At 47.2% G+C, this 144179-nt stretch overlaps 1 protein-coding gene and 1 pseudogene across 2 annotated transcripts; one reads left to right on the forward strand and one right to left on the reverse strand.

Annotated features, from left to right (window-relative positions):
• The first annotated feature begins 11778 nt into the window (after nt 1–11778).
• On the forward strand, nt 11779–12519 carry LOC101006783 (annotated as a pseudogene). The gene has a single exon (XR_652019.4). The product of XR_652019.4 is annotated as a peptidyl-prolyl cis-trans isomerase A pseudogene (transcript).
• Nucleotides 12520–33175: 20656 nt separating this feature from the next.
• On the reverse strand, nt 33176–120507 carry DMBT1 (deleted in malignant brain tumors 1). Its single transcript, XM_031651915.1, is given in 64 exon segments — nt 33176–33785; nt 36437–36831; nt 45825–46009; nt 46939–47147; nt 49601–49751; nt 50051–50080; nt 51056–51076; nt 51646–51966; nt 52452–52654; nt 52949–53102; nt 56953–56985; nt 57612–57641; nt 58069–58329; nt 58332–58382; nt 61706–61744; nt 61747–61886; nt 64550–64740; nt 64742–64778; nt 64780–64816; nt 64819–64851; nt 64854–64891; nt 66514–66549; nt 67008–67037; nt 68016–68187; nt 68287–68326; nt 68586–68695; nt 70397–70426; nt 71287–71422; nt 71424–71501; nt 71504–71733; nt 72415–72447; nt 73345–73374; nt 74349–74724; nt 74938–75038; nt 75435–75494; nt 77610–77752; nt 79376–79401; nt 79403–79460; nt 79462–79513; nt 79516–79579; nt 79581–79654; nt 79657–79698; nt 80130–80239; nt 82112–82496; nt 85568–86021; nt 87001–87039; nt 87988–88017; nt 88607–88678; nt 89083–89469; nt 91356–91433; nt 91703–91764; nt 92054–92101; nt 93175–93221; nt 94390–94438; nt 95574–95621; nt 97014–97061; nt 98223–98672; nt 99497–99540; nt 100073–100107; nt 101210–101240; nt 109245–109420; nt 109423–109685; nt 111215–111274; nt 117756–120507. Coding segments are annotated over 64 exon segments (7758 nt in total). The 5' UTR covers nt 117844–120507; the 3' UTR covers nt 33176–33511.
• Nucleotides 120508–144179: the final 23672 nt, after the last annotated feature.

The following is a 144179-nucleotide window of genomic DNA, read 5'->3' on the forward strand; positions in this document are numbered from 1 at the left end:
TATGGAAGAGAGTATCTTTCAGCTAATCAGCCATGAGCTTCTTCCTTGGCAATAAGCAAATTTAAAAATCTCTGCAGTTAAAAACAGTGCGAGGTCCAGGAGAAAGGGCCTGGGGCCATGAGTTACCTATACTGCACAGCAGCGGCCAGGCGAAGGCTCTGGACAGCCTCATCCTCAGCAGGGCCTGGCACCAACCTCAAGAGTGAGCTCAGCTCTGCTGGCTTGGGGTTATGGAGAAACACCCATGAAATCTGATCTTCTCCCTCCCATCTGGAGCCAAGATTGGCCAAGCTGTAGGATCTGAGGGTGCTGCAGGATCACCTGGGTGGTCTAGAGAGGGAGGGGTGAGGTGTGGCTAGATGCTAATCAACACTGATCTTTCTCAGCTGGGTTCCAGGTCACCTAGACAGAGATATAATGGCCAGGTGCTCCTTCTCCTTTTCCCGCTAGGCAGACTCAGGGGAAGTATCACAGGCTGGCCTCAATCCGTGATCTCCTACTGGGGCAGCCCTCTTTCTTCGGGTTAACTTGTAGCATTTGCAGCTGTATTACGTTGCAGAAGCCTCACAACACCCCAGAGGTGAGGCAGGCGGGGAGTCCTTGGAAAACTGAAGATTAGAGACCCAGAGAGAACCAGGAGACTTTCCTAAAGTCACAGGGCATTAGGGGCAGAACCAGGGTGAGGCCCTGGACTCCTGACTGCCCATCTCTCCCAGAGCCCTCTCTGTGTCACTGGAGAGCAAAGGCATGAAATCAGGCCCTTGAGCAGATCAAGGTGTGAGTGGGTCACAGTGGGGCCACTGCCGGGGCAGGCCCACCCATATGGGAATGTCCAGGTGGATGGCATGAGTACCTGTGTCTGCCTGTATTGCACATGTGTCATGCCAGGATCCACATGGCTCAGTCCCAGGGCAGGGTCACGGTTAAAAGAGGCTTCTGTGGAGAACAGGCTTGAAATTTCTTAGAAGCTTCCACAGAGAGCTCCCTTATGGTCTAGAAATTCCACTAGCTGTATAAAGAGAATTAACTGCATATGTCTAGGTATAAATTTGTACATGAATGTTCATAGTAGCATTGCTTATATTAGTTAAGAGGGGAAACCATCTAATATCAATGGATGAACAGATGAAGAACACTTGGTATAGCCATAATGGGAATTTATTAATCCATATGAAGGAATGTGAGCCAATTTGCCAACCAAAGACTGACCAATTTATACAACCAATTGGACCCATTTTCCTAAACTCTAACCAACTCCTGATTTTGTGATATCTTTTAATATATCTTATAATAAAATATGATGGAAATAATACCTAATGTTATAAAATGCATTTCCCCAAAGTCCAATGGGGCTGGCATCCTTTCAATGCCTCCAATCCCACGGCAGCTCTTTCGGAAATGCCTGTTCATATCTTCAGGACAATCTTGTATTGCATCACTCGTCTTCTTATGGATCATAGAAGCCGCCCTTGGCCTTTCCTTCCCACAACTTCATCTGCACAGGCCCTGATGAGTTCACCGTGTGAAGGAGCTTTTCCAACTCAAGCAGAACAGACTGACACTGCTGGGCTGGGAGCCCAGTTGTCTCTCCCTACTCAGAAGTCACTGAAAATGGTTGTTTTAGTGTTAAGCCCCCATGTATTACTAAAGCGAGCTGCAAAACTTCCTCACAATTCGCCTTCCTCCTCTTACTCCAGATACCCTGTCCCATTACCCCTCATTCACCCTACTCCTGGCCCTGGGCTGGGAAGAAGTCAAAACTCCCCACCATTGGATGTGAATGCCCAGATAGAGCAAATGCTGGAGCCCATGGAGAGGATGCATCCTTCCTCTTCTACCCCAGCCCAAGGATCCTGCCATGGGCTCCAATGTGTCAGGATAGCTATGTGTCTTCCAGCAGCGTCCCCGCAGGACTGTGGCTGCCTGAAGGAACAAAGACCTAGTATCTTTTCTGGAGGACCCTGGAAACAAAAGTCTTGGGTACCGCAAGTCATGATGTCCACTTGGAGGAAAGATTTGGGTTAGCACCAGCTTCTGAGGATTTGCGTCCCTCAGATCTTTATCCTCCCAGGTCGTCCCTTGCTCCTATGTAGCCCTAAGTGGATTTGTTTATTTCCCTTTTTATGTTCTTCTCTCATAGCCTGCTGCACTCAAACCTGTCCTCTGCTTCTCCAGGAGAGGTTAGTAATTCTCTGCACCTTGTTCAAAGACCCCTGTGACTGACTGCCATCCACAGTGTCAGAACTGTCCAACTGGTCTCCTCTGTTCCAGGTCTGCCGTTATCTGCCTCCCCATCACCCTTACTTTTACTTTACCAGGAAGAATTTTAGGGTCTGATGAGCATTTTGCATGTTGTCTCCCTAGCATGATTTTCCAGTTGGAAACAAAAAAAAACCCAACTTTTTTCCAGGTTATCTATTTTCACCCAGCATACCCAATGTGTCTTGGGAGCAACCGACCCCAAGCCCAGCTCCAAAAGCTGGCCTGAGTAGAGTAGGAAGGTGGCATGGATGGTGACAAGAAGACTCACCCTCTGTATCAGTGATGGATGCAGACTCGAATATGTGACCCAAATTGGTCCAATGGCGTCAAAGGCAGGTGTGACTCAGAGGGAGGCAGACATAGCTGCTCCCCACTTGCTGCCAGGATGAGGATGAAGCCAACTGGCAGAGCTGCAGAGCAACGCAATGGTGAGAAGGCCACGCCAGAGCTGCTGGTGACATCAGTCCCAAAGCCTCTGCATTGTCCAGACACAGGCGTCAATCCCTGTCCTTGTTGTTTAAGCCAATTTGAGGTGGGGTTTCTGTGCATGTAGCTGAAAACATCCTAAGCTCTACAAGGCCCCCGAACACCAGAAATTAAAGTGCTTGCTCTTTAGAGAGTCTTAGAAGAATGAGAACCATCCATCACCTGCTAACGTCCCCCAGACTGAGCAGACCTGCCACGGCACCTCATTTTGGAGATTCCAAACGGCTTGGGCAGGTGGTGCCACAGAAACCTCCAAGGTCCCTTTGACAAAATGCTCACTATGTAAACTTCTCAGAGGCCCTGAGGCTCATGTGCATGTGTGTGCTTCTGTTTACTGCCTCACCAAACTCCAGACACCAGCCACAGCCATCAGAAAATATAGCCATCTAAATTACAAGAATAAGCAGAGGGAAATATGCAAAACATTATGCTTGGGAAACACTCATCCTGAAGAGTTACATAAAATGATAGTTACTGAGTAAAGTAACCGTAATCTATTGACTGGGCTTCTGAAAATCAATCATGGAAAGCCAGGCTATGGCTAACCTCCAAGCCCTTATGCCGGTAACCACAGCAAAAATTCCATCTTCATTTGGCAGTATCTTTTCCTATGCTTATTTGTTATCTGTCTATCTTCTGTGAAAGAAAAATAAAAACTCCAAACTCCAATTTACTATGTCAAAAGGAAAAATGAAACTAAGCTGAAAGCTGAGGCATGCAAGAAGCTGCCTTTCCTTTTGTTCTTAAGCAGAGAGCTACAGATAAAAGGTTAACTATCTACACAGGTAGTTACTCTATGTTCATCTTATCTTACGTAAAATGCTTATTTACTGAGTGTGAGAAAAACTCATGATTGACTATCTCCTACCTGCTCCTTTTCTTAAGACTTTAAAAATGTTTTGAAAGTAATTGAGTTAAGATTATTGATTGAGAAGGAAACAAAATCAACACAATGAAATGTAGGAACAGAGATGCAAGAGAAGCTGCTTAATCCTACGCCTTCCAGCCCGAGCGGCACGGCATAGACATGTGGATGACCATACCCTCCCTCTTTCCCTTCCAGCCATCTTTTCCCCTTTAAGTACTGAAGCCCACAAAATCATCTTGGGACCACAAGCTTTTTCTGTGATTGTGTGTGTGTGTGCGCGCGCGTGTATGTGTTTGTTTTTTCAATTTCTGGTCATGTTCTTAACCTCGGCAAAATAAACTTTTAAATCAGTTGAGACCTGTCTCAGACACCTTTCGGTTTACAAATTGGTGACCAACTAAAGAGACTCTGAGTGGAGGTGCCCCTGACCTTTGATGAATCTCCTGTGGGTGTTTGGTCTGGCTTGGGCTATCTTTATTTCTCAAACCAATGGGACAATTTGCTGAGTCTTGGGAGCTTCCCCACTCCAGAGAATCCCTGATCTCCCCCAAAACTGGGTGAGATCTAAGGTTTATTTTGCCTTACAACTCCTTTTCTGGAGTTTTACTCGCTTCCAACAAGGAAGGTAAGTTTGTTTCCCTGCTTTTGATGACATTGGAAACAGGAAAGTAAGTCCTTCCTGGAATTTCCACTTACTTGCAACAAGGAAGTTGAGTTTGAGGTTTTTTTCCTGCTTCTAAGATGGTAGAGAGCAATCTTCAGCCTGGGACCCATTCCTAGGTAAGTGGCTGAGTTGGGATACTGTGTTGAAAATTCTCCTTACTGACTAAAAGTTAAGACTGATAACCTGCTGGTCTTAATTTCTCCTTACCATTAGAGTGTTCAGTGGGGCAGGTGGTGACACAGAAACCTTCAAGGTCCCTTTGACTAAATGCAGACTATGTCAACTTCTCAGAGGCCCTGAGGAACACATACATATTGGCTCCTTCAGTTTACTGCTTCACCAAAATCTCCAAATAGCCATCCTCAGTCATCCAAAAAATACAGCTATATGAATAAGAAGAATAATCATATTGTTTGTTTTTTTGGGTTTTTTTTTTTTTTTTTTTTGGTCTTTCTCCCATTGGATTTGACCAACTGTACTGGGCTTGGTCAAATCTGGATAATAATTCCAAATTACGGAGAATGAGGCCTCTGAATTGGCTAAAATCCCCCACAGCTGCAAAAAGAAAAACAAAAAAACAGGCTCTTGGTTTCTCTGTTCACTTCCTTTCTTAAAAATTGTCGTTTTACTTGCTTTTCTTCCGTCCTGTTGCCATCTTCAGTACCAAGTGAAAGAAAGATCTAGAAAAGGCTTCTAATAATTGGGATCCCTTAAAGAGCTCAGGATAAAGGCACCACTCACTCCTTTTAGGGCTGTTCTTCTTTCTTTGTGGAGTTTCAACAGTCATGGGCAGATTCTTCTCATGTCTAAAGCTCTTCTGTCTTGTATTGCATTACCTGGTTTCTTTGGCTTTGGGGGGTACCAGAGATTACCTTGTACTGTGAGAGGATCAGACTTTTGTGTATGTAATGGCAGACGACAGCTACAATTTTAGGGGTGGCTGAGGATAGTTGACAGGAAATGGTCATTACTACAGGGAGATACTCCTTTCTTCACACATTTGGATAAGAACATTGTGGTTTAGTCCTTAAAAAATGCATGCTTTCTTGGCCCCATTCCCCAAAGAGCTCTACCCTAAAGCCAGTCATCTAATCAAGCTAAGTTAAAAGACCACCTATCATTAGCCGGGCATGGTGTCGGGCCCCTGTAGTCCCAGCTACTCAGGAGGCTGAGGCAGGAGAATGGCGTGAACCTGGGAGGCAGAGGTTGTGATGAGCTGAGATCACGCGACGGCACTCCAGCCTGGGCGACACAGTAAGACTCCGTCTCAAAAAAACCCCAAAAAAACCCAAAAACAAACAAACAAAAAAACACCTATCAAATTAAGTCACTTTAATAAAAACATTTTGTAAAGAAAATTTACATCATTAAAGGAAATCTCTGTTTTGTAAGGAATCTCCGTCTCTGCATCTGTACTGCTAGGAACCTTAACTGGGGGAAGACAATGGCTTAAAGTTTACATAACAGACCTTGACTTTGTTTAGGTCTAAGTCTGTGCCTTTGAGATGCACATTTTCTACCCTGTTTCACCTAAGCCGTGTCTTTGGAGTTGTACATTTAGAGTTGCTTAGTTAACAATTATTTTGGACGTGGAACAGATCATCAGGAGATTAATAATCTAAAGTAGGGAACAGAAAAATTTTGAAAACACACCAATATCTTCCTCTGTCTGTGTCCATCTATAGAATTATATGTGTCATGTGGAAGTGATATTTCTCAACCAAGTTATATGAAAGAGCTCTAATTAATTGTCTTAAAGAAAAGTCTAAAGAACTCTAATTAATTGTCTTAAAGAAAAGTCTAAGTGTTTATTGGACTAACAGAAACTAGTTCAGAGGCTTTTCAGTTCACATGACTCTGGTAATCTTTGGTAAGATTAATTTGGTAAATTTAATTTTCTCTGTTGATTTGAAATCTTAAAGTCATGTTATGTTAAATTAAGTATTCCCAGAATTTTTACCGGGAATTAGAGTTACTAAGAATTAGAGAAATAGGAGAATAAGACGTGGTTTTGGTGAAACAAAAACATAAGGATATGGTTTTTGCTTAAGAAAATGTATTTTTTTTGTAGTTTAGAGGACCATTCTACTGGTGTTAAGATAAAAACTACTGCTTGCATCCAACTATTTTTTAATAAACTGGTGAGTTTGTGTTGATATCTCTTGGTTAGAGTTCCAAAGTAAAAGCTATAGGATCTTTGTATGAGTGTGTATATGTGCTTAGATGTATTTACATGTGCATGCATCTGTTTTATTATGTGTTGTGGCCAGAAGGTACTAAATTGGCTTAGAAATAAAGGAGTACTCATAAATTAAGGAAATATGCCCAAATGTGTGAGATGGCCCCATGCACTGGAGCCCTTTCAGCACTTTCTTGAAGAAAACTACAAAACAAAATAGAGGACCAGTGACTTAGAAGCCCGCCTGAGCAGAGGACACCAGCCTCTCACCCATGGCCACAGTTACGGGAGAGCAGGTTGTTGTGGGGGCAGCTCCACAGGGCAGCCCTGTGCTGAGCAGAGTGTGTCCTCCAGGATGATAGGCCTGCAGCCCTGGCCAGACCAGGCACTTTCCAGGGCCAACACTTCAGCCTGATCTTGCACCCCTCGTCTTCACTTAGCCCCCAGTGCATCTCCTGCTCCCAGGAGGGAGCCCAGAGGCTCTGTAAGATAAGAAGATAAGAGGGGCACATCCCAGAGCAGCAGAAATACGGGAACCTTCTGTACTGGTTTTCCTATTGGCTGAACCTTGAGCCTCTTGGTGACAGGGACAGTCAGAACCAAAAAAACCTCTGAAAAAAGAAAAGGTCAATAGGAAAATGTTCCAAACATCTCACTCCTCTGACCCCTGGAGAAATAGCGACACAAGAAATGCCTGGCTCATTCAGCCCTGTCCTCCCCTCAAGCTCCTTCTCTCTGTTCCCTGAATCACGGCCTTCATGAACATACCATTATTTTCTGCCTTATGAAAACAAAGTTTGTGTAGAGGGTTGTAGCACTGCTTGTGTAAGAGCTGTTTCCCAGGTGTCCTTCATTCTAGAAAGCCTCGAGTAACTTAGTGGGGGTCCTGACACCACCCCATGTCTGGAGAGGGAGGAGCCCTTAGCCTCTCAGATTTCATCACCTGTCTCATCCACCACTGTGGCCTGTGCTTGGCTTTGTCTGGAGTTGATGGAAATGTGACTCCCACGTTAAAATTCATGATGATGGCCCTGGGATAGCAGGGCAGTAACTTATTGCTATGTTGCTAATGCCTTCCGTGATCTTATACTAGTCACAAATTCATTCATTTGGGAAAAATGGCTTGAACCCACAGTTAAGAGTTTCCACAGTAGCAGACAAAAATAAAAATGCAAATAACATTTTATGCTAAAATCCACTATAGATTTTCATGGAGTGACTGATGGGGCAAAAGGAGAGAGAGACACAGTCACCTGAGGAGTTAAAAAAAGTGGCATGGAAGAGGTAGCCTTCAAGATGCACCAGGAAACACGAACAGAGGACCCTCAGAGGAGGGCAGATGAGTCAGATGGGGAAGAAAGATGTGTTCCAGGCAGAGGGGATGGCGTGAGCAAAAATATGACTCTGCCAAACAGTTGGTGTTTCCAGAAGTCTCCATGCTTCATGCCCAGCACAGAGAGAGGCTTCCGGAGGGGAGAAAAATGAGAATGGAGAACAGGTGTAGAAGCCAGGCTGGGCAGGACTTTAAGAAGCCATGCTAGGATGAGAAGCTTACCTAGAAGACAGGAAACAAGTAGGGAGTTATTAACAGGGTCTGAAAGTGGATTCAGGCTTATTTTACAGGCCTGCTACTTTACATGAGTGGAAGATGAAGTAGAAGAGGTCAAGGTCGACTCCATCCTAGAAAACTTACAGCGCATTCAGCAAAGACAACTCACATCCTGAGCACTCACTTGGGTGCAGGAAACGCCAGCAAGGCTTGCTCAGTTGGCTTCACTAGGATGGTCCAGATATAAGGAAAATTGTTCCAGAGGGAGTTGATGAACCAGCCCTGAAGCTTGCGTGAAGAGGCCCTCACATTCCCCAGGCTCTAAAACCAGAAGGGAAGGACGTCAGGGCACCTCAAGGCTGCTCCAGGACATGAGGGGCTATGCCATTCCCGGGGTCCATATCCTTGTTCATCCTCCCAACTTCCCAGCCCTCGGGAACAGCACACAGCAAAGATGCCCGGTGTGTGAGGCTCCCACCAACAGCGTGGGCTTTTCTGTTTTACTCAGAGTTGTTAAAGGGACCCATACCCAGATTCGAAGGGCTTTTTCTTCTCAGTCAGTAGGAAACAGAAGAAATGTAACATGAACCCCTAAAACATGCTTTATTTTCACCACATTTGGCAGATTTTTGAGCAGAAAACCAAGGCCAACACCTCATTTATGTTCCCTGGAGTTCTTTTACTACTGCAGGCCAAAGAGACAGCAAATCATCAGTTCTGCTTCAAGACGGACGGCATTAGTCAGAGTTCTCCAGAGAAAGAGAACCAATGTGATAGACGATTGATAAAGAGAGATGATAGATAGATGATAGGTAGATAGATGATAGATAGATAGATAGATAGATAGATAGATAGATAGATAGATAAATGGAATGTATGCATTAGATAGATAGCCAGATAGGTGATATATAGACAGATTAGATAGATAGATGAATGGAGATAGATAGATGGAATGGAATAGATTGGTCAAATAGGTGATAGATAGATGATAGACTATTAGGTAGAGAGAGATGATACATAGATAGATAAAATAGATAGATCATAGATAGATAGATGATAGGTAGGTAGGTAGGTAGATAGATAGATAGATAATAGATAGGAAGCAATTTATTTATTGGGGGGAATTGGCTCATGCTATTATGGAGGCAGGGAAGTCTCATGAGAGTCCATCTGCAAGCTGGAGCCCCAGGGATGCCAGTTGTGTGGTGCAGTAAAGTCTGAAGGCCTCACCATGGGAGATGATGATGGTGTCACTCTCAATCTGAAGATGAAGCCTGAGAACCTATTAGTGCACTGCTGCAAGTCCTAAAGTGCAAAGACCAGAGAACCAGGAGTTCTGATGTCCAGGGCAGGAGACGAAGGATGTCCCAGCACCAGGAGACAGAGAGCATGACTGCATGGTTCCCTGGTGTGTTCGTTCTCTCTGGCCTCCAATGAATTGAATGATGACCACTCACAGCGATGGTGAATCTTTCAATTCAGTTCACTGATTCACACCCATCTCCTCCAGAAACACCCTCAGAGACACAACCAGAAATACTGCTTTCCCAGTTATCTGGATCCCTCTTAGTCCAGTCAAGTTGACACTTGTAATTAACCATCACAGAGGCTGAACCATTCAGAAAATGAGAATCCACCTGCTTTAAAAAGTGTATCTGAATGGGCTCCCACGACTCTCAGTAATGAGGGTTCAGTTTCCACACTGTCTAACGAGGACAATTATAGCCATTTCCTCGAGGGCGTTCTAGGATCCAATATGTTCCTATTTTAAAAGGTTTGTTCAGTACCTGGCAAGTCCTCTGTACTTGATAAAAAATAAATTAATAAGCTGTCTGAATCACAGGGAAACTGCTCCCGCCTCCAACCCGCATCCTCCGTGCTGAAGTTCTTCCCTCTTCCTTCACAGCTCTCACTTTTGACTCTGAAGATGGAGCAGTCCGTCCGCTCTCCAGACTCTGGGCACTTAGAGGAGGCTCCTGTCCCCCTGAGACACAGGTTCTGTGGAGAGGCAGCTCCTTTCCCTGCCCAGTGAGGCTTCCCAGATGGGAAGGCAGAGAGGACCCTCATGCTGGAAAGGAGTTGACAGAGCTGGGGGGATGTTCCAGGAAGGAGACCCCTGAGAGGTCCAGTCTCATGTCTGAGCCTCTCAAATGCTCCACCCAGCTGTCCTGCCCCAACCCACCCCAGTGCACACATCTCTGGACCAGCAATGCCCACAGGGACCATGAGGAAGTGCCTCTCTCTCCTTGTCCTTCAGTTCACTCCACTCAGGTGACTACACTCCTGGTCATGGCACCTGCCCAGCACATCCTATTGCAGTCTTCCCAGTCCTCCCCATCCTGAAGGCCAGGCCTGAGCTCCACCTCACTGGGAAGCCTGGTGTGATCAGTGCAGGTGGGGCCGACCTCAGACGTCACAGTGTCTGCAGCTTCCACGCATTGCCCGGTGGAGGTGTTGGGGGCCATTGCTTCTTGTGCTGCCACTTGACTCTGTGTGAGCTGGTTTCAGTCCTCAACTGAATACAAGCCTCTGGGGATACAGACTGGGCATTGGTCCACTCGTGTGTCAACATGATTTTCTCCAGGCTATAATTGTATGTCCCGATGCATTTTTTGTACTACCTGTACTCAATACTGGGCCACTGGAAGGTGGTCTCACCTTTTTTACTGGCAGTCACAGAAACATCTGTATATGCCATATGTCACTCTGCTGGCTTCCACAGAGAAGGGGAGAATCAGCACATTCCCCCCTTCCCCACCTACCTTCTGAGTCACTATGGTAATATGCATCGAAGAATGTGGATGGTTGGCTGAAAGTTCTGTTATATATGATGGTCATAATATTGGAAGAGGATTGGTAGGTCAGGGACACGTCTTTACACATTTTGCTCAGGGATCTGGACCGCAGAGATCGATCCAAGACTTCTACCTGTTCACTCCCACAGGTGAGGCTGTGGGGCAGAGAACTGACAGGTGTCAGCATTTGGAATCACCCTCCCTCCAGCAGGCAGCCTCCTCCCCAGCGACTGGCACCAGCTTTCATCAGCTCTGCTTCTCAGAAGTGCAAGGCCTGGGGCGAGCAAGGAATGGAAAGTCTAACAGTTCTTCTGTGCACAGATTAGTCTCTTTCCATAACCCCTGAATAAAATAAATGTTTTGTTCACCAGGGCTGCAGGCATCTTCCAAGTCCCCTTGAGAGCCCTGCCTGTGGATGGGAATACCACTCAGAAATTTTAATTCCAGGCACCAGCTGTGTTTCAGGCCCCACAAGCTACAAAATCTGCATCTCAGGGACATGGGTTTTCAATCACAGCCTCTGTGTCAGGATGAGATGCTCCAGACATGAGTGTGTGGATGCCACTCCGTGATTCCTGTTTCTCCTTCCCTTGGCAAATAGAGGGGCAACGAGGGTCGCAGCCCAAGCTTGGCTTCCTTGACTCAAGGCAGGGAGGGGCCTCCATTTCTTACCTACAGTGAGATATTGTGGACATGGATTGTCACTCTCCTGAGAGGTCTCCCCACTCCTCTCACCCCCTTCACTCTTCAAACCTGACCTCTCATCCTCAATTAGCCCCCAGCAAGCTTTATGTGCATGGGAGAGTGTTTACAGCTTATCTGAAGTATGAGAAGACCGTTAAGAGATATCCCATTAGGAAACACACAGGGTTGACTTTATACTAGTTTTGTTTTTGGCCCAGCCTGAGTTCTTCCTTGATGCCAAGGACAGTGAGATCTAAAACCAGACTTTGAAAAGGGCAAAGGACACTTTGCAGACGCTGCCGCCGAGGAAAGTCCTGTACTACTAGCCATGGTCAACCCTACCGTGTTCTTCGACATTGCCGTCGATGGCGAGCCTTTGGGCCGCGTCTCCTTTGAGCTGTTTGCAGACAAGGTTCCAAAGACAGCAGAAAATTTTCGTGCTCTGAGCACTGGAGAGAAAGGATTTGGTTATAAGGGTTCCTGCTTTCACAGAATTATTCCAGGGTTTATGTGTCAGGGTGGTGACTTTACACGCCATAATGGCACTGGTGGCAAGTCCATCTATGGGGAGAAATTTGAAGATGAGAACTTCATCCTAAAGCATACAGGTCCTGGAATCTTGTCCATGGCAAATGCTGGACCCAACACAAATGGTTCCCAGTTTTTCATCTGCACTGCCAAGACTGAGTGGTTGGATGGCAAGCATGTGGTCTTTGGCGAAGTGAAAGAAGGCATGAATACTGTGGAGGCCATGGAGCGCTTTGGGTCCAGGAATGGCAAGACCAGCAAGAAGATCACCATTGCTGACTGTGGACAACTCGAATAAGTTTGACTTGTGTTTTATCTTAACCACCAGACCATTCCTTCTGTAGCTCAGGAGAGCACCCCTCCACCCCATTTGCTCGCAGTATCCTAGAATCTTTGTGCTCTCGCTGCAGTTCCCTTTGGGTTCCATGTTTTCCTTGTTCTCTCCCATGCCTAGCTGGATTGCAGAGTTAAGTTTATGATTATGAAATAAAAACTAAGTAACAATTGAAAAAAAAAAAAAAAAAAAAGAAAAGGGCAAAGGAACAATACAGGAAAATGTTCAGAGCTGCCAATCCTTCTGAGCCCGGAAAAATGGTGGCACAGGGAATTCCCAACTCCTTTATCCCAGGTCCTTCTCCAACCTCCTTCTCTCCTTGTTTCCCCATCTTGGTCTCCTGGGCTGCACATCCTTTTTCAGAATCACTGGAGCCTGTGTTGGGCAAATGGTCTAAGTTCTGTATCTGAGGCAGCCATCTGAAAGATGTCCTTCATCACACAGAGCACCTGCATAACCTGGAGGTCCAAGCCCAAAAGCCAGTATGGAGGGGAAGGGGGACCTTAGTCACACAGATTCCATCATCTTTCTCATCCGCATCCTGGGTTGTGTTTGGCTTGGTCTGGAATTGATGGAAATGTGGCTGCCATGCTCAATCAGAACAGACTGTCTTCGGTATAAATGCTACAGGGTTTTCTGCCTTCAGGGATCTTATCACTCCTTTCGTTCATTCAATCATTCATTCATGTATTCATTCATTATCAATTTTGCCTTGAACGCCAAAAGAGAGCTTCCGTTGCAGTGGCGCCAAAGAATGAAACAAGTGTCAGTGCCCATTGAAAAGACACCTCGGCCTTTTCTGAAGGTATCTAGTAGGGTGCAAAAGAGAGTTCTGCCCATCTGGGAAGGAGTCATGCCGACACTATGGAAGAGCTGCGCCTCCAGCTGAATCATGAAATCCTCGTGGAGGACCCTAAGGAGAGGGCAGATGAGTCTGACAGAGGTAGAAGGAGGCGTTCTCATCAGAGCCCAGTGTGAGCAACAGCAAGGAGCTGCTTCACAGACGGTGCCAGGAACCCCAGCGTGGAGGGGGCCGAAGGCACAAGTGGGTGGAGACAAGCAGAGGTCCAGGAGCCATAATGGGAAGTACTTTGCAATGCAGGCTAAGGAGAGAGAACCTGACCTGGAAGACAGGGAGGCACTAAATGCATTTGCAGTGGGAAAGGAAGGCTCCAATTCTATTTAGAGGACTCTGGGTTGGGTAGGGGTAAACTGGCAAGATGACAGGTGGATTTCATCCCAGAAAACTGTACCATCAACAAAGAAAATCGCATCCTGAGCACTCACTTGAGGAGAGGAAATGACAGATGGATTTTCTTTTGGTTTCACCCGGATGACCCAGACACATTCTGTTTTGTTCCTGACTGAGTTGAAAACCTTCCCAGAGAATATGTCAGGACACCCCCCACACTGAGGACACCCCTACACCGAAGACACCCCCACACTGAGGACATACCCACACTGAGGATGCCCCCACCCTTAGGACACCCCCACCCTTAGGACACCCCCACACTGAGGACACCCCCACACTGAGGATGCCCCCACACCAAAGACATCCCCGACACCAAGGATGCCCCCACACTGAGGGCAACCCCACACTAAGAATGCCCCTACATTGAGGAAACCCCCACACTGAGGACACCCCCACACTGAGTGGGTCCTACAACCACAGAATCAGGAACCAGCATGGCTCCAGGGCATCTCCTGAGCTGAGGGACTTTGCTATTTCTGAGGCAAATGGTTGTTGATACTCACCACTTTCAGGAGTTCTCAGAAAAATTGCTGATCAGGCCAGGTGCGGTGGCACACGCATGTAATCCCAGAACTTTGGGAGGCCGAGGCGGGCAGATCACTTGAGATCAGAAGTTTGAGACCAGTCTAGCCAACAGGGTGAAATGCCGTCTGTACTAAAAAATACAAAAATTAGCTGGGTGTGGTTTTGCATGCCTGTAATCCCATCTACTCAAGAGGCTGAGGCACAAGAATCACTTGAACTCAGCAGGTGGAGGTTGTAGTGAGCCAAGATAGCGCCACTGCCCTCCAGCCTGGGTGACAGAGCCAGACTCGGTCTCAAAAAAACAAAAACAAAAACAAAACAAAACAAAACAAAAGAAAAAGAAAAAAGAAAGTTGGTGACCAGATAGCCATTCCACCAAAACTAATGTGGCTTCTGTTTCATACACTCAGAGATTTTGAGTTCTCACACCCATTTGTAGTATAATTTCTTTTAGATCACTGGGAAATAGAGGAAATTTAGCACCCCTCACCAAATATTCCTTATCCTCTACCCCACTGCCACAATGGAAAACAGAAAGTCAGCACGAATACCTCCTTTCTACCTCTCCGACTGTCCTTTCCTAAGGAGGCCAGAAAAAATAGCAAATAGGCAGTGTTCCTGCCCCCAGAGAGGCCTAACCCCTCATATATGAGAATCCATGTCACTGTAAGACCCGAGGGTGTGGTTCCAGAACGCTGTTCAGTGGGATGAAAGTAGCACCTAGCGTAAGGGGGCAAACGTGTTCGGGTGTGTAAAGTGCCCAGCAGGTACCCAGCAACCGGCTAAGCACTAAGTAAATAAATCCATCCATCAACAAGCTGCCTGCAGCAGGAGGAAACCTCTCCTCTCTTCCCTCTGACCCACACTCTCCACGCTGCAGTTCTTCCGTCTTCCTTCAAGGCTCTCATCTCTGACTCCGAGGGTACAGCAGCCCCTCAGCTCTCCGGAACTCCAGGGGTTTAGAAGAGGCTCCATTCTCCTGGGACACAGCTGGGTGGAGAGGCGGCTCCTTTCTCTGCACAGTGAGGCTGCAGAGAAGGCAGGAGAAGAGAGGGGGCTCCATGGGCTTGAAGGAGTTGGGGAGCACACAAAGGAAGACCATATGTGGAGAGAGAAGTTTCAGGATTCAGCTGAAGATGTATCAGTGCTAAAGCTGATATTCAGATACATGTACCACATTCTTTTGGCCAAGAAAAAGGCTCAGGTCCCCCACTTCCTGTTGAGACATATGGTGTCCAACTCAGAAATACATAGTCCTTGTGTGAGGAGAGGGAAAGGGTGAATATATATTGCTCATGTTTACTTCTTGTCATTGTTGGTGAATGGATTATTCCTGAATAACCATGAAAACAGAAAAGCAAAACGAAAAGCTGAACTTACCAATGAGTCAAGGGAGGAGGATGGAAAATGACCACACTATGAGGAGGAGCTTGAAAGCAAAGGGACAGAGCTGGGCAGGGAGAGGAGGGGACATTGCTGTCCCCATCCCTGGAGCAGCCCTGGGTCACAAGGAAAGAAGGAAGGAATGGCTCTCAGCACTCACGGACCAGCCCACTCACTGCTTTCTCCTTGTTTGGTTCAACTCAAAATGCAATGTCCACATTCTGACACCACAGTCTGAAAAACTGTTCTGATCAAGGGGACTGTCTTGTCCTAGTTTTTGATGATTTTTGTTGCTTTAGCATGGAAGATCACTTGTCCATGAAACCTTTCATCTTGGGCAAAACTGGAGAGTTTTTCACACTAAACCCTTTCTAAACATTTCTTGTTGTAAATTTCATAATAAAATCAATAATCAACTTGAATAAAATTTTTAAGAGAAGGGAAATGACACGTTTATTTATGGAAGGCTCACCATTTCAGGGACGTGTCATGGATTTGGATGCAGGAACTCTGGGTGCAGTTGCAGGGCCTCCCTCAGGCAACGTGTTTCTGTGGCCCACACTCGTGACAGACATGGTGGCAGGAGCCCAGCCTCTGCATCACACGGCCCTCATCACGATCCTAGCTGGCATGAGAGCATGTGCCTCTAGGGAAGCTGTTTTCAACTTATTTACTTTCTCAAACCCTAAAAATTTTGGGAAAAGGATTACTATTCAAAAAGTTCTAATCGTGATGAAAATAGACGACCTGTGTGAAATTATTAATGTAGTACCTAGAGAATGTTGAGAGCTGAATAAGTGTTTAATGGTCTTCACCATTATTATTTCTTTGTTACCTGTTTCTATCTCCAATTCATAAATTAGAAAATTGTGGTTGACAGAGGTGAAAGGTCTGACCTAGAGCAGCATGTCAGTCAGCAGGAGAATGGACACAGGCACCTTGTTATTTTTATTTCTTTGGCTCTTTTTTGGCCAGAGTTTCCCTGGACACTTTCCTGTCAAAGACATCAGTGTGCTAAGCAGAAGCTAGAACTCAGCCGGTCCCATCGTATTATTCTATTCCAGGGTGCTCTAGGAACATCAAAGACCTGGATCTGCTCACACTAAATCCCAGGGTACCGTGTGCTATGTGCCGGAGCTAGAGGACAATGCCTGCCTGCAGCGCCTCTGTGTCTGTTAATTTAGAAAAACAGAAAGAGCAAATAAAAGTAGGATTTGTTTTTCTTCTCCACACGTGTCAGTGAGTTTCAGGTGATCCTTCAAGCTCCAAGACAAACATTCAGAACAACTTAGATGACATGACAGAGATGCTCGCTTCATGTGAGGTTTATAGGACCCGGATGCTCCTTCCAGCTTCATGGGTGGAGGGAAACTCTGCAAGGGTAGCTCTGGAAGGTCCCTGACCCTGTGTCCTCCTCCCCCGCAATCACATTCATGGAGGACTGTGGGCCTCCCCAAAGCCCACCAAGTATCTTGGAAAAAACCCAGACCCATCTAGAACCAAGATCAGGAGCCAAGCCCTCTTCTGTCCCCAGAGAGACCTCACTCATGGTGAAGCAAGAAGCAGCCACTTCGGCAACGTGCCTGAAATGCACTCACATATGCTCAAATGTGCCTAACCCACGCCCCAGTGTGAGCTTTGCCCGTCCTGAAACACTCATAATATGGAGGGAGCACCTTTCTCTGTGTTCTCTTTGATCCTAAATTCACCTCACTCAGGTGACTCCACCTCTGCTCACAGAACCTGCTCAGCATGTCCTACTCTGGTCTCATCAGACCTCCCCATGCTGGAGGCCAGGCCTGAGCTCCACCTCACTGGGAAGCCTGGCTTGATCAGCACAGCTGGGCAAACCTCAGACCTCACAGGGTCTGCAGCTGCCGCCCACTGCCTGGTGGGGGTGTTGGGGGCCATTGCTTCTTGTGCTGCTGTTTGACTGTGTGAGCTGGTTTCAGTCCTCAATTGAATACAAGCCTCTTAGGGATGGGGAATGTGTGCTGTGTGCTTCGGTAGTGATTCACAGGGCACCAGCTGTCATCACGTTCCATGAGTTATGAGTTTCTTTATTTTATATATATTTTTTCTAGGATTATATATCTTATATAGACATTGGGTATTATACATCCTTGATATTATAAAGTTCACATGCTACTTATTTTGCATAAATACATTAGGAAATGCATAGGGCTTATAATAACATCAACGAAGAGGAAGAAGATAGAGTCTAAGAGACACATGCTCCAATATCAAGAGGACAGGAACGATAGAATAGTTTTCACATCTGATCTACTGACCCCAAAGAAGTAGGTGTACAGAAATGCTGGAACAGAATCCATGTATGTTTCTGGAAGGGTCAGTGGGTCGTACTCCTTCTCCCTCACCCAAGGCTGATCCAGGAAAACTGTGGCTCAACCTTATTTCTGCAGTCACAGGTGCAGCTTCTGCCCAACATGTGCGGAGCCAGGCTCGCCTGGGCCAGGGGAGCATCAGTAGATGCTCACATCACCTGGAACGCCTCCAAAGCAAGACCGTATCTCGGCCAGGCGCGGTGGCTCAAGCCTGTAATCCCAGCACTTTGGGAGGCCGAGACGGGCGGATCACGAGGTCAGGAGATCGAGACCATCCTGGCTAACACGGTGAAACCCCGTCTCTACTAAAAAAATACAAAAAACTAGCCGGGCGAGATGGCGGGCGCCTGTAGTCCCAGCTACTCGGGAGGCTGAGGCAGGAGAATGGCGTAAACCCGGGAGGCGGAGCTTGCAGTGAGCTGAGATCTGGCCACTGCACTCCAGCCTGGGCCATAGAGCCAAACTCCGTCTCAAAAAAAAACAAAAAAAAAAAAACAAAAAACAAACCGTATCTCATTCTCTCAGCCACTTCTGGGTGAGCCCAGGCTGGCCCACTGTAGAATCTCAGCATAAGTTGCTTAAGGCAAGGAAGAGGCCCATAGATCCAAGAGCTGAGAAATGTTAAAAATCGTGCTGACATCAGCCCAGTGACCAGAACAATCCCTGTCTGCCCCTTCCTCCTCCAGTACTAAGGGGAAAGTGACACATTTTGTATGGAGGAGAGTATCTCACAGCCAATCAGCCATGAGCTTCTTCCTATGCAAAAAGCAAGCTACAACACCCTCAGAATGGAATAGGAAAGCAAAGAGAAGGCCAGGACAAAGGGCTTAGGGGCCACACATTACCTGTACTGCACAGCAGTGCCCAAGCAAAGGCTCTGAACAGCCTCATCCTGAGCAAAGCCTGGCACCAGCCTTAGGAGTGAGCACAGCTCTGGTGGCTTGGGGTTATATAGAACCACTCCTGAAATCTGATTTCCTCCCTCCCACCTGGAGCCAAGGCTGTCCAAGCTGCAGGATCTGAGGGTGCTGCAGGATCACCTGCGGCACTGGGTGGTCTAGACAGGGAAGTGTGAGGTGTGGCTAGATGCTAATGAACACTGATCTTTCTCAGTCTGGTTCAGAGTCCTCTGTCACCTAGAATGAGATATAACGATCAGATTCTCCTTCTCATTTCCTCTCTGGGTGGTCTCAGAGGAAGAATCACAAGCTGACCACAGACCATCATAACCTCCTAATTGGGCAGCCCGCCTGCCTTAGGTTAGCTCATAGCACTTTCACCTGTGTTACACTGCAAACGCCTCATAACACCTGAGAGGTGAGGCAGGGCAGGAGTCCTTGGACAGGCAAGGAACCAAGACCCACAAAGACCAGGAGACTTGCCCAAAGTCACAGGGCATCAAGGGTGGAACCAGGGCGAGGTCCTGACCTCCTGACTGCCTGTGGCTCCCACGGCCCTCTCTGTGTCCGTGGAGGACAAAAGCACAGAATCAGGCCCCTGAGCCGCTCAAGGTGTGAGTGGGTCATGGTGGGGCCACTGCAGAGGCAGGTCCACCTGTGTGGGAATGTCCAGGTGGATGGCGTGAGTACCTGCGTCTGTATTTATTACACGTGGGTCATGCTCGGACCCACACAGCTCAGTCCCAGGGCAGGGTTGTGGTTAAAATAACGCAGCACAGGCCGGGCGCGGTGGCTCAAGCCTGTAATCCCAGCACTTTGGTAGGCCGAGATGGGCGGATCACAAGGTCAGGAGATCGAGACCATCCTGGCTAACATGGTGAAACCCCGTCTCTACTAAAAACACAAAAAATTAGCCGGGCACGGTGGCGGGCGCCTCTAGTCCCAGCTACTCGGGAGGCTGAGGCAGGAGAATGGCGTGAACCCGGGAGGCGGAGCTTGCAGTGAGCCGAGATAGTGCCACTGCACTCCAGCCTGGGCGACAGAGTGAGACTCCGTCTCAAAAAAAAAAAAAAACAACAACAAAAAAAAAACAAAACGCAGCACAAGCCTCTGTGGAAACAGCTTGGCAGTTTTCCTTGTTACTCAGAGAGTTCCCTTATGGTCCACAAATTTCATCAGCTATATACTTAAGAGAAATGAAAACATAAGCCCACACAAAAATTGGTACATGAATTTCCATAGCAGCATTGCTCATAATAGCTATCATGTGGAAGCGACCCAAGTGTCCACCAGCTGATGAATAAGTAAGTAAAACGTGGTATGGACTTACGATGGACTGGTCCTCTACCATAAATACGAATGAGAGCTGCAATGCCTACCAAGGACTGTTGCCAATTTATACAACAACCAAGACAACAGAAGTATCCACCTTTCTGAACTATTTACCAAATCTTTTCATGTGTCTTGCTGATCAATTATGCTAGAAACAATACCTAGCTTTATTAAATATGTGTTTTCCCGAATTCCAGTGGGACTGGCATCTTTTCAGTGAGCCCCAGCTGAGGCTCTTTTGGAAATGCCTGTCCATTCTTTCAGAACAGTTTTCTCTTGCATTGCTCTTCTTCTTCTTATGAATCATAGAGGCCACACTTGTCATTTCCTTCCCATAACTTTATTTGCACAGGCCCTGATGGGTTCACAGTGTGAAGGAGCTTTCCAACTCAAGTAGAACAGGCCGACCCTGCTGGGCTAGGAGCCATCTAGACATCCATAGCATCCCAACTGAGGAAGGGAGGCAGAAGCGAAGTTGGTAAGTTTCCTCTCTGCTCAGAATTCACTGCTAAGACTGTTTTAATGTTAAGCTCCCAGGTATTACCAAAGTAAACTGCAATGCTTTCTCACAATTCTCCTTCCTTCTCTTACTCCAGATACCCTGTCCCATTACCCCTCATTTATCTTTCTTCTGGCCCTGGGCTGGGGGAGGACAAAGTTCCCCACCATTGGATGCAAATGCCCGGATGGAGCAAATGCAGGAGCCCATGGAGAAGATATGTCCTTCCTCTGGTAGTCCATGCTGAGGATGCTACCATGAGCTCCAGTGTGTCAGGGCAGCTGTGCTCCCCACCCAGCAGCATCCCAGCATGGCTGCAGCTGCCTGGGAAGAAGAAGCAGTTAATCTCTTACTACCTAACTTCTTTTCTGGGGGACCCCAGAAATCAAAGCCTTAGGTACTCCAAACAGTGTCCTCTTGGAGGAAAGACCTGGGTTCACACCAGCTTTTGAGGATTTGTGTCCCTTGGATCTTTGTTCCTTCAGGTCATTCCTAGTTTCCAAATGGTCCTAGGCATACCAGCGTTTCTCCCATTTGTATGTTCCTTCCTCATAGCCTTCTGCACTGCAGTTTTTCTCTCTGCTTCTCCAGGAGAGTTTAGTAATTCTCCGCATCTTGTTCAAAGACCCCCTCTGACTATCTGCCCCCACAGATTCAGAACTGTCATGCTGGTCTTCTCACCACTGCCCCAGTGTCTGTCATCATCCACCTCCCCAGCACCCTTGCTTTCATATTACCGGGAAGAGTTTAAGGATCTTGTGGGCATTTCATAACTTGCTTCTCCAGCATAGTTTCCCTCCTTTTTTATAGAACCCCAATTTTGTCCATGTATCTATTCTCACCCCATGCGCCCAATGTGCCCATGGGGCAACTGACTTCATACTCAGGTCTGAGAACTGGCCTGAGTTGCCACTTCCCACCTGCCCATTATTCACTTAGGAGCCATCTGAGTTACAAGATTGAGTGTGTTGTATAGCCATGCTTGCATCCAAATAACCTTTATTTTATTTAAAAATGGCCTTAAGGTGCAGGACGTGGAATCATGACAATCCGGATATGCCATAGAGAAGTAATGAAGTGCTTTCTTTAAGTGAAAATGTGAATATTCTCGGCTTAATAAGGAAAAAAGATGTGTATGCTGAAGTTGCTAAGATCTACAGTACAATAAGATGTTTTGAGAGACAAAAGCAGACCACATTTACATAACTTTTATTATAGTGTATTTTTATAACTGTTCTATTTTATTATCATTGTTGTTAATCTCTTACTGTCTAATTTATGAAATAAACTTTGTCATAGGTATGTATGAATAGGAAAAAACATAGTATATATAGGGTTCAGTACTACCTAAAATTTCAGGTATTCATTAGGGTCTTGAAATGTATACTTTGTGGATAACAGGGACTACTGTATTTGTCCTTGGTGTTTAAGCCAACTCGAGTGAGTTTCTGTTACATGAAGCTAAAAATATCCTAACCCCTACAATGTCCCATGAATACCAGAAAATAAAACACCCCTTAAGAGAGTCAACACAAGAACAACTCTCCATCACCTGTTAGTCACACCCCTTCCAGAACTAACCAGACATGCTCTGCCTGTTCACTTTTAGAGATACCAAACTCCTTGGACAGTTGGTTACAAAGAAATCTTCCAAGTCCCTCTAACAATTGTTAACTTCATCTTCTTAGAGGCATATGTGCATATCTGCGACTTTGGTTCAGTACTTCACCCCAGTCTCCAAAAGCCTGTCAAAGCTGTTCTAGAATATAACCAAATAAATATCAAAAATAATCAGATAGAAATATGAAAAATACTGTGCTTGTAAAACACTCATCCTGACAGTTTACACAGAATGATTTTTAATGACTTTCCTAATCTTAAACTGTATTGACAGGGCTTGCAAAAATTAAACCATGGAAAGCCAGGACATAGCTAGAATCAATGGACTATATATTGCTAACTACTGCTATAATTCCATATTCACAATGCAACAAATAACCCCAGCACCATTGTGAGCAATTATTGCTCATCTTTGGTACAGACTCAGAATGTTTTAAATTAAACAGACCCAGAAAGTTCAAAAGACTTCATTTTCAATGAAAATATAAAAATTCCTATATAGATTAATTGATGCTTTCCTTTAACCTCTCTCTCTCTTTTTTTTAATTCTGTGGTAATAGCAATCAGAGAGATGAAGCACTTAAGACTTAAAGTCTACAAAAATACCAAATGCATCACTGAATTTCACTCCATTCCAAATTGGCCCATCACTTGTCATTTGGTAACTGCTCTTATTAAAGAGTTGTATAGCTTTTAGGTCAGCCATTATCTTGAAATCCTTTTCATTCACTGCTTTTGACCATCCAATTCTTCTCACATATCAGAGGCTGTTTCAGCCATTTTTGACATGGAGAGCATAAAATATTCTTTCCTGCTTAGAGGGGAGTTTTTTTATTTAAACATGAAATGCTTTCAAAGAGAAATACCATGGATTTTAAAGAGTTAAAAAGCATTCCTGTTTTTAAAATCACAGTGGTATTTATTGTTTATAATGTGGGGGTTAAATGTTAGCTAATTATATTTACATCCTAATGAGTAACTGGTTCATAGCTACCAAAAGATAAACGTTATGACCTTAGTAACTATGTCCCCAATAGAAAAAAGAAAGAAAGAAGAAAGAAAAAGAAAGAAGGAAAGAAAGAAAGAGAAAGAAAGAAAGAAAGAAAGAAAGAAAGAAAGAAAGAAAGAAAGAAAGAAAGAAAGAAAGAAAGAAGGAAGAAAGAAAGAAAAGAAAAAAGAAAAGAAAAGAAAGGAGGGAAGGAAGGAAGGAAGGAAGGAAAGGAAAGGAAAGGAAAGAAGGAAGGTCAACATCAACCTACTTTCATATTGCTCCTTATATCGAAGGTGATTGTGGACACCCACAAATGTAGGCCTAAGAAACTTTTATTACAGTTATCCAGGCTTATACAGTTCAAGGCTATATGCCAACTGATGAATTTATTTGTTTAAAGAAAAAATGTCCAAGGCAGAGGGGAAGGGTGATGTGAGCAAGATGGTGGAATAGGAATCCCCAAGTCTCACTTCTCCACAGAACAACAATTGGGCAACCATCCACAGACACATATACCTGTATGGAAGCTTCAGGGCCCAGGTAGGAGGTTGTGACACACCATTGGAACCTAAGAGCATGGAAATCTGCTTCTAGAAGGTATGCCTGTGTCCCAGGAACAGGTCAGCTACCATGGACTCAGCCCCAGACTCAAAACCAGCCTGCATAGTCAACTCTAGCCCTACTATCCATAGTGTTAAAAGCAGTCTCTTTTCTCTGGGGGCCCCACAGAAACTATACTCACCCACACCCAGGATAATAGGACTGCCAACCATAGACCCAGCTGAAGACATGAAAGAAGCCCCATGACCAAAGGTCATCCCACCTTGACTGCAGTCCCAGAGGCAGCATATCTGTCTTGAGACCCAGTAGATCATTTCCTACAAAATCCAGTCTTTAAAGATCAGAAGAGGCAACTGCTCCTTTAGATGCACAGACACCAATGCAAGATTACAAGGACCATTAAGAATCACATGATTCCATCAAAGGAAACTAATAAGCCTCTAGTAACCAACTCTAAAGAAGTGGAAATCCATTAACTACTTGACAAATAATTCAAATAATTGTCTTGAAGTTCATAGAAAAGAACAGACTTAGTACTACATGAAATCTATGAAACAACAATGACCAAAATTATAAGTTCATTTAAAAAATAGAAACCATAAAAAGAAACAAGCAGAAATCCTATCACTGAATAATACAATGACTGAGCTGAAAAACTCAAGAGATCTTTGATAGTAAGCACAATTGGCAGAAGAAGGAATCAGTGAACTCAAACACTGGTTATTTGAAATCATTTGGTTAGATAAACAAAAAGAAGAAAGACGAAAAAGAGAGGGGAAAGACTGGGATTTATGTGACACCGTCAAGTAAACAAATGTAAATATTCTGAGAATTCCAGATGCAGAAAAGAGAGAGAAAAGGGAGAAAAACATATTTAAGAAAATCATAATTGAGAATTTCTGATATCTAGGCAGAGAAATGGACATCCAGATTCATGAAGATCAAAGGTTCCCAATAGGTTGAATCCTAAAAGGTTTACACTGAGACACAATATAATTAAATTTTCAGTAGTCAAAGAGAGAATTTTGAGAGCAACAAGAGAAAAGCAATTTATCATATACAAAGACGTTCCCCTTAAGACTGAGTTAATTTCTCAGTGGAAACTTTGCAGGCCAGGAGAGAGTGGGATAATGATATATTCAAAATACTAAAAGAAAAGAGTTATCCAACCAAGAATACTTTAGACGGGAAAACTGTCCTTTTTAAACAAAGGAAATATAAAGATTTTCCCAGACTACCTATAACCAAGGGAGTTCATTAGTTTATCACCACTAGACCTTCCCTACAAGAAATGCTAAAAGGAATTATTCAAATTGGGTTGAAAAGAGACTAAAAAAGTGAAAGTCTAAATTTCATTGCTAAAGGTTTTCCAGTCTTCTGTGTTTGGTGATTGTTATAGCATCTGGACCTCCTCTTCCCTATAGCCTTGTCCAGAGGTCTGGAGTGACCAGTTATTCTGGTTTCTCTGGGATTGAAGGGTTCCAGAACTTGAGATTTTCAGTGCTAAAACTGGAAAAGTCCCAGGGAAATAGTACTGAATTGGTTCCCCTACCAAAGTTCTGGGTGTAATTTAAAGGACAATCCAGTGATCAGAGGAAGGGAGAAGAGACAGAGATTTTATTAACAAAAGTCCCAGGAAAATAGTACTGAATTGGTTCCCCTACCAGAATTCTGGATGGAATTTAAAGGAAAATCCGGTGATCAGAGAAAAGTTGAAGAGACAACAATTTTATTAACCAGGCAGCCATCCTGACACAATGGGAGCCAACCAGATCCTGGCCAAACCTAACCAGAGAGGCTTCCACAAAGATTTAAGAGTTCCAGCAGTTTCCTAATACCCCCTCACCAACTCCACTCCTCTCCTCACAGCACACAGAAGACAGCCCTCTGGGAGAAGGTGACAAGCTGGGACAATCACTGTGGGTCTCTATTCTGAGAAGTTACTGATCCTGTGTCCCCTGTGAGTTTCTTCATCATCTTCCACCCCCACCCACCCCTCCAATACAAAAGTCTGAGCTTGGCACTATCCCTCGGCACCCCAGGCCAACACTCAGCCCTCCAGTATTTACATACTTGGGAGAAGACAGGTATCAAGAAGCAAAGACTCTCCATCTTTGCCACCTGTAGCCCCATATATAGAAAGCTGCAATGGTGAATGGGGTGGAGGTGGGTTGAGGAGAGATTCTAACTCATCAGAACACAGGAAAGCCTGGGTGGCTGTGCACACATTCCAAGCCTCCCTGACCATGGAGAGCTCCCCAGTAGGCTGTGAATGAGGATGGAGCGGTTCACCCCTCTATGTTCCCTGCCAGCTCTGTACTAATCTTAGATCTCAGTCAGATGAGTCATAACCCAACATGGTGGCCTCACTCTGCCTTGGCCTCTCCTTTGTCCTGAGCAGCTGTCCCAGGCCGAGCCCTGTGGGCCATCAGTGCCCCCACATGACTCCATCACTTAATCTTGGAGCTTAAGCCTCTTGGAAGATGCTGTTGCAGAAACAAATGTTTGTCTCTGATTCAGCAGGGATGCTATTCCTCATTTCGAAGCTTGGACAAACCATATGGGCTCCCAGGCACTTACAGGTACAGAGTTCCAGGGAAAACAGAACTGTCACCTGAAGGTTGGCTCAGGCCAGAGATCCGCAGCTGGGGCTGAGGGGTATCAGACTTCCTCATGGCTAAGAGGAACAGGAGAGGGAATTTGGTGCTGGACTCAGGCAGAGGGAGATGAGGCAGTACTCTGACATGTGCCATCCCGTAGCCTCCACCACCTGGCTCCCCATCTTTGGCCTGCCCCTAACCTGCACCTGGACAGCTTTCCCTTTCCCAGGGGCCCACAGTAGGCCAAGCGCCACAACCACTGCTTTCATCAGAGCCTGTGGGAGCTTCCCGAGGCATGTCCTTGCCCAGGTAGCTTTGGATTCCACACTTGCTAAAATACAGATGCTTTCCAAAAAAAATGTAATGCCAATGGAGGAAACTTGAACATGGTGGCAGGCCAATGAAGGCTTTTTCCAAGCTCTCCTAGCGTAATTGCCCCTTTCTGGGTGAGCTGTAGGCAGTGGGGTGTTGTGAAATCTCTACCAACAGGCTCTGGGATGGGGGAAGGTTCCTTTGTAGCACGATTTCCACGGTGTGAATCCCCCCCACCATGGCCATTTTATGCCAGCAATAAGACCCCAGTGCATGTGGAGCTGGGAGAGCTGGGCAGTCACTCTGCAGGGGACAGTATTTCCAGCAGACAGACACGATGTGATGTAAATATCCTTGGGCACAGATAATAGTAAAATGGAGTCAAATAACCAGAAAGTGCTGAGTTTTGGTATTTAATACTTTTATTTTTAATATAATTTACTTAATTGTAAGACTCTACAATTTAATTTTTAATAATGGCCATATAACATCCAGCTTGTATGATTTCTGAAAATGCAGCATTTCACAGACACAGGTTTCCCGAGAGGACCTTCTCACTCCAGTCAGTGCACACCTGAGTGGCCTCGCTAAGCACTCGGAACACTTAAAAGTACTCCAGCCAACACAGGCAATGGGGAGAGACACTGAGGTCAAAAGTTTCATCCCCTACAGGAAACGACCATTGGCTGGGACTGTCCCTGATTCCCACACACCAGAAGCCATTCAGGTGCCATCAAACCTGCAGAGGATAGAGCCCCTGCCCAGGGAAGAACCCCTTACTGGCCACTGCAGGGATCCGGATGCCAGGAACAGGGCTGGAAGGGACAGGGTCTCGAGGGGCTGCTGGATGCCACCTTCAGCCTGTGGTAGGGACCAGGCAGAAAGGGGAGCTACCATCCACTCTGTTGTCAGAGAATAGATCGGATTCTGTCCTCTTAAAGTAAGGGAAAGGAGCCAGGACAGGCTTTCACAAGAGTCCTTTATTAGAGCTGAAAACTATGGAAACCCTTCCTATAATGGACAACCACTGGCACTCACAGTAAACACAGTAACAAGTTCCTCAGGAATAAATAGTTCCGAGGTTACTCTGCAGCACCCTCTGGCACTGGCAGGTGGGCCAACAGGAGGGTGGTGAGAGATGCTGCTGTGGTTCGAAGTGGCTGGAGGGCAGCTTCTGTCCCTACAAGGTCACAGGAGACAGCTCAAAACAGGTGCCATGTGGCCCAGCCTTGTGTTCTCCTGGCGTCTAGTTGTCAGTCACTCTGCTAGGGGTGAAGCCTGGGGCAGGATCACTGGGCTATGAGCAGGTCCTGGAGGTGCAGAGAACTTGGAGGAGCCACCACAGGTCAAGTGAGCAGTCCCGTGGGGCCAGCTGGGGTGTGGGTGTGGTGTAGACATCACAACCCTCCTGTAACCCCTCCTTTTGCACCTGGTACTCCATCCCACACAGGAGCTGCAGACAGGAGTGTGTCTGATGCAGTTCTCTGTGCAAACTCAATGTGAGGCCAGGTCTCCTGGGCTCCTGGGCTCCTGGTGCCTTGAGGATGATGGAACAGGGAGGAGGGAACCTAGGACCAGGAGTCAGTGACCCCGACTCAGACCCCAGCTCTGCCACTCGCTGCCCGAATCCTGTGCAGTTCTGTGCTGACTCACCTCTCTCAGCCTCAGTTTCCATCCCTGACAGGTGAGAATAATACCTGGTTACACAGAGGATTAGAAGATTATGTCCAAGGTGCCAGGCTGGCAGAAGATGCTTAATCAGTGTTTCCTCTACAGCATATTCTTATGGATGGCAGAGGCTGGGGCAAATGTGAATCGGCAGAAATGAAGCACTTTAGGTCAGTGGTATTTTGATATGGTCTTTTGGGACTTGGAAAGTAGATCTTTCAGGAACACTCAGGGCAAGCCTGCTGAGACCCCGGCCCCCATGGTTTCCCTCATCCTCACAGCAGGGACCCATAGTCTCCACTGCTCCTTCTTCAGCTCAGGGCACAACCTGGACTCTTTCAGAGGGATTTAAGGAGCCCTAAACCAGCAGCTCACAATATTGGAACAACCTGAGTCTGGTGGGTCACCAATGTCCAGGCCTACCCTCTGGTTAGATTCTGATCTAACTGGCCTAGGTGCAGCCTGGCAGCAGCAGATTCAAAAGCTCCTGGGCCATTCTCATGTGCAGTAGAGTTGAGCACCCTTGCCTCAAACCACAGTCTCAGTTGCTGGGAATCACAGCCACTTGGTGTGAGCCCAATCCTCCCTGAGTGTGGTGTGGATGCGGGGGACGGGTCCCTGCTCCCAAGCAAGCCTGTTCTCTGTGTCCCCTGTGACTGGACCCTCAGTCACACTCTGACAGCTTTAGTCCAGAGCCCCTGTCACCAGTGGCCCTGTCTTCTGCTCCACCTGTCACCTGGATGTTACTGTCTCTTGCTACCAAACTCATCTGTCCCTAATAGCCACTCACCTGGCTGGGCCCTGATGATAAAGGGGCCCTTACCTCCTTCCTTGAGAGGCTGCCAAGTGGCTAAGACTGTGGTGGTTATCTGTGAAGCAGCACTGGCTACTGGGGCTCTTTTTAAGGAGAGAGGACACTTCAGGAAGTGGAAATGTTTCCAGTGGAAATAAATTTCCCCTTTATAATGGTGACCCTTGCATGACCCCTCTTTGTATCCACAGGTTCAAGCACAGAGCCTGGCTTGGGGTTAGAACCATGGGGACCACTCAGGGCAAGCCTGCTGAGCCCCCAACCCCAGGGTCCCCCTTATCCTCACAGCGGGGACCTGCAGCCTCCACTGCTCCTTCTCAAGCACAGGGTACAACCTGGACATTCATGAATGAGTGAATGAATGAATGGGGAGTTGGGATTCCATGTTGGGTTCCCAACCTCTGAACTTTTTTGAATTCTCGGATATCTGACTTGCCACTTCATTACTGTGGTTGATGTGTATCTCAAACCTGCACACCACTCCAGGTTCCTGCTTCTTCTGCAACTGCTCAGATCCAGTCCTGGGCTGGTGCCTGCATTCCACTGTATTGACATTGCTTTTCAGGGCAGACTCATGGTCACAGGGTGACCCTCAAGGCTTTCCTTAACTGCCCCAGCCTGGGAGGGTAAGGGTGAGTGTGGGGGGTGATTGCAAGGAGAATGGAAACCAACAAGAGACAGTCCCTGGGGCCCCCTAGCTCCTCAGGACTTACCCTGCATCCCATGGAGGCTCACGGCCTCTCACCACAGCTGCTGGTGGTGGGCAGCTCTTGGGCAGCCCTAGTCAGAGCTGGCAGCTGTGGCCAAGTCTTTGTTGGAATTCTCTGTGCCCTCGTCCTGGGGTTTCCCCTGTAGCCGTTGCCCTGCTGGGATCTCATGCAGCTCAACTCACACATCCAGAGTTAGGTTGTCTGAGCTGTCCCCTCTTGGGACAGGGGTCCTGAGATTTGGCTTCATGGGGCAAACACTGGCACTGCCAGGGCAGTAAACAAAAGCTCCCATTCCTGCCAAGCCTAACCTAGGAGTTCTGAGCCTGATTTCTCTCTGATTTTCTAGGCAAATTCACTGCTTCCTTGGAACCCAGCTCATCCCTTTGTTTCTTCTGAGCTCCTTGGGTCACCTGTCAATCTCCTTCTCTCTGGAGACCTCATGCAAACAGGACTCTCTTCCTAAGGGCCCTAAGGAGTTTGCTTCTTTCCCTGAACTGCCCCAGTCCACAGTTCTGGAGATGATGTGTCAAAAACCAACAGGCAGATCCCTAGAGAAATGGAGGCAATCATCTTTAATTTTCAATCACAGCCACTGAAACTTATGATGCAGTTAGCATTCTTGTCTTTCTCCAGGCTGCATCCTGCATATCCTGATTTGGGAAGAACAAAATCACTCCAAGGACACTGGGAAGACACACGAGCTGCCCCTTCTCATTCTGTATGACAACCACCCCACCTGTCTGCTTAATTTGAAGGGATCTAGTTCTTAGGGGAAATAAAGTAAACAGTATCCAAACTGACACTTACTCTGAAAAAGATTCTTCGTTCAGTTGGCTCTACCCTAAGGAAAGGCTGAGATTTATGCTACAGGCCTAAGAAGCGAGCTTATAAAAGGTCAGAAAAGAGGCCAGGTGCAGTGGCTAATGCCTGTAATCCTGGCACTTTGGGAGGCCTAGGTGGGCAGATCACTCAAAGTCAGGAGTTTGAGACAAGCCTGGCCAACACGATGAAACCCCGTCTCTACTAAAAATACAAAACTTAGCTGGGTATGGTCTATCATGTCTGTAATCCCAGCTACTAGGGAAGCTGAGGCAGAAGCATTGCTTGAACCCGGGAGACGGAGGTTTCAGCGAGTTGAGATTGTGCCACTGCACTCAAGCCTGGGCAACAGAGCAAGAGTCTGTCTCAAAAAAAAACAAAAACAAAAACAAAAAAAAAAAGGGAGACTTTAGATGTTAGCACCTGTTTACCTTTGACATTTTGCCCCAGAACTGAGCCTTTGGATCTGGGGAAAACCTGGGCCCCACCTTTCTTCACCCCACCTCCACCCACCCCACCATACACCTGTGCCAAGGCAAATGGAGTTCAGGTGCTGCCGGGCCCCAAGCTCTGCACCCTTGTTTCTTCCATCCTCTCTCGGGTGCCTGGGCTGACAGAGCCAATATCTAAAGACCTTCTCTGCGCTTCACATCTTGGAGCTCAGAGGCCGGCCACTGGTGCTATGTGTCTTCCTCCCCAGGGTGAAGGCCACCACAGCCAGGACCACAGCCAGGAAGACCCCAGCAGAGATAGCAGTGCTGTGATAGCTCCCCTGGGAGCTGGCTGTCTCCAGTTGGTGTCAGCCACCAACACGTCTGGGAAGGATAGGAGACCACAATAATAGAGTGGGGACCAGGACAGAGCCCGGCAGAGGAGGAGAGGAAGACAAGTAAAGGCCGTGGCCCCCTGGGCATGGTAAAGACAATCAGAACTGTTTGGTGGGAAGGGATAAAAAACTTGGAGAAGGAAGTGCTGAATGGGAAACTGAGGCCAGACCCCAAAGGGCAGCTGACTGTCGGACTAGAGAGATTTCACGTTTGTCAGCCAAGGAGAGTCAGGGAAGGTTTTCTTAGCAAGAACTGGGAACTGGGCTTCGGCAGAACGAATCTGGCCTGAGGCTCCAGATGGATGGGAGGGGAGAGAATTGGGCATTTTAGACCAGCTGGGAAATGATTACAAGAGTCCCAGGTAACAGGCCTCCAGGACGTGAGCTACTACAGCAGCTGCAGAGAACAGGAGGAAGAGGAGGGAAGTGAGCCTGTGCCCGCAGGCGCCTATCACCCTACCCTGATGTCCTTTGCTCCTCACTCCAACCCCATTGCATGCACCATTCATGAGACTTATTCTGAATTGTATCTTTTCCTGCAAGACTTTATCTGCCTCCTGGTGCATAACATTCCTTCATTAAATATGCATCGAATGAATGAACAAGTGAGGAAAGAGTCTGGAATCAGCTGGACATAAAGACGGCCTGAATAGGAATAAAGAAGAGAGAGAGCTGTCAAAGATGCCCCATGGACAGTGCCCTGAACAAGAAGAGGGTTTGGGACAACTACTGCTGCCCTACCCATCCCCAATACCACTGCCACCACATTCATTGACCTGGCCCCAGACTGGGCCAGAAATCCTGGGCATCACTCTGCGAACATTCATTCCCTCATCCATGTCCACAACATGGCAACACAACAGCACAGCAACAGAACAGCACAGCAGCACAGCAACGCAATAGCCTGGCAACAGAACAGCCTGGCAGCACAGCAGCCAGCTCGGAGCAACACAACCAGCACAGCAGCACAGCAGCTCAGACAACCTGGCAACACAGCAACTGGCAATCAGACAACACAACAGCACAGCAGCACAGCAACACAGCAGCACAATAACTGTGGCTCAGACAACACAACCTGTATGCCTGGCAATCCGAATAACCACAACAACACAGCAACACAGCAAATGAGCAACCCTGGCAGCACAGAGACTCAAGACAACCTGGCAAACTGTAGCAACTGGCAATAGGCAACTGTGGGAGAGCAACACAACAGCAACAGCAACGCGGGCCTCCAGACAACACAACAACCACCAGCAACAGAGCAACTACAGCAACACAGCAATGGGAGCAACCTGGCAACACAGCAGGAGAACAACACAGCAACAGCACAACACAATAACCTGGCTACAATGCACAACAACACAACAACAGAACAACCCACAGCAACACAGCCAGCACAGCAACACAACAACACAACCCAGCGGATTACCTGTTTCAGAGGAGAAGTGACATGGCTTGATACCCGGTAGTCTACCAGTCAGATCAGGACAAATCGATGCAGCTGGCATCCCCATGGCCCTGTCTAGACCCTGATGTCAACATGTCTGCTGTTATAGTTACTATCATTGTGAGGAATACTGTCATCATTAGTGTTGTTAACGTGGGTGACAACAGGAGTAACAAAAACTACCATTTACCAAGCACTCAGTGACTTGCACCAGGAACAGGCTGAGGCAGTTTCACCAAAATTCTTTTATGTAACCCTCTCAACAGTGCTAAGAAGTAAGTATTGACATTTTCATTTCACAGGTGGGAAGCATGGATTCTAGGACGTCAGGTTTATGGGCCATCCAGGTCAGAACTCTCTTGACCTCGCCCTGCAATGGGTCCTCTAAGGACCATGAGCCTTGGGGAAGGCAGGAACCAGGTCTGATTCAACTCTGTATGACCAGGTGCAGCACAGTGTAGAGCTCAATTTGAGTTGGAGTATGACACCAAGAGAAACATCCCAAGTCCCCGAGAGTCAGGGGTCTGTGCCCCGGTGGGCAGTGGGGTCTGAGAGCGACCACCTACTGAGGCTCCTCTTCTAGGCGTGGGGGGGTCTGCAGCTGGATGGGACCCAGGACGACGTCCTTTTCCTGGTAGGAGCCCACATCCCTCTTGGACCTCATCACACAGCCTCGGTTGCAGCGGGAAGAGGGGTCATATGCCCTGCACACCACCATTTTACAACGCAGGTACACGGAGGGGAAGCGGTTCAGGAAGTGGAAGGCCCTGAACCGGAAGCGGGCAATGCGAGGAGACGGCTGGGAGTAGGATCCGTAGGTGTCATCCCTCACGCATCTGGAAGAGAACAGTAGCCCTTTAGCTCTCACCAAGGCCCAATTCTTTCTTCATGACTCAGTTATGCCAGGTGAGGAACTCCACAGCCTGTCCTCACTGCCCTTGCCTCCTGCACACCTGACTTTCCTTCTGTCAGAACGTGTGGATCAGACACTCACTGTGGGGCCTGCAGACAAATCCTGGCAGCTCTGGTACCTCACCGCCATCTTTAGGTAGCAAAGCCTGCGGGGGTTTTCCCGATAGACAAGCAGGCCCCATACTGCATAGTGGGTTGCAGCCTAATTCCACAATGACCACACGCTCCATGTACCCGGGTAAGCCTGGTGAGTCAGGGAAGTAGCTGGAGTTTGGCGCCCAGGAGCGGGACCCAGAGACAGAGCAGAAAAGGAAATGACCTTCCCTTCTCTCTCCTGGTGTCAGGGCCAGGCAAGGTCTCATTGGGCTGCACTCTGAGTACAATGCCCTGGCCCTCCCTCTCCCAGGGCCTCTCTCTCCTGACCCTCGTCAGCCTGCCCTGAGCCCTACGCAACTGTACTTTCCACACTGGCCTGCGAACCCTCCAGTAGCCCCTACCCCGATATCAACCCCTTCCTCATTCCCTTGGGCACCTCCTCTCAGCCACTGTCAGAAGGAAAATAACCTAAGGATATGCTTACAGGAATTTTCTAAGATATGGAAGAAGCAGCTCACACTAACCCAGTTATTATAGATTGGTGGGATTTTGAAGGGTGCGGCAAACAGAAGAGCCAGGAAAGTTGGCCCACGGGCCTAGGATGGGCATTTCTCATGGGTGGTGGGTGTGGTCTCCAGGGCAGTCTGGCTCAGCCTGGGAACCCGGCCAGGATCTGCTCCCCTCCTTCTGTCTTCTAGAGCCTCCTTCTTTCCTCCATAGGCAACCCAGATTCTCTCAAATACCAAGATTTTTTTTTTCCACAGTAGCTCCCTTAGTGGCAAAGGAGGAATCAAAAATAGCTGGAGGCTTGTTCAGAGGTGGGACACTGGGGAAAAAGGTCAGGGTCACTCAGAAGCCCCCGGGCAGTCATTGTATTTGCCATCAAACCCTGCCATTCAGGGCTTCAGGCAGACCAGAATGCCACAGCGAAGCCACAGCCAAGAGTCCACCTCAGAATCACTGAAGATTTTTTAAATGTAACCCAGGCCCTACCAGGCCAAATACAGAGAATGTATGGGTGGGGCCTGGGCAGGGTGTGTTTGGAGCCCCGGTCATTCTAATGTACATCCAGGTGCATGATCTTGTTGATGGCCAGGGATAGCCAATAAGTCCCTGTGCTCCAGGTATAGCCGGGGTGCATCTACCCCTGCACACACATCCCCATCTTCCCAGCAAATTGCATTGTCATATATAAATGGCAGGGTTTGACCAGAAAGGATCTTTTGGCAGGGAAGAACTAAGTCACCCACTCATTTTCATTAATGTCAATCAATTCACACAAATTTAAATGTCACCTTATGACTCTTTGTACAAAGGGAATCTGGTTAAGCTTTCTCACCTCCTCTCAGCCACCAAGGGGGCTGCTGTGAATTGAACAAACTGCATAGACTGTGAACAAGATGAGCCTCAACACCTGCTTACTGAACTGACATATGTTCACACTGTGCCTGGAAAGAGGTGCTATGCTTAGCATATCAAGGGGGTGTTGAATTGAATCCACCCACCTCTAATTCCTAGCAGAACCCTTTACCCTATTGGTATAAATTCTCTTGGAAGGCAATGGCTACTGAAGTGTCCAGGTCTATATTGTAAGCCAAGAAGCGTGGTACACACCCATCAACAGAGACTTCAGAGGGGGCTGGAGTTGCACATCATGGTGTTGTCGTGAGTGCAGAAGAGTCAAACCCCACCTCATCCACGTGCAGTCATCCCAGGAAGCTGGGCTGTGGTAGAGCAGCCCAGCCTGGACACCCTCTGGCCCCAGCCTGACATTCCTGGCCTGACCTCTGCACCTCCTGAGCTTAACTAGAACCATGGACTCCCAGAGCTTCTATTCCCAGACTGAAGGAGGGCAGCAGGGCTCCTGCCATCTTCAGTGCACATTCCTGGTGCACCACCTGCCGCACACTGTCTGTGCTCAGTGCCCCATCCACTCTCTCTCATCTCATCCTCCCAACAGCCTTACGATGTGTGTGTCATTATCCCTACCTGACAGGCGAGCAGCTGGGCCATAGAGTTGCTTTCACTGGCCCAGAATCATGCAACTGGCACGTGGCAGAGCTGACATTTCAACTTGGTCTGCTGCAAATCAATGCTTTTCCCACTATACGTAGGTCTTTTTAACCATATGGCTGGAGTTCAGTCACCTGGAGTCTAATCCCAGTTTACAGCTAACCTGCCGAGTGAACACTGCTGAGCTGTTCTATTCTCCAGACACCCACCTCCCCAGATGTTAACTGGGGATGATACATAGTCATCCTACCTGATGAGAAATCAGGGATGTGATACAGAACACAGAGTAAAATCACCTCAAAGGTAAAAGCTACAGGATGTTACTACATGTAGAAAGGGATCTAGTTAAGCTTGAAGTACTGGGAACTGCAGTCCATCAAAATTTGCATTCTTCAAGCCTTTAGGGCTACTCATGTTTGAGTTATCAAGTAAAGATTTAAGGCCATTGCATAAAGACACTCCTTACCCACTCCGGATTAGATCATAATTCAAAGACGTGAAGTCATTGGAGTATGGTGATGCCACGCAGGTGTCCACAAACAAGGTCAGTGCAGCATCAGAATGGAGGATTTCAGCCTGAACGTACAAGTCCTGGTTCAGCTTCACATAGTAAGGGTGGCTGGTCACAGGATACAAGAAAGAGGAGGAAGTATAAAAGGAAATGTTCACGTCAAAATTGCCATACTGGACTTCCTCGACCTGGATGGTGTCATTAGCAATGTACATGGTGTTGACCCAGGTGTTCTGAAGCATCCTGCAGCTGAGGTGAATACGGAAGTTCTTCCTCCTCGTGATGATGCCACGTGATGCCACGTGAGCTGCTGTGAGGAAGTTGGAATAGTCGATGGTGTCATTGTCTACCTAGGAGAGGCAGGCAAGAGAGCAGAGTCAGGCACATGTCACCTGCTAAGGGAATCCCACAGCTGATTTGGGTGTGAATGAGAGGGACATGATTCAGCAAGACTTCCACCCCTCCCAGAACCACTCAGAGATGGCGATGGCACATGCCTGTCCTTTAGCTATGAGGCAGCAGAGGATGCCAGAGCCCACACTCTGGTTCCAGGTCTGGGGAAGACCCACAGGAAGGGGTTCTACGTTGCCCAGCTGCTCTTAGCTACATTTTCTGACTCTAAACTGTCTTACAAATTTTTTTTGCTTTATATTTCAGTACCAACAGTTGTCACAATAAATCATATGACTTAAACCATATGACCACAATAAACCGTATTGTCAGGCCTCTGAGCCTAAGCCAGCACATAAACATCCAGATGGCCTGAAGTAACTGAAGAATCACAAAAGAAGTGAAAATGGCCAGTTCCTGCCTTAACTGAAGACATTACCTTGTGAAATTCCTTCTGGTTCAGAAGCTCCCCCACTGAGCACCTTGTGACCCCTACCCCTGCCCACCAGAGAACAACCCGCTTTGACTGTAATTTTCCACTACCTACCCAAATTCTATAAAATGGCCCCGCCCCTATCTCCCTTCACTGACGCTCTTTTGGACTCAACCCGCCTGCACCCAGGTGATTAAAAAGTTTTATTGCTCACACAAAGCCTATTTGGTGGTCTTTTCACATGGATGCGTGTGACATTTGGTGCCGTGACTCAGATTGGGGGACCTCCCTTGGGAGATCAATCCCCTGTCCTCCTGCTCTTTGTTCCATGAGAAAGATCCACCTATGACCTATGGTCCTCAGACCGACCAGCCCAATGAACATCTCACCAATTTTAAATCGGGTAAGTGGCCACTTTTTACTCTCTTCCCCAACCTCTCTCACTGTCCCTCAGCCGCTTTCTCCTTTCAATCTTGGCGCCTTCCTTCAATCTCTGCCTTCTCTTAATTTCAGTTCCTTTCCTTTCCTGGTAGAGACAGAGAAGACACGTTTTATCCGTGAACCCAAAACTCCGGCGCCAGTCACAGACTCAGGAAGACAGTCTCCCCTTGGTGTTTAATCACTGTGGGGATGCCTGCTTGATTATTCCACGTTTCAGAGGTGTCTGATCACTGCAGGGATGCCTGCCTTGATCCTTCACCCTTAGTGGAAAGCGCCGCTTTTCTGAGGGGCAAGCACCCCCAACCCCTTCTCTCGTGTCTCTATCCTTTCTCTGGCCTTGCCTCCTTCACTATGGGCAACTTTCCACCCTCCGTTCCTCCTTTTCCTCCCTTAGCCTGCGTTCTCAAGAACTTAAAACCTCTTCAACTCACACCTGGCCTAAAACCTAAATGCCTTATTTTCTTCTGCAATGCAATTTAACCGCACTACAAACTTGACAGTGGTTCCAAATAACCTGAAAATGGCACTTTTGATTTTTCCATCCTACATGATCTACATAATTCTTGTCGTAAAATGGGCAAATGGTCTAAGGTGCCTGACGTCCAGGCATTCTTTTACACATCATCCGTCACTCCCTAGTCTCTGTTCCCAGTGCGACTCATCCCAAATCCTCCTCCTTTCCCTCCCGCCTGTCCCCTCAGTCCCAACCCCAAGGGTCGCTGAGTCTTTTCAATCTTCCTTTTCTACCTACCCATCTGACCTCTCCCCTCCTACCCAGACTGCTACTTCTCAGGTCGCTCCCCACCTGACTGAATCAGGATCCAATTCTTCCTCAGCCTCCACTCCCCCACCCTATAATCCTTCTATCACCTCCCCTCCTCACACCTGGTCCGGTTTACAGTTTCGTTCAGCGACTAGCCCTCCCCCACCCGCCCAACAATTTCCTCTTAAAGAGGAAGCTAAAGGCATAGTCAAGGTTAATGCTCCTTTTTCTTTATCTGACCTCTCCCAAATCAGTTAGCGTTTAGGCTCTTTTTCATCAAATATAAAAACCCAGCCCAGTTCATGGCTTGTTTGGCAGCAACCCTGAGATGCTTTACAGCCCTAGACCCTGAAGGATCAGAAGGCTGTCTTAGTCTCAATATGCATTTTATTACCCAATCTGATCCCGACATTAAATAAAGCTCCAAAAATTAGATTCTGGCCCTCAAACCTCACAACAGGACTTAATTAACCTCGCCTTCAAGGTGTACAATAATAGAGGCAACTAAGTAGCAACACATTTCTGAGTTGCAATTCCTTGCCTCCACTGTGAGAGAAACCCCAGCCACATCTCCAGCACACAAGAACTTCAAAATGCCTAAGCCACAGTGGTCAAACATTCCTACAGGACCTCCCCCATCGGGATCTTGCTTCAAGTTCCAGAAATATGGCTACTGGGCCAAGGAATGCCCACAGCCTGGGATTCCTCGCAAGCTGTGTCCCATGTGTGCAGGACCCCACTGGAAATCAGACTCTCCAGCTCACCCAGCCGCCACTCCCAGAGTCCCTGGAACTCTGGCCCAAGGCTGGCTGACTGACTCCTTCCCAGATCTTCTCGGCTTAGTGGCTGAAGACTGATGCTGCCCCATCGCCTCGGAAGCCTCCTGGACCATCATGGACGCGTTAGGTAACTCTTACAGTGGAGGGTAAGTCCATCCCCTTCTTAATCAATATGGAGGCTACCTACTCCACATTACCTTCTTTTCAAGGGCCTGTTTCCCTTGCCTCCATAACTGTTGTGGGTATTGATGGCCAGGCTTCTAAACCTCTTAAAACTCCCCATCTCTGATGGCAACTTGGACAACATTCTCTTATGCACTCCTTTTTAGTTATCCTCACCTGCCCAGCTCCCTTATTAGGTGGAGACATTTTAACTAAATTATCTGCTTCCCTCACTATTCCTAGGTGATAGCCACGCCCGATTGCTGCCCTCTTCCCCAGTTCAAAGCCGTCGTCGCATCCTCCCCTTGTATCTCCCCACCTTAATCCACAGGTATGGGACACCTCTACTCCCTCCTTGGTGACCGATCATGCATCCTACCATCCCATTAAAACCTAATCACACTTACCCAGCTTAACACCAATATCCCATCCCACAGCACGCTTTAAAAGGATTAAAGCCCATTATCACTCGCCTGTTACAGCATGGCCTTTTAAAGTCTATAAACTCTCCTTAAAATTCCCCCTTTTACCTGTCCAAAAACTGGACAAGTCTTACAGGTTAGTTCAGGATCTGCGCCTTATCAGTCAAATCGTTCTGCCTGTCCACCCTGTGGTGCCCGACCCATACACTCTTTTGTCCTCAATACCTTCCTGCACAACTCACTATTCCATTCTTAATCTTAAAGATGTTTTTTTCACTATTCCCCTGCACCCCTCATCCCAGCCTCTCTTTGCTTTTACCTGGACTGACCCTGACACCCATCAGTCCCAGCAGCTTACCTGGGCTGTACTGCCACAAGGCTTTAGGGACAGCCCTCATTACTTCAGTAAAGCCTTTTCTCATGATTTACTTTCTTTCCATCCATCTGCTTCTCACCTTATTAAATATTTTGACAACCTTCTACTTTATAGCCCCTCCTACAAATCTTCCCAACAGGACACCCTTCTGCTCCTCCAACATCTATTCTCAAAAGAATATCACGTATCCCCCTCGAAAGCCCAAATTTCTTCCTCATTCATTACCTATCTCGGCATAATTCTTCATAAAAACACATGTGCTCTCCCTGCTAATCGTGTCTGGCTAATCTCCAAAACCCCAACCCCTTCTACAAAACAACAATTCCTTTCCTTCCTGGGCGTGGTTGGATACTTCTGCCTTTAAATACCTAGTTTTACCATCCTGGCTAAACCATCATATAAACTCACAAAAGAAATGCTAGTTGACCCCATAAATCCTAAATCCTTTCCTCACTCCCCTTTCCATCTGTAAAAAACAGCCCTAAAAGCTGCTCCCACATGAGCTCTCCCTAACTCATCCCAATCCTTTTCATTACACACAGCCGAAGTACAGGGCTATGCAGTCAGAATTCTTATACAAGAGCTGGGACTGTGCCCTGTAGCCTTTCTTTCCAAACAACTTGACCTTACTGTTTTAGCCTAGCCCTCATGTCTGCGTGTAGCAGCTGCCACTGCCCTAATACTTTTAGAGACCCTCAAAATCACAAACTATGCTCAACTCACTCTCTACAGTTCTCATGACCTCCAAAATCTATTTTCTTCCTCACACCTGATGCATATACTTTCTGCTCCCTGGCTCCTTCAACTATATTCACTCTTTTTTGAGTCTCCCACAATTACCATTGTTCCTGGCCTGGACTTCAATCCAGCCTCCCAAATTATTCCTGACACCACACCTGACCCCTATGACTGTATCTCTCTAATCCACCTGGCATTCACGATTTCCCCATGTTTCCTTCTTTCCTGTTCCTCACCCTGATCACACTTGGTTTATTGATGACAGTTCAACCAGGCCTAATCACTACTCACCAGCAAAGGCAGGCTATGCTATAGTATCTTCCACATTTATCCTTGAGGCTACTGCTCTGCCCCCGTCCACTACCTCTCAGCAAGCCGATCTCATTGCCTTAACTCAGGCCCTCACTCTTGCAAAAGGACTATACATCAATATTTATACTGACTCTAAATATGCCTTCTATATCCTGCACCACCATGCTGTTATATGGGCAGAAAGAGGTTTCCTCACTACGCAAGGGTCCTCCATCATTCATGCCTCTTTAATAAAAACTCTTCTCAAGGCTGCTTTACTTTGAAAGGAAGCTGGAGTCATTCACTGCAAGGGCCATCAAAAGGAGTCAGATCTCATCGCTCAGGGCAATGCTTATGCTGGTTCCAACTTCTGTCCCTTATGGCCAGTTTTTCTCCTTCTCATCACTCACTCTCACCTACTCCCAAAAGGAGTCAGATCCCATCGCTCAGGGCAATGCTTATGCTGATAAGGTAGCTAAAGGAGCAGCTAGCGTTCCAACTTCTGTCCCTTATGGCCAGTTTTTCTCCTTCTCATCACTCACTCTCATCTACTCCCCCACTGAAACTGCCACCTATCAATCTCTTCCCACACAAGGTAAATAGTTCTTGGACCAAGGAAAATATCTCCTTCCAGCCTCACAGGCCCATTCTATTCTGTCGTCATTTCATAACCTCTTCCATGTAAGTTATAAGCTGCTAGCCTGCTTCTTAGAACCTCTCATTTCCTTTCCATCATAAAAATCTATCCTCAAAAAAATCACTTCTCAGTGTTCCATCTGCTATCTTACTACTCCTTAGGAATTTCTCAGGCCCCCTCCCTTCCCTACACATTAAGTTCGGGGATTTACCCCCACCCAGAACTGGCAAATTAACTTTACTCACATGCCTGGAGTCAGGAAACTAAAATACCTCTTGGTCTGGGTAGACACTTTCACTGGATGGGTAGAGGCCTTTCCCACAGTGTCTGAGAAGGCCACCGTGGTCATTTCTTCCCTTCTGTCAGGCGTAATTCCTCAGTTTGGCCTTCCCACCTCTATACAGTCTGATAACGGACTGGCCTTTACTAGTCAAATCACCCAAGCAGTTTCTCAGGCTCTTGGTATTCAGTGGAACCTTCATACCCCTTACTGTCCTCAATCTTCAGGAAAGGTAGAATGGACTAATAGTCTTTTAAAAACACACCTTGCCAAGTTCAGCCTTCAACTTAAAAAGGACTGGACAGTACTTTTACCTCTTGCCCTTCTCAGAATTAGAGCCTGTCCCCGGGATGCTACAGGGTACAGCCCATTTGGACTCCTGTATGGACGCTCCTTTTTATTAGGCCTCAGTCTCATTCCAGACACTAGCCCAACTTGAATTGCACCCCAAAAACTTGTCATCCCTACTGTCTTCTGTCTAGTCATACTCCTATTCACCATTCTCAACTACTCATAAATACCCTGCCTTTGTTTACACTGCCGGTTTACACTTTTCCTTCAAACCATCATAACTGATATGTCCTGGTTTTATCTCAAACCACCACCCTTAAGTCTCTCTTAAAGTGGATAGATAATCTTTGCTGACAGGAAGTACGCTCCAATACTTTCACCCTGAAGTCCTATTCTTTACTTTTATACTCAAAATCTTATTCTCGTTCCTGTTCTTAAGCCACCCTCTACCTCTCCCCAGCTATCTCCACCACACTATCAATCTCACTCACTCTGTCCTAGCCATTTCTAATCCTTCTTTAACAAACAGTTGCTGGCTTTGCATTTCTCTTTCTTCCAAAATCACTGAAGCCCCGACTTACTCACTACTGAAAAAAGGGGACTCTGTATATTTTTTAATGAAAACTGTTGTTTTTACCTAAATCAATCTGGCCTGGTGTACGACAACATAAAAAAAATCAAGAATAGAGCCCAAAAACTCACCAACCAAGCAAATAATTATGCTGAATCCCCTTGGGCACTCTCTAATGGGATGTCCTGGGTCCTCCCAATTCTTGGTCCTTTAATACCTGTTTTTCTCCCTCTCTTATTCAGATATTGTATCTTCCATTTCATTTCTCAATTCATACAAAACTGCATCCGGGCAATCACCAATCATTCTGTATGACAAATGCTCCTTCTAACAACCCCACAATATCACCCCCTACCACAAAATCTTCCTTCAGCTCAATCCTTCCCACTCTAGGTTCCCACACCGCCCCTAATCCTGCTCAAAGCAGCCCTGAGAAACATTGTCCATTATCTCTCCATACCACCCCCAAAAAAATTTTCGCTGCCCCAACACTTCAATGCTATTTTATGTTACTTTTCTTATTAATATAGGAAGGCAGGAATGTCAGGCCTCTGAGCCTGAGCCTACACGTATACATCCAGATGGCCTGAAGTAAGTGAAACATCACAAAAAAGTGAAGATGTCCAGTTCCTGCCTTAACTGACAACATTACCTTGTGAAATTCCTTCTCCTGCCTCAGAAGCTTCCCCACTGAGCACCGTGTGACCCTCACCCCTGCCCGCCGGAGAACAACCCCCTTTGATTGTAATTTTCCACTACCTACCCAAATCCCATAAAACGGCCCCACCCCTATCTCCCTTCGCTGACTCTCTTTTCGGATTCAGCTCGCCTGCCCCCAGGTAATTAAAATGCTTTATTGCTCACACAAAGCCTGTTTGGTGGTCTTTTCACACAGATGCATGTGACAGTATGACCTTTCTTAGTCTTTCAAAGATACTCTCAGGTGCTTTCCATTGAACCCTGTACATTAACATGATCATTTGCATGGACGTCACCTTTGCCTATGGTGCCTACGATGGAGATAAATTCTGAATCCACTCCAAACAATGAACGTGGAGTGCAGATTTATTTCTTGGTCAGAAGAAGCAGTTCTAATTTTAGATTAAGATTCATTATCACAGGCCAGCCTAGTGGAGCTATGGGAAGCTCCAGCCATGGATGGCACAGCCCTACCTCTGTGTCTTAGACTCACAGCTCATGGCCATATGGTCCTGGGCAAGTGGCTTACCTTCTGCAAGCCTCCGTTGCCTCATAATTAAGTGGGAATAAAGTTGTCCTGAGAATTTTAAAAGTTATATAGTATACTTAGTTCAGTGTCTGATATCTGTATGAGCTATTAATAACACTATATCAACTCTCAGGCTCAGGACCAGGGGCACTGGGGGTTGCAAAGATGAACAAAACATTGGCCCTGCCCCTGAGGCACTCAGTGTGATAGGAAATATAGTTATTTAAAGAAATAGAGGAGGCCAGGAGCAGTGATTCATGCTCATAATCCCAGCATTTGGGAGGCCAAGGCAGGAGGATCACTTGAGCTCAGGAGTTGGAGACCAGCCTGGACACATAGCAAGATCCCACCTCTACACAAAAATTTTTTTAATTAGCTGGGTGTGGTGGCGCATGCCTGTAGTCCCAGCTACTCTGAAGGCTGAGGCTGGAAGATCACTTAAGCCCAGGAGTTCAGGTCTGCTGTGAGCTACGATGCACCCATGCCTGGGCATCCAGCCTGGGCAACAGAATGAGAACCTGTCATTAAAAAATTAAAATAAAAATAAATAAATAAGTGGAGGAATAAGAATGTGGAATGTGCTGTGCATAATCAGCCAAGTTAGAAGAAACAGGGCTGAGAGAATTGTCTGGCTGCTCCAAATGGGTGTGAACAGGTGTGAAGGGCTCTCAGCAGGGCTGCTCAGGTGGCAGTCTCCAGGCTACACACTTGGCACAGGAACAATGGTCACCTTCAGTGAACTGACTTCCACTGACCAAACTCACAAGCCAGAACCCAACACAATTAAGGCTGAGCCTTCACTGGGGGAGTATGACAAGGACTAATCACAGCATCTGCCACTTGTAGGGTGACTAACTGTCCTTGTTTGCCTGGGAGTGAGGTGTTTCCTGGAATGTGGGACTTTCTATGCTAAAATCTGCAAAGTCCCAGGCAAATCACAGAAATCTGTGGTAGGGGCTGTTGAAAACTTCAGTATAACCATAGCTGCAGTCACCTTCAAGCCTATAGAGAAGGGACACACCATTTTGGCTTCACTTTCACCCAAAATTGGACGCAGGGGGCCATCTTAGATGGTGATAGCTCAACAAATGGCAGCCGCAGAGGCCAACTGACTGTGGAGCTAATGAAGCTGAAGCTTTCGGGCCCCTCTTCCCTGCCTGGTGCAATGTGCGGGCCTCGTTCAAGGCCTAGTGATGTGTTTGCACAGCCATACGTTGTCACAAAGTTTATAAAAGTTCATAGATATTGCACTCTTTGACTTAACAAGGCCCCTGCCCCTCTCAACACCTGCCCCTCACCGCCAACCCTAATTCTATAAGCTTCGGGCCCTGCAAAATCTGGAGCTGCTCCAGAAGCTGCTATTGTTATTGCTGATGGAAAAAAACCAAAAGTTTTTTATCTTCCTTTATTCCAATTATGTCCTGATTATGCCAAAATCATAATTTCATAATTTCTGCATCCCCAGAATTCAAGAAGCACAGCACATACCACTATAAGAAAGCTCGTACACTGGGAAATGGAATGGGAAGCCCCAGGCTTACCTGCTTGAAGGTGCCGCAGCCTGAGTAGGGAATTGTGAATATCACCAGGTTCGGTGTTATCTGGGGCCGACACTCATAGTACCCATTCCAGGTGGAAATGACAAGGTCACTGGCAGAAAAGCCCAAGGATTGGAGGTAGCTCCTGCTCACGCTGGCTTGCATGTGATTTGGCAGACAGAGCAGGTCTGATAGACAAGGACAGATAAGGCACTCAGTCACTGCCCCCGGACTCCACAAGTCCTATGGAGTCAGATGCCCTTTCCACTTAAAAAGTGCACAGACCTGGGTGGCTGACAGGGAGGGTGGGCACTTAGGGTGTGGGCACAGACTTCACTGCAATCTCCCAAGGACCCTAGGGTCAAGTCAGCCCCATTCTTATGAAAGCCCAGGGAGAGCACGTGGACTCAGGATTTCTCTGATGGAGAATTGGAGGCAGCATTTTTAAATAAGTGGAATGTTTGGCCAAGTTACCATTTATCTATAAAGGAAAGTAACTGCATGGTCAAATTATGGGAATGTCATGAAACAAGGTCTTTTAGCCATGAAGCAAGTCAATCTTTAATCCTGACTGCATAAGAGACCCTGAATGTCACCTTGCCTGGTCCTTGGCCAATCTATATATCAGTCCATATAGCAACTCAAATCATAGCCATACAGGCTCTGCTGGAAGTGGCTGAGAGACCTTATCTCAGCCACTTCCAGCCACCCAGCTCAGTCTATCTTCAGACAGAAGGCAAATGTGTTAGGTCTCAGGCCATGGACACAGTGTCCCACACTCTGAGAAGGTCACAAGGTTTCAAGCCAAGAGGTCACCTCTGCCTCTGGCACTGACTCATCGCTCTCCGCTAAGAGCATCATCTGGGACCCTCTACTTAGTCTCTGCTGACCACAGAAAGGCCAATCATCACCTGTCAGCCAGTTCTAGTCCTGACTTCATTTCTGGGCAGCCAGAGTCCTGAGGCCCACTACTCCTGGCCCCTTTCAGCTGAAAATCAAGCCCTGGTGACCTGAAAGGGTTCCTTCATTTCTTATTTCACAACCACGGGACAGTTGAGCCACAGATGCTCTCAGGATGTCCCCAGTCCCAACAGATCATTCCCACAAGGGGACTTACTGGTGCTGTCATTGGAGGGACTGGAGTAGTACTCAGCCCGGAACCCTCTCCTCGTGATGCTGTGGTCACTGACGAAGCGAATGGACATGAAGTTGGAGGAGGAAGTGAAGGAGCCTCTGGCCCCATCACAAACTCGAGCAATGAGAGGGGAACTGTGGTAGGGGCCATCGAAAACTTCAACGTAATCATAGCTGCAGCCACCTTCAAGCCTGCAGAGAGAGGAAACACCATTTGGCTTCATTTCCTCCCAGAATTTGACACAGGAGTCAGATATCAGGGTGGGGTCGCACCTCCGTGCCAGAAACTCTGACAAAGTTCATCAATGAAAGTCATAGGTCTCCTTGGCTGGGCACAGTAGCTCACGCTTATAATCCCAGCACTTTGGGAGGCTGAGGTGGGTGGATCATCTGAGGTCATAAGTTAGAGACCAGCCTGGCCAATGTGGTGAAACCCTGTCTCCACTAAAAATACAAAAATTAGCTGGGTGTGGTGGCACAAGCCTGTAGTGTGAGGGAGGCTACTCAGGAGGCTGAGGTAGGAGAATCGCTTGAACCCGGGAGGCAGAGGTTGCAGTGAGCCGAGATCGTGCCACTGCACTCCAGTTTGGGCGACAGGGCGAGGCCCTGTCTCAAAAAATAAAAATAAAAATAAAAATAAAAATTGAAAAAAAAGAAAGTCATAGGTCTCCTTAAATCAAGAGAGTCTCATCTTCCCTCAACCTCCATGCCTGGGTCTTAGTCCTGCCCTTTGTGGTCACAAATATGAACTCTACAGCCCCTCACGTGTCAGCCTTTTACATCAGGAAAGGAAGGGCTCGCATCCTGATCTAGACCATTTTTCTTCTATCGAAAAGCCCCTGGTGCCCCCACAGAATAAAATCAATATGCATGAGTTCATAGTGAGAGAAATAAATACTGAATAAATATTGGGCAAGTCAAATAATCTCTCTAAAGCTTTTCCTGTTTACAAAGGCAAAATAATCTGATCCATGCACGCTGAAGAGGGCTATGGTGAAGCTCAAATAAAACAACATACAGAAAAGGGCTTTGTAAAATGTCACAAATGGTGGTGGTCATTGCTATCAAGATGCTGGTTAAAGAACCACTCATGGTCAACCTTTTCCCATAGGACTGCATAAGTTTTAAGTGCAATCTTTGTATTGTAATGACAAAGAGAATAAAATGATGTATCTTTTGCAAAATCCCATATGAATTACTAAAGCAGAGACTCCAAAACCCACTGCAAACAGAAATCAACAGGGAAAACTATTTTGTTCAATAGTGGCTGTTAGAGAAGAAATTAGTGTAGCCCCTTGTTCAGGACACTAGAAAATACTGGTGCCTCTTCGCGGTCAGTTGGGCCACCCACCTCCTTGGATAAATCATATATTAATGTACTTTTGATGTCAGCCATGGTGGCTCACACCTGTAATCCCAGCACTTTGGGAGGCCGAGGTGGGAGGGTCACCTGAGGTCAGGAGTTGAAGACCAGCCTGGCCAACATGGTGAAACCCCATCTCCAATAAAAATACAAAAATTAGCCAGGCATTGTGATGTGTGCCTGTAATCTCAGCTACTTGAGAGGCTGAGGCAGGAGAATCGCTTGAACCCAGGAGGCAGAGGTTAGAGTGAGCCAAGACCATGCCTCTACACTCCAGCCTGGGTGACAGAGCGAGACTCTGTGTCAAAAAAAGAAAAAAAAAGAAAGAAAGAAAAGAAAAGTGCTTTTAGTAATGTCCCCTCTGCTTAAAACGATGATTTCTACTTGTGATTGGATGCAGAGCAGATACCCTACCCTCTGCAGCAGCAATTCCTCCATCTCTCCCTGATCCCTGGGGAACTCACATGAAGAAAGGAGAGGGTGGAGAAAAAGGGTTCCACAAAACTGATACAATTGTTCTTTTTGTTTTGTTTTGTTTTGTTTTCCTGAGACAGGGTCTCGCTTTGTTCCACAAGCTGGAGTGCACTGGCGCTATCATAGTTCACCACAACGTTGAACTTCCAGGGCTCTGGCGATTCTCTCACCTCAGCCTCCTGGGTAGCTGGGACTACAGGTGTAGGCCACCATGCCCAGCTAATTTCTGTATTTTTTTTTTTCATAGAGATGGGGGTCTCCCTATGTTGCTCAGGTTGGTCTTGAACTCCTGGGCTCAGGTGATCCTCCGGCCTCAGCCTCCCAAACTGTTGGGATTACAAGCCTGAGGCACCATACCTGGCCAGTGTGGTTGCTAATAGGATTATTTGTGCTATTATTGCCCCTAAGTCTATCATTACTACTTAACAACCATCTTTTCCATTGGACAACATTTTGTAAGTATTTTCACATCTCTCTCCCTCTCTCTCCTCTCTCTTTCTCGTGACCTTCCCAGTAACCAATGAGGTGAGGAGAGCAGGTATTTTATTCCCCTCTTTTGACTGAGGCTCAGGAAAGTTAAGTGACTTCCTGTGGTCACACAGGAAATTGGTGGCAGACCTAGAACTTGAAACCAGAGCTTTTGTCCAGTCCAAGGCTCTTGTGCCCCCTCCCCAACTCTCCACGGGATGCCTCTGGGCTAGGTCAAAAATGTCTCCCAGTGAACATCTCTCCTGATGTTCTAAGTACCATTTATTCCCTCTTGAAAGGTCTGTGAGGCCCCAAGGCATTCTTCTTGGCACACACTTACTGGACATCTCTGAAGACCACTGTCACACGGTGGTTGTTTCGCACCTCAATGTCCCACACACACTTGGCATTGTTCGGATAGTTCCCGGGATAGAATGGGCTGGAAAAGTCCCCTGATGGTTGGGACAGGAAGCCTCCACAGGAATAATTTGCTGTCAGGACAAAAAACGGGAATGTCGGGGACCCCCAGAGCACACTGCACAGTCACCTGGGGACTATTTTAAATTTAAATTACTTTAAAAATTTAAAAAATAATTCCCAAGACAGAAACCAAATAAAAGCAAGAGGTGGCGTAGATCTGGACCATCCACTGAGGGCTGGTGGGGCACTCTTGCAGGGAGACCACTTTTGGGGAAGCCATCTCCTCCCCAGCCCCATTGTCACTGAGGAAATGGGAAGGGGGATTTCCAGGCCACTCTGCCGCAGACTCATCAGGGAGCTCAGAACTTACTGTTTGAACGGGTGGCGTTGAGAAAAGGAGCTGTTGACAAAAAGAAAAGAATAGGATCAGTTTTCCGGCTTCCCTGGTGCAGCTGTCAACTGCCCATGAGCTGTGCAGATACTGTGCCAAGCCTGAGTCCACAGGGAGGAGCTGGACACAGGCCTTGCCCTTGGGGAGCTTACTTGCCCTTGGGGAGGTCTGGAGGAGAGCGAATCCCAGCAGAGTGGGAAGAGGCTGAGATTGACCAAAGCCTGGGGAAGGAGAGGAGCCTAGAAGTCTGGCCCCTGCCCCAGATGGAATGGGGAAAAAAGGGCAGTAATTAGAGGGCAGGCAAAGAGGTAGAAATGGGGTGTTCCAGGCAGAGGAACAGCAGGTACAACTGCACCCAGGTGGAAGAGATTTGGGAACCTCCAAACCTCCGGAGCAGGCAGCGGAGGGGGAGAGGGCACCAAGCATAGGGAGCCCTGGCAGTCATGCTGTGCTGAGGAGGGGGTCACCACCAGAAGACCCTGAGGAATCACTTGAAGGGGCTGCACAGTGGAGAATGGATGAGAGGGGCAGGCCTGAAGCTGCTGCTGTGGGAGGCCAGAAGGAGATGACACGGCAAGCAGGGATGGGAAGTGATATTGGAAAGGAAAGACCTGAGGTGCCAGGGCCATGCTGGGAACACTCAGAGCAGCTCAGGAGCAGGCAGGGAGGAGCTTAGCGATGCAGTGGGCCCCATTTGGCCAGCACTGGTCAGGGTCTAGTGTCTGCGAGGACAGGCAAATCTGACAGGTGGCAGGCCGCACCTCGGGACTGACTAGAGATCCTACTCTTAGGTGGGCCAAGCCACTGAAGCACAGAGAGGGGCACACTGTCCTGGTGGCTGGCAGGGGAGGGGACAGGGGCTGTAGAGGAGGGCACCACAGATAAACTCCTTGGAGAGTGAGCAACACGCCCTGCACAGTCTAGGCAGCAGCAATGGAGAGACCTGGAGACCAGGGAAGTGGAATGGAAATCGGGGGGACTTACCAGGTGTCGATGGTGGGTTTCCTGAAAAGGAATAGAAGAAAAGCATAGGTCACAGACATGTGGCTTTGAGGAGGGGCCAGAATGAGGCAGAGATACACGTACATGGCTTATAACCTGACCCCCTCACCAAGGACCCCCAGGTCTACCGAGCAATTGCTGTTGAGAAGCCTTCGCAGCTTCCCTGGATGCTCCCTAAGTCCCGTCATACTTGTGGTCATCAGGATTACAGCTGAGATCATAACACCCATCACTCTCTCCTTGACCATGATTGTTCTAAAATCATCCCAACTGTCACTGGCAGCAAGTACTATCATAGCCACCCTGACTCAACAGTCAAGGAAACTGAAGCATAAAGAAGTTGAATCATTGCTGGAGGTCCTTTAGTCAGATGAGTGTTCAGCATAATGGCCCTGGGTCCAGAAACTGGCCAAAGATAAAGCAGCCCCCTGCATGCTCTTCTGGAGTGCACAGGCCACAAGCACACATGACCAGCTCCTGCCTGGGCCACAGACACACCAGCCACTGGCCTTAAACTCTCCCTTTATAGCAGGTTACAGGTGAAATGGGCCTTCCATGGCATTGGGCCATACCTGAGCAGATGACACCAGCATCTTCGTTGTGACGACAGTTGTGGGAGAACCAGCCTCGGTTCCGGCACTGCCAGAGAGTGGATTCCGTCCCTGAGCACTCTACATCGTCCAGGGTGATAGGGCCAGAGCCAGCGCCAAAATAGGCATTTCCAAGGGCTGAAACTGCACGTCCACACCCCAGCTGTCTGCAGACCACCTCAGCTTCGTGAATGGTCCAGGAGTCATCACAAACTGTCCCCCAGGTGCCACCATGGTAAATTTCAACACGCCCAGCACATAGACCGTAGGATGAGTTTAAATTGACCAACCTCAAGGTGGCATCTGAAAGACACATTAACTGGGAAATCATGGCCATTTCCCACAGCAAATGTCCCACAACAAACCTCAAAGGCCAAGCATCCCACAGGCCTTTCCCCACCTCCAAAGTCATCAAATAGAAATGTGGAAAAGCTGGAGTGGAGGTACTGGACCACTCCACGCAGAGCTGAAAGGGGCTCCAGACATCACCAAGCTCAGATCCCCTCACCTCCAGACAGAGAAGGGTGGCTCTGCAAGGAGAGTCACTAGGTCCCCCAGAAAGCTGGTGGCAGACCCAAGGCCAGGTGTGACCCCCCAGTCTGCACCCTTTGCTGTCTTCCCAAGGGCCTGCCCCTCCTTGAGGCTCACACAGCCAGTGCTAAGAGAAGGAGAATGGGCAATGCATCGCTGAGGCCCTTCATTGATTTCCTTGGGGAACCATGATGCCCCCAAAGAGGCAGCTGGGTAAATCCACCAAGCCTCGTAGGCATGGTCTAGTGTGCACTTACCGCTTGGGAAAGAGTTATACCAAGCCAAAAAGCCGGTGTTTTGGAAACTGATGTCACTTCGAAAGTGAATGGTCATTCGGTTGTAAGAAGATGTAAATATTTGCCTGGTATCATTACAGATTTTCCCCAGCAGGTGACTGCTATTTAATGATCCATCAAAGATTTCAACATAATCAAAACTGCAGTTATAGTGTGCCTCCAGCCTGTATGGAGAAAATGTATTCAAGTCAACATCGAAATTCCTATTGGCCCTCCATTTTTTAAATAGTTTGGACTTTACGAGTGATGCCATTGAATACAGGTTTTTCTTCCAGCTCTTCCTCAATTAAGCCAAAGGACATCAGTATTCCCTGATGCTTTATGATAAGAACCAAAGCCACCAAAAGCTTGTCCACAGCACACGAGAGTGAAAAGCATCCCAGCCCAGGACACAGTCTAAACCACTGGGTGTGCTGCAGAGGGACTCACCCCTCACCAGATGACCAGGCATTACTTACTGCAGATTACTGAAGCCCAGGTTTATGCGATAACCAGAATTCACTTCTATTTCCCAAACACACTTAGCATTGTTGGGGTAGTATGCAGGGTAGGATGGGCTGGAGAATGTCCCACTGGCACTGAATAAGAAGCCACCACAATTTGAAGAGGGTCCTAGAGAGGAGAGAGGGGACATCTCCATTGTACCAGGTCTTCAGGTATTTTGTGACAAGCAATCATCCGGGTAAGTATCATCCAGTTTCATCTTCTGCACTTTATAACATGACTTAACTTTCCCTGTAAACAAGTCCCCTCTCTTGGGCCTGGTTCGAGGTGGCCCAGTATTAGGAGCTTTGATTCGAGTCTGCTTTCCCTGTTGGGCCTGGACAGCAATCCTCTGGGAGGAGGTGACCTAAGCTTCAGAGGGAGCATGTGTCACCTCTAGCAAAAACGCCAAGAAAGCAACAAAGTGACTGCTATCATTGTTCAATCCGCTACAGACAGGGACGTGGGATAGTCCCGGCTGAGCACAGCACCGACCCGTGGAGAGCACTCCATAATACAGGGTGTTCCCTAGTGTCTCCCATGAGCACAGGACTCTTATCAATTCACAAGTAGCACAACGTTGGGTTAGGAGCAGCGTTTCTGCAACAAGAAGCCTGGGTTTGCATCTTGGCTCTGCCTCTATCAGCTCCATGATCCGGAGCCAGTTACTTAACTTCTCTGCCTCAGTTTCCTCATCAGAAAAATGAGAGTGGTAATGGCATCTGCCTCATCAGACTCTTACGGGTATCAAATAAGATATGTATATATGAACATTTATACCTAAACATGAGATATGTTTCTATGTCTATATAAACTCTTAGAGAGTGCCAGGCACATAAGCACCCAGCAATATTAGCTATTGCTATTTATCAGAAAGGGATAAATACTAAACAGTCAAACATTTTGTGGGTGGTTTACAGTAATAAAAATTTTTTAAAAATGTGCACACTCAGTGATATAAATTAAAACGTGGTTTTTTTCTTTTTCATAACTCTTCGTTTAGTTTTTCTAAGGAGACAAGTCCATGGTTTTTAGCATACTCAGAGCTCTGAAATCACCACAGTTTTAGATTATTTTCGTCACCCTAAAAAGAAACCTTGTTTAGGAGTGATTAGCAATCACTCCCCATTTCTTCTCAACACCCTCCATTCCTGGCAACCACTGATCTACTTTTCTGTCTCTATAGATTTGACTATTCTGGACATTTCATATAAAACAAATTGTACAATATGGTAGTCTTTTTTGACTTACTTCTCAACATGTTTTCAAAGTTCATCATGTTGTAGCATAAATCAGTATTAAATTCTTTTTTTTTTTTTTTTTTTTTTTTGAGGTGGAGTTTCGCTCTTGTAGCCCAGGCTAGAGTGCAATGGCACGATCTCAGCTCACTGCAACCTCCGCTTCCCAGATTCAAGCGATTCTCCTGCCCCAGCCTCCCAAGTAGCTGGGATTACAGCCGCCCACCATCACGCCCAGCTAATTTTTGTATTTTTAGTAGAGACAGGGTTTCACCATGTTGGCTAGGCTGGTCTCGAAGTCCTGACCTCAGCCAATCCACCCATCTCAGCCTCCCAAAGTGCTGGGATTACAGGCGTGGGCCACCGCGTCCGGCCACTATTAAATTCATTTTTATTGCCAAATAATACTCCACTGCATGGACGTATCATACTTGTTTCTCGATTCACCATGAGGAACATATGCATTGCGTTCACATTTGGCTACTACGAATGAAGCTGTCCTGAACATTCACATACAAGTTTCTGTGTGGACATATGTTTTCATGTCTCCTGGGTATATGCCTAGGAGTTCAAGTGGTGGGTCATATGGTGACTCCAGGTCTAACCTTTTGGGGAGCCACCAAACTGCTTCTCAAAGTGGCTGTACCATTTCACATTCCCTGAAGCCATGCATAAGGTTTCCAATTTCTCCATATCCTCATCAACACTTGCTATGATCTGGCTTTTTGACTACGACCCACCTACTGGGTGTTTCATTTGCATTTCCTTGACGGCTAATGACATTGAGCATCTTTCCAATGCCTTCTCTGCCATCTGTGAATCTTCTGTAGAGAAATACCTTTTAGGTCTTTTGCTCATTGTTCAGTTGGGTTATTTGACTTTTTATCATTGACTACAAGAGTCACTTATATATCATAGGTACAAGTCCCTTATGAGATAGAAATGTGTTCTCCCATTTGGTGGGAATACAGTGTTTCTTGAAGATCGTGTGGCCTGCCCACCTATTCTATTTCTACACTGGGAAATAATTAAGAATAAAGTCAAACTTTCAGAGACAAGGATATGAATTACATATTTCTAAACATTAAATAGAAATAGTTATAAAATATGCTATTGTATATAGTCACTTAACATTATAAAATATAATTGGAAACAATGTTTTTGTCCCACAATTAGTAACTGTTTAACTAAATGATGGTATATCTATACAGTGGAAAATTGTGTAGTCATTAAACCTTCTTCTATACAAATAATTTCAATGCTATAAAAATGCTAATTTTAAGGTCATGAAAAAAGTATTATATACACTTAAATGAAAATGATGGGTTATACAATGGGATATAAAGCATGCCATACTGTGTATGTGTGTGTGTATAGTGTATGGAATGTATGCCAAAATGCCAACAGTAATTATGTATGTATTCATTAATTTATCCATTCATTCATTTATTCTTTCAATAAATAGTTCTTGAAAGGCAGACACAATGCTGCATAATAAGGATACATTATGGAAAAGGCACATATGGCCCCTGCCTTCAGGAAATGCAGTTTGGCAGAAAAGATAAACATGATCTTTTGCAAATATATTTACAATTAGCTAATTCTCAAGATTAAAATCTTTCCACAGCCTCCCTACCTTTAGGATAAAGATGGAAGTCTTAACCCACCCACAAGGCCCTGAATGATCTGGCCTCACCCAACAGATTTCCTGCAGTCCCTCCTTGCCCCCACCCCACTCTCCTTCAAAGAGCCAAGCTCCTTCCCAGCCTAGGGCCTTCAAAGCATTCCTTCTAGTTAGAAGACACTTCAGTAAATGAACCTGCTCCTCTATTAACTCCCAGCTTAAATGTCACTTCCATAAGGAACTTCCCCTAACCCCCCAGTCAAGGAAGATCTCTACTAATACTTCCTCTTTGCACACTGAACTTTTCCTTGGAAACACTTGTCACAACTGTAATTTTCTAGTTGGTTGTGTATTAAATAATACTGTGAGCTCTGAGGAAGAAGATCACTTTGTCTGTTACATCATTACATAATTTTACAACCATTCTTGATGGTAGTGGGACCATACACACAGCAAGATCTTAAAATACCTAACACAGTAAAAGTTAGTATGTATGGAGTACATTCTATGTACCAGGCACTATGTTGATGTTGACTTTAGTCCAGTCCACCCATTTATATCCTAAAGGAAAAATTAGTGAGGTATGCAAAAAAATTGTCTATAAAAATATTCTTCATCACAAAATCATTTACAGTAATGAAGAAATACAAACAAATATCTAGTATCTGAGGATTTGTCAAATAATTCATGGCATATCTCTATAGTAGAATACAATACAGGCATTAAAATGATTGTGAGAAAAGATTTAATAACACAGAAAAGTAGTTCTACTATTTTTTAAAAGCAATGAAAATCTATTGAAACATATCCATATAGTGAAATAAAAATGACATGGAAAAGCATAATTTGTAGTAAAATTATCCATTTACTATTTGTCTCCCTTCTTCTTCCCAAAGCTTTGGAGATACCCCCCAAAATAAAAGCCTTTAAGTTGATTATTTTAAGAATACTTATCTCATTGATTCAAATGAAGACGTGAAGGGTGTAGTGGGACAGGCCAGGGCTATGTGCAAATTGAGGAAGGCTGGGGTGGGGGCAGAGCATTCACTCATGGCTAGCCAAGCTTGAGGATAAGAAATGCATGACCTATGGTTCAGGTGGAAAATGTGATACTTACTTGTAGTGATTGTAGTTGTTGGATGCCACCAATCTAGAAAAATAATGAAGCTGTTTAGGAATTTACTAGATAATTTTTCCATTCCATAGTCATTTGTATGACTGACAAAGTTAAATCCTTTTCCTTAGTACAGGACTTCTCAGAGCCTTGACCATTCCAGTTTACACTGTTCATGGCCAGTAAGGTCTAGAGTATGTAGCACCTCCCAACATATTTGGCCCAGGATATTTTCACTGTGGCATAAAAACATGTTGGGGATGTCTCCCTCAAAGTGAAAGAATTCTTCATTTGACAAATACATGCAGAAGTATCGCTTGGCTATGTTTCTAAAATGAAGGTCCCAATTTTCCATAGGTTAATTTAGACAGTTATTTTCATCTGAAATAATGGGAGGACCAAAGCCTCCTTCCGCAGCAGCATCTCTACCAGCACTTAGCACTATCAGCAGGCAATAGCAGGAGGCCACAGGGGCCCTCTGCAGTGAGCCAGACATGAGAGTGATGGCAGTGGGAACTCAGCTCGTCACCCTAACAAAGGTCTGAGCCCTCAGAGAGAAATTACCCCTCAGGGGGAACTTACCCTACTCCTCCTACTTCTGGAAACAAGAGAGGGTGGAATTTCCAAGACAAATATTGCTAGGCTGGGTGGAGCAGACTCACCTGACGTAGTAGAATTTATTTGGGTGGCTGCAAGGAAAAGAAGAAAACATGAGTCAGTCCCAGTGCCCAGGATGATGAGCGAGATAAATGTTGAGTGTCTGTCCCCACCTTGTCACTTAGAAATGCTCCCCAAGAGTCATCCAGGAGAGTGGAACAGTAGACATAAACATTAAGGGTTAGTCTCAAAAAAAGGTGTTTGAAGAATTCACTCTTACAGCTGAAAGTGGACTGAACCCTTGTTTGCTATAGGAACCTATGTAAGGAAGAAGCTAGTGCCTACCCATAAAAGTCAAAGACATCGACAACATTTGCTGATGTTCTTGCCCTGTTGAGGTATCAGAGAAACTGGCCATCTAGAAGAGAAGCTCAGGCTGGGAGGAGGCTAGTGCAAAGAGAAGCCTTGTCATGGAGAAAACCATGCACTAAAATAGAGGCCCAAGTCTTGGAGGCCCATCTGAACAGATGACAGTGGCTTCACTATGCTGACAGTTGTGGGAGAGCCAGTCATTGTGGGGGCAGCTCCACAGGTAGGACTCGTTCCCTGAGCAGCGCACATCATCCAGGACAATGGGTCCTGAGCCCTGACCAGACTGGGCATTTCCAGGGCCTGACATGGCCCAGCCACAGCCCAGCTCCCTGCAGACCACATTGGCATCATTGGTGTCCCAGCTGTCATCACACATGGTGCCCCAGGAGCCTTGGTATAGGACCTCCACTCCTGACACCTGTCACCTCCATTCACAAGCCTCAGGGCCACACCAGAATTGGATTCTAGAAGAGACAGGAAAATTCACTCTCTCCTGTATCTCCTAAAGGGAGAGGATCTGAGGTCAGAGTGAAGTTCTGAATTCTTCCAGAAGGCCAAGGTTTCTAGGTCTCCAGTCAATGTTCTCCAGCAGCATAGACATTGATGGAAGCCTGTTCTTCAACATGTTATCCTTAAGGGCTGTCTTCTAGAACCTTTGGGCATGGACTGAGCTGTGCATGTTCTCCAATGGAGTTATCTCAGTGCCCAGAAATTCAAGTGCTGAGCCAGGCCTTCAAATTCAGAGGTTAAAGTGCAGGAGCCATCAGCCTGGATCTGCAGGGACCACTGGGCTCAAGCGCCCCTGCAGCAGGATGCAACCGAGACCAGCTCCCACTTGCCTGGCAAGGTGTAGCCCTAGGACCTGGTTCTTGGGAGATTCTACCTCTCCACCTCTGGCTGACTCACTCTGCGCACAGGGACCACCCCATCAGGCTTGAGGCTTGTTCCTGAGTCACTTTCAAACCCACAGCTTGCCTTCAATCTGAAACAAAACCTGGACCCACTGAATACCATGCACTACAGGGACAGTGGGCAGAAGTGACTATGATAACACTTAGTTGTGCATACCTAGAGGTGCCTATGCCTGAGAGTGGAGGAAAAATGGCAGAGTTAGGCCTCCATGAAGGAATGTCACATGCTAGACACAACACTGGGCCAGGCATCCTGATCCCTCTGTGTAACTGAACCCTGTCCAGTGAGCTCAGGAGCTGGGCTAAGATACTGATATTAGTCTAGTTCTTCTGGTCTTCAGCTTAGTATCTATAAAACAAAGCCACTCTTCTCCCAAGAATATATACAAAGGGCCCACCAACACATGAAAAGATGCTCAGCATCATTAGTAATCAGGGAAATGCAAATCAAAACACCATGAAATACCACCTTACACCCACTAGGATGGCCATGATGAAAAAGACATCATAACAAGTGTTGGTGAGGATATAGAGGAATCAGAATTCTCAGGCATTGCTGGGGGGAAAGTAAATTGGTGCAGCAGCTATGGCAACTGTTCGGTGTTTCCACAATAAATTAAACATAATTACCCTATTACCCAGCAATCCCACTCCTAGGTATATATCTCCCAAAATTGGAAACACAAGTGCAAACAAAAAATCATACACTAATGTTCATAGCAGCCTTATTCACAACAGCCAAAAGATGGAAGCAATCCAAACGTCCATAAGCTGATAAATGGATAGACAAAAGATGGTATGGCCATACAATGGAATATTAGTTGGCAATTAAAAGTAATGAAGTTCTGACACATGCTAAAACATGAATGAACCTTGGAAACATTATGTTAAGTGAATGAAGCCAGACAGAAAAGGCTATGATTCCATTCACAGAAAATGATCAGGGTTCTTAGTAAAGTCTGTATACAGAGACAGAAAGCAGATTAGTGGTTGCCAGGAGCTGAGGGAAAGAGGAATGGATTATGAATGGTTAAGGGGTAAGAGCTTTCAGTTGGGGATAATGAAAAAGTCCTGGAACTAGATAGAGATGATGGTAACGAACATGGACAACAGCCAGGGAGAGGGAAGGTTCCGTCTTGGGACAGAGGGGTAACGTCAGCCAACAAAGAGCAGAGAGTATCAAAGGAAAGGAAGGGTCCAACTAAGGGACTGCTGACTCTGTCTCAAACATCCTGCCTGTTTTTTATTTTAATAGAAACAGTCATTCCTATTTTAAAAAGTAGCATCCTACAAGGTTCAAGTACAGCCTAGTGCCGCCATCCTTCCCATCGCCCCAAGGGAACACAAAGATAGGTATAGAACTCTGGCTGAGCCATCAGAGCTAATAGAGATGGTTTGGAAGAAAGCACCTGTTGACAAGCAGGTCAATCAGAGTCCTCCCAGGCCTTGTCAGCCAGAGGTACTGGGACAGACTGACTCCTTCTCCTGGTGGGATATAGACTTGGGGCTGCCCTCTGCTGTCTTTCAGCCATATGCAAAAAGCAAGTTGATAGTGAAGCCCACACAGATAAAAGAGTAGATGTAAGCAAAGCATAGGGAAAAAAGACTTGGAACTTCTGGAACCAGCTGTACCTGAAGCTCCAGATCCACCACTAAACATTCTGGATACCTGAGCCAATGAATTCCTTTCTAGCTAAAGAGAGTTTGAGTTCAGTTCCTGCCATGTGCAAACAAAAGCATCCCTAATAATAAATCCTCTTTAAAGATCAATTGACAACTGGTAAATAAGGGAACCTTCCACATCGAATGAGGTAAGGAGTGGTCAGAGGCTTCAAGCAAGACCCAGGAGTTTCACTCAGACCTGCTGAATGCCAGTGCTTTGGCTGGACTCGAAGATGCTCCTTAGAAGGGGTCCAAGCAGATTCTGCCCACCATTTCCAGCTCCAAGGCGATTAACTCTGTGTCTGGATGTGATGTCCAAGTTGAACCAAAACCAACCCTTTCCCTTGCAGGTTTTAGCAATTCACCAAGTCAGCAAGTCTCAGGATACCACTCCAGCAAAAATCTCCTGTGTGATCTTCCATCCCAAACCACAGGTAATAACAAGGGTTTGCCTGGCGATCTCATGGGGGCTGCCCTCCCAACACCAGGCTTGCTAGACAGACAATGCACTTCAGTTCTTTGGAAGGAGTTGAAACTGACCAAGAACCAGGTCACACATGCACAGCTACACATTTACACTCCTAGCCCATATGCCTCCAATCCAAATGCTCCTTACTGGGGCCTTAAGTGAGAATTCCCTACCCCAAAATATGTCCTTTCCTTACCATGAGCCTCTCCCAAGGAGAGGATCCCTCCTCCGCCCCGCTGTCTGTGCAGTGGCTACCATACCCTCACCCACTGTTACTCAGCAGGGGAGAAATGGAACCCTGGGGAGCCAGCAGTTTTCTCTTCTGCCTCTTCCGTGCACTGCCTCAGGAAGGGGATAAAGTCTGGATTGCTGTGTGAGTTTGTGGCCATCTCTCCTAAGTGACCATAGGAACACCAGGCAGTGAATTCATATGGATCCTTAGCAGAAAACTAACAGGTCTTCAGAAACATAGGAAACACAGAAGAAGCTTCGAGTAAGGAGATCAGAATGTAATTACGACTTTCCTCTGGAGCAAACCCCACCCCAAGAGAGGGAGCCCATTCTTGCGTCTGGAAAGTCTTGGAGACCCACCTGAGCAGATGACACCAAAGGCTTCAAGGATGGCTTACAGTCAGGAGAGCCAGCCTGTAGACAGTTCCAGGTAGGGACTCCTGTCCTGAGCAGTGCACGCCATCCAGAACTATGGTCCTGAGCCTGGCCAAAACCAGGTACTGCTCCAGCTGACGTGGGCTCCAGCCACAGCCCAGCTGCCTGCAGACCACACACTACTGGTGTCCCAGTAGTCATCACACACGGTGCCCCAGGAGCCTCGGTATAGGACCTCCACTCGGCCCTGACACCTGTCACCTCCATTCACTAGCCTCAGGGCCAAACTGGATTCAGATCCAGGGGAAATTACAAGAACCCTTCATCCATACTGATTATGAGGTCAAGGATTTAAGGAATGTCTTACACTCACAGGGCAATTTCCTCAGGCCAAAGTCACGTGGGCAGGTAATCACCTTCGAATATGAATACAAACAGAGGTTCAGCTTCATCATAGTGGAAGCAGCAGTGAGGTCCTACTCTGCCCAACTCTATGAAAGCTCAACACTGGGAAAGCACCTGTGACTGCACTGAAGGTGATAGGAATGGATGCCTCACTCCTCATTCTGAGCTCCATTCTCACACAGGATGAAGCTACACAGCTCCAGATGGGAGGCCGAGACCTGACTCATGTTCAGGAGTTTGGTGGCACCCACAGGGTCCTCTCTGGCTTCTACCAAATGCTGTAAATGGCAGGATTCTTGGCTAGACAGCTATGGGACAGGCACTTTCCCCACTGTTCTCACATCTGCAGACTGGGGCCTGAGGGCCAGGAACAAGGTCCCAGTAGGATTAGGGAACCCTGCAGGGCTTGTCCTGAGCACCTGGATGAGGATCTTTCCTGGACTACAAAACAGAACTCGACAGGTCACTAGCACCCTCCAACCTCCAACATCAGACCCAGGACTAGGTTCCAGGGAGTCCACCATTCTCCCCAGGCAACTCGCAGAAACATCAAAAACAGAGTCACCCACCTGGAGCCCTTATCTCTATCATTTTCAAAAGAAACATTTGTCCAGAGGTAGAGAGTGAGCCTCTGGGAGGAGTGAGAGGATGATTTACCCATTACGTAGCTGGGTAAGTTGGTGGTGAGCCAAGTATCTGTAAATTGCAACAAAGAGAAAGGACAAAATTAGACTTGAAGGTGAAAAGCTACAAAAAGAAAAAAAAGAAAAAAAGTCTCTGGATCAGGCAAGCATCATGAACACTATTCAATTTCTGGTTCCTGCCACTTGCTCCAAGTGCTGCCCAAGTCTCCAGCTCAGTGAGCTTAGCCAGGAGCAAAAGCCTTGCTGGAGAACAGTCTCCTCCCTTCTACCTCTGAAGTGTGAGATGTCCTTCTCTCGGCTACAAAGGGTTAGCCTGCCCCATCCAGTGACACGTGGACTGATGGCACATCTGACACCATTGGCTGAGACTTGACAAAGTTAGAGCTAAATAAGTTAGGAAACCAAGAGCCAGCCCAAAGGGGTGTCAAGCTCTTGCAAGTGGAGGCATCAGAAATATTTATTATCCTCCTCCCGCCTGCCACGGCCTCTGCCTTCTGGATGCAGCTGTGGCCCGTGCACCTGGGCTTGCCGGAAGGAGGAGGGATGGAGGTATCAGGCCTGCACTGACATTGCTTGCCCATGGCAGAAGTCATGTTTAAGGCTTGAACTGACATTGTCTTCCCAGGTGACTTTGGCAATCACTCTCAGTTCTCAGAAACGTTATATCAGCTCTGAATATGAAGGAGCCAAAACTCATTAAACACGAGGCCACTTCCTGAACCTGTAAGGGTTGTCCATTGTACAGTATGAAACGGCTTCATGAAAGCTGAGAGAAATTGTCAAGTCAGAAGGCCTCCTGAACCCTAGGTCTGTTGAAGCACTGGGCTGGGGTCTTAGTTACAGACTGGTGGGGTGAGGCAACAAAATGCCCACAGGCATTCGCACAGAGAAGCGGTGTGAGAGCCTGTGGGAGGGGGAAGAGGTAACTGGGCAGAAAGACAAGGGACATCCTGAGGAAGGATGCTGGGTGGACTCACCTTGGCCCATGCTGACTGGGACTGAGCAGCTGTGAGAAAAGAGAGAAGGCTGATCAGATGCACTACAAAAAAATGGCAAACTGGAACAAAGGTAGCAGGAACTGGGCAAGACTGACACTCAGTCCATCCTAGTCCCTGTCACAGAGGGAGAGGCGTTGCCGTGGACATCCCCACAGAGATCCACCATATAAGGGGTCTGGGCAGATCCCAGCCACTATTGTCAGCTCGGAGGTGAGTAACTCTGTCTGCCCAGGGTGACGAGACTGACCCAAAACCAACCCTTTCCCTTGCATGTTTTGGCAGTTCCTGAGTCAGCAAGGCTGGGAGGAGGGCTAATTTGGCCCAAATGCCTTGTGTGATCTTCCAGACCACTCACAGGTACACAGCCATGCCTGGCTGGTTTCATGGGCTGCCCTCCACAATTCAGGACCCAACAGGCAGTGCTCTGCAGCTGCTCAGAGGACCTTGAGGTCAAGGACTCCAACCCCATGTGACCCAGGCCTGACACAAATAGACATGCATTTTGCACTCCTAGTCCTTGAGTCATTATTTCAGATCGCCCCCTACTGGGTCTCAGCTGAGAACCCATTTCCAGACAAGCATCTTTAGTTCAGAGTTCCTCTCAGTGAGGGGAACCCTCCCTGCCCCTGCTGCCTGTGCTGTGTCCATTTATACCTCTACCCAGCTTACTCAGCAGGGAGAAATGGAGTCCTGGGGAGCCAAAGCACGCTTCTCTCTTCCTGGCCCTCTCCCTGCACCCACCCCCAGGAAGGGATAAAGTCCAAGTGGTTGTCCAGCTCTGGAGCCCCACGTAAGTGACCAGGTACTGTAGCAAAATTCATACAGATTCTTAGCAGAGAGCCAATAAGGCTGATAGAAACACAGAAAACATAGAAGCAGTTTCTTGGAGGAGGAGATCACAATGCAATTAGTGGGATTTCTCTCAGGGCAACCAACCTAAGAGAGGTAGCCCAAGGTCTTGAAGGCCCACCTGAGCAAATGACACCAGCATCTTCATGATGGCCGCAGTTGTGGGAGAGCCAGCCTCTGTGGGGACAGTTCCACAGGTAGGGACTCCTCAATCCCATAGCGACGCCATCCAGGACACTGGGTCCTGAGCCCTGGCTAAACCGGCATTTCCTGGGGCTGACGCGTGGCCCAGCCACAGCCCAGCTGCCTGCAGACCATTGGCATCATTGGTGTCCCAGCAGTCATCACTACACACGTGCCCCAGGAGCCTTGGTATAGGACCTCCACTGCCCCTGACACCTGTCACCTCCATTCACCAGCCTCATTGAACTGATTCAGTTCCTACAGGGGAACACAAGAACCCTTCATCCATACTGATTATGAGGTCAAGGATTTAAGGATTTAAGGAATGTTGTACACTCAGGGCAGTTCCTCATGGCCAAAGTCACGTGGGCAGGTAATCACCTTCGAATATGAATACAAACAGAGGTTCAGCTTCATCATAGTGGAAGAAGCAGTGAGGTCCTACTCTGCCCAAGCTCTATGGAAGCTCAAATAATTGGGAAAGCACCTGTGACTCCACTGGGAAGGTGACAGGAATGGATGCCTCACTCCTCATTCTGAGCTCCATTCTCACACAGGATGAAGCCCACAGCTCCAGATAGGAAGCCGAGTCCTGCCTCATGTTCAGGAGTTTGGTGGCACCCACAGGGTCCTCTCTGGCTTCTAACAAAGTGCCAGGAATGGCAGGATATTGCCCAGACAGCGGCAGGGATGCAGCACTGATTTCACTCTCTCAGGCTCAGTAGTCTGGTGGCCTGAAGGCTAGAACAAGGTCCGCGGTAGGGATTAGGGAGCCTCCAGGCTTGGTTGTCCTGAGCACCTGGATGAGGATCTTTCCTGACTACATAAAACAGAATCCCGGGGGAGACAGGTCACTAGCACCCTCCAGCCTCCAACATCAGACCCAGGACTAGGTTCCCAGGGAGTCCACCTTTCTCCCCAGGCCACTCGCAGAAACATGAAAAACAGAGGCTCCCACCTGAGCCTCCTTCTATCATTTTCAAAAGAAACATTTGTCCAGAGGTAGACAGTGAGCTCCTGGGAGGAGGAGAGAATGATTTTACCATTGGCTGGCGTCAGTAAGCTGGTGGTCAGCCAAGCATCTGTAAATCTAACAAAGAGAAAAAAAACACAAAATTAGACTTGAAGATGAAAAGCTACAAAAAAAAAAAAAAAAAAAAAAAAAAAGTCTCTGGACCCTGCAAGCATCATGAAAACTATTCCATTTCTCTGTCTCGCCACTTGGTTCCAAGTGCTACCTGCCTCAGCTCCTAGGTCCACCTTTCTCCCCAGGCCACTCGCAGAAACATGAAAAACAGAGGCTCCCACCTTGAGCCTCCATTCTATCATTTTCAAAAGAAACATTTGTCCAGAGGTAGACAGTGAGCCTCTGGGAGGAGTGAGAGAATGATTTACCTATTGGTGGTGTCAGTAAGTTGGTGGTCAGCCAAGTATCTGTAAATTGCAACAAAGAGAAAGGACAAAATTAGACTTGAAGATGAAAAGCTACAAAAAAAAAAAAAAAAAAAAGTCTCTGGATCAGGCAAGCATCATGAAAACTATTCCATTTCTGGTTCCTGCCACTTGCTCCAAGTGCTGCCCAAGTCTTCAGCTCAGTGAGCTCAGCCAGGAGCAAAAGCCTTGCTGGAGACCAGTCTCCTCCTACTCCTCTCTGAAGTGTGAGATGTCCTTTTCAGCTGGCATGCAAGCACAGCCTGCCCCAGTGATACGTGGACTGATGGGCAACATCCATACCATTGCTGAGACTTGACAGTTAGAGCTAAATAAGCAGGGAACCAAGGAGTCAGCCCAAATGGTTTCAAGTTTCTTGGTAAGTGGAGGCATCAGAAATATTTAGACATCCCTCCTGCCTGGCATGGTCCTCTTGCCTTTTCTGGATGCAGATGTGGCCCTGCAAAATCCGGCTGTTTGAAGGAGTGAGGGATGAGGTATTCAGGCCTCAGACTTGACATTGCTTCGCCCAAGCGGCAGAAGTCATGTTTAAGGCTTGAAACTGACATTGTCTCTCCCAGGTGACTTTGGCAATCACTCACTCCCTGTGAAACGTTATATCAGCCTGGAATATGAAGGAGCCAAACCTGGCTAAAACACGAGGCCACTCCTGAACTCCGTAAGGGTGGCTGTCCATTGTACAGGCGAAACGGCTTCATGAAAGCTGACAGAAATTGAACAGAAAACAGAAGGCTCCTGAACCCTAGGTCTGTTGAAGCACTGTGCCAGTCTCAGTTAAGCAGAGTGGTAAGAGGCCAACATGCCCTACAGGCATCTGCAGCCAGAGAAGCAGGAGAGCTCTGTGGAGTGGGGAAGAGGTAACTGGGCTGAAAGACAAGGGACATCCTGAGGAAGGATGCTGGGGACTCACCTGGCCTGGGCGTTGACTGGGACTGAGCAGCTGTGAGAAAGAGAAGGTCAGATCAGATGCACTATACAGAAAATGGCAAAACTGGAACAAAGGTAGAAGGAACTGGGCAAGCCTGACACTCAGTCCATCCTAGTCCCTGTCACAGAGGGAGAGGCATTGCCGTGGACATCCCCACAGTGATGCACCATATAAGGGGTCTGGGCAGATCCCAGCCACTATTGTCAGCTCGGAGGTGAGTAACTCTGTCTGCCCAGGGTGACCAGATTGACCCAAAGCTAACCCTCTCCCTTGCATGTTTTGGCAGTTCCTGAGTCAGCAAGGCTGAGGAGGCCACTCTAGCCCAAATGCCTTGTGTGATCTTCCAGACCCGACCACAGGCAATAACAAGCCATGCCTGGCTGGCTTCATGGGGCTGCCCCCACACCTCGGCAGACCCAAGTACAGGCAGTGCTCTGCAGCATTCTCAGAGGACCTGAGGTCAAGGACTCCAACCTGATGTGACCCAGGCCTGACACAAACAGACATGCATTTGCACTCCTAGTCCTTGAGCCTCTATTTCCAGACGCCCCTCTACTGGTCTTGTAGCTGAGAACCCATTTCCAGACAAGCATCTTTAGTTCAGAGTTCCTTGGTGAAGTCAGAGTGATCCTCCTGACTCAAGGTCTGTGCTGTGTCCACGATACCCCACCTGTGCTTACCAGCAGGGGGGAGAAATGGATCTCTGGGGAGCCAGCACGTTTCTCTTCTGCCTCTTCCTTGCACTACCTCAGGAAGGGGATAAAGTCTGGGTGGTTGTCTCAGTTTGGAGCCCTGGCCGAAGTGACCAGGTACTGTAGCAAAATTCATACAGATTCTTAGCAGAGAGCTAACAAGAGTACAGAAATATAGAAAACATAGAAGAAGCTTTACAAGAGATCAGAAATGTAATTAGGGATTTTCTTGAGGTGTAAATTGGACCTAAGAGAGGCAGCTCAACATCTGGAAGGCTCCACTCTGAGCAAATGACACAGCGTTTTCATGATGGCTACAGTTGTGGGAGAGCTAGCCTCTCTGTGGGGATAGGTTCCACAGGTAGGATTCCTGTCCCGAGCAGCATCGCCATCCAGGACAATGGGTCTCTGAGCCCTGGCCAAACTGGCATTTCCTGGGGCTGACGCGGGTCTACAGCCAGCCCAGCTGCCTGCAGACCACATGGCACTCACAGGTTCCAGTAGTCATCACACACACGGTGCCCCAGGAGCCTCGGGTATAGACCTCCACCGCCCTGACACTCCGTCACCTCCATTCACCAGCTCAGGGCCAAATCCGGGATTCAGTTCCTACAGGGGAACACAAGAACCCTTCATCCATACTGATTATGAGGTCAAGGATTTAAGGAATGTTCTACACTCAGGGCACTTCCTCAGGGCCAAAGTCACGTGGGCAGGTAATCACCTTCGAATATCAATACAAACAGAGGTTCAGCTTCATCATAGTGGAGGAAGCAGTGAGGTCTTACTCTACCCAAGTCTATGGAAGCTCACATAATTGGGAAAGCACCTGGGGACTCCACTGGAAGCGACAGGACCGAGGCCTCACCTCATTCTGAGCTCCATTCTCACACAGGATGAAGCTGCACAGCTCCAGATAGGAGGGCGAGACCTGCCTCATGTTCAGGAGTTTGATGGCACTCAGGACCTCTCTGGCTTCTAACAAAGTGCCAGGAATGGCAGGACATTGGCCAGACAGCGGCGGGGACAGGCACTTTCCCCACTCTTCTCAGGTCTGCAGCCTGGGGCCTGAGGGCCAAGAACAAGGTCCCAGTAGGATTAGGGAGCCCTCCAGGGCTTGTCCTGAGCACCTGGATGAGGATCTTTCCTGACTACATAAAACAGAATCCCGTGGGAGACAGGTCACTAGCACCCTCCAGCCTCCAACATCAGACTCCAGGACTAGGGTTCCTAGGAGTCCACCTTTCTCCCAGGCCACTCTCGTGAGAAACATGAAAACAGAGTCACCCACTCTGAGCCTCATATTCCCCTATCATTTTCAAAGTTGGAAACATTTGTCCAGAGGTAGAGAGTGAGCCTCTGGGAGGAGTGAGAGGATGATTTACCTATTGGCGGTGTCAGTAAGTTGGTGGTGAGCCAAGTATCTGTAAATTGCAAGAGAAAGGACAAAATTAGACTTGAAGGTGAAAAGCTACAAAAAGAAAAAAAAGAAAAAAGTCTCTGGATCACGCAAGCATCATGAAAACTATTCAATTTCTGGTTCCTGCCACTTGCTCCAAGTGCTACCCAAGTCTTCAGCTCGAGTCCACCTTTCTCCCCAGGCAACTCGCAGAAACATGAAAAACAGAGGCTCCCACCTTGAGCCTCATTCTATCATTTTCAAAAGAAACATTTGTCCAGAGGTAGACAGTAAATGTATAGAGTGGAGAGGATGATTTACCTATTGGCGATGTCAGTAAGTTGGTGGTCAGCCAAGTATCTGTAAATTGCAACAAAGAGAAAGGACAAAATTAGACTTGAAGATGAAAAGCTACAAAAAAAAAAAAAAGTCTCTGGATCAGGCAAGCATCATGAAAACTATTCCATTTCTGGTTCCTGCCACTTGCTCCAAGTGCTGCCCAAGTCTTCAGCTCAGTGAGCTCAGCCAGGAGCAAAAGCCTTGCTGGACACCAGTCTCCTCCCTCCTACCTCTGAAGTGTGAGATGTCCTTTCTCAGCTACAAAGGGTTAGCCTGCCCCATCCAGTGATACGTGGACTGATGGGCACATCTGACACCATTGCTGAGACTCTGACAGTTGGAGCTAAAATGTTAGGAAACCAAGGAGCCGTCCAAACGGGTTTCAAGTTTCTTGGTAAGTGGAGGCATTAGAAATATTTATTATCCCTCTCCCTGCCCAAGCATGGCCTCTGCCTTTTCTAGATGCAGATGTGGCCCTGCAAAATCTGGGCTGTTTGAAGGAGTGAGGGATGGAGGTATCAGGCCTGCACTGACATTGCTTGCCCATGGTGCAGAAGTCATGTTTAAGGCTTGAACTGACATTGTCTTCCCAGGTGACTTTGGCAATCACTCCTCACTCTCAGAAACGCTATATCAGCTCTGAATATGAAGGAGCCAAAACTCATTAAACACGAGGCCACTTCCTGAACCTGTAAGGGTTGTCCATTGTACAGTATGAAACGGCTTCATGAAAGCTGACAGAAATTGAACAGAAAACAGAAGGCTCCTGAACCCTAGGTCTGTTGAAGCACTGTGCTGGGTCTCAGTTACAGAGTGGTGGAGGTGAAAATAACATGCCCCACAGTATCTGCACAGAGAAGCAGGAGAGCTCTGAGGAGTGGGGAAGAGGTAACTGGGCAGAAAGACAAGGGACATCCTCAGGAAGGATGCTGGGGACTCACCTGGCTTCGGCGTTGACTGGGACTGAGCAGCTGTGAGAAAGAGAAGGTCAGATCAGATGCACTATACAGAAAAAAATGGCAAACTGAAACAGCAGTAGAAGGAACTGGGCAAGCCTGACACTCAGTCCATCCTAGTCCCGGTCACAGAGGGAGAGGCATTGCCGTGGACATCCCCACAGAGATGCACCATATAAGGGGTCTGGGCAGATCCCAGCCACCATTGTCAGCTCCTCCGGAGGTGAGTGACTGTGGCCTGCCCAGGGTGACTAGACTGACCAAAGCCAACCCTCTCTCCCTTGCATGTTTTGGCAGTTCCTGAGTCAGCAAGGCTGAGGAGGCCACTCCAGCCCAAATGCCTTGTGTGATCTTCCAGACCCGACCACAGGCAATAACAAGCCATGCCTGGCTGGCTTCATGGGGGCTGCCCTCCGCACACCAGACCTGGGGCACAGGCAGTGCTCTGCAGCGTTCTCAGAGGACCTGAGGTCAAGGACTCCAACCCCATGTGACCCAGGCCTGACACAAACAGACATGCATTTGCACTCCTAGTCCTTGAGCCTCTATTTCCAGACGTCCTCACTGGGTCTCAGCTGAGAACCCATTTCCAGACAAGCATCTTTAGTTCAGAGTTCCTTGCAGTCAGAGGATCCTCCCTGCCCCTGGGCGTCTGTGCTGTGTCCATCATACCTCACCCAGGCAAGCAAGCACTTCCAGCAGGGGGAGAATGAATCCCTGGGGAGCCACCACGTTTCTCTTCTGCCTCTTCCTTGCACTACCTCAGGAAGGGGATAAAGTCTGCGTGGTTGTCTCAGTTTGGAGCCCTGGCCGAAGTGACCAGGTACTATAGCAAAATTCATACAGATTCTTAGCAGAGAGCTAAATAAAAGTACAGAGCATAGAAAACAGAGAAGAAGCTTTGAGTGAGGAGATCACAATGTAATTAGGATTTTCTTCCCGAGCAAACTGGAACTTAAGAGTGGGAGCCCAAGGTCTTGAAGGCCCACCCGAGCAAATGACACCAGCTGTGCTTCTCATGATGGCTACAGTTGTGGAGAGCCAGCCTCAGGTGGGGACAGTTCCACAGGCAGGACTCAGGCCCTGAGCAGCTTGACCGCCATCCAGGACAATGGGTCCGCCCTGGCCAAACTGGGCATTTCCTGGGGCTGATGTGGCCCAGCCACAGCCCAGCTGCCTGCAGACCACATTGGTACCTTCACAGGTCCCAGTAGTCATCAAGCACACGGTGCCCCAGGAGCCTTGGTATAGGACCTCCACTGCCCTGACACCTGTCACTCCCCCATCTCACCTCAGCCCTAGGGCCAAACTAGATTCAGATCCTACAGGGAACACAAGAACCCTCATCCATCCCTAATATCAGGGATTGTATATTACTGCTACCAGACGTTCAGCTTTATCACAGGGGAAGGAGAGGGGATGTACTATGCTGCCCGGGTTTATTAGGGAGGCTCAGAGTTTGGGGAATCATCTGTGACCCCAGTGGAGGTGACAGGAATGGTATCCCACTCCCTACTCTGCACACAGGATGGAGCTCCACAGCTCCAGAGGGCAGGCCCATGCTGGCCCCATGTTCAAGAGTTTGGTGGCACCCATGCTGTCCTCTCTGGTTTCTGGCAAATTGCCAGGGATAGCGGGGCCATGGCCAGAGAGCTGCACGGATAGAAATTTTCACGCACTTTTGCAGGTCTGCAGTGCATGGTCAGAAGGCCAGGAATGAGGTCCCTACAGTATTAGGGAGCCCTCCAGTGCTTGTCCTGAGCACCTGGATGAGGATCATTCCCGAACACTTGGAACAGGGTCCCATGAGAGACAGATCACCAGCAGCCTCCAGCCTCCAACATCAGACCCAGGACTGGCTCACCAGAGACTCCACCTTCCTCCCACGCAACCCACAGGGACATGAAAGAGAGGGGCCCACCTTGAGCCGCATCCTATCAGTTTGAAACACAAAATATGTCCAGAGATAGTGAGCCCTAGGGAGGGGTGAGAGGATTATTTACCTGCTGTTGACGCAGGTGAGGTCAGCCAAGTGTCTGTAAATTGCAACAAAGAAAAAAGACAGAATTAGACTTGAAGGGAAAAGGCCCAGAACAAAAGGTTCCGTGGGAGGGGGAATCAAACTGGAAACAATTCCACTTCCTGTTCCTGCCACTTGCTTCCCATGTGTCTGCCCAGGTCTCCTCTGCTGTGAACTCATCCAGGGGCAAAGGTCCTGCTGGAGACCAGACTGAGCCCTCCATTTCTCTAATCCTGAGGTATCTTTCTATGTGTTAGGGGATGCTCCCCACCATGCCATCCCACATCTGCTGATGCATGGACTGACTAGGATATCAGACGCCATTGCTGAGGCTCGTACACTGGAAGCTAAAATGTTAGGGGAACCAGGGGCTTCCCAGGGGACAATCAGGAATCAGGTTTCTGGCTAAGCAGAGACACCACAAACTTTTATTATCCCTTTCCCTGCCCAAGCACAAACTCTGCCTATTTTGGATGCAAATGCGGCCCATCATAATCTTGGAATTTTTCCAGCAGCGATGGATAGGGGTATTGAGCCTGCCCTGACGATGCCTTGAACAGTTCAGAAGGTGACACCCTCAATTTTCAGAAACTATATGTGAGTCCTGAATATAAAAGGACCAAAGCTGATTAAACACGGGCCAATTCCTGAAGCTGTAAGGGCTGTCCACTGGGACAGTTTGAAACTGTTTCATTAAGGTGAGAGGGGTTGAAAAGAAGACAGAAGCCTCCTGAATCCGACGTGTGTTTAAAAAGCGTTGTGCTGGGGTCTCAGTTACACAGCCGGTGTTGGGGGTAGAAATAATATGCTCCACAGTATCCACAGACAGAAACAGGAGAGCTCTGTGGAGTGGGGAAGGGGTGATTGGGCAGAAAGAGAAGGGACGTTTTGAGGAAGGACACTGGAAACTTACCTGGACCGGGTGTCGACTGGGACTGGGAAACTGTGAGAAAGAGAAGAGAAGGTCAGATCAGGCACGTTACACAGAAGTCTGCAAAACTGGAACGAGGAGGGAAAGAAATGGGCAAGTGTGACACTCAGTCCATCCTAGTTCCGATCACACAGGCAGGGACATTGCCATGCCATCCCCACAGAGATGCACCGTGTAAAGGGTCGAGGCAGATCCTGTCCACTATTGCCAGCTCTGAGGTGATTAACTTTGTGTCTGCCCAGGGTAACCAGGATGACCCCAAACCCACCCTCTCCCTTGCATGTCTTAGGCGTTTCTGAGTCAACAAGGCTGAGGAAGCCACTCCAGCCAAAATCCCTTGTGTGATCTTCCAGCCCGGACCAGAGGCAATAACAAGGCCATGCCTGGCCGGCCTCATGTGGGCTGCCCTCCCCACACCAGACCTGGGGCACAGGCAATGCTCAGCAGCGTTCTAAGAGGAGCTGAGGTCAAGAACTCCAACCCCACACAACCCAGGCCTGACAAGAAGAGACACACATTTACATTCCTAACCCTTGAGCCTCTATTTGCAGACGTCCTCAATGGGTCTCAGCTGAGAACCCACTTCCAGACAAGCATTTTTAGTTCAGAATTCCTCGCAGCGAGAGGAATCCTCCCCTGCCTTGCTGTCTGTCCTGCGTCCATGATACCCTCACCCAGTGCTACTCAGCAGGGGAGAAATGGAGCCCTGGGGAGCCAGCACTTTTCTCTTCTGCCTCTTCCTTGCACTGCCTCAAGAAAGGGAGAGAGTCTGGATTGTTTGAGTTTGGTCCCCTGTCCTAAGTGACCACAGGAACACCAGGCCCTATAGCGAAATTCATACAGATTCTTAGCAGAGAGCTAACAAGACTGCATAAATACGGGAAACATAGAAGAAGCTTTGAGTGAGGAGATCAGAATGTAATTAGGATTTTCTTCCTAAGCAAACTCCAGTCTAGGAGAGGGAACCCAAGGTCTTGGAGGCCCACCTGAGCAGATGACACCAGCGTCTTCATGATGGCCACAGTTATGGGAGAGCCAGCCATTGTGGGGGCAACTCCACAGGTAGGACTCGTGTCCTGAGCAGTGCACATCATGCAGAACAATGGGTCCTGAGCCCTGGCCAAACCAGGCATTTCCTGGGGCTGATGTGGCCCAGCCACAGCCCAGCTGCCTGCAGACCACATTGGCATCACTGGTGTCCCAGCTGTCATCGCACACAGTGCCCCAGGAGCCTTGGTATAGGACCTCTACTCGGCCCTGACACCTGTCACTTCCATTCACCAGCCTCACGGCCAAACTGGATTCAGGTCCTACAGGGGAACACAAGAACCCTTCATCCATCCCTACCATGAGGTCAAGGATCTAAGGCACATTCCACACTCAGGGCACTTCCTAATGGCCAAGGTCACCTGGACAAGCAGTCACGATTGAGTATGACTGCAACCAGAGGTTCAGCTTCATCACAGTGGAAGGAGAGGTGATACCCTATTCTGCCTGGGTTTGTGGAGTCTCAGGTTTTTGGGAAGCATCTGTGACCCCAGTGGAGGTGACAGGAATGGACGCCCCACTCCCTACTCTGAGCACACACAGGATGGAGCTCCACAGCTCCAGAGGCGAGGCCCATGCTGTCCCCATGTTGAAGACTTTGGTGGCACCCACGTGGTCCTCTCTGACTTCTGGAAAATTACCAGGGATGGCAAGGCCTTGGCCAGTCAGCTGCAGGGACAGAAATTTTCACCCATCCTTACAGGTCTGCAATGCATGGCCAGAGGGCCAGGAATGAGGTCCCAGGAGTAGGGAGCCCTCCAGGGCTTGTCCTGAGCACCTGAATGAGGATATTTCCTGATACTTGGAACAGGGTCCCACAGGAGACAGGTCACCAACACCATCCACCCTCCAACACCTGACCCAGGACTGGCTCCCCCGAGACTCCAACTTCCTCTCACTCAATGCACAGGGACATGAAACAGAGAAGGGCCCACCTTGACCCTCATCCTATCATTTTCATTCAAAACATTTGTCCAGAGGTAGAGAGTGAGCCCTAGGGAGGGGTGAGAGGATTATTTACCTACTGTCGATGCAGGTAAGGTGCTGGTCGACAACAGGTCTGTAAATTGCAACAAAGACAAAGGCTAGAATTAAAGTTGAGGGTGAAAAACTCCAAAAGGAAAGATCTCTGGGCAAGGCAAGCATCATGAAAACTACTCGACTTCTGGTTCCTGCCACTTGCTCCCCAGGTGTCTGCCCAAGTCTGTAGCTCAAGGAGCACAGCCAGGGACATAGGCCTCGCTGGAGACCAGTCCGATCCCTCCTACCTCTGAAGTGTGGAATATCCTCTTCTCAGCTACAAAGGGTTTACCTGCCCCATCCACAGACACATGGACTGATGAGCACATTGGACACCATTGCTGAGACTCTCACACTTGAAACTAAAATGTTAGAAGGATCGGGGAGCTGCCCAAAGGAGTATAAAGTCTCCTGGCAAGTGGAGGCACCAGAAATATCTAATATATCTCTCCCTGCCAGAGCACGGCCTCTGCCTTTCTGGAGGTAGACGGGGCCCTGCCGCATCTGGGGGTGTTTGAAGGAGTGAGGAATGGAGGTATCAGGCCTGCACTGACATTGCTTGCCCACGGACAGTCATGTTTAAGGCTATAGCTGACATTGCCTTCCCAGGAGACTTTGGCAATCACTCTCAATTTTTAGAAAGATCATACCTTCTTAACCATGTCTTGTTAAGAAGCTTCATGCTAGGGTCTCAGTTACAGAGCAGGGAAAATAGTATGACCCACAGATAAGAAGGAGGGCTCTGCAGAGTGGGAAAAAGGACAATTGTGCAGAAAGAAAAGGGATATCCCAAGGAAGGACACTGGGGAATCACCTGACCTGGGCGTCAAATGGGACTGGGCGGCTGTGAGAAAGGAGGTCAGATCAGATGTACTACACAGAAGCTGGCAAAACTGGAACAAAGGTGGAAGGAGCTAAACAGGTCATGCGTTCAGTCTATGCTAGGTCCCCATCAAGAGGGAGGGGCATTGCCATGCACGTCCCCACAAGGATGCTCCTTGGAAGATGTCTGGGCAGATCCTGCCACTACTGCCAGCTCCAAAGTGATTAAGTTTGTGTCTGCCCATAGTAATCAGGTTGACACAAAACCAACCCTCTCCCTTGCATGTCTTAGCAGTCCCTGAGTCAGCAAGTATGAAGAGGCCACTCTAGCAAAAATCCAGCCTATGATCTTCCAGCCCAGCCCACAGTCATTCAGAACAAGGCTTTGCTCAGCAGGTCTCACGGGCACTGCCCACCCCACACCTGACCAGTGCACAGGCAGGACACTGCAGTTCTCTGGAGGGAATTGCAGTCAAGCATTCACACTCCCAAAACCCAGGCCAGACATGGACAGACACAGATCTGCATTCCAAGCCTTGTGTTTCCAGTCTGAGGCCTCCTTACTGGGCCTCACCAGAAGACCCTCCCTTCCCAGCATGAGCCTTTGCTTCTGGGCTCCTCCCAGTGAGATCGACCCTCCCCCAACGCCTATATGTGCTGCATCCACCTCACCCTCACCTAAACCTTTCAGTAGGGGAAAGGCGGAACTTTGGAGAGACAGTGTGCTATAGATTGGATGTTTGTCCCATCCAAGACTCATTTTGGGATTGGAAACCCCAAGTATAGAGGTGAGGCCTGATGTCCCATGTCTGGGTCATGGAGGCCAACCCTTTATGAATCACTTAGTGCCTTCTCTGGTCAAGGGTGAGTTCTTCTCTTAGTTCCTAGCAAGAGCTGGTGGTTGAAGAGTCTGGGCCCTCCCTCTTGCCCTCTCTTGCTTCCTTCACTTGCCATGTGACCTCTGCCCAGGACAGCTCCCCATCTCCTTCTGCCAGGAACTAAAGAAGCCTGAGGCCATCAACAGAAGCCAAGCAGATATCATGCTCCTATGCAGCCTGCAAAGCCCCAACCCAAATCAACCACTATCTTCATGAACAGCCTGACCCCAGCTATTCCTTTCCAGCCACACTAAAAGGCAAAGACCCAGCACTTTCCTCTTCTCTCTCTGCTTGTGCTGCCTCAGTAGGTGAACGAAGACGTGACCCTTATTACACTTTGGCCCATTTTTCTCCCTGAACTCCTCAAAATCTGGTAATGTGGCAAGGACTCATGCAGTTTCCTAGGAGAGAGCTAAGGAGATATCAGAAATACAGGAAAGGTTGAAAAAGCTCTGAGTGAGGAGATTAGAATATATTAAGACCTCACTTCCTGAGCAAAATCTACCCCAAGAGAGGAAACCCAAAGTCTTAGAGACCCACCTGAGCAGATGACACCAGCGTCTTCACTATGGCCACAGTTGTGGGAGAGCCAGCCATTGTGGGGGCAGTTCCACAGGTACTGACTTCGCGGACTCCACACCCTATTCCGTGCACTCCCTCCCCTTTGAAAATCAAGCACAAAACTTGCTGGGTTTTATGGCTCAGGGACATGGATCCGGGCTGACATGTGATGTCTCCCCAATAACGCTTTAAATTTCTCTCTCTCTTTGTGAAATTTTCCTGTATTTCAACCTGTTTGTGACACTTTAGGAAATAAAAGAACCCACATTAAACATTGGGAGCAGGTTCTCCCTGGATACACATGGACTACCGGGCACATCTGGACACCATTGCTGAGCTCCCCACATTGGATAAAGTGTTAGAAGGATCAGGGAATGCCTAAAGGAGATAAAGTCTCCTAGCAAGTGGAGGCACCAGAAATATATAACACATCTCTCTCCCCTGCCTGAGCATGCCCTGCCTTCTGGATGTAGGTGGGGCCCCTGACGATCTGGGTGTTTAGCTGGACTTTGTGCCCGCCCATAGCAACTGTGGGAAGACACAAACCAACCCCTCACCCGTGCACGTGTTAGTAGTCCCTGCATCAAGTATGCGAAAGCGGCCACTCCAGCAAAAACTGCTCTGTCATCTCCTAGCCCAGCCTCCACAGGCATTCATAATAAGGCTGCCTAGCAGGCCCAGGCGGGCAGCACTGTCTGACCTTACACCTGACTCTGCACACGAAGACACTGCAGTGCCTGGAGGATTATAGTCAAGCACTTCACACCCTAAAACTCCCAGGCTGTACATGGACAGTCACGAAACTGCACTCCCAGCCTTGTGTTTCCAGCGTCTGATGCCTTATTGGGTCCTCTCTCGGCAGAAGACCTCCCTTCCCCAGCATGAGCCTTTGCTTGGGCTCCTTCCCAGTGAGACCATCCTCACCAATGCCTATATGTGCTGTATCCACCTCACCCTCACCTAAACTCTTCAGTGTAGGGGAAAGGCAGAACCCTGGAGAGCTTCAGCGACTATAGTTTGGATGCTGTCCCTCCAAGACTCATGTTGCATCGATCCCTGGCATACAGGTGAGGCCTTATGTCCCATGTCTGGGCCATGGAGGCCAACACTTCATGAATCACTTAGTGACTCCTGGTCAGGATGCTTGTTCTTCTTAGTTCCTAGCAAGAGCTGGTGGCTGGAAAAGAGTCTGGCCCTCCCTCTTGCTCCTTGCTTCCTCCCCTCACCATGTGACCTCTGCCCAAGCCAGCTCTATCCCTTCTGCCAGGCGTGTGCCTGAGGCTCGCAGTGCAGAAACTGAGCAGGATGCCTGCACCATGCTCCTATGTAGCCTGCAAAGCCACGACTCCAAATCAACTCCTCATCTTCATGAACAACCTGGCCCCAGCTATTCCTTTCTCCCAGCCACTCCAGCAAAGACCCGGTGCTTTCTTTATCTTTCTCCCCCTCTGTTTGCTGCCTTGGTGAACAAAGGTGTGACCTTATTTCACTTTGGCCCATTGTCCTTCTGACCTCCTCAAAACCTGGCAATGTGGCAAGGGACTCATGCATTGTGAGAGAGCCAAGGAGATATCAGAAATGCAGGAAAGGCTGAAAAGCTCTGAATGAGGAGATTGAACATATGACTTTGCTTCCTGAGCAAAATCTACCTCAAGAGAGGAGAGACCAAAGTCTTGGAGACCCACCTGGAGCAGATGACACCAGCGTCTTCCCTGATGGCCACAGCTGGAGAGCCAGCCTCTGTGGGGACAGTTCCACAGGTAGGACTCAGTCTGAGCAGCAGCCATCATCCAGGACAATGGGCCCCGAGCCCTGGCCAAATGGGCATTTCTCCTGGGGGCTGACGTGGCCCAGCCACAGCCCAGCTGCCTGCAGACCACATTGGCATCAGCTGGTGTCCCAGTAGTCATCACACACGGTGCCCCAGAGCCTCGCATAGGACTCCTCCACTGGCCCCTGACACTGTCACCTCCATTCACCAGCCTCAGGGCCAAACTGGATTCAGGTCCTACAGGGGAACACAAGAACCCTTCATCCATCTCTATCAGGAGGTCAAGGATCTAAGGAATGTTCCACACTCAGGGCACTTCCTAATGCCAAAGTCACCTGGGCAGGCAGTCACGACTGAGTATGACTGCAACCAGAGGTTCAGCTTCATCACAGTGGAAGGAGAGGTGATACGCTATCCTGCCTGGGTTTATGGAGGATCAAGTTTTGGGGAAGCATCTGTGACCCCAGTGGAGGTGACAGGAGTAGGCGCCCTACTCCCTACTCTGGGCACACACAGGATGGAGTGTCAAAGCTCCAGAGGGCAGGCCCATGCTGTCCCCATGTTCAAGAGTTAGGTGGCACCCACGTGGTCCTCCCTGGTTTCTGGCAAATTGCCAAGGATGGCAAGGCCTTGGCCAGACAGCTGCAGGGACAGGAACTGTCACCCACCCTTGCAGGTCTGCAATGCATGGCCGGAGGGCCAGGAACGAGGTCCCGTTAGGATGTAGGGAGACCTCCAGGACTTGTCCTCAGCACCTGGATGAGGATCTTTCCTGATACTTGGAAGAGGATCCCGTGGGAGACAGGTCACCAGCACCCTCCAGCCTCCAACACCAGAACCACGACTGGCTCCCCAGAGACTCCAACTTCCTCCCACTAATGCACAAGGACATGAAAAAGACAGGGGCCCACCTTGACCCTCATCCTAACCTTTCCAGAAAAAAAGCATTTGTCCAGAGGTAGAGAGTGAGCCCTAGGAAGGGTTGAGAGGATTATTTACCTACTGTCAATGCAGATAAGGTGGTGGTCGGCAACGCGTCTTTAATTGCAATAAACACAGAGGCTAGAATTAAACTTGAGGGTGAAAAGCTCCAAAAGGAAAAGTCTCCGGACATGGCAAGCATCATGAAAACTACTCAATTTCTGGTTCCTGTCACTTGCTCCCCATGTGTCTGCCCAAGTCTTCAGCCCAGTGAGCACTGCAAGGGACACAGGCCTCACTGGAGACCAGTCTGATCCCTCCAGCCTCTGAAGTGTGGGATATCCTCTTCTCAGGTTCAAAGGGTTTGCCTGCCCCATCCACTGACATATGGACTAATGGGCATATCTGACACCATTGATGAGCCTCTGACCTTTGGAGCTAAAGTATTAGAAGGATCAGGGAGCTGCCCAAAGGAGTATAAAGTCTCCTAGCAAGTGGAGGCACCAGAAATATGTAATATCTCTCTCCCTGCCCAAGCATGGCCTCTGCCTTTCTGGATGTAGATGGGGCCCTGATGCATCTGGGGATGTTTGAAGGACTTTGTGTCTTCCCATAGCAATCAGGTTGACACAAAACCAACCCTCTCCCTTGCACATGTTAGTAGTCCCTGCATCAGCAAGTATGAAGAGGCCACTCCAGCAAAAATCCAGCCTGTCATCTCCTAGCCCAGCCCACAGGCATTCATAACAAGGCTTTGCTCAGCAGGCCTCATGGACATTGCCACCACCCCACCACCACCACACCTGACTGGTGCACAGGCAGGACACTGCAGTGCTCTGGAGGGAATTGCAGTCAAGCAGGCCAGACATGGACAGTCAGGGACAGTCACAAAACTGCACTCCCAGCCTTGTGTTTCCAGTCTGATGCCTCCTTATTGGTCCTCGGCAGAAGACCCTCCCTTCCCAGCATGAGCCTTTGCTTCTGGGCTCCTTCCAGTGAGACCATCCCTCAACAATGCCTATATGTGCTGTATCCACCTCACCCTCACCTAAACCTTTCAGTAGGGGAAAGGCAGAACCCTGGAGAGCCAGCATGCTATAGTTTGGATGCTTGTCCCCTCCAAGACTCATGTTGGGATTGGATCCCCAAGTATACAGGTGAGGCCTTATGTCCCACGTCTGGGTCATAGAGGCCAACACTTCATGAATCACTTAGTGACCTCCCTGGTCAGGGATGAGTTCTTCTCTTAGTTCCTAGCAAGAGCTGGTGGTTGAAAAGAGTCTGGGCCCTCCCTCTTGCTCTCTCTTGCTTCCTCCCTCACCATGTGACCTCTGCCCAAGCCAGCTCCCCATCCCCTTCTGCCAGGAGTACAAGCAGCCTGAGGCCCACAGCAAAAGCTGAGCAGATGCCTGCACCATGCTCCTATGCAGCCTGCAAAGCCACGACTCAAATCAACCTCTATCTTCATGAACAACCTGGCCCCAGCTATTCCTTTCCAGCCACACTAAAAGGCAAAGACCCGGTGCTTTCATCTTCTCCCTCTGCTTGTGCTGCCTTGGTGAACAAAGGTGTGACCCTTATTTCACTTTGGCCCATTGTCCTCTCTGACCTCCTCAAAACCTGGCAATGTGGTAAAGACTCACGCAGTTTCCTAGGAGAGAGCTAAGGAGATATCAGAAATATAGGAAATATTGAAAAAGCTCTGAGTGAGGAGATTAGAACATATTAAGACCTCATTTCCTGAGCAAAATCTACCCCAAGAGAGGAGACCCAAAGTCTTGGAGACCCACCTGTGCAGATGACACCAGCGTCTTCATGATGGCCACAGTTGTGGGAGAGCCAGCCATTGTGGGGGCAGTTCCACAGGTACGACTCATTCCCTGAGCAGCGCACGTCATCCAGGACAATGGGTCCTGAGCCCTGGCCAAACCGGGCACTTCCTGGGGCTGATGTGGCCCAGCCACAGCCCAGCTGCCTGCAGACCACACTGGCATCATTGGTGTCCCAGCTGTCATCACACACAGTGCCCCAGGAGCCTCGGTATAGGACCTCCACTCGGCCCTGACACCTGTCACCTCCATTCACCAGCCTCAGGGCCAAACTGGATTCAGGTCCTACAGGGGAACACAAGAACCCTTCATCCATCCCTATCAGGAGGTCAAGGATCTAAGGAATGTTCCACACTCAAGGCACATCCTAATGGCTAAAGTCACCTGAGCAGGCAGTCACCTTTGAATATGACTGCAACCAGAGATTCAGCTTCATCAAAGTTGAAGGAGCAGTGACACCCTTTTCTGTCTGGGTTTATGAAGGCTCAAGTTTTGGGGAAGCACCTGTGATCCCACTGGAGTTAAAAGGAATGGATACTCCATTCTCTAACTTGGGCACACCCAGGACAGAGCTACACAGCTACAGTTGGCAGGCGAGACCCTCCCCATGCTCAGGAGCTTGGTGGCAATTCTATGGTCCTTTCTGGCTTCTGAAAATTTCACAGGTAAGACAAGGCCTTGGCCAGACAGGTGCGGGGACAGTCACTTTCACTGACTTTTCACACCTCTGCAATGCATGGGCTGAGGGACAGGAATGAGGTCTTAGTAGGATAAGGGAATCCTCCAGGGCTTTTCCTCAGCACCTGGATGAGGATCTTTCCTGACCAGTTGGAACAGGATTCCACAGGAGACAAGTCACCAGCAACCTCCAGCCTCCAACATCAGACCCAGAGCTGGGTCCCCACAGACTCTACCTTCCTCCCCCGCAACCCGCAGGGACATGAAAAAGAGAGGGGCCCTCCTTGACCCTCATTCTATCATTTTCAGACAAAACATTTGTCCAGAGGTAGAGAGCGAGCCCTAGGGAGGAGTGAGAGGACTATTTACCTACTGTCGATGCCGGTAAGGTGGTGGTTGGCAACGCGTCTATAAATTGCAACAAAGACAAGGCTAGAGTTAAACCTGAGGGTGAAAAGCCCCAAAAGGAAAGGTCTCCGGACAAGGCAAGCATCATGAAAACTACCCCACTTCTGGTTCCTGCCACTTGTTCCCTATGTGTCTGCCCAAGTCTTCAGCTCAGCAAGCTCGGCAAGGGACATAGGCCTGACAGAAGACTAGTTCAATCCCTCCTATCTCTGAAGTGTGGGATGTCCTCTTCTCAGTCACAAAGGGTTAGCCTGTTCCATGCACTGACACATGGACTAACAGGCATATTTGACACCATTGCTGAGACTCTACTAGTTCGAGCTAAAATGTTAGGGGAACCAAGGAGCTAACCAAGGGGTATCAAGTCTCCTGGTACGTGGAATTGCCAGAAATATTTATTATCCCTCTCCCTGCCTGAGCATGGCCTATGCCTCTTCTGGATGCAGATGTGGCCCTGCAGAATCTGGGGTGTTTGAAGGAATGAGGAATGGAGGTATCAGGCCTGCACTGACATTGCTTGCCCATGGCAGAAGTCATGTTTATTGACTGATATTGGCTTCCCAGGAGACTTTGGCAATCACTCAATTCTCAGGAAGGTCATATCAGCTCTGAATAGAAAAGGATCAAAGCTAATTAAATATGAGGCCACTTTCTAAACCTCTAAGGGTTGGTCATTGGGACAATATGAAACTGCTTCACGAAAGCTGAGATAAATGGAACAGAAGACAGAAGCCTCCTGAACCCTAGGTCTGGTTTAGAAGTGCCATGCTGGGGTCTCAGTTACAGAGCAAGGGAAAATCATATGCCCCGAAGTATCCACTCTGAGAAGAATGAGGGCTCTGTGGAGTGCAGAAAGGGATAATTGTGCAGAAAGAAGAGGGACATCCCAAGGAAGGACACTGGGGAATCACCTGGCCTGGGCGTCGACCAGGACTGGGCAGCTGTGAGAAAGAGGAGGTCAGATCAGATGCACTACGAAGCTGGCAAAACCAGAACAAAGGTGGAAGGAACTAGACAGGTCATGCCTTCAGTCCACCCTAGGTCTCCATCACAGAGGGAGGGGTATTGCCATGCACATCCCCACAGAGATGCTCCTTGGAAGGTGTCTAGGCAGATCCTGTCCACTATTGCCAACTCCAAAGTGATTAACTTTGTGTCTGCCAATTGTAATCAGGTTGACACAAAACCAACACTCTCCCTTGCACGTCTTAGCAGTCCCTGAGTCAAAAAATGTGAGGAGGCCACTCCAGCCAAAGTCCTGCCTGTGATCTTCCAGCCCAGCCCACAGGCATTCATAATAAGGCTTTGCCCAGCAGACCTCATGGGAACTGCACACTCCACACCAGACTGGTGCACAGGCACAACACTGCAGTGCTCTGGAGGGAGTTGTGGTCAAGGACTCACAGTGCCCAAATCCCAGACCAGACACAGACAGACACAGATCTGCACTCCTAGCCTTGTGTCTCTATTAAGACACCACCTTATTGGGCCTAAGCAGAAGACCGCAGTTCCTAGCAGGAGCCTTTGGTTCTGGGCTCCTTCCAGTGAGACAGTCCCTCCCCCATCCCCTATATGTGCTTCATCCACGTAACCCTTATGCAAAATCTTTCAGTAGGGGAAAGTTGGAACCCTGGAGAGCCAGGGTGCTATACTTTGGAGGCTTGTCACGTCCAACTGTCATATTGCAATTGGATCCCCAAGTTTAGAGTTGAGGCCTGATGCACCATGTCTGGGTCATGGAGACCCACCCTTCATGAATAACTTACTGCCCTCCTGGTGAGCGATGAGTTCTTCTCTTAGTTCCTAGCAAGAGCTGGTGGTTGAAAAGAGCCTGGGCCTTCCCTCTTGCCCTCTCTTGCTTCCTCCCTCACCATGTGACCTCTGCCCAGGCCAGTTCCCCATCCTCTTCTGCCAGGAGTACAAGTAGCCCGAGGCCCTCAGCAGAAGCTGAGCTGAACAAACCGGCCCAAGCTATTGCTTTCCAGCCACACTAAAAGGCAAAGACCTGGCGCTTTCGTCTTCTCCCTCTGCTTGTGCTGCTTCGGTGAACAAAGGTGTGACCCTTATTTCACTTTGGCTATTGTCCTGCCTGACCTCCTCAAAACCTGGCAATGAACACTCATGCTGTTTCCTAGCAGAGAGCTAAGGAGATATTAGAAATATAGGAAAGGTTGAAAAAGCTCTGAGTGAGGAGATCAGAGCATCATGAGATCTTGCTTCTTGAGCAAAATCTACTCCAAGAGAGGGAGCCCAAGGTCTTGGAGACCCACCTGAGCAGATGACACCAGCGTCTTCACTGTGCTGACAGTTGTGGGAGAGCCAGCCATTGTGGGGGCAGCTCCACAGATAGGACTCATGTCCTGAGCAGCGCACGTCATCCAGGACAATGGGTCCTGAGCCCTGGCCAAACCGGGCATTTCCTGGGGCTGACGTGGCCCAGCCACAGCCCAGCTGCCTGCAGACCACATTGGCGTCACTGGTGTCCCAGGAGTCATCACACACGGTGCCCCAGGAGCCTCGGTATAGGACCTCCACTCGGCCCTGACACCTGTTACCTCCATTCACCAGCCTCAGGGCCAAACTGGATTCAGATCCTACAGGGGAACACAAGAACCCTTCATCCATCTCTATGATGAGGTCAAGGATAAGGCATGTACAACACTCAGAGCAGTAGGCAAAGTAGTCAAGTTTGAATACAAATGCCAACGTCACCAGGACACGCAGTCACGACTGAAGATTACCATACCCAGAGGTTAAGTTTTGTCATAGTGGAAAAAGTGATGCCCTATTCTACTCAAGTCTATAAAAGCTCAAGTTATGGGTAAGCATGTATGACATCCCAGAGGAGGGGCCAGGAATGGACACCCCACTCCCCACTCTGGGGGCAGACAGGATGGAGCTACACAGCTACAAATGGCAGGCCTAGACCCCTAACAATCTAGGGCAAGTTCCACACTCAGGGCATTTCCTAATGAACTAAGTCACCCAGGCAGGCAGTCACCTTTGCATAATGAAGCCAGAGATTAGGCTTAATTATAGTGAAAGTAGCACTGACAGCCTACTCTGCCCAGGTCTATGGATGCTCAACTTCTGGGGAAGCACCTGTGACCCCAGTGGAGGTGATAGGACTGGATATCCCACTATCTAGTTGGGTACACAGAGGATGGAGCTTCTCAGCTGCAGATGGCAGGCCCAGACCCCTCCCTTATTCAGGAGCATGGTCCTGTCTGGCTGACTGGGAAAGTACCAGAGATGGCAGGGATGAGGTCCCCGTAGGATTAGGGAGACCCCCAAGGCTTGTCCTGAGCACACAGATGAGGATCTTTCCTGACCACTTGGAACAGGATCCCACAGGAGACAGGTCGCCAGCACCCTCCACTCTCCAACATCACATCTAGTTCTGGGTCTTCAGAGACTCCAGCTTCCTCCCTACCCAACCCACAGAAACATGAAGAAGCAAGGGCCCACCTTGAGCCTCATCCTATCGTGAGCCTAATGATTCCTAATGATCTTCTGGGAGGTCCTACTCCTGTTCCTAGTGCCCAGCTCACTGTTGAGCCAACTGTTCATCACCTGCTGCCATCCTCCCACCCTTAGCCTACTTTCCCACCTCTCTTCATGGCAATCATAAGTGAACTATGAACTCCGAAGTGTATGCAGAGGTAGAAAGTGAGCCCCAGGGAGTGTTGAGAGGATTCTTTACCTTCTGTGGGTACCGGTGATATCCTGACAGGCCAACTGTCTGTAAACAGCAACAAAGAGAAAGGATACAATTGGATTTGAAGGGAAAAAGGTAAAAAACAAGCAGTTCTCTGGACCAGGCAGCACACGTCATCCAGGACAATGGGTCCTGAGCCCTGGCCAAACCGGGCATTTCCTAGGACCCGGTTGTGAAAACAATTCCACTCCCAGGTCCAGCCACTTGCTCCCCATGTGTCTGCCCAGGTCTCCTGCCCACAGAACTCATTCAGGGACAAAGGACACCATGCAGGCCCTTCCATCTCTCTCTGAGACAGGGATGACCTCTTCTCAATTAGGAAACCTTCGCCACCTCCATCCCCCACCATCCACTGACACATGGACTGTCTGACTTATCTGACACCACTGCCAAGTCTTGACACTTGCAGCTAAGATATTTGGGGGACTAGCGGGCCCACCCGGGGGATATCAGGTTTCCTGGTAAGTGAAGGCACCAGAAACATTTCTTAGCTTCTCTCTCACCTGAGCATGGCCTCTGCCTCTTCTGAATGCAGACATGGCCCTGCAGAATCTGGGGGTCTTTCAAGGGTCTTTCAAGTAGTGAGAGATGCGGGTATCAGGCCTATACTGACCTTGCCTTCAACAGAACATTAGAGGGTCTCACCCTCAATTCTCAGAAAGGTTATGTCAGCCCAGAACATAAAGGGGCCAAAGCTCATTAAACAGGTGGCTTCTTTCTGAACCTGTAAGGGTTTTCCATTGGGACAGCATGGAACTATATGATGAAAGCTGAGATGGATTGAAGAGAAGGCAGAAGCTGAATCCTACGTGTGCTTAAGAAGCACCATGCTAGGGTCTCAGTTATAGAGCTGGGGTGAAAATAACATGCCCGAGAGTATCTGCAGAGAAGCAGGAAGGCTCTGTGGATTGGGGAAGGGGTAACCAAGCAGAAAGAGAAGGGGTATCCCAAGGAAGGATTCTGGGGACTCACCTGGCCTGAGCGTCGACTGAGGCTGGGCAGCTATGAGAAAAAATAGCAACATTAGACACCAAACACTCAGTGACTCCAACTAGAGTTAAGGTTGAAGTGACTTGGAGTAGCCACACCCTCAGCTGATGTCCATCACATGTCCACCAAGTGGGCCCTGCCAGTGCCCACCGTGAAGCCCTCAGTCCCTCAGGGAACCCACAGCCCCCGGCATTGCCTCCGTCTCTGTGCCTGCGGCTCACTCTCCAGGGATATGAAGGTCACTTCGGTGCCTGGGACTGGCCACAACAACCTCAGTATCAACACCCAGGGAGCAGCAAACAGCCACCCTAAGCAATGAGGGGATGAAGACCCTAACTCTCCACCCTTGAGCGGCAATGAGTCTGAGGTTTGACGTGGATTCTTGGTGATCCTCTGGGAGGTCCCCTTGCTCCCCATGCTGAGCTCACATGTGAGCCCACCATTTGTGACTCACTGACATCCTCCCACCCTTACCCCACTTCCCTGCCTCTCTTCACAGCAATCATAAGTGAACTATTTACAAATGCATCCTTCCCTGTGGGTCAGTGGCTGACAGCACTCAAGGTAATACGGTGTTCAAGGGGAGGGAGGTTTCACCAACCAGGTCCCTGAAACATGCCATCCCTGAGAAGGAGCATCGGGGAAAACAGGGGTATGAGTTATGCAGACGTTCCTAGAGCAGAATAAAAAGCTCGTTATTTCTGATGTCAGCATGCTGGACCCTGTGTCTGAACACCGGTGTGTCAGTCACCCCCAAACCAATGTTGGGGCACTGCTTGCAGCTTGGGGATCCATGCTGACCATGGCATTGTACCCACAGGCCAGTTGCCCCAACTAAACCCCAGAGCCACCAGATAACCAGGAAAGTCTTGGGCGGGGGCCCTGGAGTGAGAAACCTGTTTGTCACTATATTCTCTGAATACAGTCTGTCCCCAGAATGGGCCCAAGTGATTTTCTTTTTTTAATAGAGACGGGGTTTGCCATCTTGCCCAGAACTGGTCTTGAACACCTGAGCTCAAGCAATCTGCCTGCCTCATCCTCCCAAAGTGCTGGGATTACAGTTGTGAGTCACCACACCTGACCCTCCAGAGATCTTTGATGCCTACCTGAGCAGATAACACCAGCATCTTCACTATGGCCACAGTTATGGGAGAGCCAGCCATTGTGGGGGCAGCTCCACAGGTAGGACTCGTACCCTGAGCAGCGCACGTCATCCAGGACAATGGGTCCTGAGCCCTGGCCAAACCAGGCATTTCCTGGAGCTGACATGGCCCAGCCACAACCCAGCTGCCTGCAGACCACGTTGGCATCATTGGTGTCCCAGCTATCATCACACACTGTGCCCCAGGAGCCTTGATACAGGACCTCCACCCGGCCCTGACACCTGCCATCTCCATTCACCAGTCTCAGGGCCAAATCGTAATCAGATCCTAGAGGAAGGCACAGAATTTCTCTTGTACACTCCTACTGAGAGACAAGGTCTCAGGGCCTGCAGGGCATTCAGGGTCTTTCCCATAGGCAAATATCTTTGAGAGAATCTCTAACTAGGCTGGGCTCTAACATGCCTTAAGGTTAGAGTTCTTCATGGGGAAGAGGACAGTGACTGCTTGGCCCAAACCCAAGTCTTAGAGCTTCTGCTGGAGGAAAATAAAAGACTCCACCTAATCTGCATCCTGGAAGGGGCCTAGAGATACACAAGACCCTTCTCTAAGCAGACCATGGGCTCTGCCTGATTCACTCAGACAGGGGACACATAACATCCCACACTGAAGAGCAGCGTGGTGACATCAGGATGTCCTGGAAGGAGCTCTGATGTGTATCTGTAGCTCTAAGGTTGGCTTGGAGCACATTTTGCATGTGATCTTCCTGGCCTTATAGCCTTCCTCAGGGCCAGGATGGCTGGGGTCAGCACAGAGCTGTGGAGATGGGGGAGCTGGGTTGTCACTCTGAACTGGAGACTGATCCCACTGGTCTCTGCTTCCAAAGCACACAGGCTCTTGGAGATGCCACATTCTGACTGATTTCTCCCTACTCCCAGGAGCATGGGCAATGAAGGAAGCTTCACTCTAGCTGACCTCTGGGATCCAGGTCACTGTGTACTCACAACATTCCCTCCAATCCCATTCCCTAAAACTTTTCCTGAATAACAGTAAAGCCCATGGATATAGTTGGCATCATGACATAACAGAAACAGACTCAAAATTACTGATTATCTGTCACAACAGTAGACTCGGTATTTGTGGTGGTAGTCTCTGCATTTGCCAATTGTAGAAGATGAAAAACAAAATCAAAAAAAAAAAAAAAAAACAAAATATAAGATTAGATCTCCTCTGAGGACACTCATGGGCTGAAAGTAAACTAGGATCTGCTGAGAAGCCATCACTCCTGATCTGGATATTGTCTTGCTGTGTAACTTTGGGAAAGTCAAGAAACCTGTCTGGCACTGAGTTCTTCAATTCTAAAGGGCTGCTTGTGGAGGAAATATTTCTGTACCAACATACTCACTCTGATTCTGATATGTCTACATGTAACCTATACAGAACTCCAGGAGAGGGATGCAAAAATAACTTTTCTCATTATTATGCCTCTAATTGATTTCTCTTCTCTAATTGCATTGGCTACTACCTCCAGTATGACATTGAACAGCAGTGGGGATGGAGGGCATACTTGCCTTGTTTTTCACACTAGTGGAAATGCTTCTAATATTCCCCTTTAAGTAAGATACTGGCTTGGAATCTCTGTTTTTGAATTGCTGCGGAGCCCTGGAATTTGTCCAGGGCACCTACAAGAACTGACCTACAAGAACTGGGGCTTGGAGAGGAAGTGACCTGAGAGTTACCCTTAACCCACTGCAGCCACAGCACTCAGCTTCTGTCTGAGCTCTCCACTGGGCTTCCACATGAGGCTCTATATCTAGAAGAAATGTGACTCCCACCTGACACTGGAGTTCCTGATAAGAGCAACTCCGAGTAAGTCTTATCTGCAATCCTGTGTGACAGGCAGATCAGCCAAATCCCTCCACCCTCTTGCTCCCATCCTTGGCTGGACCAGTTATACCAAAGGGCTTGTCAGGCCAAGATGTGGTTCTTAACATGTAACAGGGTCCTCAGGGGAAACCACTCCAGAGGAAGGAACAGATTCTCCTCTTATAGCTGCTGCAAATAAGAAAATGTGGGAATCTTGGTAAGGGACATGGCTAAGTCAGAATAAAGCCAGTCTCACCCTCATTTCTAGTGTCTTCTGTGTCCTTAATCATAGGAAAGAGAAAGAAGTTAAGTCAGGCCTCACCCCATGGGCCAGAGGGAGAGGAAAGAGATGACCTGAGGAATGGGAGGGCCTGAGGCGTGTACCATCAGCATTCCCAACTGCTGCATGCCAACCCTGGGAAGGGCAGAGGCTTTGGTGAGAATGTTGTCCTTGAGCTTCTCCTAGGGCCAAGGTTTCCCATGGGAAATGGGAAGTGACTTCCCTTCCCAAAGCCCAGACTGCCAGAATCCCAGGCTGTATTGACTATGTCTCCCAGATTTCTCACTGGAGGTACCCAAGGGGGAAGTACATGACCTCTGATGCCCATGAGTTGAAGGATTGTGATTTCTCTCTGTTAAGAAGAAACAAGGGTGGCCTAACATGGGCTTAAAGAAAGGGCAAGGGCAAGGATGCTGTCCTAGCAATTTGGCTACGTTTAGCAGGTAGGCACCTGCTTCTCAAGGCCCTGTAGCCAGAGATCCAGCACCATAGGCTGGCCAGAGATGAGCACAGCTGGGTGAGGAACACAGGAGCGAGCAACAAGCAAGGATAACAGAAACTCTAGAAACAAGAGTCCACTGAGGACTCCTTGGAGATGTATCTTCAAGTTGATTCCTCCTCAGTCTCAGACACGATCGATGCAAGAGATACCTGTTCAGACCTAAGGCCTTATGTGGAAGGGCCCCTCTTGGGAGCTAAGCACCCTACTTTCTAGGCCCTCTGCACCTTATCTGAATCAGAGATGAACCTAGGGGTGCAGAGTGGTAATGAGCCCACAGGGATCCCTCATAGTAGATGTTACCTTCTGCTGCAGTTGACTCCAGGAGCGCCTCCGAGGGAAACACAGTACCTGCAGGGTGGAGAAAGGAGGGGTTCATTAATGGTGCAGCCCCTCACTTGAGAGGCTAACCGCGCGGCTCTCAGCTCTGAAGCAAGGGCTGGAAACACAGTGCCGAAGGGCACCCTCCATTGCTAAAAGCCAACAATTTGCCAATCGCTCTGTCATTGTACTGGTCCCAGGCTGGCTAGGATGCCACATGAGCATCCTTTACTCTTATTACCCTATCCCCACCTCCTCAAATGACAAAACACACCCTCAAATGACAAATATTCACCATGACTGGAATATTCCTGAGAAGTGGTTCAACTAGAAAAAAGTAAGTTTCGAAAGCAAACCAACCTTTCCAGAATGCAACACTAAGCCACTCACAAAGCGGCTGCATGGAGGACGATGCCCCCTTGGGGAGCCCAGTCCCACTTGGTAGCTGGATTATCAAGGGCACACCCCAGCATGGTAGCCTGGGCTCAGTCCAGCCCACACTCCAAATGCCAGAGTTGCTCTCAAAGTAGACAGTTTAACCAGAAACTCCTCTTTGGGGATCACACCATGGGTCAGTGTCCTTGGAGGTTTCTTTGTGGATTAAAAAAACCCTCCATCCTCCTCATCCTTTAAAAGAGGAGAAACTGCCACTCAGGAAGATATTTGGTATCCTAGGCCAGGGGTGGTCGCGATGCTGCTCATCAGAACCAGTCTACGAGGTGATTGTATCAGCAGACTCCGGGGGGCTGAGACTGAAGCCTGCCTCCACCACATTCAGCTTCAGAAAGACAGGCAGATGATCCATTGACCTGCACTATCTATGAAAAGGGGCGGTACCACCTGCCCTCCAACATCAATTAAGACATGACTTACATCAAAGCAAGTAAACTATAGAGCACACTCATAAGTATACACATGAGCTCATGTGTGGTGATATTGATTCAGAGTTGCACATACACAGTGCAAGGTGATATCCACACTACCTGAGCACATGACGCCAGCTCACTACTTTCTATGCCCTCTGCACCTCTTCTGGATCAGAGATGAACCTAGGGGTGCAGTGGGGTAATGAGCCCACAGGGATCCCCCATAGCACATGTTACCTTCTGCTGTGCTGGACTCCCAGGAGCCCCGAGGGAACATACAGTACCTGCAGGGTGGAGAAAGGAGGGGCTCATTAATGGTAGCCCTTGCTTGGGGAGGGTTGGTCCATGGCTTCCTCAGCTCTGAAGCAAGGGCTGGAAACACAGGGCCTAAGGGCACCCTCCATTGCTAAAAGCCAACCATGTGCCAATCGCTCTGTGATTGATTGTACTGGTCCCAGACTGGGCTAGGATGCCACACGAGCATCCTTTACTATTATTACCCTACCCCCACCTCCTCTGCTGCCACAGTCTCTATTCAAGAGGTTACCCAGTCCATTCACAACCCCAGGCTAGTCACAAGATTGAATGTCAAAAGACATCTGACTGTGTCTATGGCTCAAACACACCCTCAAATGACAAATATTCACCATGACTGGAATATTCCTGAGAAGGTGGTTCAACTAGAAAAAAGGTGGTTTTGAAAGCAAACCAACCTTTCCAGAATGCAACACTAAGCCACTCACAAAGCGGCTGCATGGGGGACGATGCCCCCTTGGGGAGCCCAGTCCCACTTGGTAGTTGGATTATCAAGGGCACACCCCAGGCATGGTAGCCTGGGCTCAGTCCAGCCCACACTCCAAATGCCAGAGTTGCTCTCAAAGTAGACAGTTTAACCAGAAACTCCTCTTTGGGGATCACACCATGGGACAATGTCCTTGGAGGTTTCTTTGTGGATTAAAAAAACCCTCCATCCTCCTCATCCTTTAAAAGAGGAGAAACTGCCACTCAGGAAGATATTTGGTATCCTAGGCCAGGGGTGGTCGCGATGCTGCTCATCAGAACCAGTCTACTGAGGTGATTGTATCAGCAGACTCCGGGGGGCTGAGACCGAAGCCTACCTCCACCACATTCAGCTTCAGAAAGACAGGCAGATGGATCCATTGACCTGCACTATCTATGAAAAAGGGGCTGTACTCACCTGCCCTCCACCAATTAAGACATGACTTTACATCAAAGCAAGTAAACTATAGAGCACACTCATAAGTATACACATGAGCTCATGTGTGGTGATATTGACTCAGAGTTGCACATACACAGTGCAAGGTGACATCCACACTACCTGAGCACATGACGCCAGCTCACTACTTATGCCCTGCACCTCTTCTGATCAGAGATGAACCTAGGGGTGCAGTGGGGTAATGAGCCCACAGGATCCCATAGTGCAGATGCTACCTCTGCCAAAGCTGACTCTCAGGAGCCTCGAGGGAAACACACACAGTACCTGCAGGGTGGAGAAAGGAGGGGCCTGGCTACGGTAGCCCTGGGTTGGGGAGAGTGGCTGGTCCATGGCTCTCAGCTCTGGAAGCAAGGCTAAACACAGGGCCTAAGGGCACCATTGCTAAAAGCCAAACCATTTGCCAATCGCTCAGTCCCAGATCAGCCAGATGCCACACGAGCATCCTTACTACAATTCTACCCCCACCTCCTCTTGCTGCCACAGTCTCTATTCAAGAGGTTACCCAGTCCATTCATGTCCCCCAGCTAGTCACAAGATTGAATGTCAAAAGACATCTGACTGTGTCTATGGCTCCAAAACACACCCTCAAATGACAAATATTCACCATGACTGGAATATTCTGAGAAGGTGGTTCAATCTAGAAAAAGGCGGTTTGGAAAGCAAAACCAACCTTTCCAGAATGCAACACTAAGCCACCTCACAAAGCTGCTGCATGGGGATGATGCCCCTTGGGGAGCCCACACCTCTGCAGCTGGATCATCATGGGCACAACCTGGGCATGGCAGCCTGGCCAGTCCAGCCACAATTCCAAATGAGACAGAGTTACCAAAGTAGACAGTTTAACCATGTTCCTTTGGGGATCACACCATGGGTCAGTGTCCTTGGAGGTTTCTTTGTGGATTAAAAAAACCCTCCATCCTCCTCATCCTTTAAAAGAGGAGAAACTGCCACTCAGGAAGATATTTGGTATCCTAGGCCAGGTGGTCGCCATGCTGCTCGTGAACCAGTTCACGAGGTGATTGTATCAGCAGACTCCGGGGGGCTGAGACCGCCTACCTCCACCACATTCAGCTTCAGAAAGACAGGCAGATGAGCCATTGACCTGCACTATCTATGAAAAGGGGCCGTACCACCTGCCCTCCAACATCAATTAAGACATGACTTACATCAAAGCAAGTAAACTATAGAGCACACTCTCATAGCATACACACATGAGCTCATGTGTGGTGATATTGACTCAGAGTTGCACATACACAGTGCAAGGTGACATCCACACTACCTGAGCACATGACGCCAGCTCACTACTTTCTATGCCCTCTGCACCTCTTCTGGATCAGAGATGAACCTAGGGGTGCAGTGGGGTAATGAGCCCACAGGGATCCCCCATAGTAGATGTTACCTTCTGCTGTAGTTGACTCTAGGAGCGCCTCCGAGGGAAACACAGTACCTGCAGGGTGGAGAAAGGAGGGGCTCATCAATGGTAGCCCTTGCTTGGGGAGGGTTGGTCCATGGCTTCCTCAGCTCTGAAGCAAGGGCTGGAAACACAGGGCCTAAGGGCACCCTCCATTGCTAAAAGCCAACCATGTGCCAATCGCTTCTGTCACTGTACTGGTCCCAGATCAGCTAGATGCCACACTTGCATCCTTTTTACTATTACACCCTTCTACCCCACCTCCTCTGCTGCCACAGTCTCTATTCAAGAGGTCACCTTGTAGCCTCATTCACAAACCCCAGGCTAGTCACAAGATTGAATGCTGTCAAAAAGACATCTGACTGTGTCTATGGCTCAAACACACCCCTCAAATGACAAATATTCACTCATGACTGAATATTCCTGAGAAGTGTGGTTCAATCCATAGGAAAAAAAGGTGGTTTTGAGCAAACCAACCTTCCAGAATGCAAACACCAAGCCACCTCACAAAGCTGCTGCATGGGGGGACGGCGCCCCTTGGGGAGCCCAGTCCACTTGGGTAGTTGGATTATCAGGCACACCCCAGGCATGGTAGCCTGGGCTCAATCCAGCCCACACTCCAAATGCCAGAGTTGCTCTCAAAGTAGACAGTTTAACCAGAAACTCCTCTTTGGGGATCACACCATGGGACAGTGTCCTTGGAGGTTTCTTTGTGGATTAAAAATCCCCTTGGTGTCTGCACACATCCTGGCACTGTGTGAACAAAGGAAATCAGAACTGGGATTTGCTGGGTCGGGTCCGGGAGAAGTTCTCTTTTCCATTGAGAATATTAAGTATCTTTTATTTGTCATTTAATTCCCAATAAAGAGAATGCCTTGGGTTATTCCTCAATTTGATGTTGGTATACATTTATGTCTTAAGGACCAGCAGTTCCCCCATCCTCCTTAGCCTTTAAAAGAGGAGAAACTTCTCCCTAGGAAGGTATTTATTTGTATCCCAGGACAGGGGTGGTCCTGATGCTGCTCATCAGAACTAGTCCATGAGGTGATTGCATCAGCAGGCTCTGAGGGGCTGAGACTGAAGCCTGCCTGCACCACATCCAGCTTCAGAAGGACAGGCAGATGATCCCTTGACCTTCATTGTCTATGAAATGGGGGCAGTGCCACCTACCCTCCAACATCAACTAAGACATCACTTACAGCAAAGCAAGTAACTGCAGAGCACACACAAGTGTACAAACACGTGCTCATGTGTGGTGATATTGACTCAGAGTTGCACATACACAGTGCAAGGTGATATCCACACCACCTGAGCACATGACGCCAGCTCACTACTTTCTATGCCCTCTGCACCTCTTCTGGATCAGAGATGAACCTAGGGGTGCAGTGGGGAAATGAACCCACAGGGATCCCCCATAGTAGACATTACCTTCTACTGATGTTACCTCCAGGGACGCCTCCGAGGTAATGAGAGAACCTGCAGGGTGGAGAAAAGAAGAGCTCATTGATGGTAGCCCTCGCTTGGGAAGGGCTGGTCCATAGCTTCCTCAGCTCTCAAGCAAAGACTGGAAGCACAGGGCCTAAGTGCAGGCTCCATTACTAAGAGCCAATCAACTGCCAATCCCTCTGTCACCATAATGGCCCCAGGCTGGGCTAGGATGCCGCACGAGCATCCTTTGCTCTTGTTACCTTCCCCCAACCTGCTCTGCTGCCACAGCCTCTATTCCAAAAGTCACCCAGTCCATTCACAGCCCCATCCTAGTCACAAGATTGGATGACAAATAACACCTGGCCATTTCTATATGACAAATATTCACCATCACTGAAACATCCCTGAGAACGTGATTCAACCAGAAAAAAGGTGGTTTCCGAAGAAAACTATCCTTTTCAGAATGCAAAACTAAACCACTCACAAAGTGGCTGCATATAGAACCATGCCCCCTTGGGGAGCCCAGTCCTACATGGTGGTTGGATTATCAAGGGCACATCCCATGCACAGAGGCATGGGCTCAGGCCAGTCCACACAGCAAATGCCACGTTCCTCTAGAAGTGGACAGTTTAACCCGAAACTCCTCTTTGGGGAGCACGCCATTGGCCAGTGTCCTTGGAGGTTTATTTGTGGATCAAAGAACCCCTTGGTCTTTGTGCACATCCTGGCACTATGTGAACAAAGGACATCAGCACTGAGATTTGCTGGGTTGGGTCCAGGAGAAGTTCTCTTTTCCATTGAGGATTTTAAGTATCCTTTATTTAATTCCCAATAAAGAGAATGCTTTGCGTTACTCCTCAATTTGATGTTGGTATACATTTGTTTTAAGTTCCCCCATCTTCCTCAGCCTTTAAAGGAGGAGAAACTGCCACGTAGGAAGATATTCATTTGGTATCCGAGGCCAGGGGTGGTCGTGATGCTGCTCATCAGAACCAGTCCGTGAGGTGATTGCATTAGCAGGCTCTGGGGGCCTGAGACTGAAGCCTGCCTCCACCACATCCAGCTTCAGGACAGGCTGATGATTTCTTGACCTTCATTGTCTATGAAATGGGCCGGTAACCACCTGCCCTCCAATATCAATTAAGACATGACTTACTGCAAAGCAAGTAAGCTGCAGAGCACACACATACATACACACACGTGCTCATCTGTGTTGATATTGGCTCAGAGTTGCACATACACAGAGCAAGGTGATATCCACACTACCAGAGCACATGACACCGGCATCTTCCCTGTGGCCACATTCGTGGTTATACCATCCGCTGTGGGGACAGCTTGACAGGTAGGGCTCCCTTCCCGAGCAATGCACGTCACCCAAGAGAATGTTTCCCGAGCCCTGACCAAAGTGGGCCCCGTCCAGGGCTGACATGGAATAGCCACAGCCGAGCTGCCTGCAGACAACATTGGCATCCTGGGCATCCCAGCTGTCATCACACACAGTGCCCCAGTAGCCTTGGTACAGGACCTCCACCCAGCCCTGACACAGGTCACCTCCATTCACCAGTCTCAGAGGCAGACCTGCAGTGACACAGCGAGAAGCCCTTATCCTGGTGCTCTTGGCCACCTTGACTTGCATCCCTACCCACCTCACTCCCCCTTCTTCCTCTCACCACCCTGCCTATTTATAGTCCTTCTCCCCACAGGACCTTAAATATCCTTGTTCTTCCATGTTCTGTCTTTGCCCTCCTCTCATTCTGTATTTTCCCCCTGGAGAACCTCATGTACTCTGAGAACTTTCCAGAAGACCCCCAAATCTACCTCTCTGATCCTGACTCAGCCCTGACAGCCCAGCCCTGAGCTCTAGACCAGCATTTTCAGTGGCCTCCTGGCCATCCTATCCCCCACATCATCCCAAACTCAACACAGCCTCTTCCCTCCATTTGAATTAAGGATGTCATCATGCTCCACATCAACCATGCTGGGAACAAGGGCATCATATTCGACTCCTCCTTCTCCTCACGTCCTATATCTAACATCACCAAGGTCATTCTTTCCTTGTCATTCCCACTGCCATTTCACTGGGATAAGCCTTCATCCCCTTGAACCTGGCCTCCTCCCAGCTGAATCCTCAGTCTCTGCTCTTCCTTTCTCTAGTCCATCCACATTCATTGATTCAACCAGCATTGATGCAGTGCTTACTCTGTGCCCATTTCCGTGCTAAGAGGATTCATCAGTCTCCAGGTGGTCTTCAAGTTTTATCTTTATAAAGTACAAATATATTCAATTCAATTCCTTGCTCAAAATGCTTCAATATACTCTCCAGTCCCATCAGGATCAAGTCCAAGAGCAAGCTTTGACCTACTTTTCCAGCCTCCTATCCTGGGAGGGGCTGAAACAGCCTGCTTCCCACCACAGAGCTGGCCATGCTGGGAAGTCAATAAGTACCATGTTCCTGCCTGACACAACGCCACTAGACCACTCACTGGGGTAACCTGCATTGATGGTGTGAGGAAAAGAGGCACAGGTCCTGAGGGGTACAGCCAACCGTCCTGAGAGTACCAGCCAGATCCTGGGTGTGGCTTTTCAATGGTGAGTTTGAGATTATGAGAAACTTGTGGTCACAGAGTGAGAGGCTGGAATGGGATGCAAGGGAAGGGGGCAGGTTGCTTTTTCTCCCACAGGGAGGAAAGGCCAGCTGCACCATCTTCAGGGCATCCCCAAAATACATTCAGGACCTCCCATGCTCTGTCCCTCCCCAGATTCAGGGACATAATCCACGGAGGAGATGCCTGTTCAGACCTGAGGCCTTATTCAGAAGGGCCCCTCTTAGGAGCTAAACACGCTACCTTCTATGCCATCTGCACCTCTTCTGGTGCAGAGATGAACCTAGAGGCTCAGCGGGGCAATGCGCCCCCTCCTGGTCACCCTGTGAATGGTTCTTCCAGAAAAGTGCTCAGTCTCCCTGCCTCAGACTCTCCCTTGGGTGTTGGTCAGAAAGCTGCCTTTCCCAGGCCATTTCTGGATCTCTCAAGTCATGTCTTGGAAAGGGAGGGACTGACCTCAACAGGGCCAAGGGCCCAGGAGCAGAGTCATCCTAAGTGAACACATAGAAGACCCTGAAAAATCAAACTTAGGCACAAAGGTCTGCACACTCTCACTGGAGAGGCGGGGACATTTAGCCAAAGTCAAAGACCAGGACAGGGGTAGGAGGAGGCACCCATCCTAGGCTCAAATCTCTGCCCTGCTACTCACCAGACACATAATCTTAGACATAGAAATATTGACAAATTAGCTAACTGTGCCCTGGTTTTCCCATCTGCAAAATGGGCATAATCATATTACTTACCTCAAAGTGTTCTTGGGAAGATTTCATGACAATAGCACTCACTATGTGCATTAGTTGGGCACTTACTGTGTGCCAGGTGGTATTTTAAGTATTTTTTAAATATATCAATTCATTTCATACATGAAAATCATTTTACGCATGGTATATAGCAAGTACTTGGTAGAGTTTAGTTATCTTCAAGATACCTGCCATTATTAGTGAAAAGAAAGGTTGGCTGGGTGCAGTGACTCACGCCTGTAATCCTAGCACTTTGGGAATCTGAGGTGGGTGGATCACGAGGTCAAGAGATCGAGACCATCCTGGCCAACATGGTGAAACCTCATCTCTACTAAAAATACAAAAATTAGCTGGGCGTGGTGGCGCGTGCCTGTAGTACCAGCTACTCTGGAGGCTGAGGCAGGAAAATTGCTTGAACCTGGGAGGCGGAGATTGCAGTGAGCCGAGATTGCACCACTGCACTCCAGTCTGGCGACAGAGCGAGACTCCGCCTCAAAAAAAAGAAAGAAAGAAAGAAAGAAAAGGTACTGACCTTTATTTTCAACTATCTCTCCTCACACCAAACTGAAGCTAACCTCATCTGATAAATGACTGAGAGTCAGAGAGCAAGAGGAAGGCGAACGACAGCTGGGATTGACCCAGTGTGCACTTGGGATACGCCCCAGGTCTTGGTACCCACGTCTCCTGTCTCCCCGGCATTCCTGCATTCGCAAGGCGGGTGTTTGCTCTGTGACCTGGGCTGTGCTCAGCCTCAACTAGCCAACGGCAGCAGAGGAGAACTGGCCAACCCCACCAGGGAAGACAAGTGAAGAAAAGGTCTTACCGTAGTCTGTAGTACTTGGGATCCACTCACCTGGAAAGAATGCAAATTCGTCTTAGAAACACTGTTTAGAAATGATTTCCTATGAGTCACAGAAATTGGCTTTCGCTTCACCGTACAATCACACCAGAGGGCGCTGTGGCTCAATCTTGGGTTTGTGTGTCTCCGACGTTCTTGCTAAATGAATTTTGCAATAGCAGATTAAAGCAAGGGGATTGGATATGAGGAGTTCGATCATTTTAGATGTAATGAAGCGCACATGTCTCTTTACTAGGCCCCTAACGCTACAGCTTATAGCTACAGGATGTAATCTATGCTTGGAAAGAAGGGCTGAACAAGAGAAGACAGCTTAAGCTGGTTGTCCAGTCTGAAATTTGAGTATAGCTGGCATTGACAACAACCACTCGGATGCCCCCTAAATAAGAAAATATGTTAGTGTCACATATTCTGTTCCTTCTGACCCATAACCTGAAAACATTTTATTCTATCTTGAAGCAAATGGAAATCTCGAGATCCCTGGATCTTTATATTCAGTGAGGCCAGACAAGGTCCGTCGGACTCAACTGTAGCTTTTGAGTTTCTTTTTGAGCAGTTCTAACTATACTTGTGAGTGTTGATATTTCACAACTTTTATATATTTTAGAGGTCTTTCAAAGATCAGAGACAATATTTATTCATTTTTTAAAAGGATAAAACTCATTCTATCTTGTAATCATCATATGAATCCATTAGATCCTTTTATAAATCCAAGATTCATTATTGGCTCCTGATTTTATTTTTTCTATATCTTGAAACATTTCACTATTTTGTCATCCAATAAATTATTGCATCATTATTCATCAATTATTAAATAGTAAGAAAATGGTAGAATGGTCAAGTTGCCTAGAAGGAAGATGAACGAGTGAAATAAGTCATAATTCTTCCATGCCCAAAGTATTGTATTATCTTTCAAGAAGATTTTTTTAAGACTAGAGATACTTTCTTCATAGTCTGCTTTTAGCTTTCATTGAATGCAGTTAGGAATTAGAATTTTTTCATTTTCTACTTGTGATAGCAAAGAGAAGAAAACTGACAAAGGAAGATGTTTTTGCAATAATTAGATGAACCAGAAGAGGAACATAAAGATACAAGATATAGCACTCCAGATACAAATAATGGTAGAACTGATTGTACAACAAAAATCTCAGACTATGAGTCCTCAGATGATGATATCCTAGATGAATTTCTCAAATTCAAGAATCCAGGAGCCAATGATACAATTCTAAGGACAAAAATAAAATACAGTACTCTTACCCACTTTGATAGGGATTTCATCACATGATATTTTGCAGCAAGAACTTCAATCATCTTATTTTGCTAGAAAAAAGACCTGTGATGGTATTCTTTTGTCTTTTGTGATGTTTATATACCAAAATCTATGTGATACACAAAGGTCTGCTATGTTTAAATTTTTATTAACAATCCAACATACTTTCTTTCATTATTCCTTTTCTTTTTACTTCCTGGTAAAAGGAGGATTAAGGCATTTGACAGATTATTATTTTATTTTTAGAGACAGAGTCTTGCTCTATTGCCCAGGCTGGATTCAAATTCCTAGGTTCAAGCGAGCCTCCTGCCTCCAGCCCTGGAGTAACTGGAACTATAGGTATGCGCCACCATGCCCGGCTCTTCAGATTCTTTGTAAATGTGGGTCCTGATAGCAGTGACAATCATGGTTCAGAGATTTGAATTTCTCTAATGGAACCAACAGGCCAGTGACAGGACTTGCTGTATGTCAGAGAACCTCTTCACCTGCCTCAACAGTCTGAATGTGAGCTCTATGATGGGCTCCCCCAGCTGCCCTGATGGCTTAGGAAGGGGGCCACTGAAACCACGTGGCTACGCATCCCTGAAAATGAAGAAGAAACTCACAGTAGAAACCAGAACATTCATGATGGAACGTATCTCAAAATAATAAGAGCTACTTATGATAAACCCACAGCCAATATCACACTGAATGGGCAAAAACTGGAAACATTCCCTTTGAAAACTGGCACAAGACAGGGATGCCCTCTCTCACCACTCCTATTCAACATAGTGTTGGAAGTTCTGGCCAGGGCAATCAGGCAGGAGAAAGAAATAAAGGGTATTCAATTAGGAAAAGAGGAAGTCAAATTGTCCCTGTTTGCAGATGACATGATTGTATATTTAGAAAACCCCATCGTCTCAGCCCAAAATCTTAACCTGATAAGCAACTTCAACAAAGTCTCAGGATACAAAATCAATGTGCAAAAATCACAAGCATTCTTACACATCAATAACAGACAGAGAGCCAAATCATGAGTGAATCCCGTTCATGATTGCTTCAAATAGAATAAAATAGCTAGGAATCAAACTTACAAGGATGTGAAGGACCTCTTCAAGGAAAACTAGAAACCACTGCTCAATGAAATAAAAGAGGACACAAACAAAGGAAGAACATTCCATGCTCATGGATAGGAAGAATCAATATCATGAAAATGGCCATACTGCCCAAGGTAATTTATAGATTCAATGCCATCCCCATTAAGCTACCAATGACTTTCTTCACAGAATTGGAAAAACTACTTTAAAATTCATATGGAACCAAAAAAGAGCCCACATTGCCAAGACAATCCTAAGCCAAAAGAACAAAGCTGGAAGCATCACGCTACCTGACTTCAAATTATACTACAAGGCTACAGTAACCAAAACAGCATGGTACTTGTACCAAAACAGAGATATAGACCAATGGAACAGAACAGAGCCCTCAGAAATAATACCACACATCAACAATCATCTGATCTTTGACAAACCTGACAAAAACAAGAAATGGGGAAAGGATTCCCTATTTAATAAATGATGCTGGGAAAACTGGCTAGCCATATTTAGAATGCTGAAACTGGATCCCTTCCTTACACCTTATACAAAAAGTAATTCAAGATGGATTAGAGACTTAAATGTTAGACCTAAAACCATAAAAACCCTAGAAGAAAACCTAGGCAATACCATTCAGGACATAGGCATGGACAAGGACTTCATGTCTAAAACACCAAAAGCAATGGCAACAAAAGCCAAATTTGACAAATGGGATCTAATTAAACTAAAGAGCTTCTGCACAGCAAAAGAAACTACCATCAGAGTGAACAGGCAACCTACAGAATGGGAGAAAATTTTTGCAATCTACTCATCTGACAAAGGGCTAATATCCAGAACCTACAAAGAAGTCAAACAAATTTACAAGAAAAAAACAAACAACCCCATCAAAAAGTGGGTGAAGGATATGAACAGATACTTCTCAAAAGAAGACATTTATGTAGCCAACAGACACATGAAAAAATGCTCATCATCACTGGCCAGCAGAGAAATACAAATCAAAACCACAATGAGATACCATCTCACACCAGTTAGAATAGCAATCATTAAAAAGTCAGGAAACAACAGGTGCTGGAGAGGATGTGGAGAAATAGGAACACTTTTACACTGTTGGTGGGACTGTAAACTAGTTCAACCATTGTGGAAGACAGTGTGGCGATTCCTCAAGGATCTAGAACTAGAAATACCATTTGACCCAGCCATGCCATTACTGGGTTTATAACCAAAGGATTATAAATCATGCTGCTATAAAGACACATGCACACATGTTTACTGCAGCACTATTCACAATAGCAAAGACTTGGAACCAAATGTCCATCAGTGATAGAGTGGATAAAGAAAATGTAGCACATATACACCATGGAATACTATGCAGCCATAAGAAAGGATGAGTTCATGTCCTTTGTAGGGACATGAATGCAGCTGGAAACCACCATTCTCAGCAAACTATCACAAGAACAGAAAACCAAACACTGCATGTTCTAACTCATAGGTGGGAATTGAACAATGAGAACGCCTGGACACAGGAAGGGGAACATCACACAATGGGGCCTGTCGTGGGGTGGGGGCAGTGGGGAGGGATAGCATTAAGAGATAGATCTGATATAAATGACGAGTTAATGGGTGCAGCACACCAATATAGCACATGTATACATATGTAACAAACCTGCACGTTATGCACATGTACCCTAGAACTTAAAGTATAATAAAAAACTTAAAAACAAAATAAAAAAAGAAACCAGAAACCAGAACATTCTTTCAACAGAGATAGTGAACTAGGGAACATCTGTACCAGAACATCCCCACCTCATTTCTGACATGCCATCCCTGCTCCCACACTCAAGGACAAGCTGACAGATGTGCCTGAGAGAGCCTTGCATTCAACACTCTGTCATTTAAACACAGTCTACATGACACCATGCAATTCCCACTGCCAGGCCCTAGGTATCCTGCTTAATCCCATGGCAGTCAAACTCATCCAGCTCAGAAACTCAGAGCTCCAGAGCCTTGACAAGGCTCATCCACTGCATGGAACAGAACATTGAAGTTGTTCCTGGTTCTGCTGTCCACACATTTTGAATAGATCTTTCTGCACATACTGAGACCAATTTGTAGTCTTCCAAGAATCAACCACATAGCTATAGATTACTCCAGCTGCCATTGTAGGAATGGTGGTAAATTGTCTGAAGGGAGAAGCTTCCACTTGTTTGTTTTCCAGGAAATGGAGATAGGCTGGTCTCTACCACTGGGGATCAGTGTCCGACATAGCTAAGCCATCAGAATGGCCCAACCAGAAGCCACAAAGAGATCTGTCAAGGTATTTCCCAAAGATCTAAGCATTTTCCAAGAGTTCTGGTGCCTTTCCATTTGGACTTAGTCACTGCCACAAATCTCATGAAGGTGAGAAATGTACCTGCTGATGAAGAGCTTGAACATAAAAATAAGCAAGGTATCATCAAGCCAGAGCCCGTATCTACCAAGTAGGCTACTCCAATGATGCTGGGAGAGAAGCCTAAGGGGAGGAGCACTACGGGAAGAGAACCTAAGCAAACATTCATTGAAGACTTACTGTGTCTTCATAATTTCTTGAAGATAATACCATTTTACTATTTATATATGTTATCGCTTTTAACCCTCCCATAAACCCTATCATCTGCACTGACAGATGAGAAACTGAGGCACAGATGTTTACAGAGTAGGCAAGGACACACAGACTGTAACATCCCTGTCCACCATTTTCCCCTGGACTGCCTCCTGCAAAACCACTATCTGCTACCAACCCACTCCTTGTGGTTCTAGCTGATGCAAAGAAGGTGGTCCACGCCAACCTACTTTCCATAGCCCACCAGAGGTGGGTCTTCAATGGGAAGTCACCCAGCAGCCTTGACCAAAGCTCCACATTGCTTTACTATTGACTTTGTAGCACCATTCAAGATAAGACCATTTTGATCTTCACAGTCTTCATCTTTAAGAAGGTGGTAAGCCCCTCCCTTTCATCCATCACAAGCACACACTCTCAGGCACATTCTTTTCTGCCCTATAGTCTGCCTCTGTCTCAGCACGGTTTAAGGATTTTGTAGATGGAAGCCTCATGTGAGCACTTGCCATGGAGTCTCATTGTCCCCAAGTGAATGGGGACAGCCCGAGGGGATAGTGTGGAGGAGGTAGAGGATGCCACAAAGTGGATGTAGTGGTGGATTGTTCATTGCTTAATGTGTCGGTTCGAGACATGACCATGAATGAACTCCCCAGAGATTTCCTCATTGATTATGTCTGCAGACTTGCCCCTGCCCTCTCCCTCCAGATTTAGACAAGGACTTAGAAAGCAAATAAGAACCAAGACTGACCACAGCTGTGCACACACCCACTCTTCACCCCTTTATCCCCAAAGACCAATATTTTCCCGCCACCACGGGCAAGCACCACTTTCAAAACTTCACTGATCAGCAGTCTTTTTCCCTAGAGCTTCAGCAAGTGTATCAAGAACACAGACAGAGAAAAGGGACCTCAGGAGAGCCTCCCATCAGAGCATCACACTGGCTAGATACACATTAGGGTAGCTGAGCAGGGAGGAGAGTATATGGCTGCTGGGGGACGGTGGCTACAGTCAACCTAAGTCCTTGTCTGTTTCCTTCAAGTTCCTGACAACAGTGCCGGGGGTAAGAGGCAAATACTCTCCTTCCCCACTCTGCCTGGCTACTCCTGCACCTGCTCCCTACCTCAGCTCCCTGTGACTTCCTCAGGGTTGATCTCCCAGATGGGCTGCTCACACTTCTCCTGCTATGCACCTCTGGCTCCAGCACTTTTTACACTTTGTCATTGTGCCTGTGTGATCAGTTGATGCGTCATCCCTGAAGGCAGGGGATGTGTTCCCAAGCTGTGAGCTCTCCTGCTTAGAAGGCTCCTAGGAGGACTGGGGTTTGCCAGATGAGGTAGCAAGGATGTCGAGGCCATTTTGAGAAGTCAGTGTTAAAGGTTCAGTGTTACCAATCTGCTCATGAAAAAGTCTTTAATATCAACAGTCAAACTTATGATGTAGCCAAGAACTGTTTGGGAAAATGTTAAAAATTTAAATTCATTTGACAATAAATAAAAGTAGGCAGTACTTAAAGGACACACACACACACACACATACACACACCCCTTCTGTCACTTTCTTTGTAAATTCTAAGCAAAGTAGTGTTTCCAAAATTACATTGCAGACACCAAAGTTTAATTCAGTATTGGGCCATGCAGGATGGTTTCTCAAAGTGTGGTCTGCAAACCATCCTCGTGTGGTTCTATAAAACTGAGGATTCTTGAGCCTCACCTCAGGCCCTCCAAATCAGGGTCTCTGGAGGGAGGAATTCCAAGGACCTATTCGAACAAATACTCCAGTTGATTCTGACGTGCACTGAAGTTTAAGGCAGAGACAAAATAACATTGAAAAAGAACACAATTTATAATCCATTTATGCTGTACTGAAAGAAGTTTCTATTGCCTTTGTATTTCAAGAAGGGACACAAATCAAAGTTTTATTCAGTCCTTATACCATTCATTAAAGTTCAGTGCAGCAGCGTTTATTCTTAAGATATAAATGACTATATAGGATTTTTTAAAATCATAGACTAATACAGGATATTCTTTTCAAAGTGCTTACTGGGTATTGTGAGATGAGATGATTCAGAAGCTGAAAAGAAATAAAAGAAAAATCAGACACATGTGTTTCACCCACAAGAATCCTGACCAAAACACCCACCTTCAAACCAATACAGTGGGCTGTGAACTAGAGTTATAGAGGCTACACATAAATCACCATCAACAGATCTATAGTCTGTTTTTGAAATGTAATTCAAATTGATAACAATTTCCTGAGTCTTTAGCATATACAAGGCGAAATACTAAACCAGCCCCAGGAAATGTGGCGATTAAAAAAAAAGGGCTCTCAATATCTTAAAAATAAGTTTAATGAAACACTGGGTAATAACTTGTACATTTGCTCCTGTATATTTCCTGCTGAAGATACTTTGTTATTTTACTAAAATACAATCATCACAGTGGAAAAGCAGATTAGGCTTGTGCACAAATGTGGGACTCGTTGCTTTTCTTATTTCTTTGAAAAAATTAGCCCATCCAGCTCGTATTTATAGGCCTGAGGAGTTGAGTTTGAGAGCTTTGAATTAATTTGCTAGCTTTCAATGAACTGAATGAAATTGCTAAAAGCGCAGATTAGCAATTACTTGGTCATTTAATTCTAAAAAGTCAAGTGATGTGTTGACAGAGACCACAGGCAATGAAAATGCCTTTTCTTTCCCATAAAATGACAGAGATAATCATTTATTGAGACTTCCTACCTTTCATAAGGTTACTGGGAGAATTAAAGGGGACAACGCAGATGAAATTCTCATCCTACTAACTGGCACAAAGTCAGCACACCGCAAGGGTTAGGTACTATAGTAATATCAATGATGATGATGACTGATTGTACAATTTCTACCACTCAGTGTTTTAAACATTTCACCTGTATTATCTCATTTTGTCTTTATGGCAACTCGCGATGGTAGGGCTTTTCCTCTTGGCTTATAGAGACGTAAACTGAAGCACTTAGAGGTAAAATAAGTTACCCAAGATATTAGTATTATTTTCATTTTCCTTTTGGAGAAACTGAAGTTTAGGGAGGAATAGGTATAATGACTATTATTACTCTGCCCTGTGCTACACATTTGCATTATCTCTTGGAGGCCCAACTGAGCAGATGACACCAGCATCTTCATTGTGACCACAATTATGGGAGAGCCAGCCATTGTGGGGGCAGCTCCACAGGTAAGACTCATATTCTGAGCAGCATATGTCATCCAGGACAATCAGCCATGAGCCTTGGCCAAAACCAGCCACTTCCCAGGGCTGACACAGCCGAGCTGCCTGCAGACCACGTTGGCATCATTGATGTCCCAGAAGTCATCACACATGGTGCCCCAGGAACCATGGTACCTGACCTCCACCCAGCCCTTACACCGGTCACCTCCATTCACCAGCCTCAGGGTCAAATCTAGAGGGAGATACAGAGACTTCACTTCTCTGTCCCTTGCCCTACACTGTGAGCAAGGACCCCAAAAAGAACTGACGATCCGAAACCTAGATTTCTCAGCGCGTTTTCCTGTTTGAACTTAAGCTCGACTTTCCTGACTCTTCAGTAGAGTTTGGCCAACCTTGCGTCTTGAGGGGGCCTGTGTGGCATCATCAATTTCGAGTTCCACTGTGCCTCTGGCCTGACCTTTCAAGTAAGGTTCCAATTATGAAGAACCTGTCCTGCCCACGGCAACTCCTTTTCTCGGCAATGGAAGTGCCCCACGTGAGCCCAGCACTGTGATGGGAATTACTCCAGATGGGCTCCCTTCAGAAAACAAAATAGCCCTCCAGGTATCACTGGGAGAGCTAGGCTTGCTTCTAAGGTGCCTGTAACCCTGCGCTTCACACTTCCACACTCCTGTCACCTCTTCTCCCCACTCCCTCATGCCCCAAGGTGCCAATCTTGAAAGCTTAGTCATGGCAGATGATTTTGGGGCATCTGCTAACACGGGAACCTCAGATCATGTACAAGAGCTTCACACGTATCATCTTAGCTCATTCTCCACACAACTCCATGGAGAGACTGAGGCTCAAGAAGGTCACCCACTTGCTCGTCAACTGACTCGCAAGTGACAGAGCAGGACATGTCCTCAAGCTATTGCTCTTAACCATTTCACGCTTCTGCCTTCTGCTATACATTTTTTAACATTTGAAACATTTGACCCAACTCATGGCCTATGCTTTTGTACAAACAGGTGCTCACATACACACACAGGACTATAATAAGATGAGGAAATACTGAGTGGAGGCAGTTATCATTTGAAGTATTAATTAGGGTAGAGGTTTCAAGATGTGTTGCAAATTCTAGAAAAGAAGAGAAAAAATAAGGGATTATATCGAAAGGTCCTCAGTTAGATGCTGCTGTACTCATGTGCCTCTGCTGCCCTGGTGACTGGGTACAATCCCCCGGACACCCAGTGGGGCAGCCTGGGGGCAGAGATCAGAGGCAGGAGGTATGCATAGGCAGGGGTGGGCATGGAGGCCCAGGACCTGTCAGCTGGAAGGAGGAAGGGGCTGAAGGGCCCAACATTGGTGACCCCATTAAAGGAGGTTCTCCCTGCCCTACATCTAAAATCTAGCAGCAGTCGGATACAGTGGCTCACATGTGTAATCTTAGCACTTCGGGAGGCCAAGGCAGGAGGATTGCTTGAGCCTAGGAGTTGCAGACCAGCCTGGGCAACATGGCGAGAACTTGTCTCTACAAAAGTTAAATAAAATAAAATAAAATAGCCAGGCATAGTGGTGTGCACCTGTGGTCCCAGCAACTCCAGAGGCTGAGGAAGGAGAAAGGCTTGAACCTGGGAGGTCGAGGCTATGGTGAGCCATGTCTAGGCCACTGCACCCCATCCTTGGCAACAGAACAAGACCCTGTCTCAAATATAAATATATATATATCAGAAAAAGACATATATTTGAGATGTACACATATATGTCTATATATGTATTTTCTTTTAAAACAAAACCCAGCAGGATCTTCTGCAGCAGACCCTCCTGATTCCTTGGGGGTAGTCTTGGGCAGCACCACTCCCCAGCCCCAGAGCTTAGATATAGCATTACCAGTCATCACCCGAGTCTCCTGAAAACCAGTTTCTGTGGCGTGTCTCACGCTTACTGCTGCTGAAATTGCAAAGCAAAAAGGCCAAATGAGAGGTCATCTAAAAACAAGAGTTAGATCTGGCACCCTTCTTAATTCGAGCAGGAGAGGGGGGCAACACTACATTTTAGTTTGGGGGTTCACTGGGTTTGTCACTTGTTAATTAAGTCACTCAGTGAATATGGAATAATCTCTGACTGCTCCATGAAGCATTAAACGTCAGGGAGAAAAGAAGGAATTTGTCCTAAAAGGTAAGACTCAGCCCTCCGGAGCTCACAGGCCACTTGGGCAGACACAGCTTGGTGCCTGATAACTTGGTTTTGGCCTAAGCGGGGCCCAGAGTAGAGAAGTAGAAACATCAGAGGGAGCAATTCACGGGCCCCTCTGAGCAAGAACTACCCAGAGAAGTGGATATTTCACGTAGGTTTGGAAGGAGATATAGACATGTGTCAAGAGAAAATGGGGTAAAAATAGGATTGTCAGATAAAATACAGGATGTCCAGTTAAACTTGAATGTCAGACAAACAAGAAATACTTTTTAAATGTAAGTACGTCCCAAATATTGCATGGGACAAACTTATACAAAAAAATTATTTTGTATCCAAAATTCACATTTAAGTGGGTGTCCTGTATTTTTATTTGAGGAATCTGTTAACTCTGGATGAAAGGTACCCCAGAGGCGGCAGTAGGCAGGAAGCTCTCTTCACCAACCTTTAGCTAAACCCCAGCCAGGTCAACTGAAGCCCTTCAACCTCTGTAACCTGCTGAGCACTAGTGTGGGTGGGCCAAGCACATTTGGCACACCTGGCAGTTTCCACTCCAACCAACTGCAATGCGTGGTCATCTAGAGTCAGATGTGAGTCCCAAACGTACTTGTGCCAGTGGTACTTGGCATGAAATTAAATTAAATATTAAATACATTAATGAAATATGGGTGCAAAAAGAAAGATGTCTTTCTATAAAGATAAGGCAGAACGCTTTTTAGCAACTTATTCAGTAGAAGAAAGAAAATAAAAATAAGTAGAAGAAAGGTAAATAAAACAATAGAACTTTTGCACTTTTATTTGCTTTGCAAATGTTTTTAATGCCAGGTTCCTCTTTAGAGAAACTAAAATTAGAAATAATAGATGATGCATAATGGGTGTGGTTTATGCCAGAAAAGCATAGCAGAACTACTGAAGATCCCTGCAGAGAGAAATGCCTACATCAACAAATTAGGGAATCAAGGGAATCAATGTATGGATGACATGTTTTAAGTTAAAATGAAACATCGAAAGTGTGTAGATCCTATTTTCTGATTTCCCGTTTTAAACAGCTTTTTTGAATAACCCATCAACTACCTGTCCCAGTTACATTAGAGAAGAGTTCTTCTTAGGCCGGGCACGGTGGCTCACGCCTATAATCCCAGCACTTTGGGAGGCCGAGGCAGGTGGATCACGAGGTCAAGAGATCGAGACCTTCCTGGCTAACATGGTGAAACCCCGTCTTTACTAAACGATACAAAAAATTAGCTGGGCATGGTGGTGGGTGCCTGTAGTCCCAGTTTCTTGGGAGGCTGAGGCAGGAGAATGGCGTGAACCCCAGAACCAGAGCTTGCAGTGAGCTGAGATTGCGCACCACGGCACTCCAGCCTGGGCGACAGAGCAAGACTCCATCTCAAAAAAAAAAAAGAGTTCTTCTTGAGAAATGATTCTCAAAGTGGGTTCCATGAAGCATCAGGCAGCACCTGGGGACTTGATGAAAATGTGAAGTCTTAGCCTCACCCAGACTTACAAAGTCAGGAACTTCAGAGGTGGCACTCAACACTGTTTTCAGAAGCACTCCCATGATTCTAACACACACTAAGCTTGAAAAATGCTGTTCTACAGCATGTGTAAAGGGAACGGTAGCAGCAATGTTATTAGTGTGGTAAGGAAGAATTCATTTACAACCACATACTGAGCTGTGGCTATAATAGATGCTCTTCCACCAGGCGGGGAGAATATTGAGATTATACGACGCCTCCACTGCCCTTTGGAATTAGGCTCTAGTGAGTGAAACGTACAGATAAGCAATTAGTAGCTACAGCAAACATGCAGGTAAGCAAGTAGAGCATAGCAAACTAAGGGCTCCAATGGACAGATGCTCAGGAGGACAGCAGAAGGTCACATGTGATTGACCCTCAAGTCAATCACTGAGCTATACCAGGCAGGATGGGCAGAGGAAAGCCAGGCAAAGGGGAAGGTCCAGGTTAAAATTAGCACTAAGGAGGCAGAGACACTATGAACGAACTGCTCCTTCGAAACAACCTCCTAAGAATTAAACTACAAACTGCAAAACTTCTTGAGCGCCTCATGGCAGACAGAGAAGGACCAGGTTTCTGGATGGCGACACTGAGCGTAGAAATGTTGATCATTCAAAACTAATTCATAGGTTTCATATAATTTTTATCAAAGGGTTTTTCTTTGTTTGACTAGTTCTTTCAGAAAATAATTCTAAAGTTCACCAGGACAAATGAATAGGCTAAAAATAACCGATACATTCTTGAAAAATAAAAAATACTGACAGGGTAGGGTGTTAGGAGGATGGAAATGGGATGGGAGAACCTGAGATCCCCATGGACTTGGGAGGCAGGTGACCGGGGTTCAAGTTCTAGACCCGCCGTGTATTTTTTCTCTGAACACAGACAAGCCATGCGACCTCCTCAGTCTTCGTTTCCTCATTTGTAAAAGGGTGATTATGCTACTTCATAAGGTTATTGTGAAGACAAAATCAGAAAACATTAAGTGTTTAGTACAATGTTTGCCACGTAGTCAGTGTTCAAAAACATTTGCTCAAAATTAGTAAAATAAAGTGAGATAAACTAAACTAAAGCTATAAAAATTAAAATATAGAAAAAACCTAAGTCAGATATAACTCACACCAGAAAGTAATTTTCAGAACTCAAGAACTATTTTTTAAAGGCACAAAAATAAGAAACTAGTTACATTTTTATCTGATTCCTGTTAGAAATTTCTAGATTTAAAATCAATAGAAGAAATCAGCTGGGTGTGGTGGCTCACGCCTGTAATCCCAGCACTTTGGGAGGCTGGGGTAGGTGGATCACCTGAGCTCAGGAGTTCAAGACCAGCCTAGCCAACATGGTGAAACACTATCTCTACTAAAAATACAAAAATTAGCCAGGTGTCGTGGTGGGCACCTGTGGTCCCAGCTACGCGGGAGGCTGAGATAGGAGAATTGCTTGAACCCGGGAGGCAGAGGTTGCAGTGAGCCAAGATCACACCACTGCACTCCAGCCTGGGCAACAGAGCAAGACTCCATCTCAAAAAAAAAAAAAAAATCAATTGCAGAAATCACAAAGGAAAACAGCAGTATATTTAATTACATAAAAATATAAAATATGTGTGCAGAAAAAAATCAAGATTAAAAGGCAAACTACAAACTGGGAAAATATTTGTCATCAATATAATGGCAAAGTATAAGTATCCCAAATATATAGAGTTTATATAAATCAATAAAGAAGACACTAACTTTCCCCAAAATTGGACAAAATACATAAGCAATTCAAAGGAAAGGAGTACAGACGGCTTAAAAATGTTCACTCTCACTATAGACTAAGAAATGCAAACTTAAATGACTCTATGGCATTTTTTCATCCAGCAGTTCAGCCAAGATTTTTGAACAGTAACTTCAGAGCTGGTGAAAGTGCAGGAATTGCTACTCTTGTTTTTTCCTGGTAGAAGTAAGAATCACTTCTGGAAAATGATTTATTAATTTTTTTTTTCTTTTTTTTGAGACAGAGTCTCACTCTGTCACCCAGGCTGGAGTGCAGTGGCACAGTCGCAGCTCACTGCAACCTCCGCCTCCTGAGTTCAAGTGATTCTCATGCTAACAAACAAACACGGGTACCTTCCTACTGAGTTTACTCTAGGCTTTATCTGGATTTCACCAGTTTTTCCTTTTCTGTTCCAGGATCCAATCCAAGAGTTCACATTACTTTTAAGAAGCTGCTTTTGGATAAAACATGAGGAAAATGTCTAGAGTAGCAACACTAAATGGTTCTGAGGCTCTGTCCATGTGCCAGACACTGCATGGGTTGGAACATAACCCCCATTTATAAATGAGTAAACTGAGACTCGCAGAGGCTCAAGTGGCAGCGGGCAAGTGGCAGAGGAGGGGCATTGCTGGGGCCACCCAGTGGGTACCACAGCCCTTCCTGCCCAGCACAAACCTGGGTATTCTCAAGAGTTTGTGTGAAAACCAAAGCTGACAGGTGCTTGCCACCTTGGTACTTCCAGCGCAAAGCTCTGTGACCAGGCTCCAAGCATTGAGTAAGACGCCACGGTTCAGTTCATCACCTCAGCTCCCTGCAAGGATCAGCAAGGGCCAGTGGGCCAGAGGGCCAGAGCTGTCATCTGAATGCCAATGAATTCGATCCAGATTCAAGCCCTAACACAGCCACTCACCAGTGCTGTCTTTGGACAAGTCAATAACCTTTCTGAGCCTCAGTTCCCCCACCTGAAATGTGGAAATAATTGTTCCTAACTTCAGGAATGTTCGCAAATTTAAATAAAAGAATACGGGTCCATTTCAGAGAGCATGAATTCCCACCTCTGAACGGCAAACACAGGCCTGCTTGCACATGTGTGCGTGTCTGTCCATATGCATGCACGTAACATCATGGGCAAACTACAAATTTCCTCAATCCAACAGCACTGCTGCCTGTTGTTCCTTTGTGGATAAAGACAGGGCAATTCACTCCATCTGCAGTGGCTGACGCGAATTCCATGTCATGGTTCAGAGACAATCTGGAGGGTGAACTCGGTACTGACAAGAGCTGGGGCTGAGGACGCAGCCTCCCAGTTTCAGATGCTTCTGATGGAGGCAGGATGAGGATGCCCAGTCTCCACTCCCCTGAGGTCCTGGGTCTGGTGACCCCCAGCCCCTCCACACGCTCATCACAGGGCGTGGGCCTGCTCCCTACCACCCGGGTGTGAGGGCTGGATTTTGGGGTGCTGCTTTCATGAAAGCAACCTCCCAAATGAACCTTAATCTTCAAAGCTTCCCCTACTGAGCCTAGGGGGAGAGTGAGAGTCCTGGAAGTTATCTGAAAATTAGGTGATTTTTACCCTGTCTCCTGAAATTCATAGATCTAGCAAAAGGTGACACAAAAGAAAAAAAAATGGCAGTAGGAAATATAGAAGAAGGAAGAAAGAAATGAATAAAGAGAGGAAGAGAAAGCAAAAGGGAGGGAAGACAGGTAGGAAGATAGAAACAAAGGGAGAGAGAGAGAAATAGGGAGGAAAGGTGATAAGAGCTGCCTGAAAGATAAGGAGAAAGAGTGAGAGAGAAAAAGAGAGGGAGGGAAGGTGGTAATAGCTGCCTGATAGATGAAGAGAAACAGAGAGAGAGAGAGAGAGAGAGAGAGAGAAGGAAGGTGATAATAGTTGCCCAATAGTTGAAGAGAGAGACAGAGAGAAAGGTGATAACATCTCCCCAATAAAGAGAAAGAGAGATGAAGAGAGAAACAGAGAGGAGGGAGGAAGGAGGAAGGAAAAGTAATAACTGCCTGATAGATGAGAGAGACAGGAAGATACGGTGAGGGGGGCAGGGACAGAAAGGCAGAGACAGAAACAGAGGGAGAAGGAGAGAGAAAAGGTGATAGCTGCCCAAAAGATGGGAAAGAGAGAAAGATACAGAAAGAGAGAAACAGAGAGAGGCAGACAGAAACAGGGAGAGAGAGGGGAGAGAAAAGGTGATAATAACTACACAATAGATAAGAGAGAAAGATACAGAGAGAGAGACAGACAGAGGCATAGAGAGAGGAAGAGAGAGAGGCAGAATAGGGAAACTGAGAATCACTTGTTCCCCTAGTATCTCTGCAAAATGCCATTGAGATTCAGCAATCAGCACACTCTGCCGATGGCTCTCTCATGTTTATCATCTGACTCTAAGAACATACAGCTATGCTTGAGTGACTGGGCTTCAAGTGTTTGTTTAAAGCTGTGCATGACAGACAAACTTGGAATTCCAAGAGAAACTTGGAATCTTAATGATTTTGTCTGTGCTCAATTACTTGACCTGATTTTGCTCGGCAAATATTAGCCATCAAGCCAGACACACCTGTAGAAAGAAGCCGCATAAAGGGCATTTACAGTGGGAATCCTTTCTGTCCGTTTTCATAGCACACAAATTGTGTGTTTAACCAATTGCTGCAAAGTTTGAGGGCCTCTTTAATAATACACATCCACCTTTCCTGAACTTCAGGGATTTTTCTAAGACCAATCAATCATTCCTTTAGTTGAATGACTTACTGAAAACATTGACATAATGACTGGCTTTTTCTAACTACAACCATTTATATTTCTCAGCCAGAAACAAAACAAAAAAGAGCCATTCCTCCCGAATACCTGCAAACAATTAGAATTATCAGCAAAGGGCTACCCACTCTTTGATATAAAACTTCCCTTGAAATGGAAACCAGTATATATAATTTGCCATGATTGAGTCTGCAAGAGAAAAATTAATGAATATAATAATTAAACGTAATACCTGTAGATAGAACTTGTCCCCATAATAGACATATTTCAAGGATGACCGTGAAGATCCCCATTTTGCTGGGTTCTTAATTGAATAGAAAATCCTTGACATTTATAGGTACCTAGCTAAAAGGAGGTGTGTCCTCTAGGGTGGCATATTTCTACTGCTGCTATAAATCAATATAAGGAAGTGAGGGCTTTTGCTAACAGTCAATGGCTAATCTGTGGGAAAAACTTAGGTGTGTTTGATTGATTGCCATATGAACAATCTGGCTGTTGCCCAACTGCAAACGCACTGACATAAGTGAACAATTTCCAACTTCCTTCTAGGTGAACCTCGAAGACTCCTAAGTGTTTCCTGAATATGGGCTTGATTTTAATCTTGGGGAGTTCAAATTAACCTGTGGGAAGTTTGCCCCAAGGTTTGGGGCAGAACAGGATGTGGGCTGCTGAGCAAATACAAGACACAGTGCCAAGGGGGAAAGAATCTCTTTGGGATGGTTTTTCCTGGCAGGACATTCTCTCATCAGCCCCTGTGCAGTGCAAGTAACCTCACCTTGGAAGAATGAGGATGACATGAGTGTGGATGTGATCAGAGAGCAGAAGGCATGAGGGATGATTCCATGGAGACCATGAGTCCATAATAACTTTGGCCACAGTCTTCTGGGTCTCACACTAATTCCACAACAGGAGCTGAGAAACACATGACCTCAAACTGAACCACCTCCAACCATTTCCACGGCTTTGATTTCTTATACTTGACATGCACATTGTATGACCCTCAGAGCTTGGCAAACCCACAAAACCTGCCCCCAACCTCCACCTACACTGCACACAATCCCCCTCATTGGATTTGCTATGTAAATATCACTTCACTCTTTGGGACCCTCAGAAGTCATCACCAGAGTCTGACAATCCCCCCCCACACTCTACTGAGAAGGTTGCCTGACATTTATTTTTTGGAAAAGACACTCGATGGCCAGTAACTCTTAGTTAAAGGCAGGCAGTTTTCCAGGACTTGCCTCTGTTTTCCTAGCCTGGGTGAGCTGTGCCCTGCTTCTCAGCTGAGAGGCTGAGGCCATCAAATGACACTTGGCTTCTTTGCCATGCACTGCTCATCAGTAGTCTGTGCTGCATTCTAGAAGGGTACCATGAACCCATGTCCTGTGTCAGCCACCAGTCAGAATTTAGGGCTGGAAGTCTGCCTTTGGATTCATCCAGATGAAAGTTACATTCAATCTTTGATTTCCTTTTTAATCCTACAACTCTTCCTGTTGTTTCCAGGTGCCTCTTCACCCCTTGAGGAGAACAGGAACACAGAATAGGCTGACTGTGTTTCATCCTCCTACTGCCAGATCAGCAACTGATAAGCACTGAGTGATGAGAGAACAGGGTTACTCACCTACCAGGGAATGCCCAAGACCAGACACACGCTGGATTCCTCTTAGAAGGGGACTGTGATCCCTTGGTCCCTGGAGTGTTGGACTGAGAATGATTATGCAGCTGGGTCTGGGATCCTCAGAGTGTCATGACAGATTAGCATTGTCTGCCGTGAGCACAGCAGGGAAAGATGATAGTAAGAATACTCAATACCTGTGAACACGAAGGGGTAATAAGTGTCCTTCGGAGACAAAAGCAGACTGCCTGGTCTTAGACCTGCCTGGTGACAATTTCAACAGGGGGTAGCAAGTATTAGTACAAGCTACTATGAGAACGTAAAGAAAAGCATCTAAATCAGATGACGGAGGCCATCCCTCAGAGACGGTGGCACCAAACAGTCTTGAAATACCAGCAGGGGTCAGCCCAGCAAATGAGAGTGAGAAGACTGGAGGAGGAACAGGAGAGATTCTCCCAGCTGTGCAGGAATGGGGGCGGGGAGCCTTCCCCTCCAGGAAAGCGTGATGTCCCAGCTATCTCTCAGCTTGCCAGGGACACCCTTCTTGAGAATGTGTGGGATTTCCTGAACTGTGCAACCTCCCTGTTTTTGTTGTTTTGACCGCATCCTTTGTCCACGCTGGTTAGCAGAAAAGATCCTAAGACAACAAGGGCTTGTGAGCTTTTTATTCAGGAGACACCAGGAAGAAGGAAATGGTGAAGGCTAGCTGTCATTTCAAAGCCAGCCCAGGTAGGCATCCCAGGTGGGAAATGGGTGACATCAGTGGAACAAGAAGGATGTGGTGGTCCCAGGCGTGCGGGCAGAAGACAATGGGGTTGAGGGCCACCTGCCAACACTGTGTGGGTCCTCGGGCTTCACCGTCAGGTGCCCCATCTTGTCCCAAGGCCATTTTGTGGCTCCTAAGACACCATTTAGAAAGGTCTTTCCTTGGAGGAAGAGAAGGGTTCTGGGGGGACAACCCCTTCCAGCAGCAGCCGCTCCCAGAGGACCCTCATCTTCCCCTGCCTACTGGTTAGAAGCATCTGCTTAAACAGCATGGGGTGGAAGACCACAACCACAAAGTTCCATTTGATTCATCCCAGAACTGCCATGAAGAACAACAGGAAGTAAGAGAAGCCCATTAAAGCTCAGAGACTCGGCGCCCAGGCCCCATTTGCAAAGCACCTTCCCCAGGCAATTTTAAGCGGCTCCCCACAGCACACTCCAGGAGGTTGGACCAAGCCCCTAAATCCCAGCACCAGAAGACTGGTCTTCATGGGGAAGAGCCCCCTACAAGGGTCATATGTGGCTTTTTATTTATTTATTTGAGTCTCGCTCTGTCGCTAGGCTGGAGTGCAGTGGTGCGATCTCAGCTCGCTGCAACCTCCACCTCCCGGGTTCAAGCGATTCTCCTGCCTCAGCCTCCTGAGTAGCTGGAACTACAGGCAGGCATCCCCACACCCAGCTAATTTTTGTATTTTTAGTAGAGACAGTTTCACCATGTTGGCCAGGATGGTCTCGATCTCTTGACCTTGTGATCCACCTGCCTCGGCCTCTCAAAGTCCTGGGATTACAGGCGTGAGCCACTGTGCCCGGCCATATATGGCTTTTTTTAAAGCTACAGAATCCTTTCCTAAATTGGACTTCATGGGGAAGCCCCAAAACCTAAAACAGGGCAGTGGAATCTCCTGACTGTGGTGAGGGAGTCCCCTTCCAGGCCCTTCCCCTAGGGCCACCTGCCGTCAGAGCTGAGGATTACCTGTGGGTGGCCAAGCCCTCCCCTTCATAAGACAGGGCACTGAGAGGCCCAGCAGGGCCCCTGGGGCTGCCAGGCACACATCTCTGCCACGAAGCTGAGCTGGGGTCCCAGGCAGACTTCCCAAAACAGGCCGTTGTTCTCTGTTTTCTAAAGATTCTTTCTACCCACAGACCAGTGCCCTGGGAAGCCAGAGGAAGATGGAGATCAGGAAGGCAGCCCAGGGCCCCTCCCGCCTCCCACCTCTGAGGGTTCTCTGATTTCTGAGCCAGGAGCCGGTGACCTGACAGAGAGATGAGGAGGACAGAAGGACGGGAACCTAGTGGGAAGGGTCGGGGCTGTAGCACCTTCCGGCAGCTGCTGATTGCCTTCCAGTCCCTGCAACCTATAATTTGTGTGACCAGGGCTCCCCTTCAGGTGTCAGTCTGACCCCAAACTCTAATTGTACCCTCATTGAGTAGCACACTGTAATTGCTAGTCATTGTTATCGTTGTAACAATCTTTTGACATTGTGTATCTGATATTTATAATGTCACTCATTTTTGTTGCTCAGAGAGCCAGTCTTCCCAATCAGGTTACAAGGGGACCCCTTCCTACCCTCCTTCACCCACTCCCCCTTACCCCCACCACCCCACACCTCCCTGCTGGGCTTTGAGGACCAAGCTGAGACCCGTTGTCTCCTGCTGCCCCTCTGTAATTCCAGTGCCCCAGGCAGAGCAGGTACTCGGCAGGCAATGACTTTGTAGGTGGGGATGGTGAGCGGCTCACCTATGCTGTCCAGAGGTCCCCAGAAAGAAGTCTTGTGGTTCAACGGGGGCTGGTGATGAGCCAGTTCTCCTTCACCACTCAGCCTCCATTTGGGGATGATGAGGTCCAGAGAAGGGAAATGACACGCAGAGCTGAGACCGTGTCCAGGACAGCACTCACAGCAGCTGTTGCCTCCCATCTGAAGGACAGATGAGCTCCACGTTCATCCACACAGAGCTGAGACCGTGTCCAGGATAGCACTCATAGCAGCTGCTGCCTCCCATCTGAAGGACAGATGAGCTCCACGTTCATCAGGATGCTATCCAACCACAGAATCTTCCAGCAATAAACAGCCCTCTAGGGACCCCTGACACACACAAATCCCATTGCATGCCTCCCATCTTGCTCAGAGTAAGGCTCAAAGCACCTCCTCCATGCAGCCTTACCGACCGCCCCTCCCTAGCACTCCCTAACACTCCCATCCTCTCCCCACAGCACTCCTCACCATCTGGCCTCCTTCTATTTCACTTCTTTATTCTTTTGCCTGTCTGCTCTGACTAAAATGCAAGCTGTACAAGGTGAGATTTTTGTCTGTTTTATCCATTGCTGTATACTCAGAACCTAGAACAATGCTTCACACATAGTAGTAGATGCTCAAGAAATATCTGCATTCAGGCCAGGCACGGTGGCTCATGCCTGTAATCCCAGCACTTTGGGAGGCCAAGGTGGGCAGATCACTTGAGTTTGTGACCAGCCTGGCCAACATGGCGAACCCTGTCTCTACTAAAAATACTAAAAAATTAGCTGGGAGTGTGGCACATGCCTATAGTCCCAGCTACTCAGGAGGCTGAGGCAGAAGAATCGCTTGAACCCAGGAGGCAAGGGTTGCAATGAGCTGAAATCATGGCACTGCACTCCAGCCTAGGCAACAGAGCAAGACTCCATCTCAAAAAGAAAAATATATATACATCTGCAGATTGAATTGACTGGATGAGCATGGGCAGATCTGGAAAAGGAGGACCAGGCCCCTCTGCACAGATGGTTCAAGTGAGTTCTGTGTTTGCCAAAGGATAATGCTGTTCATTCATCTGCTCATTCAGCAAATACACGCTAATGCCTCCAATGTGCCAGACACTGCTCTAGGGAGTGGGGCTGCAGCCTGATGCCAGATGGACATGCTCCCTGTCCTCACAGGGAGGCAAAACAGACAACAGACAAGAAATCAATCAGTAGGGAGAAGGATTTCAGATTGTGGTAAGAATGATGGAGGAAATGAACAATGCAATGGCATAGAAAGTAGCTGTGGTAGGGAGGACGACTTTGGACAGGGCATCACATTAACCTACTAACTGCCTCTGGTATGAGAAATCTGAGGCTCAGAGAGGTTAAGTAACTCGCTGAAAGTCACACACCCAGAAACTGGCAGAACCAGAGCTTAAATCGATGTCTGACCCCAAAACCTGGTATTTTTCCAAAAGATGCTGAATCTTTCCCCTTCCCACCAAAAGACTATGTTTCCATTCAAATGATGGGTTTGAGTCCCCTCCACCAAAGGACATCTTGCTATTTGGAACCATTCAAAGGAATAGGTGGAGAAAGAAAACTGGCTCTGAGGTCATCAGGAAGAGTGCAGATTTTTTGACATAAGCTCTACAAAAGGTGGTAAGTGGCCTATTCCCAAAAGAGTGAAGGGAGAATATTTTTAATGGCAACACTAGATCTACACTGATCTGGTTATAATCACAAAGGCAACTAGCAGTTCAGGGGAGGTTTACAGGAAAGGGGGAAAATAAAAGGAGGTTGAAGCTGTGACTCCTGCTCCCGGACCTTCTGTACTACCCTCATTTCTCCACCCCAGATCCCAAGAGCCATTTTGCTTCACCAACAATCACTGTCCTCCCAAAGTTATTTTGCAACTCTTTCCCATTAAGGCACTTGAGGGTGGTGAAGCACAGTGTGCTGCCTCTCCAAGGGGGTTATTGGAACTGAGCAGAGAAACCCTGGTTACAGGTCCAACGACAAAGTCAACAAAGCACCAGCCAGGGGTAGCCATTTCAGGCGGGACAGCATCACTAAGCCTCAGCCTTTCAGAGTTTGTTCGGCCCAGAGTGATCAGGTTCCAGGAAACCCAGGTACACTAACTGTACTCACCAAAAACTAATTGGTACACCAGGAGGCCAATTCATTCATTTCCAATAGGGTGTATACTTTGGCTCCAGAATTAGTCTGCTTGAGGGACAAAATTATATACCAACAGTTTCCTTGGGGAGCAAAGAATGAGAACAAGGAAACTGGATGGTGTCCAAAAGAAACTCTTATCAAGATAATGGAACCTGTCCGTCCTGCATAAAGAACTGTTCTGGGCTTATCAGCATGACTGCCCCCCCAAATTCCAGACATGAAGCCCTGGTATGGGACACTCTTAAAGACATATGGGATACTCTTAAAAAGGCCACCTCCAAGCCAGAGCACCCATGACCTTGGGCTGCAGTCAATTCAATTCACTTCGTAATTATTCGTGTTCAATTCAAGTTGCTTCAGAACGGTAGCATTTGTTGATCTTTTTGTTGAATTAAGAGACTGGGGCTCAGTTCCTTTAGAGGAAGTCTTGTGGTTCAAAGGGGGCTGATCATGGTCAATGTCTACCCAAAGGATGTTTCCAGCTGTGGGACATTCTCTCATCCCCTTCAACACTTTTACCCATGACTTGGAAAGGACATAGATGGAGGGATGAATAGGAAGCCAAAGATATCAGCACTATGCAAGTCAATCTAGAAAGACTGAAATGAGTGACCAAACAGACATGATCAAGTGTCCCCTAAATCAGACCTGTCTTTAAGCCTAGCAAACAACTGCACAGTTCCTGAACAATGGGGACAGTGGGGACAGTGGGGTGGATTTTACTGAGTTGTGTGAAAACAACTGCAGGATTGTAATTGGCTGGAATTGCCTGGAAGTCCAGTAGAATAAGGATGCCACAAAAAGCAGATGGATTGGGCCAGGTGTGGTGGCTCAGGCCTGTAATCCCAACAGTTTGGGAGGCTGAGGCGGGTGGATCACCTGAGGTCAGTAGTTTGAGACCAGCCTGGCCAACATGGTGAAACCTCATCTCTACCAAAAATACAAAAATTAGTCGGGCAACATGGTGGCCCATAATCCCAGCTACCTGGGAGGCTGAGGCAGGAGAATCGCTGGATCCCAGGAGGCGGAGGTTGCAGTGAACTGAGATCACACTATTGCACTCCAGCCTGGGTCACAGAGAGAGACTCCATCTCAAAAAAAAAAAAAAAAAAACAAATGCAGATGAATCTAAGGGCATTCTAATTGTTGCATGGACCCCTGAACCACTTCCATCTGAATGGACCAGACCATACCTCGAGTACCAGCAAGGTTGGAACCAATCCGTCCATGCACGATAGTACTGGTTCTCAAAGCACAGGCCTTAGGCCACTAGCATCAGCGTCACCTGACAACTTGCTAGAACTGCAAAATCTGAGGCTGCAGAGTGGGACCCAGCAATGTGTGTTTTAACACGCCTTCCAGGGGAATTCTGAGGCTTGCAAAACACAGAGAACATCTGCACGAAGCAAACTTGTAAGACCACTGGTCTGTTTGCCAGGCTGGCTCCCCATCCAGGCACACATAGGTGAGTAAGTCATGGACCCTGCACTCCAGGGATGAAGCAGAGCCAGCGGCCATGGGGAAGGAAGATATTTCAGAGATGATGGGAATTACAGTGAGAAACATGAGCTGGGGGCTGAATGGATATCAGGGGAGGCGGGACAAAGGGGACCAAGGAGCCCAGAATGACTCCCAGGTCTGATCGAATTCATTGCCACCAAGTGTGGATGGCACCACATGAGACAGGGAACCCAGCGGGAGGGGTGGGCTCTGGAGACAGTGAGTGCATTCCAGGCTCTGCTGCAGCCCTCTTCTCCCTCCCACTCCTGATGGGCTCCAGCTACTCCCACTGAGCCTAGCCCTCTCCACCCAGTGCCTGCTTCCTGTCCATCCTCCAACTACTCACTGGTCATCTCCACCTAAATGAAAGCTTAACCTATACACCGAGGGCATTTAGCCCTGGCGAGGGTAGGACAGGGCCCTGACCTAAGGTACATAGAAGGACTAACAAGAGCCCAGCAGCAGCTGGGGCTGGGCCACAAATAAAAGGAGCCCACGCCCACTCGACTGTGGGGTCTTTGGCAGCCACACTCAGCCCCGTGGGTTAGGGTGAAGAAAAGAGTCCCAGGTGGTTCCGGAGGTGAGGGTCTGGAAGGCGAGGAAACAGATGGTCATAGATGTGATATCGAGGCCGGGTAATGGTTGTAAGAGGTATCAGGGAAATGGGATGTGGCTCCATCACCAGCCGTGTGGCTGCCATCAGGGGAGGGAGGGCTGGGGCCCAGGGCCGAGTGGAGACTGGCACATCAGACCACAGTCCTGGAAGCTGCTATGGTCAGTGTGTGGCCATGGGGCTAAGGAGCCAAAGTAGAATAAAGACAAGGCCCCTGGGCACAGAAGCTGGAGAGATCCCTAAAAATCACAAGACAAATCCGATGTTGTCCTATGAAATAAACCCTTCAGTGGCAACCCCAGTGTGCTCCACATGAAGCCCAAGCTCCATGGCAGAGCCTCTAGCTAGGGCCACAGGTCCCAGTCCCGCTGCTTTTTTTTTTTTTTTTTTCCTTTTCTTTCTTTCTTTCTTTCTTTTTTTTTTTTTTTTTGAGACGGAGTTTTGCTCTTTTTACCCAAGGTGGAGTGCAATGGCACAATCTCGACTTACCGCAACCTCCGCCTCCCAAGTACAAGCAATTCTCCTGTCTCAGTCTCCCAAGTAGCTGGGATTACAGGTATGCACCACCAAGCCCAGCTAATTTTGGATTTTTAGTAAAGACAAGGTTTCTCCATGTTGGTCAGGCTGGTCTTGAACTCCCAACCTCAGGTGATCGGCCTCCCAAAGTGCTGGGGTTACAGGTGTGAGCCACCGTGCCTGGCCCCAGTCCTGCTTCCTTTTTCTTTTTCTTTTTCTTTTTTTTTTTGTGATGGAGTCTCGCTCTGTCACCCAGGCTGGAGGTGCAGTGGCATGATCTTGGCTCACTGCAAGCTCTGCCTCCTGGGTTCACACTGTTCTCCACCTCAGCCTCCTAAGTAGCTGGGACTACAGGCTCCTGTCCTGCTTCTTATCCCAGGGCAGTGATTGCTTCAGCCCCCTTCCCCTTAACCAAGCAAGGGGGGTGGGTTGGGATATTATGTGGTCACCTCCCCTAAAGTCATCCCCTGTGCACATCTGGCCCCTGCTCACGGTCCTCCTGCCCTCTGACCTACAGCCCAACCAGCCTGCCATCTCCTCGGGGCCGGACATGCTCTACCCACCTCTCTTTCTCACCTTCAGCCAGAAGCACGGGCCTTTCAAGTCAGTGAAACCACAAGGGGGCAGAAGAGGAAGGCAGCGTGATCAACAGGAGGCAGGGGACGCTGGTGACAAATGGTGCTGTGCCTTCACAACTCACCGTGCCCAAGGATTGGAGGGAAGATACACAGGAGCCCGGTTCTGAGCAGAAGCCCAGCAAGGCCCTTGTAGGGCCTCTGGGCAGGGCATCAGCCCAAGTCACCCATGCTCCAGTCATGGAGACGTTGTCATTGCCAGCCCTATTATTCCTACACTGAGGATGGTGGTCGTGGCTCTGGATTGCAAGCAAAGCGGGCCAAGTTGAGCGGCTCAGAGGACACCCACCACCCAGAAGGAAAGCCTTTAAAGAGGAGGGTGGGGGCAAGGATCTGTTGCCCATATTGGCTGAAGAGCCTACTGTAGTCCCAAAGTGAGCTCAGTGGCAGGTGTGGCCCTGGGGGCCCTGAAGCCCTGGCCGTGCCCCTCTGTCCCAGAGAGCTGGTTCACATAGAGTTTAAGGCAGAGGCCCAAATCCACCGCTCACTCATCAACAGCTACCAAGTCAGCCGTGGTTGAGAGCTTGGCAGGTAGTGTTGAAAACCACAACAAATACTCTAAGGAAATGGAACAAAGGAAGAGTTTTAAACACGTATAGGGCAATGACGAGCACACAACACTCAGCCAAACCAAAGGACAAAAGAGCCACTGGTGTCACCAAAGCTAAAGAGGGGCATGGCCACAATGGGGTCCCTATCCCTGACCAGTGAGGAGGGAAACCGCGATGGATGGCCTCCATGAAGCTATCACTGGCACTCAGCTAGTTCCTTGACTGGGAAATATTCCATTTATATTTCCTTCTTCCTCGTCATAGCACCAGACCCGGGAGCCAGTGCCTCTGCGTGTGTGTGCACGTGTGCTGTGTGTGCAAGTGCTCGAGTGTGGGCAGATGTGTGTGCACATAGGTATGGGTGCATGGGTGTGCATATATGTGTGCGTGGGCATGAGTGTGTGTGCACATGTATGGGGCACATGTTTGTATGTAGGGGGTGCATGCATATGTGTGTGCATGCAGGCAGGCACATGCTGTGTGGGAGCACCTGTGTGTGCACGTGTGTGAGCGTATGTGTGTGCCCATGCATATGGCAGCAACTCGCAGCAGATGCACAACCAACACCCATTGTGGATGTAATTGAATAAACACATTTTTTCATGGCATTCAAGGCCATGGTGGTGGTTTTGATGGGAATGAGGAGTCAGCACCAGGGGAACCAGGAGGTCCAGCACAGCAAAGAGCTGGTCCCAGCAGTTCCGGGAAGGTGGAGTGTCAGCCCCATGAAAGGAGCTGCCACTCGTCCCCCCGGTGGAGTGGAGCAGCTGCACCCTCCATCACCTCTGCAGTCATACCCTCCCCAAGACTGTGGCAACTTGGGCAGTTTGTTTGCCTTGCTCCAAAGCATTTGGTGCAATTTTCACAATTTTCACAATGCAGCAGCAAAGAATGAAGTGGTTAGGAAGACCACATAAATGGAAAAATAATGGTAGACTAGGGGAACAAAGGCAGGGTACATTGAGAACACAAAATTGAGGAATACCACAAGGCCTTCCACTAGAGGAACTTGGCTACAATAGATCAACTTGAATTGTGGCTCTAAGGTTCCTAGCAGCCAAAGCAAACAAGGAAACAAGATCAGTGCTTATAAGACATAACCCATTTGCTGTTCTTAGGCATTACTTTTGTTCCCAGGGTCTGGAAAAATGTTTCCCATGTGGCCTCATGGAGGGCTTGCCTGGGAGAAGGGCTGCGGCTTTCAAATCATGTTTCCACATCCCAGAGATGTTGGAAGTGATGAAACAGGGGAGAAGGGATGAGCTCAGATCCTGGGCCTTCTTCCTCCCCACAACCTCAGCTCCTGCAAAGCATCTCTGCTTTTCTGGGTAGTACTTAGAATGCTGCCCAGAGCTGGCAGCTGCTCATTTCAATTCACAGCTGCCAGATATATCACCTTTGACTTCGTTAAAATTTCTTCTGTCCGTTTTCTAGCATCCAAGACTCCCAGGGGCCTTTCCCCTTTCTAGGCCAACAGAGCTCTCAGTGAGACCCAGGAAGCCCGCATCTGGGTCCCTGTCCCCTTCTCGTCCTCCTCCTCTCTCCCACCATCCCCAGGTGATGTTCTCAAGCCTTACCTGGGCTCACAAGCCCCCTGGGAGGGTAGAGTTTCTCCTAAAATTGCTGTTCTCTCAAGAATTCTCCTGTAGGGCTTTTTTCTCCTCTCTCCTCAGGCAGCGAAGAGAAGGGAAAAAAGCTAAACACTCAACACGGAGGGAAAGGCTGTGTCCCCAGCATGAAATATTCCAAGTGTTCTTGATTATAGTGCATCATGGATTATATCTAAAACATGTTAATGACCACAGTGAGAGAGGAAGGGCAAAACAGCACATTAAAAGTACATCTCGATTGCAAGACAATTCCCAATTTCACATTAAAATTGCATAAAAGACATGCCTATTGGAATTAGCAAAATGGATTTATTAGAAACGGCTGTCTTTTTATATTTTTTCCTAACACAAGAATTTAGAGGTCCCTAATCAATGTCTCTTATTTTTTGAGGAGGAAATTGAGATCTAAAAGGTTACAGACCTTCCCCCACCCCCCAGTTAAAGGTCTCTTGACTCACCTGCTGCCTCTTTATGGGTTTCCAATGGTTTATCACTTTTTGTAACTCCTTGATAAGGCACTGCCTTTCCAGTAGCAGGTGCTAAGAAAGCTAGTAGGTAAGTAGAGATAAGATAGAAAGAGGTAAAGAGAGTCAGATTTTTCTACACTGGCTTCCTGGTTAGACTAGGAACCTACTTTCTTCCCATCGCTTTGTGGCCCAGAGGTTAGGAGGTCCTTCCTGAGGATACAGGAGATAAGTTCCAGAACCTTCTGGAAAGTGTCTTAACTGAACCATGGAAACTTACAGAGAATAGGAGCCCATTAAAAGCCCTTTTTGTGTTTCTGTGTTGCTAAATGCAGTGGCAGACTGACGAGGTTGCTCAGGACTGATTCCAAATTCGGGGCCATGAGCTGTGCTGGGCAGTATATAAGCATCATCAGGTGTGTTGGTTTAAAATACGCATGCCTGGGCCTCACACCCCACGGATTCTCATATGCTAAGGTTGATATAAGGCCTAGAGAGGTTGTTCAAGCTTCCCAGATGATTTTAATTGTGGTGAAATAGATACAATTCCCAGGCAATGTGGATGCATGGCCAGGTGTGTGAGAACTGAGGACTACAGGTGCTGAGCATGCTCACCTGGCCACAAACCCAGGTAGAGATTCACCTTGATGCAGTCTCATGTTCATTTGGGAACAGAAGAAAGGCAGTTTGAGCTGCAAGGCAGTGATCTCAAAGAGCTCACAGAGGACTCTGTATTTAATTCAGTGGGAAATGGGGAACTCTGGCAGGTTCTTGAGGAGGGTAGTGGTAAGAGATGAATTTTATAAAGACAAAAGATAGAACAGTGTGTCTGTATTGAGATGCATGGAGATGCACACATTTCTTGAGCACAACCACACCAAATAGCCTGTGCCAGGGGTCTGGAAAGCTACAATCCCTGCCTGAGAAATTTATAATCCAGTTGGGGAGAAAAGTCACTGGTGTGTCGGAAAATAACCGATGCAAACCACTAAGCCACTTCAAGATCTGTCAATCAGAACTGGTACTAGAGATGTGTACTACAAACCTTAGAAGACACTTGACTTTAAGAAAAAAGACAGGTGAAATCAAAGACCTCTGTAAGCTTGAATTTGGGGAACAGCTAAGAGTTAGATGGATGATAGTGAAAGATTTCTGAGACAGTATCTGGCAGTGCCTAGACATTCATAAGTTCAAATCTTAATTTATGATATGGATTACTTTTTTAGAAACAGAAGACCAGTGGTTGTTTTGAATTATTACTTTTAGAAATTGTTTTTTAAATGTAAAGGTGAAAATAAAGCCACTAACAGAGACCAGGTTGTCTGTCATGGTGTATCAGGAGGGCAGCACGTGCCAGCTGGCTCTGCAGAAGCCAGGACTACATGGATTTGAGGGATTGGACGAGGTTCCCCAAAGCAGTGTAGGGCTTCCTCTGGGTCCCATGGGATGCTGTCACAGCGATCCTTCACATTTCTGGGAAACATGTCCTCAGATCTTACAAGTGTCTGACCACAAACCACTTCAGAAAATTCTAAGCTGGGTGCAGTGCCTCACACCTGTAATCCCAGCACTTTGGGAGGCCGAGGCAGGTGAATTACTTCAGCCTAGGAGTTGAAGACAACATGACAAAACCTGGGCAACATGACAAAACCTTGTCTCTACAAAAAAATTAGCCGGGCATTGTGGAGCACACCTATAGTCCTGGCTACTTGTTGGGGGCTGAAGCAAGAGATCACTTGAGCCTAGGAGGTCAAGGCTGCAAAGAGCCAAGATCGTGCCACTGCACTGCAGCCTGGGTAACAAAGTGAGACCCTGTCTCAAAAAAAAAAAAAAAAGAAGGAAAAAAGAAAAGAAAAGAAAAGAAAGAAGAAAGAAAATTCTAATGTCATGACAAGAAAGCAGTTAGCATGAATTTAAAATGAGGTATAATTTGACTCACACTTGGACTGAAAATGGTCTCTTCAACAAATTGCTGCAACAAGTGGTTGAAATTTAATTCCCAAACCATTTTAAAATTTACAATGAAATAACGAAAGAAAGTCTAATTTTTTTAGAAGCAAGGGTCTCGCTATGTTGCCCAGGCTGGTCTTGAATCCCTGGACTCAAGCAATCCTCTCGCCTCAGCCTCCTAAGCAAGAGTCACCATGCCTGGCTCCCTTTTTTTTTTTTTTTTTTTTTAAGGATAATATGTTTTATTTGAAAGAGCAAAATATATCATCCTTGAGGGTCCTCCTGCCCTTGTCGGATCATGCCAGGGTCCCAAGTGTGGTCTCATGTACCTCAGCCCTGACCCGGTCTCTCCCTGTGGTTCTCTGACATTGTATTGAATCCTGGTCCTCTCCACTCCGCCCATCACTGCGGCCTTGTAGAAGCAGGTCTTGTGTGACATGCTTCCTGCCCAGGCCAGTTGACTCAAGCAGTGGTGGGTGACTCTAGTGTCTAAGCATCTGGGTTTAGTGCCCATGCCTTTGCTGGCCCCCGGGTAGCCAGCCCCAAAACTCTGCTCTGTGATTTAAAGTAACCATAGCACTCTACTACTGAAGAAGGACCCATGCAAGTTTTCTTCCTAGAGCAAGGAAAGATACTACCAAGGCAGGAGAACGGCGTGAACCCGGGAGGTGGAGCTTGCAGTGAGCCGAGATCGCACCACTGCGCTCCAGACTGGGCAACAGTGTGAGACTCCATCTCAAAAAAAAAAAATTAAGATACAAAGACGAAAAGTAAGTTTGCATTTTGATTATACCATGGATTATGTTTATTCAGTGTATCAACCATACTAGTGAATTTCTAAAGGACAAATATAACTTTCAAATAAGGCACAAAATAATAAAATGAACAACTTACCATCATACACATCAAACATCACCACCTAATCCCAAAAGATTTATGGGTCACATGTCATCCCTAGAAAGGTTCTTCATTACATTCTTCTTCACATAACAAAACTGTCCCGGAATATGTAGCATTCTGTGAATGAAACTCTATTTTTACGGGAACTTAGGGAGGCTGGCTATTTATAGGAATCTGTGAGGACTCCCTTTGTACACTGAAAAATCATTTCCGAGTTATTTGGGGGTGGAGATTAGTCTGGCTTCCTAAGCATCAGCTTGCTCAAAGAAATCTTTAAAGTTTTCTTTCCATTTTAGCTGAGAAAATAGAAATAAAAGTGGTAGATAGGTTGGCCTTCTAACAAGAGAGGCTGGGTGTGGTGGCTCGCGCCTGTAATCCCAGCACTTTAGGAGGCCAGACGCATGAGTTCAAGACCAGCCTGGCCACCATAGTGAGATCCTGCCTCTAGAAAAAAAAAAGAAAAAAAAAACTTAAAAATTAGCCGGGCATGGTGGCATGTGCCTGCAGTCTTAGCTATTCAAGAGGCTGAAGTGAGAGGATTGCTTGAGCCCAGGAGTTCCAGGTTACAATGAGATTGCACCACTGCACTCCAGCATGCGTGAGAGAGCCAGACCCTGTCTCTAAAACAAAAGAGCAGGAGTACCCAGCCTTAAACCCACAACAGGAGGAAGAAAGGCCCCATTCCTTCATGCACGGGTATTCTCCCTCGGGACCTCTTTCACAGCCTTCCTATGCCACTCCCACTGCTTGTCTTTGCCTCCGGGAGGCATCCAGAATGTTGCATCCATCTGTCACCATGAGCTCTGAAATAACACCTAAAGCTGCAGGGTGTGCATTCAGATGCTCTTCGTTAGGGCATCTGGCCGGGGCTTGCTGGCCGCAACTGTCTTCATCACAGATAATGTATCTGTAATATCTGAGGATCTCTTGACAAGAAAGGACTTGCTAAGAAGCCAACTTATCCACCTGTCAGTCTTCCAGTTAAAACACCTCTTCAACCACCCCCAGATGGTAAAATCTACATGTTTTCAAACATTTACAACATGAGCTTCTACAACTCTTAGTCACCCTTTTTTATGGGCAACAATGCACAAAAGTCACAAGATAAACGCTAGCCACTGCCCAAAATAAAGAAAGGAAAATGCTCATCTCTCTCTGTCCCAGCCCTGCTGGGGCAATATCCCATCTGCCTTCCTCTGAGACCTGCAGAAACAGGATTGGGCTGGACTGGCCAATGGTCATGCTCCTTCACCTCTCACCTGGCTAAGCTGCAGCCTCTCCCCTAATTAAGCACATGTGCTCGTGTGTGCATGCACAAACACACCCGGAGAACCAAAAGAGATTCAGGTGGAAGCCAAATATGAAATGAAGCCTATCATTTGGGGTTTTTTCCAAAATTCATTTTGAACTTCTTATTTCAGCAGCAGCCTGCTCTGGTTCAAATATTCTGAGAATGTGTCTCCCGCCACATAACATGCTTCATGTTGCCTTTCCTCATTCTAAATGGGCCACATTCATGAACTTCAAAGAATTACTGTTTTAACATTTGCCCTTTCCTGATTTTATAAACTTTTCTTCAATACCACTGCAGCTCATCTTTCTATTCCTTAGTGTCTTCCTTTGTCTGTCGTCGGATGGTGGCATATCTATATGTATGAGCAGCATTTTAATTCTTTGACCATGCTCACTTCCAGTATTCCTTTAAAAAGTCATGATTATAGGCCTTTGTGCTCACTCACACAGCCTCCAGAGAGTCTCTTGCACTTTCTCCTGGCCCCTCTCCTGAAGAGCCTAGTGACATTCAACCATTTGTCTTTTAGAGGGTTTTTGCTCTTTTCTTCATGCTCTTGCACTGTGGATTAGAGGAATTGTGCTGATAGGGCTGACATCCCATATGCCACAGCATCCATGACTAGAGAGGACAAGCCCTCTTTTTTTGTTGTTCCTATTCAAAAAATTGGGGAAGGATTCTGATTGGGCTAATTTAGGTCACATGCTTACCCTTGAGCCAATCAGCTCAGTAAGGCCAACGGTGCCATCTTCAAGAATATGGCAATGCCCAATCAAATGGATAGAGCAGTTTCCAGAAGCTATCGAAAATCTATTCTCAAGAGAACTGAAGACAAAGTACTCAAAACAATAGACATTCACAATAATTAGCCGGGCATGATGGCAGGCACCTGTAATCCCAGCCACTCAGCAACCTGAGGCAGGAGAATCGCTTGAACCCTGGAGGCAGAGGTCACAGTGAGCTGAGATGGAGCCACTGCACTCCAGCCTGGGTGACAAAGTGAGATTCTGTCACAAAAAAAAAAAAAAGACACTCACAATAAAGTATGTGTAAGCCTGCATGTAGGTGTAGTGAGCTATGATAACTTTGCTGCCTGAAGACATGTTTATACATAATAAACACATCACAAAGAAGTTATCAAAATGCCAATAACTACTACACTAATTTAATATAGATTCTGAATAACTTTCAGTTTTTCTAGAAAAAGTTAGAGTTAAGTATTAACTTAAAATTTTAAATTTAAGGATAAGAATTAAAAATAAGAAATACACAATATACAGCCTCCACGTCAGCAAAGGAGAAAAATGGGGAACATTAAAAAATTTCAAAGACAGGCTGGGAAAGAAATGCAAACAACAAGGATGGTAAATAGAAAATACAGAAGATGTTTGAAATGAAGTTTAAATGTGTAAGAAATCACACTAAACAGAAATGGATTAAACTAACTTTTTAAAAGAGACTATCCATATTGTATTGTTTTTAATCAGGCTGCGTCTGTCCTATCTATAAAAGTTATGCCTAAAACAAAATGACAAGAAAGATTGGGAAAAGATGTATTATGCAAACACTCAACAAAAGTTTGCATGGTGATATTAATTTGTAGTAAAATATTATATAATTATACTAAAAATTATTAACAGACATAAAGAGGATGGCTACATAAGAATAAAAGAAACATTGCACCAAAATTTGGTTGCATCTACCAAAATAATCCTGAAACATATTGAGCAAAACCTGACATAATTGCAAGCAGAAATTAATAAAACCACAACCATCATGGAAGATTTTAGCTCAGACACTATACATCAAGTAAGTACAAAATTCGTAAAAATATAGAAGGGTTATATATGAAAGGGAGCTAGTCACCAAATCATGATTGAAATCCAACCTGTGATTCAATTTTAGGCAAGTTATAAAAAACAGAAGCGTCCACACTGTAAGCCCATTGTCAGCGCCCTTTCTCTTATCACACTGACAATCATTTACCCATGAATAGCATGACTGAAAAACTATTGCTGCCAGAAAATGATTAAATAATCTGGATTACAACACACATTTTCAAAACTTGCCAAAGGGTGACAGTTTTGTAAAAACAAGAGGAAGGCAGTCCTTGGCTTTTTATCATATCATTGATTTGAAAAAATGGCATCAGGCTTAAAGAGCAAATAAAACGATAACATCTCCCATAGTCTCTGCCCGAAGACTTGCCACCTACTGACTGGGGGGCTGGTCACTCAGGAACTCTTTCTAGGGCAGGGCTTCCCGTCTAGAATTTTTGCAGGAACTTAAAGAATAAAAGATTCAAAACAACACTAAAGATTACAATAGAATTTTCATGCTGCCTATGAAAGCATCCACAGTTAGTGTGACCCTTGACTATTATTTACAAGAATATCCCGGGTCAGGAATGTTTATTGCCCTGTCTGGACTCTTTTATATACTCATGTTCACATCTGATTCAGGCTCAATTGTACACTAAGCCTCTTAACTCTTCCTCGGAAGAAAGGTCAGGAGAAAAGCTACTTCACTTCAAATGCCCTGCTTCATTCAATGAGCCTGTGATCAACACTATCAGAACAATAGATATCATTTATTTTAACAAAAGGTATTTCAAATGTTGATCCAAATCCATTGACCCTCTTCAAAAGAATTCATAACCCATCAAGGTGCCGTGGCCCAACACTTGATAACCACAGTCCTAGGGTCTCGCCATCCTTACATCCTTTCTGATGCTTCATAACACACAACATTTTGCTTTAGTTGAAACTAGTTCCTGGAAGGCAAATGAATAGTTAACCGCATCATCCATTCACTAAGAAATTATAGAATACCTACTCTGTGTCAGGTCTTGGCCCAGGCATTGGGAGTCAACATGAATAAAATAAGGTCCCTGCTCTTGCAGAGCTTATGATGCAGGTGGGGAGGCCTAGGCAAGCAGGTAATAACAACACACTGCCACTACAATCAGATAACCAAAGAGGCCATGAGGGCACCTAGGAGAGTCCCCTTGCTGGAGAGAGTGGCACAGAGTAAGAGTATCAAGTCCTGAAGGCGGTAACTGGGCCAAGTCATGAAAGAAGAGTAGGCAGAAAGGAGGCGGGGAGCAGGTAATGACAGTGGTTACAGAATTAGGGCAGAAGGTTTAACATGTGCAGGGCATAAAGATAGCAGCAAGCAGCAGACACTGGGAGGACTGTGAGTGCAGAAGAAAGTCTAGGAAGTGAGTGGTATGAGATGAGGCTGCAGAAGCCAGCAGGAACCAGACACAGCCTTGTGTGCACCCTGAACAAGGAGAGACGCACACGCCTGGCCCTACAAGGAGGCTTAGCTTCATCTCTACAGCAGTTCTTCATGGATCTCGAGGCCAAAATAGCCTACTTCTTTGTCTTCTTGGGGCTTTGAATCAATTCTTTAGCCTTTTGTCCTGTATTTCCAGCTGCCAGAAGAAGAATCCCTCCAGACGTCTTCAATGCCTGTGGCCTAAAGCGCAGACTTTCAAGGTTTTTTTTGGTTTTGTTTTTTTTTTTTTGAGACGGAGTCTCGCTCTGTCACCCAGGCTGGAGTGCAGTGGCCAGATCTCAGCTCACTGCAAGCTCCGTCTCCCGGGTTCACGCCATTCTCCTGCCTCAGCCTCCCGAGTAGCTGGAACTACAGGCGCCCGCCACCTCACCCGGCTAGTTTTTTGTATTTTTTAGTAGAGATGGGGTTTCACCATGTTAACCAGGAGGGTTTCGATCTCCTGACCTTGTGATCCATCCGTCTCGGCCTCCCAAAGTGCTGGGATTACAGGCTTGAGCCACCGCGCCCGGCCGACTTTCAAGTTTGACATTCCAGGTGTGACGCCAACTCCAGGCAGTCCACCTGCCTCTCTGCAGACTTTCTTCTCCTACCCACCTGTGTCCTAGTAACAGAACTTACTCTTCACCAGCTCTTTTAAATTGCTTGCAGCAGCCTAGCTCCCCCTCTGTAGCCACATTCACTGTCCAGGACTCACCTCGAGCTGCCCCCTTTGGTGGAGCATGAGAAAATGTCTTCCCAATAATTTGGCATTTTGTATGCACCACCTGGCATTGTCAAATTTCTTCTCATATGTTTACTTCTCATGTCCTGAGCTCCTGGAGGTAGCGAATGTGCTCTGAAAGACACATTCTACATTTCAAAAAGTCAGTTGGGTTAGTATGGGTCAGAACCTGAGTTGTGCTCTCTCGTTAAAAGGGAGCACCTTGGTTGTTAGACAGCAGTAAAGGCTAACCCCAGACTGAGATGTCTTGACCTAATAGACAAGTGCCAGAGTCCTGAAAAGGACCCACTTCCTCCCAGTGAGATTCCAACTATTTAATGCTGGTTCCTCCATGGTCAAAGTCATCTCCAGGCCTGGTGACCCAGGGATCTTGGGTCACTGAATGGAAAACATGAAAACTATTGACCTCTGAAAGTGGCAATGTACATTCTTGAGGTGACCGTCCTCTTTTTCTGTATAAATTTTGGTATTGTTCAAATCTATGGCACATATATAATATACATTCATAAGAAAAACAATTATTAAAGTTTTTGAATGCAAAATAATCAAGAAGCTCATAAAAATGATGCCATAGTTGGATGATGTAGGAGGTTGTTTTTTACTTCCAAACACCTCAGCACCTGGGGGACACAGATGAGTAAAAAAAAAAAAAAAGGAATATCAATCCTGCCATTTGAGTCAGTGTGCACGCATGTGTGAGTGGCTGTGTGTACAAGTGGGGCTTTTCAGTGAATGGTCAAAAGGGGGGTGTGAAGGAAGAGAGGAAGACTAAGAAAGAACACGTAAGAAGCAGAAACACTAGCAAAGACCAGGATATGGAAGAATATGGAAGTCCTTCCTCTAGCCCTTGAGAGAAACACTCATTTCTTGAGGCAGGAAAAGGCCCGAGAAGGATGAAGTCTCAAAGTTTTTGGAAGAAGTTCTTAGGAAAAGGAATTGATTCTCCTTGTTGTACTTCCAGAGAGGAGAACTGGAAGTAACACCAGGTGGATGTTGCAGAAAAATAAAATACAATGCATCCTGGGAAGGTGCTTTCTCCCGGGTCAAGAGTTTCCAGGGAGCTGTGTGGAGCGCAAGCTCCCAGTTCCGTGAAGTGTTGGAACCACGTGCGAAGGCCACCCAGCAGCATACAGGCTCAAGTGACCTCCAGGCCATCCAAGGCAGTGTGGTACAGCAGAGGGCACTAGGGTTTCCCCTTTTCCCCTACTTCTCATATCTCCCGTGTACAATCCATAGGCACATCCTGGTGGTGCCAGAATCGAAATATATCCCAACCCATCTACCGCTCCCACCTTTGCTGCCAGCTTCCAGTATCCCAGTCCAAGTCATTCCCTTCTGCCCTGGAAAGCTGGTGTTCTGGCCTCAACTCTTAGTACTCTGTGGTCGGCTCTCCCCACAGCAGCCAGAGTGGTATTTCTTTATTGTGTGTGCGTGTGTGTGTGTGTGTGTGTGAACAAATACTTATTTATTTATTTTCATTGACAAATGAAAATTGTATATATTTGTCATGTATGATATTTTGAAGTATGTATACATTGTGGAGTGGCTAAATTGAGCTAATTGACATATGCATAACCTCACAGACTTATTTTTTGGTAGTGAGAACACTTAAAGTCTACTTTCTCAGCAATTTTCAAGAATACAATACGCTGTTATTAACTACAGTCACCATGTTGTACAATAGATCTCTTGAACTTATTCCTCCTAACTGAAATTTTGTATGCTTTGACCAACATCTCCCTAACACTCCCCACTTCCAGCCCCTGGTAACCACCATTCTGCACTGCTCCTGTGAGTTTAGCTTTTTAAAAAATCCACATATCACGCAATATTTTTCTGTGCCTGGCTTATTTCACTTAATGAAATGTCCTCCAGATTCATCCATGTTGTTAAAAACGATTGGATTTCTAGTTCTGTGAAGAACGGTGGTGGTATTTTGATGGGAATTGCACTGAATTTGTAGATTGCTTTTGGCAGTATGGTCAATTTTACAATATTGATTCTACCCATTCATGAGCATGGGTTGTGTTTCCATTTGTTTGTGTCGTCTATGATTTCTTTCAGCAGAGTTTTGTAGTTTTCCCTGTAGAGGTCCTTCACCTCCTCGGTCAGATATATTCCTAAGTATGTATTTTATTTTTGCAGCTATCATAAAAGGGATTAAGTTCTTCATTTGATTCTCAGATTGGTCACTGTTGGTGTATAGCAGAGCTACTGGTTTGTGTACCCTAATTTTGTATCCTGAAACTTTGCTGAATTCACTTATCAGTTCTAGGAAGAGGTGGTATTTGGTTACATGAGTAAGTTCCTTAGTGGTGATTTGTGAAATTTTGGTTCACCCATCACCAGAGTAATATACACTGAATCCAATAGGTAGTCTTTTATCCCTCACCCTCCTCCCATCAAGTGATTCTCCTGCCTCAGCCTCTTGAGTAGGTGGGACTACAAGCATCCACCACCACATCTAGCTAATTTTTGTGTTTTTAGTAGAGACAGAGTTTCAACATGTTGACCAGACTGGTCTCGAACCCCTAACCTCAAGTGATCTGCCCACCTTGGATTCCCAAAGTGCTGGGAATACAGGCATGAGCCACGGTGCCCAACCTATATGTATTTTTTAAATGCCAATACCGTGTGGTTTGGATTACTATAGCTTTGTAGTATATTTTGAATTCAGGTAGTGTGATGCTTCCAGCTTTGTTCTTTTTGCTCAGGACTGCTTTGGCTATTTGAGGTCTTTTGTGGTTCCATACAAATTTCAGAATGTTTTTCTATTTATGTAAAAAAAAAATCATTAAAATTTTGATAAGGATTGCATTGAATCTGTGGATTGCTTTGAGTAGCATGGACATTTTAACAATATTAATTCTTCCAGTTCATGAACATGGGATATCCTTTCTATTTGTGTCTTCTTCAATTTCTTTCATCAGTATTTTACAGTTTTCAGTGTATAAGTCTTTTATGGTTAATTTTTTCCTAGGTATTTTTCTATAGCTACTGTAAATGTGATTGTTTTCATGATTTCTTTTTCAGATAGTTCGTTGTTAATGTATAGCAATGCTATTGGTTTCTGTATGTGGAAGTTGTGTTCTTGACCAAGAAATGAACAATAAGTAAATCATGGATGCACCAAATGCTATTAAAGCACAGTTGACCATAACCATGAAAGAAAGATGTTTATTAGCATCAACTGTATCAGCCTTGTTAGAATTTATACGAACTTTGGGGAAGATATATTGGGTGGCTTAATACTCTATATGAACGTATGCTTTTTTTCTCAATACATTTTTCTACAGCAAATAGAGAAGTCAAAATCATTCCATGGATCCTAGGTCCTCCAAACACAATCACAATCTACTGGTTGATGGCAGAGTTCCTCCCACAGAACAGCAGTTTGAGAATCACAGATCATCATTTAGTCCACAAATACTTATTGTACCTACTCTGTGCCAGGCACTGTGTAGTGAAGAAAGAATACAGGGCCACTGCCCTCCTGGGGCTTCCAGACTGGTGGAGGAACAATTAAACAAGCAAACATGCAGACAAAGAAGGACTGAACCAATGTTTCTCCCCTTTAGCCTGTCTTAATTTAGTTACTCAAGTAACTTATTTAGACATTTAATGACGACCAGAAAAGAACGAAGTAAGCTGTTCAAGATCTGGCTCCTTTCCCATAAGAGTTTCATTGGGCTAGCTTGCTTAAATGACTACAAAAGTACTTCTCGTCGAGTTGAGAGCCATAATGAAACTCTCATTGTATGAGTATTTGTTTTTCAACTTTTTATTTCATGGGCACACGTGCAGGTTTGGTATATAGGTAAACTTGTGCCATGGGGGTTTGTCGTACAGATTATTTCATCACCCAGGTATTAAGCCTAGTACCCATTAGTTATTTTTCCTGACCCTCTCCCTCCTCCCAGCCTCCTCCCTCCAATAGGCCCCAGTGTCTGTTGTTTCCCCTCTATGTCTCCATGTGTTCTCATCATTTAGCTCCCACTTTTGAAAAAAACTCAACATCACTGATTATTAGAGAAATGCAAATCATAGCCACAATGAGATACCATCTCACACCAGTCAGCATGACTATTATTAACAAGTCAAAAAATAACAGGTGTTAGCAAGGTTACAGAGAAAAAGCAATGCTTATACACTGTTGATGAGAGTGTAAATTAGTTCAACCATTGTGGAAAACAGTGTGGCGATTCCTCAAAGACCTAAAATTGGAACTACCATTCAACCCAGCAATTCCATTATTGGGTTTACAGCCAAAGGAATATAAATCTTTCTATCCTAGAGAGACATGCATGTGTATGTTCATTGCAGCACTATTCACAACAGCAAAGACAGGAGATGCCAAAACCAACTGCAGCAAAAGCAAAAATTAACAGATGGGCTCTAATTAAGCTGAAGAGCTTCTGCACAGCAAAAGAAACTATCAACAGAGTAAACAGACAACCTACAGAATGGGAGAAATTTTTATAAACTATGCATCTGACAAAAGTCTAATATCTAGCATCTATAAGGAACTTAAACAAAACTACAAGAAAATAAACAACCCCATTCAAAAGTGGGCAAAGGACATGAACAGATACCTTTCAAAAGAAGAAATACATGTGCCCAACAAGCATATGAAAAAATATATATATATGGGTATTCTAATCTGAGCATCCAGACTCCTCCAGGGAGCTAGGAAGACAGCTGAGAGATGCTCCTCTCCATTGAGTATCTAGATTATGACCCTGGAAGAACTGCGGCTCAAGGAAGACGACCAGAGTCAGCCCGCTGGACACTCAACTTCCAGAGAGTAGAGGACAAGTGAGAAGTGTAACAGTAACTGCCTGTGCAATTGTACATCCTACTGAACTGGAAGCATGGTGCATTGTAAGGGCTCCCCTAATTCCTGTATTATTCATTTCCTGAGTCAGAGATTCCCAAATCTGGTGCCACAAACAAATGAACTTCAGGTATCCATGAACTCCTAAAATTCAGGGAGTGTGTCTACACTTCCTAGGTACAGAGTACATGGCTTTTATCCAATACTGGAAGTCTGAGCTTTAGAGGTTATGTTCTCATCTACCCAGCCATTATGAGCAGAGGCCCAGGTGCAGGATACGGAGCAGTGAATCCACATTCTGCAGTCATGGTCATCCACAGGAGAGCCGAGCATGTGACTGATTGAGGAGAAACAGACAACGATGATAGCAATAAGCTTTCTTAGGCTCCACACATTGTGCAGAATGTCTTAGCTGCTGTATTTCATGCATCCTCCCCATGGCTTCTAAGGCAAGTCCTAATGTCATTACATCGACTTTCCAGATGAGGAAACTGAGGCTTGGGAAGGTTAAGTAACTAGCCTATTATCAGAACGAATGACAGCTCAGATTCAATCCCAGATCTAAATGATTGCAGGGCCGCTTGCTTAACCACTACCCTAGGCTTTCCCCATGGCCAGAAGCACTTGACATCTCTTATGGGAAGCAAAAAGCACTATTATTACAAAGAGCCTCTAGTTACCCCCTTTGCTATCAAAATCAAGTCCAAAGACTGGTACCAGAAGGTCCCAACAGTGTCTCTGGCAAAATCTGATTTTTTTAAAAAAAAAAGTAAAGGGAATCCAGACAAGTTCCCAAGATTACAGCTGCTAGCAGCTCTGACGCCTGGTATGTGTATACTTCAAAGAGCCATTGTGCATCTTAATTACAGATAAATAGATAGGTATAATAATCTCTGTTGACTCTTTTGAAGTCTAACTACCTAATTGTGGTCTACTCAAAGGTGAAAATCCCAAATTCCCCATGCCCTGTCAAGATTACTTTGCCGAAGTTTATAATTCAACTCAATTCAACCCAAACCTACATGGTACCTACTACCTACAAGACAATAGGCCCCAGGCAACTGTGGGAGGGAGGGTGAATCACAAAGATGAATGAAACATTTCATATATCCTTCCTTGCAAGAAATAAGGATGCAGGATGCATTTGGTGTAATTGATACAGTCCTGTTCACTAGGTGCAAATCATTGCTTTAAATGTTTCTAAGGGATCGGATTGAAGAATAAGAACAAGGACCAAGAACAACATTGGGCCTGGCATATTATATGCAGTGTCTCAAAACCCTACAACACCTCTATGAAGGAGGTTTTATTGGCCCATTCTGCAGATGATGTACAGTTGAGAAAACTGCCTGGTGGCACACAGCTAGTAAGTGAGAAGTCGAACAAGAGCCTGAGCCCAATTCTCATGGCCTGGAGAGCCCTCATCCTCCCCATGGCCTCCTGCTGGGAACCCTTTGCTGTAAGGA

This window comes from Papio anubis, chromosome 11 (genome assembly GCF_008728515.1).
Source record: "Papio anubis isolate 15944 chromosome 11, Panubis1.0, whole genome shotgun sequence".
NCBI classification, from domain to species: Eukaryota; Metazoa; Chordata; class Mammalia; order Primates; family Cercopithecidae; genus Papio; species Papio anubis.